Source organism: Neopsephotus bourkii, unplaced genomic scaffold (assembly GCF_033783945.1).
Source record: "Neopsephotus bourkii isolate Nb327-2 ecotype Australia unplaced genomic scaffold, CSIRO-AGI_Nbou_v1 NB_989, whole genome shotgun sequence".
Classification (NCBI taxonomy): domain Eukaryota; kingdom Metazoa; phylum Chordata; class Aves; order Psittaciformes; family Psittacidae; genus Neopsephotus; species Neopsephotus bourkii.
In genome coordinates this window covers 538,098-659,993 of record NW_026901481.1, presented here as the reverse complement: position 1 = coordinate 659,993, position 121,896 = coordinate 538,098, and the positions used below count along the sequence as shown (strand labels likewise).

The following is a 121,896-nucleotide window of genomic DNA, read 5'->3' as shown; positions in this document are numbered from 1 at the left end:
CCACAGATGTGGAGCGAACCCGGATCTGCTGCACCAAGAGGACCCATCCTGGGTCCCCGGGTGATGCCCTCCCTCCCACCACCTCCTTCCACAGCCACGCATGGGGAATCCATCACCCCTGGTGCTGAGCAGCGCAAGGGATGGGTAAAACCAGCATTAAAGAGAAAGCAAAGGGCAGGCCGGGCGCTCCGGGTTCAAGACCCCTCTTTTGCTGCAGTTTAATTCATTTCCCCCTCCCCAGCTTCCTTGTGACCTCCTCAATACTGAGCCCTTGCTCAGCTGAGCAGCCAGGACGAACAGGGCACACACGGAGGAGGGTTTTCCACCCTGGCCCTTCCGGCTCTGGGTTCTTGGTCCGTTTTCTGGGTCCCCTTTCCCCAAAGTGCACAAAGCAGCAAATAAATAATAATAACATTTATCAATAAATTAATTCAATAAATATCCTCGTGGCACAGAGGCGGGGCTGGGGAGCGGAGGGGAAGGGGGGGGCTGCCCCGCGCTGGCTTTGCTCGGCCGCTGCCTTGCGATGCAGGGATGGGGGGGCCGGCTCTGGGATGCGCTGCTTGATCCCTGCGGGATCCCCCCTGCACCGGTGAGTCCTTGGGAGACAGAGGTAGCGAATATTCCCCGCTTCCATGGGGAGAGGGGAACGAGGGGCGGAGCTGGCAGCACCCGGTGGGATGGAGCCAGGGGATCTTCCCCTGCCCGTGCGAAATGAACCCTTGAACCAAGGGAGCCCCCACCGAAGCAAGGCAAAGCATCCCCTCTGCAGCGAGCCCCCCCCGCCTCAGCCTGCCCCTGCTGGAGAAAAGGCTCCTGGGCTCCCTCCTCCCTTCCCGCTCCCAAAGTGCGGATCCACGACGGGGAGGGACCGGGGTGAATCCCGGCTGCTGGAAGCCGGGGCTGGGGCCGTGCCTGCTCCCTCCCCTCTCCATCCCCACGGCCCTGCCGGCCGCAGGTAAAGTGCATTTACCCCAGCCTGGGGGAGGTCACCCTGCACCGGGGCCACGCTGGTGTAAATGGGGGGGCCCTGGCACCCAGGGCTGAAGCCTCTTTGTGTCCCCTGTGCTGTGCTTGTGACACCCCCCCCCCCCCCCAAGCCTTATTCACCAGGGCACTGAATGGGAGACAGAGGAAGAGTGGGAGGGGATGAAGTGCTGGTGCCCTGGGGTGGTTGTGCCTATCGGTGCCATGGGGCCAGACCGGGGGGGGGGGTTCACACTCACTGTGCACTAGTGCAAAAGGGATGGGCAGCAAAGCTTGGGATGCTTGGATGTGGGGAGCCCTGGGGAGACCCCATGTGCAATGGAGGGGCTTGGGGAGCCCCCGGGTGCTGGCTCCGGCACCCCGCAGGCAGCTCAGTGAGCATCCCTCTGAGCTCCATCTCCATGGCTGGCATCCAGGTCCTGCCAGGGCTGAAGCACATCCTTATGGGGTGTGAAAAGCCGGGGAGCTGCTCTGCACCTGAGGGTGCTCCTGGGGCTGTCTGATGGTGCTGGCTCCTCCTGACGTGGTCCTTCCCGTGCCCAGCGCCATGCCCAGGGGCAGGACAGCAGCAAACAAAGTGCCCATGGAGGCTGTGCTGGGGGGTGGTTGGTGGGAGCAGGTGCAGACAGAGGGATGGGCAAGCCCCTGGGGCACACAGAGGGATGGAGAAGCCCCTGGGGCACACAGAGGGATGGGCAAGCCCCTGGGGCACACAGAGGGATGGGCAAGCCCCTGGGGCACACAGAGGGGTGGACGAGCCCCTGGGGCACACAGAGGGATGGGCAAGCCCCTGGGGCACACAGAGGGGTGGACGAGCCCCTGGGGCAGACAGAGGGATGGACGAGCCCCTGGGGCACACAGAGGGATGGGCAAGCCCCTGGGGCAGACAGAGGGATGGACAAGCCCCTGGGGCACACAGAGGGATGGGCAAGCCCCTGGGGCACACAGAGGGATGGACAAGCCCCTGGGGCACACAGAGGGATGGGCAAGCCCCTGGGGCACACAGAGGGGTGGACGAGCCCCTGGGGCACACAGAGGGATGGACAAGCCCCTGGGGCACACAGAGGGATGGACGAGCCCCTGGGGCACACAGAGGGATGGACAAGCCCCTGGAGCACACAGAGGGATGGGCAAGCCCCTGGGGCACACAGAGGGATGGACAAGCCCCTGGGGCACACAGAGGGATGGACAAGCCCCTGGGGCACACAGAGGGATGGACAAGCCCCTGGGGCACACAGAGGGATGGACAAGCCCCTGGGGCACACAGAGGGATGGACAAGCCCCTGGGGCACACAGAGGGATGGACGAGCCCCTGGGGCAGACAGAGGGATGGACAAGCCGGTGGGGCAGACAGAGGGATGGACAAGCCCCTGGGGCACACAGAGGGATGGACAAGCCCCTGGGGCACACAGAGGGATGGACAAGCCCCTGGGGCACACAGAGGGATGGACAAGCCCCTGGGGCACACAGAGGGGTGGACGAGCCCCTGGGGCAGACAGAGGGATGGACAAGCCGGTGGGGCAGACAGAGGGATGGACAAGCCCCTGGGGCACACAGAGGGATGGACAAGCCCCTGGGGCACACAGAGGGATGGACAAGCCCCTGGGGCACACAGAGGGATGGACAAGCCCCTGGGGCACACAGAGGGGTGGACGAGCCCCTGGGGCAGACAGAGGGATGGACAGAGCCCCTGGGGCACACAGAGGGATGGGCAAGCCCCTGGGGCAGACAGAGGGATGGACAAGCCCCTGGGGCACACAGAGGGATGGGCAAGCCCCTGGGGCACACAGAGGGATGGACAAGCCCCTGGGGCACACAGAGGGATGGACAAGCCCCTGGGGCACACAGAGGGGTGGACAAGCCCCTGGGGCACACAGAGGGATGGACAAGCCCCTGGGGCACACAGAGGGATGGGCAAGCCCCTGGGGCACACAGAGGGATGGACAAGCCCCTGGGGCAGACAGAGGGATGGACAAGCCCCTGGAGCACACAGAGGGATGGACAAGCCCCTGGGGCACACAGAGGGGTGGGAGCCTGGGGCAGACAGAGGGATGGACAAGCCCCTGGGGCAGACAGAGGGATGGACAAGCCCCTGGGGCACACAGAGGGATGGACAAGCCCCTGGGGCACACAGAGGGATGGACAAGCCCCTGGGGCTTGCGGTGCTGCAGCGTTTCACAGGTCCAGTTCTTCGTGGCTCGTAATAAAGGTGCCACAGAGAGGCTGGGGCCCAGTGGCTCCTGTGTGTGTGGGTCAGGGAGCAGACGGGGCGGGCAGACGGACGCAGTCAGGATGCAGCAGGCAGTACGGGTGGGATGCGCAGCAGAAGGATGGACAGAAGCTGGAAGCAGGCATGGCCAGCCCAGGCTGCAGGCAGCAGATCCAGCAGGCCAGACAGATGGTGATGGACCAAACACCCAGCCTGGCTCAAGCAGGATGGAAAGACAGACGGACTTGGGCTTGGTGGTGGGGAAACACAGGACATGGTTTGGAGAGGGGGTAGAGCAGGCAGCTGGGGACGTGGTCCATTGGAACAGATGGATGGACACAGGCACAGCGCTTTGGATGCCTGATGTGTGGTTCGGGTCGAAGTGGACAGAGGGACTGGAGCCCTTGGCTGGGATGGGCAGCACATGTTGAGGCAGGAGGCTCAGACATCCAGCACATGGTTCAGGTAGGAGATGTAGCAGATGGCCAGGCGCAGGATCTCGATCTTGGAGAGCTTCTTGTCCGGCGGCAGCGTGGGCAGCAGCTTCCGCAGCTCCGCAAAGGCCATGTTGAAGGCTTCGACACGGATGCGCTCCCGCGTGGCGTGCGCCGTGCGGTACTTGGCCGTGGCGCGGCGCCGCCGCCGGCGCTCCTCCCGGCTCAGGTGCTGCAGCTCCTTCTTCACCGCTTCCCCCGGCTCCATGCGGGATGCAGCGCACAAAGCGACGGCGCCGGCGTCCTCGGTGCTGCCCGGGTGGGCCCCACCGCAGTCGCTGAAGACGGACTCGGACTCGGAGTGCGTCGGGGCCAGGTCGAGCTCTGTCTGGTCCGAGTTGAGCATCATCGCTGTGAGGAAGGGGGGGCACACGGGTGGATGCTCCGGGGCGGCGGCAGGACGGGCTGACCCAAGCACGACGCTGGAGCAGAGCTGCTCTGCTTCGATGAGAGGTCTCCGGCTCACAGCAAGCTCCTGGTTATTCTCCTCCTCTTCATCCTCATCACAGTCTCCGCAAGGGAATTTTGAGTTTTTCCCTTTTTCCTGGAAAACTCGAGGGGTGGGCGACACCGTCCGCTATAAATAATGGGTGAACGATAGCAGGAGGCATATAAAATAAACAGATAGATAGGGAAATATCCCCTGTATGAGCTCAGAGATCGCGGGCTCTTCCCTCGCAGCTGGGGCAGGACCCAGTTCTGGAGCTGTCGGGGTCAGAGCCGGCCTCCTGCGTGCTCTAGGAAACAGAAGCACAAGGGCTCTCAGTGCGAGGGCGGCAAGGATTGAACCCGGCTCTTTGCTCCCCTTGCCCTGCAGCCTCGGTCCCTGATGGACCCCATCCTGGGATCGGCTCCGGGATCCCGGTCACGGAGGGTGGAAAGGAGCCGGTGGAGCGGCCCTGGGAGGAGGTGGGAGCCGTTCTCCTGCCTCTCCGGAGGGATGCCAGGTGGTGGATGAGCAATGGGGAAACCAGACCGCAGGGGCGAGAGGCAGGGGGGGCTCATTGTACGCTAAATGAGCCCGTATGTCACGGAGCCTGGCACCCCCGACATATGGAACCCAACACAGCTGCTTCGCTTGATGTGTCCAAACAGACGCTGGCTCCCGCTCCCTCCGGGTGCCAAATCTGCCTCTCCTCTCCCTTCTCCTCCCCCTCGCTGCCTTCCCCCCCAGCTCCAGCACTGGGAGCAGCTCTGGGAAAAGCAGGTCCTGCTGCAGGCGATCCCCCCCGGGCAGGGGAAGGGGAGCGGGAACCAACTTCCGATGGGGAAGCGCTGGCAGCGTGGCTGGGAAGGCAGCCAGGCAGAGATGTACGGCACATTCCCCCTCTTGGGCCTGGCAGGCTTGTCTTGAGCCATAGGACTGAGACACGGGAGCGAAACGGACGGGGAGGAATCGTCCATATCCCGCTTTAAAAGTGTGTGTGGGGTGTTTGCAGAAAGGAACCCCATAAAACTGCATAGAAATGACTGCGCATCCCCCCCTGAGCACCCCATAATGTACGGGGCTGCTTCTTTGCACGCTTCAACAAACGCACGGGTACACATCCACACATCCACACGTACACATGTACATATGTACACATGTACACATGTACACACGTACACATGTACGTTCCCCGGCACATACGTGCAAATGTTCCCATGGAAAAACTCCACTGGGAGCATCCCACATCCATTCAGGAGCAAGAATTTACACTCCCTTGTAAATCTGCCCCGAGTCGGGCATCCCTGCGCACACACACACACACACACACACACACCCATGCTCATCATTGGTGCTCACCATTGCACCACGATATCCAGTTTTCACCAAAGAAACTCCCCTGGGCTGGTTTCCTATAACAAAAACCACTGCCAGCATTAAAGGAAAAGGCCCAAATCCTAAACAAGAAGTTTAGGCAGCCTGGAGCTTTTGGGAACGCCGCACTCGGGATCCACAAGGCTTTGAGCTCGCCATAAACCGCACTGTCCTCAGGGCACAGCTGAGGTTTGTGTTCAGCTTCTGCCCCTGCCGTCGGGGGAGGACAAACCAGGGACCAAGCACCACGACCAAGGGGTTCCTGAATCAGCCCCCTCTGCTGCAGCCGTTCCTGCATCCGTGACTCCTGCACCTGGTTTAACCTCCTCTGTCCCCCTTCCGTCTTTTCCCCTTCTGCTCCCGTCCCCTTCCCACAGCCCCAGCACCTCCTCCCGGATGCAGCCCCCTCCTGCAGCCCTCAGGAGCAGCGTGCCCATGGGTGATGCCCAGCAGGGCAGGGATGCTGCCCCAGCCACAGGAATAGCTCCGGAGGGGCTGCAGTGTGGAGGCAGAGGGGAGCTTGGCTCTGGGTTGACCCCTGATGGGTCTGCACCTCCAGCATCAGTGCGTGGACATCCAGGATCACGCTTGCAGCTGTAGGATGCACTCTGCCCCCGCTGCTCATGGGGATGCGTTAGAGCCCTGGCACCGCCTGCACTCACTTCCACCTCCCTCCTACCCCAGCGCTGCCGCTCCCGAACCAACCGGCCTGTTCTGCTCTCGTGCTGCAGCACAGGAAGGGGACAAGCACCCATCTCCCACCCCTCCGAGGGCACCAGCCCCGGGCACACGTGGGGCACTTCACCCTCCTCCTCCTCTGCAGAGGCTGTGGGGCAGCGACGCTGTTGGTGCTGCCTCGGGATCCTGGGGGTGAACTGGAGGTGCCTCCAACACAGAGGGCAGCAGCCCCGCGGGGGGCTCGGTTGATGCTGGATGTTGGCAGGGACCAACCAGAGCGTCTGCATGGAGCCAAGTCTCAGGACCGGCCCCAGGTGAGCTCCGTATCCCAGCCCTCCTGCACTGGCTTGGGCCAGCCCTCAAAGCGCTTTTCCTTTGCATGGGTGATGTGTGCTCTGAGCGGTTCTTCATCACTTTCCTTCAGAGGTGTAAAGTGCCACCTTCCCGCATCCACCCATCACAAGAAGCTCTTTTAAACCTGCACTGAACAGCCCTGCCTCCAGCAAAACCCCAGTGACGGTGTCTGAAGCCTCCCTGGCCATGTAAAGTCTGTCTGGGACCCACTCCCAGGCCATCCCAATGGATCTTCCTTCTCTTTCTCCTCATCAGAAATCCCCCACCCCATCACCAAGCCCAAAGCAGAGGATGCACCCTGATGCAGGTTTGTGCATTAAACCTCACCCCAAAGTTGAGCCCCTTCCCCGTGGATCTTCCCGCATGGACCACGCTGCTCCTCCCCACGCACCCCATTCCCATTGCAGCAGCACCAAACCTGGCAGCCACCCCCAGAGCACTGCCACCCCGTGCCAGGACAGCCACCTTACCCCCAGGCCGACGACCATTCCCAGGCTCCAGCTTCCCCCTTCTAGGATGGAGCTCCAGGTAATCCAGGCAGGGAGGAACCGCTTGGCTCATCCGTCCATTGAGGAGGCAGGAAGTTTCCCTGCGTGCGCACCGGGTGCTGCTCCCTGGGATGGACTTGGGGGGTCAGGGAGAGCCCCCCAAGAAGCCTCGGGGCCCAGGCATGCTACCCCTTGGGCAGGAGCGGGCCGCGGTGCATGGAGATGGGCACCCCAAGGAGGCATGTGCCCCATCGCTATTTATACACCCCAGCCTCGCAGGCCGGGTCCGACCCCGGCTGCCTCATTGGCCGCTCCGCTGCTCCCCCCCTCATAAATATTAAAGCCAAGAGAGGGGATGCCATTGGCTGTGCAGGAGGTTGGAGCCCCCGGGAGAGGAGGGAGGTGGAGGTTGGATGTGGTCCTGGAGGGTGGATGGAGGTGGTGGGCTGGGAGGGAGGGAGGGTGCTCGGGGAGAAGGCGACATCTGTTCCCTGTGCATATTTCATAAGGAGGGATGGAGCTGGGAGTGGGTGTGGGAAGGGGAGAGGGGCAGAGAGGCAAGTCCCTGCGCTGGGGCGGGATGAGGAGCAGCCAAGGCAAGGATGGGGCTGAGCTCTCCCGGTGGCTCCCAGTGATGGGCAGCCCCGCAGCCGTGGTGTGGGTGCGTGTGGCCATGGGCAAGCAGCTTGCATGGGGTCCCTGGGCTCATGTGTGGGGTGGGCGAGTGCTGGTGGCTGCTCCCAGACAGGCTCTACAGCAGCAGCAGCTACCCCATGGGTCCTGCTTGGGAGCTGCTGTAGAATTCACCTGTAGCAAAGTTTGGGGAGGAAAGAGAAGAAAGTGGTACCCAGAATACAGAGGCATCGCTGTGAAACACCCATCCCCTGTTGAACCATGAAACAGGGATCCCTTTGGTGGGTTAGAACTGGTCTCTGCCTCTCTTCTCTGATTCTGAGTCCTCCTCTTAACCTCTGCTCTGGTTTGTCCTCACTGAACTCCCTGCCCTGAAATCCCTGCATCCCCATCCCACACAGACGCATCCCTCCCAGACCTCCCCGCTGTTCGCCTCCTGGAGAGCCTCCTGCTCCCATCTCCTTCCATGAGCGCTGGGGGTTTTGTCCCCCCCGGGTTCCCTGAGGCCGGCAGAGCCCAGGGATGGGCACTGGTGCCCGGCTGATGTGCAGCCCACGGCAGGGAGCCGCAGATGGGCCCAGTTTGCAGGCCGCGGCCGCGGGCTCAGGTGGTGCCGAGGAGCCGGGCTCCCATTGCCATGGCACCGATGAGAAACCAACACTGGCCCAAGGAGCTCATGGGCACCGCACGCCCGGGGAGCGCATCCCTCACGCGCACACGTGCGGGCACACGAGCGGCACGTGCAGGCCACAGGGCTCGCACAGCCCCTCCAGCACCCCGCATCCCTCTGCACCTCCCGCATCCCTCCGCACCCCCCATCCCTCCGCACCCTGATCCCTCTGCACCTCCCGCATCCCTCCGCACCCCCCATCCCTCCGTGCCCCCCGCATCCCTCCGTGCCCCCCATCCCTGCGCCTCCTGCATCCCTCTGCACCCCTCCGCACCTCCCGCATCCCTCTGCATCCCGCATCCCTCCGCACCCCGCATCCCTCCGTGTACCCCGCATCCCTCCGCACCCCCATCCCTCTGCACCCCGCATCCCTGCACCCCGCATCCCTCTGCACCCCGCATCCCTGCACACCCTGCATCCCTCTGCACCCCGATCCCTCCGCACCTCCCGCATCCCTCCTTGCCCCGCCTGCACCCGCGGCTCCCCCGGGGCCCCTCCCGCGCTCCTCTGCTCCCGTCCCGATCCCGCTGCCAGGAGCCAGCCCGGCCCCGCCTCTCTCCGCAGCTGAGCCCGGGATGCTGCGGGCTCCCTGCCGGGCCCCGCTCGGGGAGCGATGGAACGGGGCTGGGCTGGCTCCTGGGGCACCAGATCTGGTGCGGGCTGGCCCCGCAGGGCCTCCAGCAGCCTCCAGGCTCCAGCTCCCATCAGCAGCCTCCAGGTTCCAGCTCCCTCCAGCAGCCTCCAGGCTCCAGCTCCCTCCAGCAGCCTCCAGGCTCCAGCTCCCATCAGCAGCCTCCAGGTTCCAGCTCCCATCAGCAGCCTCCAGGCTCCAGCTCCCATCAGCAGCCTCCAGGCTCCAGCTCCCTCCAGCAGCCTCCAGGTTCCAGCTCCCTCCAGCAGCCTCCAGGTTCCATCTCCCATCAGCAGCCTCCAGGTTCCAGCTCCCATCAGCAGCCTCCAGGCTCCATCTCCCTCCAGCAGCCTCCAGGCTCCAGCTCCCATCAGCAGCCTCCAGGTTCCAGCTCCCTCCAGCAGCCTCCAGGTTCCAGTTCCCATCAGCAGCCTCCAGGTTCCAGCTCCCATCAGCAGCCTCCAGGCTCCAGCTCCCATCAGCAGCCTCCAGGTTCCAGCTCCCATCAGCAGCCTCCAGGTTCCAGCTCCCATCAGCAGCCTCCAGGCTCCAGCTCCCATCAGCAGCCTCCAGGCTCCAGCTCCCATCAGCAGCGTCCAGCTCCTCCAGCAGCCTCCAGGTTCCAGTTCCCATCAGCAGCCTCCAGGTTCCAGCTCCCATCAGCAGCCTCCAGGCTCCATCTCCCATCAGCAGCCTCCAGGTTCCAGCTCCCTCCAGCAGCCTCACGGCTCCAGCTCCCTCCAGCAGCCTCCAGGCTCCGCTCCCAGCAGCCTCAGTCCAGCTCCTCAGCAGCTGGTCAGCTCCATCAGCAGCCTCAGTCCAGTCCCATCAGCAGCCTAGGCTGTCCTCCGCGCTCGCCAGCTCCCTCCAGCAGCCTCCAGGTTCCACTCCCCAGGCTCCATCTCCCATCAGCAGCCTCCAGGTTCCAGCTCCCATCAGCAGCCTCCAGGCTCCATCTCCCACCAGCATCCTCCCATTCAGGTCCCAGTTCCCACCAGCATCCTCCCACTCAGGTTCTCGATGCCTCAAGTGGAAGCATTGTCAGATCCATCCTCCCAGCCTGGATCCCTTCGGGAGCACTCCATGGGACACAAACTGCCCGGCTTCAGGACACAGCAGGGGACACGGCCCGGTGCCAGCCCCTCTGCCTGGCTGCAGGGACACAAGCACCGAGCAGGGACACTTCCCATGGGGCAGACACCTGAGCTCTGCCCTGGCCGGAGGCAGCCTCGCAGCCTCCCTCCTCCCGCAGGTTACTGAATGCCCCCTTCACCTCCAGCATCCGGATCCTGTCCTGCCTGGGAACAGCCCCAGTGCCTGCCCTGGGCACTCACAGAGCCCTGCCGAGCTGGCCAGCACATGGGAGAAGATGAAGCCACGGCCTTGTGGGGAGGTGATGGCAGAGGGAGAAACTCAAGCCCCTTCTGCAATCCAAGCCAGTATCCCCCCCCCCCATCCCATCCCATCACTGCAGTCCCCCCTGCTCCCTGCTCAGAGCCTGCATCCCACAGGACCTGGGATTTTTGGCTGCTGCCTCGCCCTCAGCAAGGGATCCTGAGCTCCAGATACCCTGGGGCTGGTGGAACCCAAGCAAGGAACCCTCTGGCTTTGTTCTGAGCTCCGCAGATTCCTGGGGGAGGAACTGGCATCAAACCCAAGCAGGAGCCCAGAGGCTGGAGCCTGCAGAGCCCCTCGCTCCCTCTGAGCTCCTGGGCCTGCCCTTCAATACCGTGCTCAGGGAGAAAGAGGCTGCTGAGCACCAGTGGGCTCCCATCCAGCCTCTTAACCCCCCTTGGTACCTGTTAACCCCCCTTGGTACCTGTTAACCCCCTTGGTACCTGTTAACCCCCCTTGGTACCTGTGCCTTGGGGCACCCAGGTGGGGCCGCTGTGGCTTTTCCATCCAAGGGGGATGAAGCCCTCCAGGACCTGCCCACTCGACCCACAGGGACCCCGAGTGTGATGTGGGGCCGGGGGGACCCGAGCTGGGTTTGGTGCCCCGGGGCTCCCGTGTGGTGCAAGGAGGGCACTGGGAGGTAGAGAAGAGAGGAGAAGAGGCTGTGTTTGGCAGGAGATGAGGTGCCAGATTGCACACAGCCACTGGGGACCACGCTGGCCTGGGCCGGTCAGGAAAGAGGCAGCTTTAACCCTTGTGCTGCTGGAGCCCACACGCACTCTGGTGACTGCTCCACAGTGAGGAGCTGCGTGTCCAAACAGGAAGACCTGAAGGAGATCCCTGCCCCAGCTCCCAAGCACTGGAAGGACGCAGACCCTGGGGAGCATCAGCAGGATGGGTACCATCAGCTGGGACCCTCACCCGCACGGTGGGCCTGCACTCACCTCTCCAGCAAGGACCAACGATGCTGAGCCCCCTGTGGCCACCCAGCTCCTCCCCATGGCAAGGTCTCCTCCAGCAGAGCTGCTCTGGACCTCTCCCCACAGCCAAGCCATCAGAGACCCCACTCCCCTTGCTCCAGCCGGGCCCAAAGGTGCTTTGTGGAGGGGGCTGCAGAGGACACGTGCGTGTGGGCAGGAGGCTGAGCAAGGCCCAGCACCCCTCAGCACCCCCATGCTGCTGCGTGCCCCTAATGCATGGCAGAAGGGTCCTCACCTTCGTGGCTCTCCCCATACCCTGGGCACGTGCTCGTGGCTGTGACAGCAGCTCCTGGCTCTGATACCCCCCTCATCCTCTCCTCTCCTCTCCTCTCCTCTCCTCTCCTCTCCTCTCCTCTCCTCTCCTCTCCTCTCCTCTCCTCTCCTCTCCTCTCCTCTCATCCTCTCCTCTCATCCTCTCCTCTCCTCTCCTCTCCTCTCATCCTCTCCTCTCCTCTCATCCTCTCCTCTCCTCTCATCCTCTCCTCTCCTCTCCTATCCTCTCCTCTCCTCTCCTCTCCTCTCCTCTCCTCTCCTCTCCTCTCCTCTCCTCTCCTCTCCTCTCCTCTCCTCTCCTCTCCTCTCCTCTCCTCTCTTTGTCTCCCTGGCTCTTACTGAGTGCAGGTTTTGTGAGCGCCCGGTGACAGACGGCCCTGGTGCTCCATAACCAGACAATCTGTCACCACCACCACTGACAGCTTTCACAAGGAGCCCCCTTCCTTTCATCCTGCCCGGTTCCCTTTGCCTTTGCTTGTCCCCCTTCCCCACGTGCTCTCTGGCTTTGTTCCCCCCTAAAAGCCAAATAGCGACAGAAGCTCCTGATCATAATATTGCTCTAATCGAGTCTGTCATAATCGGATCCAATCTAATTATGTCCAGATCCCTCTCTTCTCCTGACTCTCTCTATTGCCTGTCCATCTGTCCCTCTCTTCCCTTCCAGTCTTTGTGTCCATCCATCTGTTATCTGCAGGCCTTTCTCCCTTCCCATCATCTCCCTGGGCCCCTGCCCCATTCACAGCGCGGCCGCCCCGGCCCTTTCCTCCAGCGGCTCCCTCTCCAATCCATCTCTCTTAAAGGCCTCTCCATCAATCCATTTAGCAGCAGCTCCCTGCCTCCTCTGGCCCATCTGCTTTCTCTCTTGCTGCTGGCTGCGGGATGCAGAGATGCTGTTTTGTTTGTCTGTCCATCTTGATTAGCCCCAGCACCTCACTGTTAAAGCTGTGCTGGCACTGGGGAAGGATCACCTGGGTAGCAGAGCGCTGTAGGTAGGTCCTAAGCAGCATCCTCCATCCCTGCCTCACTCTCTACCTCCTCCAAGCAACTGCACCATACACAAGCATTCAGGCTGGACATGAGCAAGGTGTCCCTGCCCATGGCAGGGGGTTGGAACTTGATGATCTTAAGGTCCTTTCCAACCCGAACTATTCTATGATTCTATGAAAGGATGGAGCCCCAGGAGCCCAGGGCTGCACAAGCCCACGTGGGGAAGACCAAGCTTGGATCAGTATCTCCCCAAACTGCTTTCCTCCTCCTCTGGCTGTGGTGCTTCCTCCAGGAATGCAACTGCCCGCACGATGGGCACACGGATGGGCAGACCCGCAGGCACGGTGGTGGTGAGATCTGCCTGATGCTCTCACTGCTATGGAGAGGGGACAAGGTAAAGCAGAGCCAGGCCAGGTAGCTCAGTGGTACCCAGCACGGGAACCGGGTGCCCAGGTACCCATGTGCAGGGGTCAGGGATGGACCCTGGGCACCATCAAGCCTGGCAGTTCCTGCACTCCCTGTTTGTAGCAGCCAGCCCCTGATTCCAAGCACACGTTGGGCTCCGACGCCTGCTGGGCACCAGCCAGGAGCCCTTGCTTGCTGTCCTGAGCTAAGCTGCCCCGCTCCTTCAGCTGGACCTCACTGCTGCTCACGGGTGGGATGCAGAAAGCAGTTGTCAACCATCACGGCAGTGGGATAACCACAGAGTGACCGTGGGCTATTGGATGGAGCACTGCACTAGGACACAGGACTGGAAGCATCCTTTAGACACCAGCATCACACAAAGGCTCCATTAGGTCTGCATCAAGTTTAGTGCTCCACAGACCAAAGACCTGCCAGTCTACATAAGGCAGAGAAGGGGTTCAGGCCCAGGGCCTCCAGGTACAGGGCACACAGAGCTCCGAAGTCTTTATTCAGCACGCAGAGCTCAGAGCCATTTCAAGGCACACAGAGGAGTGGCTCCTGTGGCAGATAACAGGTTCTCTCCGTGTATTTATTTGGGTGTTTAAGCTAAATAATCCATGCCCAAGCATTCTCACTTGTGAGAACAGGGTCTGGTTGCCTGTATGTGCCTTAGAGCAGAGCGTGGAGCAACCCCTCGGTCTCTCTAAAGCCTGAGCTAGATACCAGGTGGGCAACAGCCACCCTGCAACACTGACCCTTAGGGAGAAGCCAAGGGGTGAAGGATGCTCCATGTGGGACGACGTGACTCCAGGCAGCAGCAGCAGCACTGCACAGAGCTCCAGTGCTGGGAACAGGAGAGGCAGCAGAAGCTGGGGAGGAAGGATGCTACATGGGCAGCAAGGATGCTACATGGGCAGCAAGGATGCTACATGGGCAGCAAGGATGCTACATGGGCAGCAAGGATGCTACATGGGCAGCAAGGATGCTACGTGAGCATCAAGGATGCTACATGGGCAGCAAGGATGCTACATGGGCAGCAAGGATGCTACGTAGGCAGCAAGGATGCTACATGGGCAGCAAGGATGCTACATGGGCAGCAAGGATGCTACATGGGCAGCAAGGATGCTACATGGGCAGCAAGGATGCTACGTGAGCATCAAGGATGCTACATGGGCAGCAAGGATGCTACGTGAGCATCAAGGATGCTACATGGGCAGCAAGGATGCTACGTGAGCATCAAGGATGCTACATGGGCAGCAAGGATGCTACATGGGCAGCAAGGATGCTACGTAGGCAGCAAGGATGCTACATGGGCAGCAAGGATGCTACATGGGCAGCAAGGATGCTACATGGGCAGCAAGGATGCTATGTGGGCAGCAAGGATGCTACATGGGCAGCAAGGATGCTACATGGGCAGCAAGGATGCTACATGGGCAGCGAAAGCATCACCTCGAGGAAGGGAAACAGCGACTCTGAGCAGCACAGTGCTACAAACACTGCCCTGCACCGTCCCAGGCTCAGTCCCCAGGTTGAACCAGGCAATTGGAGCTGTTCCTATAGCTCAGCCAACAAACCCTCCTGGCCCTTTGTCTTTATTGGCCTCCAGAATTCAAGCCCTTCACCCCCACCGTGGCCTTCACCCCTATGATAAAACATAGAAACCAAGCATTTCAGACAGCACCGATTTTCCCTTCCTGTCTCCACTGCTTCCTTCTCCCAGGAGCCAGAGAGCCCTGCCTTTGTTCTGGGTATTAATTAACTTTCCTGCCTCTTAATATTCCAAAGCCATAAAGTTCCCAGGGGCTGGGGGGCCGGGCGCTAAGAAAACACCCATTTCCTCTCCTTTCTCCCCGTCCCATTGACTGGCACCCCCATATGTCTCCCCCCTTAGGGCACAAGGGCAGCTGCAAGCCCTCCTCTGCGGGCTCAGCCCCAGCCCTCTGCCTCCCCAGAGGCAGCTCAGTTCAGGGGTCAAGAGAGTCGGTGGCATCTTCCTTTTGTGCAGCGATCCCTGCTCGGGTCGCGTGGGGAGACAGGGGAGGAAACTGATGCCTGCAGATTATTGTGTGTGCACGGAGGGGGGGTCTCAGGGAGATGCCTGGGGGCTCCATGACAGAGACAGCATGTGCCAGCTGCCCAAACCCCCCTGTCTGCGCTCTGATGGAGCCGGAGGTCACAGTATCACACAGTATCACAGTATGTTAGAGATTGGAAGGGACCTCAAAAGCTCATCCAGTCCAATCCCCCTGCCGGAGCAGGAACACCCAGATAAGGTTACACAGGAACGTGTCCAGGCGGGTTTTGAATGTCTCCAGAGAAGGAGACCCCACAACCTCCCTGGGCAGCCTGGTCCAGTGTTCTGTCACCTCACTGAGAAGAAGTTTCTTCTAGTTTAAGTGGAACCTCTTGTGTTCCAGTTTGTACCCATTGCCCCTTGTCCTATCATTGTTTGCCACTGAGAAGAGCCTGGCTCCATCCTCGGGACACTCCCCCTTTATATATTTATATACACTAATAAGGTCACCCCTCAATCTCCTCTTCTCCAAACTGTAGAGACCCAGCTCCCTCAGCCTCTCCTCATAAGGGAGATGCTCCACTCCCTTCATCATCTTAGTTGCCCTGCGCTGGACTCTCGGACTCTCGGGGTAACCTGAGGTCGGGGTAACCCGAGCACTGTCTCAGTGCTGGAGGCATGGGTGGGAGGGAGCTCTGTGGGGTTATCGGTAAGGAGAAGACTTCTCAGGGGGTAAAGGGTGCTTCTGGAAGTGAACCATGGAGGAACGGGGGCAGCGATCCCTGCCTTGGCACGCTGCAGCCAAGAGAGCCAGCAGCAGGTAGGGAAGGACTTCCCTTCAAGCACAACAGCAAAGGTGGTTCCAGTGTCCAGCTGGACCCCTTCCAGGGCTGCCCTCCAGCACCAGGCCCACTGGAGCTGGGCACAGGCACGGAGCTGCTGCCTTTACCTTCAGGAGCAAAACAGCCCAGGGTGCAGGCAGCAAAGCCCTGGGAGCAGCGGCCCCAGCCCTCGCTGGCCTCCAGGGCCTGGTTATGCTCAGGAGCAGCTCAGCAAGACCTGCTGGAAGTTGCATCATTTCCTTCTCCCCTGGCAGCGGGCTGCAGAACTCGCTTCTTCCAGGCTCCATCGCTCGCAGGTGAATTGGCCCTGGGCTGCTCACCCACATTCTGCTTTCCCCCGTGGTTCTCTGGTAACGTGGTGAGGAGAGGAGAGTTTGCAGAGCCCCCATCCCACTAAACCAGCAGCAGAACTGACCTGCTCAACTCCGTGCCTGAAAGATGCCAAGCGCTTGGACAGAACTCATCCAGCATCTATAAGCAGCAGGAAGAACTGGTTAGACCAGGAATGATGTAAAACAACCTCAAAATGTAGTTGTTTTGGAAGAAATTCAACTAGTTGTGCCTTGGAGCAGCAAGCCAAAGTCTTTTAAGAGTCAGAAGAGAGCATTTTCCCAGTGCCTGAACCTGACTGGGATGAACTGGAGTGAGCTTTTGTCTCCTCTGCTGCCTGTGCTGGAGATGGTGACCTCTGCCAGTGGGAGAGGATCTCCAGTGCCTGCAGCAAGGTTTGCCAGGGGAAATCTGTTGAACCCAGACAAGTATCCCCCATGTATTGTTTCCCAGCTGGACCACGTCCTCTTGGACCAGTGATGCTCACTGCATCCCTTCTCTAGGCTAAGGTGCAGGCAGGCTGCAAGCCTCTGCTTCAGAGCCAAGCAGGCACGAAGCTGGAAAGTTCTTTGCTTTCCATATGGTTTGCATAATTTCCCATGCAAACTTTCCTGATTATCAAAGCAAATGGGCTTTGAACAGGGGGAAATTCTCGTGGTCGCGTCAGCCACCGGCTCTGCGCTGTCGCCCAGCGTGACTTAGACTCTGCCCTACCGAGGCAGCACGCATCAAACTACCCACGGCTGCTCCTCAGAACTCACTAATTCCGTTCCTATCACAAAGATAAAAATAGAGCTGCATCTGAGCAACACTCACACCACTTTCCATATTGCCTCACCACCCTCGCAGTAAAGAGCTTCCTTATAGCTAAGCTAAATCCCCCTTTCAGTTTGAACCCGTTACCCCTTGTCCTACTGCTACAGTCCCTAATGAAGAGTCCATCCCCAGCATCCCTATAGGCCCCCTTCAGACACTGGAAGCTGCTCTGAGGTCTCCACGCAGCTTCTCTTCTCCAGGCTGAACAGCCCCAACTTTCTCAGCCTGGCTCCATACAGGAGCTGCTCCAGCCCCTGAGCATCCTCATGGCCTCCTCTGGACCTGCTCCAACAGCTCCATGGCCTTCTTATGTTGAGGACATCAGGGCTGCACACAGTGCTGCAAGTGGGGTCTCAGAAGAGCACAGCAGAGGGGCAGGGTCACCTCCTTCGACCTGCTGTCACACTCCTTTGGATGCAGCCCAGGATATGGTTGGCTTTCTGGGCTGCAAGGTTGGAACTGGATGATCTTAAGGTCCTTTCCAATCCCATCTCTTCTCTGATTCTATGATTAATGTACTGAGAAGACATTTATTCCCCGTGGCTTATTAGCATTAGGGATGCTCTAATTAATGCACAGAATCTCAGGAGTGATGGGGAAAAGTGCATCAGGGGAGTTATCAAGTTTAAGGTTTGCACAGCTGAGGACAGCTGCTGTTACACTGCAGGGGCAGGACCAACTAGATTCCACTCAGCCCCAAACCCAAGGCTCTGTGTTACACAGGAAGGTGCACAAGGCATCAAACCGGTTTCATTTTAAACTGGGAACAGGTATCTTGTGCAGGTAACTGTGCTCAGACTGAAGGCATGGAAAGGATGGCTCAAGAGGGAGCTTTTGAGGGCTAAGACACTAACTCTGGGCTTAAGGCAGCAGCCAGCAGCTCCCTGCGGGGCAGTGATTCAGCAGCTGTACACAAAAGCAGCAAAGGCTTCGCTGGTCCCAGCGGAGGGGAAGGAGCACGCCCCAATCCACTGTCAGCTCTTTGTCTGAAGATCAGGAGCCAGAGTGCCCAAGTGAACAGGTCCCAGAGAGCCCAACTCCTCCCACCTTGCCCCGTTGAGGATGTGGCGAGGGATGCAGGTGAAGGAAAGGCCTTTTTGCACGGTCTTGTTTCCATGTAAAGAAATGGGATCACATTCCCCACGACTCAAACAGCAGCTCCTTTCCCCAGCGTTAGCTTTCCTGTAACAGAACACCCCTGTATGTCAAGCACTGTTCACCTCAAGGTCTCAGAGGCACCCCCTCACCCCTGTGAGGAAGGGCAGCAGCAGGGTCCCTGTCACTGGTAGAAGGGAGGGAGCTGCAGCCCTGGGGAGGACAGGGAAGAGAAACCCAGGGGCTAGGACTCACTCTCAGCTCATTTCCTTCCCAGATGAATCCCACAATCCTGCTTCTTCCCCACCCCCTCCCTCCAACCCTCAGGCCCAGTTCCCCAGGGGAGGAAGGCTCGGATCTGCTCTGCACGGCACAAGCCTCATCATCAAGAGCCAGCTGAGCAAAACGAATCCACTGACCATGGCAAAACGCAGCCAGGAGGGCTGGAAACACCTCTGCCTCCTGCCTCTCCTTCCACCCCCCTGCACAGCAACACTGCTGGCACCAGGAGAGTTCAAGGGACACAACCCCCAGCTCAGGGCACATTCTGGGCTGCCAATCAAAGACTTACAGCGATCTCCAGTGTTGGCAGCAGGAGGGGAAATGTGTCTCTGCTGCAGCGCCTGCCAGCCAGCCCCCTTCGCTTCTCCCCTCCTTGTCAGGCACTGATAGGAGCGTTGCTCATCCTGCTGGCCACAGGGGAGACCTGTTGGCCACCCAAGGCCCAGGCAACGGAGGCAGCTGTTTGCTCTCCTCGCCAGAGAGCGAACAAAAAGCTGGGAACGGAAAATGGGGCTGAGAGTGGTAAAAGGGTTGATTTCTGGTTGTATGGAGGGGAAGAAAGACGCAGAAGCCTCCAGGGGAAAGAAAAAACCAAGGACAGAACCCAGATTTGAGAGATGGGAGAGACAGCAGTATGGGAAAGACAGGGTTTTAATATGAAAGTGATATCAAGAACACTGAGTATACAGAATCATAGCACAGTTTGGGTTGGAAAGGACCATCTTGGGTTGGGCAGGGACATCTCACACTAGACCATGTCACCCAAGACTCTTGTCCAACCTGGCCTTGCACACTGCCAGGGATGGAGCATCTTCTCTGGGCACCCTGAGCCAGCACCTCACCACCCTCACAGTAGAGAACTTCTTGATACCCAACCTGAACTTCCCCTGTTTCAGTTCAACCCAGTATCAACCCCATTTGCTGGTCAGCCATCACCAGTGCCAACATCTCTCCCCACGGCACTGCTCCATGAATGAAGCATTTGCAGTTTGACATGTAAAAAGCCCAACATGAACTTACCTTAGGGAAGGCAAACCATGCTCTACCCAATCCTCTGCCAGCCCACACAGTTGTGAGGTCCTCGTCTCACCCCATGTAATTCCACACACAGAAAGAGCCTACTTGGATCATTTTGGGAAAGGGGTTTTGTTCTGCCAAAGTTGGAATGAGGCCAAAGATCAGGAGTTAGAGGCTATGAAAATCCTTATTGTAAAGACAAGACATCCCCATGTAAATTGAGAGCTCAATTTCTTCACCATCGCTAGGAGAAACTAAATCAGGCACAGAAACATTCCACCATGGATCAGAGGCAGTTTCTTGACAGTGGGATGCACCAGCAAGTGGAAAAAGCCTCCCTTAGGGAAGCACTGAAAGTAGAGGCTCTGAGTGACTTCAGAACTGCAGAGCGCAAGCCTAGCTGACAAAAGACTTGAGCACAATAAGCCCTCCCTATCCTCTAGGGAAGGGAAAGCGAGGTCTGCTTCAGCTCTAGCAGGCTCTGATTTCTGGTATTAATCCCCTCTCTGTTTTCTCCCTCCTGGCTTTGGACAGCAGCACCATCACACCCGGAAATCTGCTGAACAAGTGGATTTTCACACAGGAGAAACAACCAGGAACAGCCAAGTGCCCGGTCAGTCACAGGCACCAGCCCCCAGGGCTCGCTCTTGCTGGGCACTGAGCCCTGGCATCGAAGGAAACAAAGTGTGAGCATCACTAAAACCATGTTTAATATACCAGCAGCAAGGGCCTGACCGAGATCAAGGTACCGTGGTACAAAGTGCTGGCTGGAATGACCAGCAATCCCTGCCTTGGACCACTTACAGTCTAACCAACAGTGAGTTAACATCCTATCGTGTCTTTTGTCCAGCTAGAGAAGGAATTCCAAGTTTCCCCATAATTCCCAACCCAAATGAGACAAAGCTCTGAGACCATACTCCAACATCCAGTGGTTCTGGTGCTTTGGCAACCAAGGCAAACCAGGCAATGGGTTAACTTTGTAAGTGGAGATTTTTTTTTAATTAAATGGAACTATTTATATATGTACAAAGCCCAGAAAATATTGCACCATCTAAAAAAAAAGGACATTTTACATCTAATCGTCTGTTTAACACACCTTGCCCTCCCTGCATTGGAACATACACAGGTTCACAGCAACGCCTGGGACACGAACAGGCAACACGTGCCACCACGGAAACCCACTGCCCCACACACATCCCAGAGAAAACATCTTCTCCCTTTCCCCCTGGCCTTCGTTTAGGGAACACCTCCATCCCCTCTCATTGCACTGGCACAGCACCAATCCTCTCACGTTGCTCAGAAGCAAAGACCAATTCAAAAGAAAGGCTTTGGGAACTCCTCAGTCCCAGTTTCTTTAGGGCTTGGTCGACATGGTTTTCTGGGAAAGTCTCTCATGTTTTCAGGGCTCAGCCCCCAGAACCCGAGCATGGAAGCTCTGGAGAGAGCCATCTGCATCCCTATCCGGAGACAGGGGCATTCCAGTGTAGTTTTATCTTTGACAATTGTAATCCAAGGGCTAAGACTTCTCAAGCCCAGAGAGCATCTTCAGTAAGCCACAGCCCCAGGGTCCCGGGGGATGCTGAACAGTACATCCGCTTTGGCGTTGATGAAATAGGTGGCCAGGAGAGAGAAGACCAGAATGGCAATGCCCACAACCAAAGTGATTATCTAGGAAAGGAGGAGAAACACTCACTCAGCACTGTTGTTACAGACACAGCCCTGCAGCACCTCCCAGAATCTGCCTTGAATCGCAGAATGGTTCGGGTTGGAGAGGACATTAAAATCATCCAGTGCCAATCCCCTGCCATGGGAAGGGATGCCTCACACCAGACCACGTCACCCAAGGCTCTGCTCAACCTGGCCTTGCACATTGCCAGGGATGGAGCATTTACCACTTCTTCAGGCAAGCTGTTCCAGTGCCTCACCACCCTCGCAGTAAAGAACTTCTTCCTTATGTCTAACCTGAACTTCCCCTGTTTCAGTTTAAATCCATCCCCCCTTGTCCTATTGCCACAGTCCCTGATGAATGAGGGGCTCTATCAGAAAGCGACAGACACCAGCCCACCTCTGAGGCACTACGACATGGAGGTGAGAAGATGCTCCAGGACCTTACAGCCTTAGATGAGAGCAGCTGCCAGGCAGGATCAGGTCAGGTTTGCTGTGGTTACAACCACTGCACACAAACTGATGCTCAAGAGAAAAGGTTAGAAAGTTCTATTATGGAATACAGAACCATGGAATGGTTTGGGTTGGAAGGGACCTTAAAGCTCACTCACCCCCTCCCACAGGAAGGAACACCTTCCACTAGACCAAGCTGCTCCAAGCCCCATCCAGCCTGGCTTTGAACACTGCCAGGGATGGGGATGTCTCAGAACAGCCCCCCCAGAGCAGTCACCACAACTCTCTCAGTACATCTCCTATGAGGTCAACACTTTGGGAATGGTCAGGCTCAAACTGCACCTCCAGGGCACCAGTGTCTGCTGCATTCAAAAGGCCCAGTGCCACAGAACTAAATTGCTCAGATTTCAAATAATCACCTGAGAGGTGCAACAACTGCCTGGGCTTGCATGGCCTTTGGGTGGCTTACTGCTAGGCCACGATGATGCCATCCTGTGCACTCCTGAGTCTGTCCTCACAGCCTGACATCATTAACAGCCAACCAGAAGGCATCAAAACAGGCATAGTGTCCCAGGGTGACTGCACGCTTAACCCTTATTCTGCTGGCACTGAAGCCACATCACACCCAGCTAAGGGCTGCTCAGAACCCTTTGTTTGTGAAGGTTATTAAAGACTTACTTCCCTGCTGGTAAGACGGGATTCAAAGGGCAGGAAGGAAAATCTGGGTCATGGATCAGGCAAAACAACAGCCAGGTTCACTGGCTTGACTCCCTGTGCTTGGAGAAGGGGTTAAGACTCCTGTGCCGCTACCTTTGATTCACAGAGCTCAGCCTGCTCATGGGACTCTTGATTATTCTGCACAGTCTCAGTCCCAGCAACTGTTATTAACCCACAAATAGCCAGAGGTGGAAGGGTGATCACCAGTGATGCTCTTGGTCACCTCCTTTTCCAGGATCAAAGCCTGTTCTTAACAGAGGAGCTCCCACAAGATCTCAGAACAAACTGAGCTGTTTCCCCAGCAGTCAGGAGGTGCTATTCAAAGCCAGTCAGATCTTTCCCTCTACTTTCTTCTCCAGACATGTACGAACTCACCTCTAGCTCCCTGCTGGCAACCAGGAATATTCGGGCCCGGATTTCTTTCCACCGACTCTCTGTCCATGTGGAATACTCTGTAGATCCCCACTGCCTCAGCTCAAAGGCAGGAGAGAGCGCTTTGCTGAGGTGAACAGTTGACCGAACGCAGTAGGGGACTCGGGATGTCGAGTTGGGATCCAGGGAACCCTGCACCCAGGCATAGTCATACATCTGCAATAAAAACAGAGAGTAAGAGACAGGAAAGAGCCACCATGTAAGCCCTGTCCCCTCGTCCTGGAACCTCACCTGTGTCTCTGGGGAGAGACAAAGAGACTTTCCTGCCTGTTCTCACTGTAAGGGGATCCTTTGGCCTCCTCTTCCTCTGCCCCTGGGCATTAAGATGCCTCCCTGTTGGGAGTTTCCCACTTCTCCCACGTTATTACCAGTAACAGAAAACATCCCTAAGCAGCTTTCCTCAAAGGCAGAAACCCCCAAAGCCTGGCTGTCACCAGTGTCACTCTAATGGCTACTTACTTCTGTCTCGCTGTTGGGTGATTTTTCAGGGTTCAAGCACTCCTCCTTAGTGAAGTTAACAACAGTGCCCGTGAGGTTGGCCAGGACATACTGCACAAGGTAGGTAGTGTTCACAGGGCTGGAAACAGCCACATAGTGCTGGGGAACCTCATCACCTGCAGCAGCCAGAGAAGAGGGAATGGCAGGGAGAAGGCCAGAAGCAGACAATGTGGCACTTTAGAAAGCTGCCAGGTAACATATGGGGTCAAACCCAGCCCCTGTTCTTCTGTCCTGTGTTGCTCTTACCCAGAATTCCTTTTAAGTCTGGTTTAATGATGGACTGAAACCAGGAATTGTTCATTTTAATCAGAAAGCCATACAGCATTCGAGAGACCTGGGAAGAGATGGACATTACTTTATACAAAGAGGAAAGAAAACAGCATCCCAACAGTTCTATTTCTCAAGATTATTTGGCTCACGGATGTTTCCCACTACAGGGCCCAAGAGCACAGCAAAGGAGAAGCTGTATGTCACAACTGTACATAATTCCATATAAGCGATGAAAATTGGGTCTGATTCCAGCTCCACCAACTCCTGAGTTGACCCCTGTGGCACACACTGCCATTTCCCCTCAGCTTATTCTTCTGTTCTGTGCGACAAGGATAAAGGAGCTCTGTTTTGTAGAGGGCTCCTGAAGCTTAATGCCTGGCCTGAGATCAGGTGAGGAAGCAGAGAAGGGTGAAAGGGTTTTCACTCAGCTGTGGTGAGGAAAGAGCAAAAGGGGGAGGTAAAGCCCTCCCTGAGGCAGACAGGACAGCGTGCTGTGTAAACACATCTAAACAGAGACAGAAGGGAAGTACGTGAGGGCTCATCAGAGATGCCAGGGACTCAATCCCATCTGCTCGTACCGTTCTTGGATCTGCCTGAATAGCAGAGGTGTTGTTGGCTCCCCCTGCAAGGCGGTAGAGAGCACGGGCGACCACTGTGGCAACTTCTGCCAGGGACTGCAAAGGAAGAGTGCTCTCTGTTAATCAAGACAGGCAGATCCAGCAAAACAAGCAGGAGAGCAAGCCAAGATCTACACATCCATCAAAACCCTCACGTCGTGCTAGCATTTGAGTAGCTATTGCCTTTGTCACTGTACAAAGCACTCCCCACCTTCTTTCTGCCCTTTTTGGCAACAGCTTTCCCCCTCTGCTCATGAGCTTGCTTCTATCCACCCCTATGCAAAGCCCCCCCTGCCCCAGGTACAGCAGCTAAAGAAAAGGGGCAGCAGGAACCTTGGCTGTGTCCGTGACGTACTGCAAGGTCTCCTCGGGGCTAAGCCCCTCGGGGTACTGCATCCCGATGTTCTCTGGAGTGTCGAACATGCTCTGGTAGTATCTGCAAAGAAGAAGGCAAACAGAGGCTGGGGAGGGGCAGGAAGAAAGCACGGGGCATGGAATTCAATTGAGAGTGTGCCTAAACCAAACAGTGGGAGCAGTCTCCTGGGAGCGCAGAGACAGCCCTGCCAAAGCACTGCCCCGCCACACGCTCCTTAAAGCATTTAATGAGGCTTTATAATGAACTTGGCCCTTCCACAGCTTCTCCCATCTGAGGATCTCCAAGCAATTTCCAGGCTCTGATTAGCTTTCAGGTGGGCGACAGCCCAAGCTATTAAATGGGTAGAGAAACTGAGGCAAGGCCAGCCCGTGCACAAGGGCTCCTGGGAGAAGGGCTTTTGCTGCAAGTCGTGCCAGTGGATTTTAATTCCCTATCTTGAAGGCAGGGAGGAATTCCAAGTGAGCTCCGAGAGAGATTTCCACCAAGGCACACGCAGCTGAACTGGGAATTGGGCTAAAAACCCAGCACATGGTCTACGCGCCCGACATCCCCAGTCTACACACAGGTCCCACAGCAGCAAGCTGTGCTTTCCTCCAGCTTAGGTTTTCTTATCCCTTTAAAGCAGTGCAGATTTAGAGGTGAAAGGGAAGCTATTTCCCCCTTGATTGCTACAGAGAGTCTCAGAAACAGCAGGGAAGGAGAGAAAATGAAGGGAAAGGGGCAATTTGGAGAGTGTAGGGAAGAGGAATGAGGAATATTTCTGTCTTCTACCCCACATTTCCACTCCAAAGTCGAAGCGGAGCAGGGGGTCTCCAAGCAGCACACCATAGTAGGGTCATGTGGGGTGAATGCAAGTGCTCTTTCCAATGCCTGGGGCTTTTTGCCATTGCAAATAGAAAGCTGTATTAAAAACAACAAAAAAAAGGCAGCTAGCTGCTGGAAGAACAGATGAGGCTTAGGCACGCTCAGTTGCCATTTGCTCACCTTTGGCTTCCAGCCAGCTGTGGGGAACATTTTCTGTACAAAACTGGATTTCTTTCGCTTGTCAGAATAATTATGTCGTGCTTGTTCAATGACATGGCACATGTCTGCTCCTCTGCTCCCCCTGTGCTGCTCCACATGTATGTTGGGGAGCACACATGTATGTTACAGGAGCTCAGGTGCCCTCTGCTGGCACCACTGCCTTTGGCCAGAGGCCAGTCTGGACCTGCTGAGCCTGGAGAAGCCAGTACCTGTTCTGGAAGGCGGTTCTGTGGTCAGTCAGGACTACTCCAGGGATGTGCCGGGCTCGAAGGAAGCGCTGGAAGGAGGATGGGGGAAGAGGCTGCGAGAATCCGGCTTCCTGCAGAGTCACGTTGGCTCCCAGGCTGCTGCTCCCCAGGATATCCAGCAGGTTTCTAACCTGAAAGAAACCAGCGCTGTTCTGCTGCCCTTTTGGATGTTATTTCCCTGGAAAGGTTAATATCCCAGAATCATGGAATGGTTTGGGTTGCTCCAAGCCCTGTCCAACCTGGCCTTGAACACTGCCAGGGCTGGGACAGTCTCAGTTTCTCTGGGCAACCTATGCCAGCACCTCAGCATCCTCACAGGGAAGAACTTGTGCCTAAGAGCTCATCTCAGTATCCCCTCTGGCAGGCTAAAGCCATTCATTCCCCCTTGGCCTGTCCCTACAAGCCCTTGTCCCAAGCCCCTCTCCAGGTTTCCTGCAGCCCCTTTAGGCACTGGAGCTGCTCTAAGATCTCCCCTTCAGGAGCCTTCTCTTCTCCAGGCTGACCCAGCCCAGCTCTCTCAGCCTGGCTTCAGGGCAGAGCTGCTCCAGCCTCCGCAGCACCTCCATGGCCTCCCTGGACTCACTCCAGCAGGTCCACAAAGATCCACATCCTGATTATCTGCAGTGTGCTAAAGATCAACCACACAGATTGCTTTCTATTACCTGTACATCAACAGATTCGTTCATCCGAGAGACCGGGTCTGTGTGCATCCATAGAACCGAGTCATTCCTCAGAGCCACCTTCAAGAAAACAAAACCACCATAAGTATATGGCTGAACATCAGTGAGTCTTGCAGAGGAGGCAAGTTCAGTCCAGGGAAAAATGAAACCAGTAAAAAGCTGGCTGGGAAAAGCCCAGCTCAATTATCACAGAGAAACAGGGAATTAAAAGGTCCCCTGAGTTATCCCACACCTGATTCAACTCCACAAATGAATGAATGTTGTCCAAGCGGAGAGGAAACTTGTCTTTTTCCATATCATACACCATTCGTGAGCTGCCAATGTAATCAAAGGTCTCCTGCAACAGAAAAGAAAATCCAGCCACATAGGAATCACCTGGATATGTGCCTGGGGCAACTACCAGCAATATCTGAGAGGCTGAGGTGGACCAAACCCAAGAGCTGGAGGGGCAACTACTGCCCCAAGGGTTTCTGAAGGTTCACATAGCCTGCAACACGATGGAAAACCAAAGTAAATATTCCATTGTGCCTGGCTCCAAAGACAAAGGTGTTGTAGGAAGGGATGGAGCAAAGGACAAAAAGGCAGGCATTGAGCAAAAAAACCCAGGGGACAGCTACTGAATTCCACAAAGTTGGTCAGAGTTAAGTGAGCACCGACATCTAGTGAGATACTGTTACTGTGAGTAACAGCAGAGGCATTAACATAGCCTTTACTCTGGCATAAGCCATCCTCTTTGGTTTTTAGTAAGGAGTACAGCAAGTCAAGGAAAAAGGGAATTCTCCATTCCAGGAACTACACATTTTCCTGAAAGGGGGGTGTCTGTTTTCCCTAAAAGAATAAGGAAGTAAAGGCTGGACGAGTTTGTCAAGGGAGCTGTAAGGAGCTGGGGAAGAATAGGTGCCCTTAAGAAGAGAATCCCCGTGCCAAAAGCAGACAGTTAAGTCAGAGGCAGCCACGAGACTTTCCTCTTGACTCATTTACAGTCAAGTCTTCTCATCCCTCCTCCTTTCTGGGAGCAGGACAGAGAATGTCCATCCCTTCTGTCTGCTGGGTCTCCCCCAGAGCAATCCCGACCATGCATGTACTGAGGAGGGTGAATGAAGGGAATCACATGGCCACAGCATGGGGCTGGGGGAGCCAGTTTCACAAAGCGGCACAAAAGAAGCCATCAGTGTGTAGATGCCTTGAGGGGAACATCAGCTGTTGGCCATCAGTCCCTCCTCCACACGCTTGTTCTGCTTTTCCACAGCTGCCAACTCCAATGCTGGGCTCTCAGAAATGAGCTGCATTTTGCTGTTGTCAACACATATATTTTTAATCTAGCCCTTTTCTGGGCTTCATTTCAGAATTCAAAGCCTGGCCACTGCAGTTCATCCCTAATGGGGGTGAGGCAGAGAGCAAGCACACAGAGAGGCACACTGGCTGGAGGCATGAGGAAAGCAAAGTTTGAGTCATTCATCCAACATGAACCGTGGGGCAGAATATGGGTTGTCCCCAGTGGAAGCTCCATCTGCTGTTGTTATCCCAGTGCAATTAAGATCCCGTTCTCACTGGGGGAGCAGAGAGAAGCAACGGTGTGGGGATGCAGACAAATGACTCTGTACAAAGAGTAGGGAAAAAGTTCATTTGCAGGGAGCCAAGGGCTGATTTGATCTCTTGGAACAAGCCAAATGGTGGAGCGATGCCACAGCTCTTACCCCTTGGAAGAAGGTGAACATTATATTCCTTTGCAGCAAATGAACATCTGATGCCTTGTGAATGGCTTCAGCAGCAGCCAAGTGGGTCACAAAAGAAGAGACAGCACTCTCTGCCCCGGGTGCAATGTTCCAGAAGAAGGAATGGCTGTCAATCTGGAAGCACGGACAGGAGGTGTAAGAAATGTGCACAGAGAGAGAGGAATAGAGCATTGGAGAGCAAATCTATCACCTCACCCCTATCCACCTCATCCTACTGATAAAGGAAGAACCAAAGCACCCTGTAACTTAAAATACCAACAGCATTGCTGTGGCAGACCTGAGGCCTCGGAGCCCTGTCCAGAAACAGAGATTAGTGAGTGTGGTGTGATTTTAATGCCAAAATCCCTCTTCAGCATGAGGCTCTGAGACAAGGACAAAAGGGATCTGGAACTGGAGCTTGGAAAGTGACTGTAAACCAACTGCTAGATGGGGAAGTGAACTTCATTCTCAGCTCTGACACTGACTCACTGCCTGACACACAACAAAGTCTCCATGTGATTCAGTCTCCCCCCCCCACAAAATGCCAGTGAGCCAACTACGCTCTTTGTGACACTTTATAAGGGTGTGAAATATCTTAGGAAAGCCCAACAGACATGTTACTTCTACTTGTCCCATCACTGAAGGAAATGCTGAGAAAAGCCTCTCATGAAACAGAAGCAAAATGCAGATGTCCTTCTGCTGCAACACAAAATTAGGTAAACCCACCAACTAAAAGGCTTGTACTTGCAGAAACCCAATAGCCAGTGAGGTCTACAAGGTTTGGAACGTGGGAAGGAATGAAACTATGTCAGAGAAGTGTATTCCCATGAGACTCAAAGCCCCCATCTTCCCAGAATCCTATTCCATGTTCTACAGAGCAGGATCAGGAGGTACCTACTCGTGTGGCGACAATAATAACTTCCTTCTCAGGATCGACTTTCCCAGAGGAATTAATAGGCTGCAAGGTGCTCCACACGTTGTAATCAAGGAGGGGATCACAGACAATCTCTAGGAAACAGGAAAAATCATTGTCTGAGTTGAGATTCCAGCACTGACAAATGGGAACTGAGCTTTCTGGTCAGCTCAGTGGAACTGTGAGCTTCTGCTTCACAGGGGTGAAGTCCTGGCCCCAGGAAAGTCACTGCCAGGGGAAAGGATTGCAGTGCACGTACACACTCCCAAATTTCCTTTCTTTTACACAGCTGTATTCCCCTGGGACTCTTCCCACCACTCTTATGGGGCTGACAAGGGAAAAGGAATGTGCTCACCTGGATTAATGCTGAAGGTGCTTTGGAGGGAGCTGCGTCTCATGCAGGTGACAGTGCTGGTGACAGCATGCATGTGGGAGAACAGCTGCATGGCACACAGAGGGTACTCGGGGCCAGATCCATCACGAGGGACGTTATGGTCTTGATAACACTGGATGGAAACAAAAATCATTCCAAAGTTAACCTCTCTGTAATAGCACTGTGTCCTGAATATAAAATCAGATGTCTTTTTACTCTGCATTTCAACATCTAAGCTGAGAGAAAGCCAAACTTTGTGCCCCCTTTCCTAAGCTGTGCAGCAGTTTTCCCCTCCTGCTCGCTGAGGAAGTGCAGTACCTGCTTAATAACTTGTGTCTCATTGGCATCTTCGAGGAGAAAAATAGGGAAGTCAAAATCCTCATATGAAAGCCCACTCCCCACAGGATTCCACACGGTCTTATTGCAGTGTGCAAACTGAGGGCCATAATCTTTGGAATAGACACCTGGAAACAGAAAAGAAATGGGCAAACCTGAGGCTGCAAGAGCATAACAGACTGCAGGAGAAGTAGGGCCTGCTGAGAAAATAGCAGCACATCCAGAATGAGCAGCATTATGGGCTGAGGAACCAGCTGATAAAAGCTTGGAGAGATGGAGCTGGTCACTGCATGTGGCCGAGTGGCAGACAGAGAGGATGAGGAACGTGCATGCTCAGAGCCATCCCATGCCAGGAGGCTGGCAGGAGAACTCAGAGAGCATTTATCACCTGCTGAGAGAGTGGAGGAAGCACACAGAGAAACATTCTACTTCAAAAGGAGGAACATACAAACCCACAGTTTCTGGGCTCATTGTGTGCTGGAAGAAACCCTGAGGCAGCTGTAAATGTGCCTATCACATTAACACCTAGATATGGTACAGGACAAATGCCAGCACACCAAACTCCTCTCACAGGAGGGGACAGGGCATCCTGTGCAGCAGAAAGCTGTATGTAAACTACAGAAGGTGGAGAAATTTCTCCCCTCAAAGTGCAAAATAAAGAGCATATCAGCTGCATGAAGAAATAGTGAAATGAAAACCTAAGTGAGGGCACAGAAGGAATGAACACCTAAGCGAGGGCACAGGGGGAATGAAAACCCAAGTGAAAGCACAGGGGGAATTCAGAGGAGCACGATGTCATTTTAAAAAGCAGGGATTGGCCAGGACAGAGAGGTTCATGCACACTCTACACAGTCTATGCCAACACAAGATGCTTTAATGATCACATGTGGACAAAGGACAAGTTTCATGTGTTAAAAACAAAGTTACCACAACCCATGGTCAGGTTTAACATTTGTCTGTCTTCTCTTAAACTGCTGTCCCAGCCCTTGTTGGGAAATGATTAAATTACACCAGCTGCTTTGAAAGAACATAGTGAGCCTGTTCTCTTAAACACCATTTTGACATTGACATATAGCTGCAATTTCAGCTATCCTTTGCACCTCTTGGCAAAAACACCAGTTCTCTGCCTCCCAACAAGGATAAAGACTTAACATTTCCTTACCAAACCCATCATTGGGACACTTCAAACCAGGAGAGAATCCCTGGGGAGAGCTTGGCTTGGCAATGGCCACAGCAAGGCCAGACACTCGTGAGGTTCCCTTCAGCTGCTGCATTACCCTCCTGGAAGAGAGAAGATAACACTGAAATGATGAAGTCAGTGATGAATTCTGCACCAAGCACAGAAGTTGAGCCCCTTCTTTCCTGCTCTGCCCAGAAGAGATGGGACCAGTCTTACTGTTCAATGAACTTTTGTAACTGCTACAGTGATGAATGTGGCATAAGAACTGACACAGAGCAGAGCTCTAACAGCAAAGCAGTCTGGTTAAGGAGAAATCAATTCAGGCACTAAACCACAGTAAACCCACAAATGTGTCATTGTCACAACACTGCAATCCATGAGGGCTGATTCTGCCATCTATCCCTTGAAAAATGATGTTTCCATCACCACAACAGGGACCCACGTTGCTCCTGTGGGCTCCCATCACCCTGGGAGGATAAAAACTGACAATGACCAACCTGTTGAAGAGGCTCCCATCCAGCAGGACCATGTAGGGTGGGTGTGGGCCATCAGCCAGCACCCAGTTCAGGTCCTCCTCTTTCTCCACCAGATGGATCACCCCAGTGTCTCCACTGATGGAGGCTGTGGGAAGAGAGTGTGCCCTTTATGTCTCGCAGTGATCTGCCTCATTCCCACCCCAAGGCACAATGGAAGAGCAGGGCAGTGTGCCAGTAAGGGCTTTAGGGAAGGAGAGCTCATGGAGTTACAGGGCTGGAGCAAGCAGCTTGGTGAAGAGGCACTACGTGGCTAGAGCAGGCCAGAAAAAGGAACAGTGGCTTTTAGCAGGGAACTCAAAATAGCTGAACACATAGATTAAGAAATAAACACTCCTGGGGTGGAAGCATCTCTTGGTTAAGCACGTTCAAAGACCTCCATTTAGTTGCTAAATAAGCAACTAGAAGTCTCTTGTGACTGAAAAGAATAAGGAAGGAGAGGAGGAAACTGAGGCCCTGAGACAGAAAGGCACCTGCCTCAATGACCACAGGCACAGAAGTAGTTTAGTGCTGCCCCCAGCAAAGAGTAAAGACAGTAAATCATAGCTCAGCATGAGTTAAGACTGGGACAGCAAAGGGGACTAACACCAAAGGAGGTCTTGTGATTCCACCCTGCTTGTGATTCCACCCTGGGCCAAAGGAACTGGATGCCTGACAAAGTGCTTTATAAGAAGCTAGTAATAAACCCAAGCATTCTGCTCCCCAACACTCAGTAAGCAGGAAGGCAGGGCTGTGTATGGCTGTCTGCCCAAATACTGAGCTCACACATAGAGTGGAAGAGAACACAGAGAACCTTGTACCCTGGTTATCTACAGACCAAGTGCTGCCCTTTAGTGGCAGCTGAGAACCTCTGCTGCAGGGAGTGGCTCACTGTGGAAGCAAAACTGAATGGAGAAGGAGCAAAACACGGACTCACAGTAAAATCAGCCAATACTGCTTGAATGGGGTTCCCTTATCGATCTTTCCATTGTAAGTCATGCTCTCCTGCCTTCCCCATTCCAATATGGCAAAATCCCCCTTACAGTGTTAACAGCACTGCACCAGCAGCTCTGCCAAACCCCCTTCAGATGCTACCTTGTCACTCCTTCACTCTCTGCTCCTTCACTCTTGTCCCCTGCTAACCCTTCATGCACTTTGCAGCGCTCACAGCTTTGCCCTGTACGCCTGGAAGCATTGGTTTGGCTCAAACCTCTGCTCTCCACCTTAGCAGGGATTCTGGAGGCCTCTTTTAAGGTCTCCACTCCTCAGCTTAGCAGAAACAAGTCTGTAGCCAGCAACACAAGAGCAGGATTGGAAAAGAAGGCAAACAGTGAAGAAAACAAGGGCAACACTGACGCAGGCAAGGCCAAGAGCTGCCTCACACCCCAGGCGCAGCTCGGGGGCCCCGCTGCTGTACTCACACTGGCAGCCGATCTGGTGGGTGGCGTTCAGGAGGCGGACGCACGGTGCCGTTTTGTTCAGGGGGATGTAGATCTTCCTCTCCACAGAGTTCCCCTGGCAGGAACCTGCGGGGAAAGCCCAGCCCCGCCTCAGAGGGGGACAAAGCAGCGGCTCCCGCACCTCAAAGCGCTCTCCCTGACTCGGAAAATGGAACGCGAGCCCCTCCCCAGCTCGGAGGGGAACAGGCGAGGGCGCCGCCGCCTCACAGGGGGCCAGGCCCGGCCCTCGCTGCCTCCCCCTCAGCCGCAGCCCCGCTCGCATCAAACCTCACCCGCTGCCAGCATGGCCACGAGCAGCCCCCGGAGCAGCCTCCACCAGGTCGGGAGCGGGGCCCAGCAGCCCCCCGCCGCGGCCGCCATCGCCGATCCCCCCCACGCTCTCCCCGCCGCCTCCACCGCCATATTCCCGGCCTTTCCGCTTCCTCCACTGCCGCCGCCACCACCGGAAGCCGCTCTGTACCAGCGGGAGGACTCGGGCTCTATGGTCGCGGAGGTGACGGAAGCGGAAGTCAGCAGGGCCGCTTCCGGGACGCCGACGTGGAGGGGGCGGGGCGGCGGACGTGTCCGCGGCGATGCTGACCAAGTTCGAGACGAAGTCGGCCCGGGTGAAGGGTAACGGCAATGGCGGAGCCGGGCCCGGACTCTCTGGGACATGGGGAGCTGAGGGGAGGGTTGTGCCGGGGGCTTCTGTCCCGCTGGGGCGCTGGGCGGGGAGGGTCTGTGGCTCCGGGCCTGCTCCGGTTCTCCGGGCCTGCTCCGGTTCTCCGGGCCTGCTCCGGTTCTCCGGGCCTGCTCCGGTTCTCCGGGCCTGCTCCGGTTCTCCGGGCCTGCTCCGGGTCTCCGGGCCTGCTCCGGGTCTCCGGGCCTGCTCCGGGTCTCCGGGCCTGCTCCGGGTCTCCGGGCTCCCGTCACGCCTGTGTGTGCCTCGGCAGGGCTCAGCTTCCACCCCAAGCGGCCCTGGATCCTCACCAGCCTGCATAATGGCGTTATCCAGCTGTGGGACTACCGGATGTGCACCCTCATTGACAAGTTCGACGAACACGATGGTAGGCGGGCAGCGGGCAGCGGCTGGGACCTGCGTGTGGGGGAAAAGTGGGGTGAGAGGGGAGGCTCTGTTGGGGTGGCCTTGAGGCCTCTGCTTGTTCGGCTTCAGAACCTCTCGGTTTTAGCCTGTGCTGCTTTGTGGCCGGTTTGCTGATGCTGGATGTTGCTGGTGCACGTGTGAATTGGGGTCGTACTTTTGTTTCTGATATGAAAATGAACTTGTAGATGTAGCTCTGAAAGACTAGGGTGTTTTGTGATGAGATACTGCAGGCAAAGGTGGAAAGAAACTGGGTTTAAGCAAAGGTGGAAGGGAACTGGGTTTAAGCAAAGGTGGAAGGGAACTGGGTTTAGGCAAAGGTGGAAGGGAACTGGGTTTAGGCAAAGGTGGAAGGGAACTGGGTTTAGGCAAAGGTGGAAGGGAACTGGGTTTAGGCGAAGGTGGAAGGGAACTGGGTTTAGGCAAAGGTGGAAGGGAACTGGGTTTAGGCAAAGGTGGAAGGGAACTGGGTTTAGGCAAAGGTGGAAGGGAACTGGGTTTAGGCAAAGGTGGAAGGGAACTGGGTTTAAGCAAAGGTGGAAGGGAGCAAGGTTTAGGCAAAGGTGGAAGGGAGCAAGGTTTAGGCAAAGGTGGAAGGGAACTGGGTTTAGGCAAAGGTGGAAGGGAACTGGGTTTAGGCAAAGGTGGAAGGGAACTGGGGTTAGGCAAAGGTGGAAGGGAACTGGGTTTAGGCAAAGGTGGAAGGGAACTGGGTTTAGGCAAAGGTGGAAGGGAACTGGGTTTGGGAATGGGACCTCTGGCTTTTGTCAGCCCTCTTGCTGTGTCCAACATGCTCTTCCTCATTACAGGCCCTGTTCGAGGTATTGATTTCCACAAGCAGCAGCCTCTCTTTGTTTCTGGAGGTGATGATTACAAAATAAAGGTAAAATTTTACCTTTGTCGCTCTTGTTCTCTAAAAGGCATCATCCAAGGAAGGGAATGTGCAAAGAAACAGCTTAAAAGAGGAGAAGGAATGTTTGTGGGAGGGAAAGAGTGTGGATTGTGATTTTTCGGTTGCAAGGACATACATTAGTTGCAGGGCTGTAATTTTCCATATTAAAATGGGTTTCTAATGCAGAGAGAGGTTTGCAGTGAACTGAAACATGAGACTACACCTGAGATTTAGCAGGCAGTGGCATGTGTTGTCATTGTTCTGCTTCTGTGTTGTGCAGGTCTGGAACTACAAACTGCGCCGCTGTCTCTTCACTCTGCTGGGCCACTTGGATTATATTCGCACGACCTTCTTCCACCACGTAAGCTCTGCTCATGCCTACCCCAGCAGTGGGTGCCTGCTCCCTCTGTGGGCAAAGGGAATCTCTTTCTGCTTCCTGAGGGGGGAATCTTTGCTTTAGAATCATAGAATCCCAGCCTGGTTTGGGTGTGAAGGGTCCTTAAAGCTCCTCCAGTTCCACCCCGTGCCATAGGCAGGGATCCTTTCCACTGGAGCAGCTTGCTCCAAGCCCCTGTGTCCAACCTGGCCTTGAGCACTGCCAGGGATGGGGCAGCCACAGCTTCTTTGGGCACCCTGTGCCAGCGCCTCAGCACCCTCACAGGGAAGAGCTTCTGCCTAAGAGCTCAGCTCAGTCTCCCCTCGGGCAGGTTCAAGCCATTCCCCTTGGCCTGTCTCTCTGTCCCTTGTAAATTGTGCTGACTTTCTGGTATGAGGGTGCTCCAGATGTGGTGGCCTTCTGTAGAGTTGTAGGAGGCATAAATGCTGCCTCCAAAATCTTCAGTAAGATTTGGAAGGACTCATTTCTGGGGACAATTGGAAAATGCCACGTGGGGAGGGAATATTTGGGATGTGTACTGCTTCATACACAGAATGCTTTGTCTTTTTAGGAATATCCCTGGATCTTGAGTGCTTCTGATGACCAGACCATCCGGGTTTGGAACTGGCAGTCCAGAACTTGTGTTTGGTAGAGTGAATGGTTGCTTTAGAAAATAACTGCATGGCTTGGGGAATGAGCTGTCTTCACCCATTGTTTCCAAGCTTAGTTGAAGGAATAGAACTGACAATGAGAACTGAGCAGTTCTGAATATTTCCTTTAGCCTTTTGCTCTTATATTCTGATGCCACTAGAATTTTATTCATAAATTAATGTTATTTGATTGAAAACATTTTTGAAGTTAGAATAATGTGTGTCAGTGCTGAAGCCTGTGAAGTTGTTGGTACCAGAAAGTCAAAACTTGAATGCTTTATGTAAGAACAGACACACTCAATGTTCTGTCAATGCTTAGTCTTGAAGAGCAGCATTTAGCAATCCCATATTCCTCATTATCCATTCCAAGACTGGGCTTAGTGCTGTTGGTGCAAGATGGAATGCGTATTAATATGTTTTAAGTGGTATTTTCTCTCCTCTTCGTTGTAGTGTGCTGACAGGACACAACCACTATGTGATGTGTGCCCAGTTTCACCCCTCTGAGGACCTGGTGGTGTCGGCCAGCTTGGACCAGACCGTGCGTGTGTGGGATATTTCTGGTGAGCTGCTCAGGCCCAGGGGTTACCCAGTGGCACAGCCAGGGTGGAGTGGTTCAGATCTGGGAGCAGGAAGAGCATCCTCTTCACTGCAGGAGTCTGAGGCAGGACAGTACAGATTCGCTGTGACAGGAGCCTGTTCCCCTCTGCTTCCATGAAGTTGTAGGATGTTGGCTGGAAGGGACCTCTGGGTGACATCTGGTCCAGCCTTTAGCTTGAAGTGGATCTTCTGCCAGCATAGATGAGGTGAGCTGCAGCTTTGTGCAGCCAAGAAACCCTCTAAAGGTGGAGATTCTACAGCCTGTTCTCCCAGTCCTATTTTTATAGCCAACAGATAGTGCTGTCAGGAGGAATGGAGTCCCTGCCCGTGGCAGGGAGGTTGGAACTAGGTGATCTTAAGGTCCTTTCCAGCCTTAACTATTCTGATTGTCAGCTGGTCAGCTTTGCAGATCTGCCAGACTTAGGAGGATTTTAGACATGTCTGGATTGCTTTTATCCCCTTGTGAAAAGCTTGGAGGCAGCAATAACTCAGACAGATAAAAAGGCTTCTGGATTACAAAAGGTGGTGTGGTTTTTTGGTGGCTTAGCTGTGGATGGTAATACAAAGATAGTATTATTAGGAATTAAGTATGATTCCTAAATGAAAAGCTGGAAATAAAGAAAATACTAGATGCAGGTAAGGGGCTGGTGGTGCTATAGAATCATAAAATCACAGACGTGTTTGGGTTGGAGAGGACCTTTGAGGCCATCTAGTTCCAGCCCCTGCGATGGGCAGGGTCACCTTCCACTGGAGCAGGTTGCTCCAAGTCCCCAGTCTGGCCATGACATAAACCATTCCAGAGACAGACCTTTCTCTGTCTTAGTTTGGGTTGGCCACCCTGTGGGATTGGCAGGACAGGCTCAGGCAGGGGCAGCTGTGTCAACAGCAGAGGCTGGGGACAGGATATCCTGGTTATTTAAAACCTGTCCCCCTCTCTGTACTGCCAGCATGGGGAGCTTAACAGCTATTCCAGCAGTAAGCTTTGCTGCTGCATTCTCCCACAAACCCTCTCTCTCAGCAGAGTTCCAGCTGCCAAATTGGTTTGGAGTTAGTACAGACCTTTTTTTTTTCCCCTCAGCTGATATGTGATGGGGGTTTTAGAGACATTCTGAGTTATTGACTCAGCTGTGGCTCCAGTCAAACACAACACTGAGAATACCAGTGGGTGAAAAAGCCTACAGAGAGATGAGCAATGGATTCAAAAGACAATTCCACTCCCCAGTTTTTACCCCCACATGACTTAATGTCCTTTGCAGGATTCTGTTCTGGCTCTGGCAGTCTCCTGGGAAGGGTTATATCCCCATTTTGTCTACTGTCTGTTGTGCACATGATCCCAGTCAGAGAGAGCATTTAGTGTTAAGCTTTAACTATTTGGTGTTGAGCTTTAGCTCCATTTCAGAGTGTTGCTGTTAACTTGCAGCTTCTGCTGACATCAGTGGGAACTTTTTGGAGTAGATTTGGGTTAGGGTTTGGTTTTGAGTGTTGGCTGTTCAGCCTTTTACCTGTGTGCTGCTGGAGAAGCTTCTTTTGACTCTCCATTTCCCTACTGTGTTCTGCTGGGTTTTGGTGCAGATACAGGTCTGTTTGTAGAAGATACAGGCTGTTTTAACCTGAATGACTTTGTTTTCTTCAGAATCAGGAGCAGGCTTTGTTTCCTGTACTTTTAGCTCCTGAAAATGTCTTGTATCATAGAATACCAGACTGGGTTGGAAGGGATCTTAAAGGTCATCCAGTTCCAGCCCCCTGCCACAGGCAGGGACACTTTCTACTAGACCAGGTTACTCCAATCTTTGTCCAACCTGGCCTTGAACACTGCCAGGGATGGGGCAGCCACAGCTGCTCCTGGACGTTTCTCACCCTCTTTCAAGTTCCCAGTTTCCACCTCAAGATGTGTGTGAACAGCACAGGAGTGTGCTCACCTTGTTGTCAAATTAGAAACATTATCTTGATAATACAGGTTTTGCTTCCTTCACCTCTGCTTCTGCTTCCTCTTTGTTCCACAAGGCCTAAGGAAGAAGAACCTGTCCCCTGGAGCTGTGGAATCAGATGTCAGGGGAATAACAGGAGTGGACTTGTTTGGGACAACAGATGCAGTTGTGAAGCACGTTCTTGAGGTACGGTGTCAATGTGTGTGTGCAGTGCAGCCCCTTCAGATTCATTTAATGAAATCCCTCTGATACAAATAGCCCTCTAAAAGCCCAGAAAAACAACAGAAGAGAAAAAGGTTGACAAAAATGAGTCAGCTCTGGAGTTACATGGTCTTGTAGATTATGGTGTTACTTTCTCTTAGTTTCGAAGCTGAATCTGGATGTTTGCACTGTAACCAAACAGATTCAATGCTCCCTGTACAGCCAAAAGCTCAGTTCAATAGCAGCTGTTATTACCTTGTGTTATTGGAAGCAACAGAGGAGATGATAGTAAAGCCAGCCTTCCGTGGTGGCTTGTTTAAGCTGGGAAGTGATTGCTGCTCTCTGCTGAGCTGCAGCTTTGCTCTGCTGATGAAGAATGGTATCTGCAAAGCTTATTACTGCGGGCATCTATAATGTTCCTGTCTATAAGCACTCACTGTGAGCAGCATGAAAGCTGTGTCTTGGCAAGCCTGTCTGCAGTCTTTGTTGCTTTGTCTTTCCTATACTCATTCTGTTCAATCACCAAATTGCTACAAGTGAGTGTTTTTGCCTGTAGGGCCATGACCGTGGGGTGAACTGGGCTGCCTTTCACCCTACAATGCCACTCATTGTGTCAGGAGCTGATGATCGGCAAGTGAAGATCTGGCGGATGAATGGTAAGAGGATACTATGAAGACATAGAGAGAGTTGGGGTTGTTCAGCCTGGAAAAGAGAAGGCTCCAGGGAGATCTTAGAGCAGCTTCCAGTGCCTAAAGGGGCTACAAGACAGCTGCAGAGGGGCTTTGAACAAGGGCCTGTAGGGACAGGGCAAGGGGAATGGCTTGAACCTGCCAGAGGGGAGACTGAGCTGAGCTCTTAGGCAGAAGCTCTTCCCTGTGAGGGTGCTGAGGCGCTGGCACAGGGTGCCCAGAGAAGCTGTGGCTGCCTCATCCCTGGCAGTGCTTAAGGTCAGGTTGGACACAGGGGCAAGCTGCTCCAGTGGAAGGGGTCCCTGCCCATGGCAGGGGGTTGGAACTGGATGAGCTTTAGGACCCCTCCAACCCACACTATTATCTGATTCTCCAGGGGGAGTCCCCAGGGAGCAGGGGTTAAGAGCTGAAATTTATGTTTGAAGTGGGCTGAACCTGGAGGTAATTTGCACTTTGAAGACATATCTGTATGCAAGAGTGGTAAATAATCCTAAGCAGCATTGGCTTTTGCAGTTTGAGGAGAACTCTAGCAAATGCTTCAAGCTTCTTTTGATTTTTACCTAGTGCTGTGCAGAAGCTTGTAGCATTAAAAGGACTTGACTCTGAGGTGGCTTTTAGTATGGATGGATGAAGAAAGGGGAACAATTCAAGAGCTGGAAGGCCTCCACCAGCAGTGATCGAGCTTTTGTTAGCTCAGTCCAGCTAAACACAAGTTTTAGCACCTCTTTAGTGGCCTGGCTGATCTGTTTCTCTTGGGTGAGCTGTGCTAGTGGTTACGGAGAGCTTGAATGTAAATTGCAGAGAATGGAATAGTGGCCTGTGGGCCATGCAGTTCTCTCTATAATAAAGTGCTTTCTGTGCTTCATCAGAACTTTACCTGTTTAAGTGTTGTTTTCCTCATTCTTTTCCACTTCTGGGCAGAATCAAAGGCCTGGGAGGTTGACACTTGCCGGGGGCATTACAACAACGTCTCGTGCGCTGTCTTTCACCCGCGGCAGGAGCTAATCCTCAGCAATTCCGAGGACAAGAGCATCCGTGTGTGGGATATGTCTAAACGGTTTGTGCTTGTCGCTCTCTTATGGAAGTTGATACGTGTGTGAAAGACCTACTGTTACTCTTAGAGAAGCCGAACACCAGCAGCTCTTTAAACATCAGTGCCAGTGTTAAATCATGCGTGACAAGTCATGTTTTGCACATCTTCTGTCCCTTTGAGGCCTGTGTTATGAGCTAGGCTTGTAGTTGTCTGAAAGAAAGAAAGAAAGAGGCTGACTTGTGCAGTGATACTGCTTCTAAAATATGGTAAATGGGAACATCTTGCTTGAGAAAAGGCTTTAATAAGAGTGTTTTGAGCTCTCAGTGGTCTCCTCATGCTGAGCGCTCGAGGTGGCTCTCTATGGCAAGAGGTGTTGCCAGTATCGTGAATCCTGGATTAGTTGCTCACTATGTCACAGTTTAGGATCTTCATTTTGGGAACTGAAGTTACACAAAGGTTTCCATTTTGTTTCTGTTCCTTATCCCTTCTGTTCCACATTTAGCACGGGTGTCCAGACCTTCCGGCGTGATCACGATCGGTTTTGGGTGTTGGCTGCTCATCCCAACCTCAACCTCTTTGCTGCAGGTAAAAAAAGCTCCTACTCCATGTGTGATGGGTTGCTGTGAAGACAAAATGTATTCCATATAGGAAATCCATACAGGATTTGCTTTCCTTTAGCACACTTTGCAGAGCATGCTGACTTGTGAATGCTTTTATTAAATGTATCTTAGGGAAAAGACCCTTATTTAGTCAAACACAATCCTTGTATCAGCTGTAGATCCAAGCTGGAACAAGATTGCCTCTGCATCACTTAGCTGTATGTTCTAAGGCCAAGAAGGGATGGAACAGGCCCTAGGGGAACCCACACTGGACTACTAACACTTAAATAAATGTGTGACAGTGATGTAAAGTGTTTCTAGAAGAGTATCAGCTCTTAGATTTATTAGGAAACCTATAGGAAACCTATGGGCAGGGGGTGGGCCATTAGGAAAGAAGTGGAATTGCTTAATTTGGTCAGGCTGAAGAGGGGCAGAGGTGGCTGGTGGTCAGTGGTTATGGTATTGATTGGCTCTTCCGTGGTTTGAAGGGCTTGGTGGTGTCATCTTCACCATGAGAAAACCCATGGGGTACAGTTCACATGTTTGAATCCTCACATGCCTTTTCCAGGCCATGATGGTGGCATGATTGTGTTCAAACTGGAGCGTGAGAGACCTGCTTATGCTGTGCATGGGAACATGCTGTATTATGTGAAGGACCGTTTTCTCCGCCAGCTTGATTTCAACAGCTCAAAGGACGTTGCTGTCATGCAGCTGAGAAGGTAGGAGGTGGGGACTCATCATATTCCAAGAGGTGTTACCGGTATCTTGAGTCTCTGATTAATTTCTTGTTTGCACATAGGTGGTACAGTTCTAGTCACATACCTCAGTTTCAGCTGACTTTTCTGGCAGGTGAACTTACCAAGCCTACAAGAAGTTTTTTAAGTCAATTTTTACGTGTCTATAGGTACATATTTCTAATTTTAAGTGTCAAACTGAAACGCCAGCTCTTTCATTTATGAAACTCTGATGTTCTCACAGTGTTTCCAAATGGTTTTGACTCAATCAAAACTGAGCTTTGCTGGTACTCACTGTATTTCAGAAGATAAAGAGTTTTTATCAGAAGGTGGCTCTGAAATAGCCTTGGTCCTCCTTAACCTTCTCTTTTCTTCGTGACTCTCCTTCAGTGGTTCCAAGTTCCCTGTGTTCAACATGTCCTACAACCCCGCTGAGAACGCTGTCCTCCTCTGCACAGTAAGTCTGTTCTGCTGCTTGATATGCTGGAGACCTTGCCATGAGGCTCTGAGTGTTGGCCCTGTGAAATCCTGTCTCCAAATGGCTTTTTCCCCCTCTCTCTACAGAGAGCCAGCAACTTAGAGAACAGTACATATGACCTCTACACCATTCCCAAGGATGCTGACTCCCAGAATCCCGATGGTAGGCATTTCTTCTTTCCCATTAATCCTTGTGTGGGTTTATTATTGTGTGACTGTCCCCTCCTTTGCTCTCCAACTGTGTGTGTGTTATATGTAAAACCAGCTTTGTTTCTCTAAGCCTCTCCTTGTTGGACTCTTCCTCTCTGTTTCCTAATGCCCCTGCAGCACATGTCATTTGGCAGGCTTCCTGCTCACTATATCACACCACACTGACTTGAAAAATTCATGTTCATCCCAAACTTTTACTGCTCCAAATATATATTTTGTAATTTGGTTATTAGGAACTTTGCATTCCCCCTTTCCACGCAGCAGGCAGCCTTCCTGGCTTGTCAACAGAGATGGATTTTAACCAGATACGGTTTGTTCTAAGAGGTTTTATACTCTGAAAAGTGGCTGTAAAAGTGACAGTGCCAGGCTGCCAGTAGTCACTTCTTCCTCTCGGCAAATTCCACATCAGTTTTGTGCAATTTACAAGTCAAAACGTGATTTAGAGGGGAAAAACCAAGTAATTCTTTCTCGTAACTGTGAATTCCATTTGGGATCTGAAACTCCAGCTGGTTCCTCCTGCCTCTGTCGTCACGGCAGTAAAGATTTTGAGATGAGGGGGAGTGATGAATGAGTTAGATGGGAATCCAGCTCTCTTACTCATGGATTTATGGATTTCTGCAGGTCTGATGGAGGGAGGATTTCTTTGCTAAGCACAGTCAGGAGCTGTATTTGGAGAGAGAATTAGAAAGTGAGCTTTTTAGTGACTTACTGTAGATTAAGTGTTACTGAATAGGTTTCAAATACTTAGTTTGATTGAGACTTGTCTGGAGACACCCAGCTTGTGACCCTCTAAATGAAGAGAAGGGGATATTCTCCTTCCAGAGGAAGGCCTCATGAAAGCCATCTACTTTAGTACATTTTCAAGGATAACATAAAATTGTACTGGTTGATAAGTATTTTTTCCAGCAAGCTGCTATTATGCAACCTTCTGATGATCTCCTGGGATGATGATGCAGGTATATAACATGTGCTTGGAGCTATCATCCTCATGTCCTTCAGCTTTATCAGACTGGGAAGCCAAGCTTTGTTACCACACTCTAATAGTCTTTTGGGTAATATATTTCAATCATTTTCTGCCCGATCTATGGTCTGTGTTAAAGATTTAAAGCCAGTAAAAATGTTGAGTTGTGGTGGTTCAGTAAACCAAGTGAAGTTGCCGTCAGAAAGCCCCAAGTGGAACTGGGAATTGAATTCAGAGAAGTCTTTCCTGGGTTGGGTCGTAAATAAGGGCTGAAGGGTGAAGCAGTGAGGTTTAAGCCACCTTTTGTTAGGATGTAGATTGGCCACAAATGGCACTGTCTTGATGAAACAGCACTTGGTGTAGTGTGTGTGTCTCCAAAAACACTTGTGGGGAGCAGAGAGAAAAGGGCCTGAGAATTAAAGATCATTTTTTTTACCAAAACAGCAGCTTTTTCACTTCTCTGTTCCCTCTTGCTGCAGAAAGCCTTCTCCCCATCTGAAGCACATCCCTCAGCACTATTCACTGGGGCTGCCTGACATGCAGAGAGCTGTGTTTGTATTAGCATTTGAAAGCAGGGAGCACAGCTGCGTGCTGGGGAGAGCTCAGCCTTTCTCCTCCAGCTTGTTATAGATCAGTTTGCAGTGGGGGGAGAGAAGCTTCCACTGAAGCTGGGACCCTCGCTGCTCGCTTCGTTTGGCCATGAAGGCTCTGCTCGTTAGTGTGACAGACGGTGCTGTCACCCAGTGCAGCGCCAAGCAGCTCCTTGTGCCTTGGCTGGAGGGAAGGACTGGCACTGGCCACGTCTACATCCAAAAGGACATCGGGGAAGGGGAGGGGGGGAATGAGTCTTGTGAATAGCCTCAGGTTAAACAGGAATTAGTAGGAAGCAGCTTCAACAGCCAAGATGGGCTCAAACAAGACTGACTAATGTGTTGCTGTAAGAGCCTGCCAGAGGTTTTATTCACTGCCTGCGTTTTGCTCTTCCCCAGCCCCTGAAGGGAAGCGTTCCTCTGGGCTAACAGCTGTGTGGGTAGCTCGGAACCGCTTTGCAGTCTTGGATCGCATGCACTCGGTAAGGGGACACGCTTAATAGGGTCGTTTCTTTAACAGGGTGTCATTTGGAAGCTTGCAGATGGAAAGGAGGGAGGTTGGGTTCATGGAATTATTGGAGATCCAAGTAGACTGGCAGAGCATTGTCAGCAGAGTGTGGGCTGCAGCCATACACAAAGAAATATCGCACAGTGGAAATGGAATGGGTTGAAATAGGATTTAACTTCTTTGGTAGTAAATTATAGCTCTGTTGCTGGAAGCCTGCTACTGCAAGGCTCAAGAGTGAAGGCTGATCAGAACAGGACTGTGAAGCCACCCAAGTCACTTCCATAGCGTGAAAGTAATGGGAAATAGTGAAAACAGGTTAGATTTTAATAGAGCTCTTTGTTCTCATATGCGGAGTGCTGTTGGAGAAGGAAGGGGGAAAGACAGTTGTGGACAGTTTTCCGTGCTTGAATTCACTTGATGTGAAGGAGAAGGAAGGTCTTGCGCTTTGCCCCATGCAGGATATTGTATTCTTTCCTTTTCTTTTCCTTAATAGTGCTTTCGGTTTAGTAAACGTGGGCTTATTTCATGCCAGTTGTGTTACTCCTCTCTGCCTTCCCCACCTCCACTTACCAATTTCCCCTTTCAGCTTCTTTCCTTTTATTATCTACACTGTTTCTCGCACTTCCCCTACTATTTACTTTGTTCCTGTTGTAGAGAGGGTGTGTAAACTGTATCAGCCAGTTAGTAGTGATGGTGGTGGGGCAGGAAGGGAGGGATGCACTGTGTCTGAACCCTGAGTTGGGTTTCGCAAGAGGGTGAAGTTTGATCCTGCCTCGAGAAAGGCTTATTTTGGCCTCTTGTGCCTGAGGTTCAGCCATACAAAAAGTAAAATAATCCTAAATTTCTTTGTAGAATCTACCTAACTGCCCTGTGCTCTTGCATTTCCTCACCTGGCAGATCCTCATCAAAAACCTGAAGAACGAGATCACGAAGAAGGTGCAGGTGCCGAACTGTGATGAGATTTTCTATGCTGGCACAGGGAACCTGTTACTAAGAGATGCAGACTCCATCACCCTCTTTGACGTGCAGCAGAAGCGGTGAGCTCTGGTCTGCTGGGAGAAGGTTCAATATTGTCATCCTGCTGGCGTGTGCCCTCTAGGGACAAGTAATAGCTATTAATGCACTCCAGAACTTAGCATCAGCTGCAGGCTGTGTCAGACTGATCCAAACCACGGCTAACAACTGTTACAAAGAGCAGAGTGTAAACACAGCCAAGGTGCAATTTATGCTGCAGGCATGGTGCCATTGATCACAGAGAGATGTGTGCCATACCCTTGTAAAGCCTGTGACTGCAGAGTGGGGTGCTATAAAAGAGGAGAGAAATCAAAAAGCCCAAACTCAATCAAGCTAAGCCCGCCTGATGTCTTGTCCCCTAGGTTTTATATCTACTCATAATGCTCTTTGGCAGCATGTTTTGTGCTGGTATATGTGTTGCTAGCCACAAAGAAACAGGCAAGGAGTTGGTGCTTTTGGCCATCTTGTAGGCTTGAGAAGGTTCTGGATTATCTGCAGATAGATAGAGTGTGTGTTGATTATGTCCAGAATCATCATAGAATCCCGGACTGGTTTGGGTTGGAAGGGGCCTTAAAGCTCATCCAGTTCCAACCCCCTTCCACAGGCAGGGACACCTTCCCCTAGAGCAGCTTGCTTCAGCCTGTCTTTGGACACTGCCAGGGATGGGGCAGCCACAGCTTCTCTGGGCACCCTGTGCCAGCGCCTCAGCACCCTCACAGGGGAGAGTTTCTGCCTAAGAGCTCAGCTCAGTCTCCCCTTGAGCAGGTTAAAGCCATTCCCCTTGCCCTGTTCCTACAGGGCCTTGCCAAAAGCCTTTCTCCAGCTTTCTTGCAGCCCCTTTAGCAGCTGGAAGCTGCTCTAAGGTCCTCCTGGAGCCTCATTCCCTTATTTGTATGCCTTCATTTTTTCTAGTATCGTTGGGAAAGTTACAAGTAAATAAAACACTGTGAATGCTGCTTAGAAATACCTCATTTCCTTTGTTCTGTAAATCCATCCCTAAAGCCTTATTTGAAATCCAGGTTTTGAAGTCAGTTGTCACTGAAACATATTTGTTATTGCACAGGTTGGTTTTGCTGGACTGGACTGCAGGGACACTCAGTCCTGCCTTATGATTTTATAGCAGTAGGATGGCACAAAGGGGCTTCAGAGCATCTGCTGATTGGGTTCAGGCTGTTGGGCACTGGTGGTTCTTACAGAGAGAACTGGGCTGTGGAGGGTGTCCAGCTCTGATGTCAGTGCTATCCTTTCCCAGAACTTTGGCCTCTGTGAAGATCTCCAAGGTGAAGTATGTCATTTGGTCGGCTGACATGTCCCACGTGGCTCTGCTGGCTAAGCATGGTAAGTGGCAGGGTGTGCAGTGTTTCATGTGGACCCTGGTACACGCTAGCTCCTTCCTTGGCTGGGAGCAGAGTCCCTGCTAAGGGGACCGTTCAGTGCAGTGAAGATGCAGCTGAAGATGTTCACAGCGTGGGCTCTGCCGCCTTGTCTTCTGTAAGCTTGTAAAACAGAGGGCTTATTGTACTCCTCAGAATGATCCAGCTAATCTCTTTCATGATGACAGTTTATTTTTGGTTGCTGTCACCTCCTTGGTGTCTGACACGGAATGCAGTTCCTGTTGCTGGGATTATGGAAGAGAGAAGTTGTAATTCAGAGGCAGCTGTTTTACATTAGAGGCTTCCCTAGCTTATCTTCCTTTGGTTTTCCTCCCCAGCCATCATGATCTGCAACAGAAAGCTGGAGTCACTGTGTAACATCCATGAGAACATCCGTGTCAAGAGTGGTGCCTGGGATGAAAGCGGTGTTTTCATCTACACCACCAGCAATCACATCAAATACGCTGTCACCACAGGGTGAGTCTGGGAGTCCTTGGGCTGACAGGCCTTGTGCAGGCTCGGGGTGGGGTGGGGGGGTGGTTTGGCCAATGCCAAAGCTGAGGCTTGTGAAAGGGACTTTATTACAGCATGGATGTCCACCAAGGCAGATAATAGAGCCAAGTACTTGCGTTTGGTTGCTTACCCTGTGCACTGGGATTTTATTGTTGGGCTGGATGGCTGCACTGTTTCATCTGAGTGGGGTTTGCTTTTAGAACACAGGCTAAAATAACAGGCAGAGTGTTGATCCTCCTTTGGGAGATAGAGAATGTGGTTGTACAGCCGGGCTGGGCTGGTGTGCACGTCACACGTGTGCTGTGTGTTGGCAATAGGGATCATGGAATTATCCGCACCCTGGACCTGCCGATCTACGTTACCCGAGTGAAGGGGAACAATGTCTACTGCCTGGACAGAGAGTGTCGCCCCAGGGTGCTCACCATTGATCCCACAGAATTCAAATTCAAGCTGGCTTTGATCAACAGAAAGTACGATGAGGTGAGGAGACACGAGGAGCACTGCACTCTTCCTTGACCTATACCTGAGGGTAGAGAGAAGTTGTTAACAGTGTAAATCTCTGCAGGTGCTGCACATGGTGAGGAATGCTAAGCTCGTGGGCCAGTCCATCATTGCCTACCTGCAGAAAAAGGGTTACCCAGAGGTGGCCCTGCACTTTGTCAAGGATGAGAAGACCCGTTTCAGCCTGGCACTGGAGTGTGGTAACATTGAGGTGAGCTGTGGGAAAGGCATGTCATAGAGTCATCGTGGAATCATAGGGTGGTTTGGGTTGGAAGGGACCTTGAAGCTCAGGTTCCAAACCCTCTGCCATGGGCAGGGACACCTTCCACCAGGTTGTCCTTTAAGGCATCACTTGCAAACCTTACTTTTTGCTGCAGGGAGGAAGAGTATTGGGAGGTAGATGTCTTAGTTGAGAGTGATATTGTTGAGGACGGTAGGAGCCTTACTAACATGCTCCAGCTGGGGGCATGATTTACTGCAGTGAGCCTTGTAATCCCATGCTTTCCATCATGGGCATTATTAACAGAAGCCTGCAAAGAAAACTGCTTTCTGCCAAGCCTTTTTAATCCTGTCAGTTCTCTGTATGATATCATTATATCATATCCAGATTGCTCTGGAAGCAGCCAAAGCTCTGGATGACAAGAATTGCTGGGAGAAACTGGGAGAAGTGGCGTTGCTGCAGGGAAACCACCAGATAGTGGAGATGTGCTACCAGCGCACCAAGAACTTCGACAGGCTCTCCTTCCTCTATCTCATCACTGGCAATCTGGAGAAGCTTCGCAAGATGATGAAGATAGGTGAGTGGCAGGGTGGTGGCAAAGAAGAATGAAATAAAGAGGATCTGAGTGTCATTCCCAGAGGGAATGGGCAGCATCACAGTGGAAGCCAGGAACAGCAAAGCTATCGTGACTTCTTTTCCTTTTGGTTCAGCTGAGATCCGTAAAGATATGAGTGGCCACTACCAGAATGCCCTGTATCTGGGAGATGTGGCAGAGAGAGTGAGGATCCTGAAGAACTGTGGCCAGAGTGAGTAATATCAGACTGACGTACGTCCCTGTTGCCTGGGGAGAAGCTGTGGAGAGGTTGTTGGGATGAAGTCATTTTTGGGGGCAGATAATCCCTTACCTGAGAAACTAAATCAAGTGAGCAGAAAGTAACCCAAGAGCTCAAATACCATCGAGGAGACCTGAATCAACTGTAGAGCATATTCAGATCACAAATTGTTGCCTGCACATTTCAGTCCTGAATCCAGTGTGACACCCTAAAGGTGTGATTCTACACCTTGGTATGCTGCTAATCCTTCGTTTGTGAGAGTCTGGCCATGCATGATGATGTGGGGTGTTTGCTTTTGGCAGTGAAGAACATGTTGTATCTCATTGCAGAGTCCTTGGCCTATCTCACAGCTGCAACTCATGGCCTGGATGAAGAAGCTGAAAGCCTGAAGGAAACATTTGATCCTGAGAAGGAAACGGTTAGCAACCCCACTAATGCTTCCTGCTGCATTACAAGAGCTCTAGAGCTTGGAAAGGTGGCAGTGGATCTGGTGTTAGTGTGACTGGCCAGGCAGCTCCTTTCTGGGAGGGAGTAGCCATCTCCATTCCAGTCACTGCTTATCAGGCTTGAGACCATCTGTGCTGCTTGGAGGAGGGTAGGACAAAGAATGGGATTTCCCTTATGTGGCCTTTCACTGTTTTCTGCTCCTCTCTGCTCAGATTCCAGACATTGATCACAATGCAAAGCTACTGCAGCCTCCTGCTCCTGTCATGCCTCTGGATACCAACTGGCCATTGCTGACTGTCTCCAAGGGGTTCTTTGAAGGAACAATTGCTAGCAAAGGTATTGCTTTGGACTTGGGAAGTTGCATTAAGCTGTGATGTGCACAATGGAGTTATTTGTCTCTGTGGCTCCTCACCTGTTGCTGTTACCCTCAGATTTGTTGTGGGCTACTAGCAGAGGTGGGAATCCAGCATGGCATTTGCACCATCTGTGGCAAATCTCTCAAATCTTGGCCCTTTTAGCACCAGATGGGACTTAACAACTGGAGGGGAGGTTGCTCACCTAACCTAATTCTTTGCTTAGCACTTCAGCCATGAGTAAATAAAGGATCCTGCTCTTTTTGTAGGCAAAGGGGGTGCCTTGGCTGCTGATATTGATATCGACACTGTTGGCACTGAAGGCTGGGGAGAAGATGCAGAGCTGCAGCTGGATGAAGGTGGGTGAATCCAAGAGCCCCTCATGCAGAAGTGTAAGCGTGTGCCTGTGTAAGAGCTCTTGAGTATTTCTTCCCTGCTCCCTCCATGCAGATGGCTTTGTGGATGCTGGAGAGAACTTTGGAGAGGAAGGCCTAGGTAAAGGACAGGAAGAAGGAGGTGGATGGGAAGTTGAAGAAGATTTGGATCTTCCCCCTGAACTGGTAGGAGGCTTCTTAAGTAGCCCAGTGGTAGTTACTTTGGAAAGCAATGACAGCCTGTGGAATAGTATAGGGTATGGGGGAAGCGTGCTCTGGGCTTCTTCAGAGGCTTGGTCACCACAGCTGTGGCCAGCTCTGATTGCATCTGAGTGCTGGAAACTTCCACACTTATCCCTGGTTTATGTGCTCCCCCAGGATGTTCCTGCTGGCCCAGCAGGATCCACAGAGGATGGATTCTTTGTGCCACCCACCAAGGGCACCAGCCCAGCTCAGGTAATGGCACAAGTCTTTGATTGTCTTGCTCAGGACCTTTCTGCTTTGGTGCTTCTTTTTTGGGGGTTCAGTCCTTGTTAGCACTCACCTGTGAGCACAACACAGGAGCTGTGTTAAGGGGAGTTAGGGGTAGTGGGGATAGGTAAGACAAGTGCATGCAGATACAGTTCCTCTTGTAAATGTTTCCCTTCTGTTCATGTAGGTTTGGTGTAACAATTCTCAGCTTCCTGTTGACCACATTTTGGCAGGCTCCTTTGAGACAGCAATGAGAGTAAGTTTCCCCTGGAATGTGTAGGGAAAAGACTATCCCCATGTATTTTGTCTCTGATCTAGTCTGAAGCTTCATTTTGTGTCCTGTTGTGGACCATTTTGTGCATTGGTTTCTCTGGGTATAGAATAAAAGGTGCTGGGAGCCTGAGAGATGTCTGTGTCCCCTTTGGACAGCTCTCACTCCTCAGATCATTGTGTCTCTTCCAGCTCCTCCATGACCAGGTAGGAGTAACAAACTTTGGACCCTACAAGCAGTTGTTCCTGCAAACCTATGCCCGTGGCCGTACGACCTACCAAGCCCTGCCATGTCTCCCTGCCATGTATGGGTACCCACATCGCAACTGGTAAGCACTGGGTTAGCTCCTTTGCTGTGCTCTCTTCCTTGTGCCATAGACCTCTCAGACTCCTTGGTGTTGTAGACAGAAATATCTTCTCCCTCTGCTGTGAAGGGAGGAGCCTTCCTGTTTGTGGGATTTAAATAGGGAGCATTCTGTCTTCAGTGGGATTTCTCTGCTCCTGCTCTTAGATGTAAAGGTGTTGAACTGCTTCCATTTTTTGGTTAGAGACTAAAAGGCTTTTCAAAGCCAGGTTGGACGGGGCTTGGAGCAACCTGGGCTAGGGGAAGGTGTCCCTGCCTGTGGCAGGAGGTTGGATCTAGATGAGATTTTTAAGGTCCCTTCCAAACTAAACCCTTCTGTGATTCTAAAACCAGTGTGAGGCAGTTGGAATGCTGAGTTTTCTAGCACTAATGCTCTGCCTCCACAAAGCTGCTCTGGGGCATCTTGAGAACCACAGGCCTGTGTTTTACAGTAGAAGAAGGAGCCAGACTTCCCAGCCTGCACTAATGCAGAGGGAGCTGGGCGTTGTGGGCAGCAGAATCCTGGAGGCACAGATGTGTCCTGTGCTAAGCTACTGGTGAAGAAGGGCAGCATGGCCCTAGGTCAAACCATATCTGACAAGTTGCTATTGAGTTGACAATGTGCATGTTCCTGCTGGCCTCTGCAGTGGTCCCATTTATACCTCCACCCCCTCTTTGGTGCCCCCAGGAAAGATGCTGGCTTGAAGAATGCCCTCCCTGCTGTTGGACTGAAGCTCAATGACCTGATCCAGCGCCTGCAGCTCTGCTACCAGCTCACTACAGCCGGCAAGTTCGAGGAGGCCGTGGAGAAGTTCCGCTCCATCTTGCTCAGCGTGCCCTTGCTGGTGGTGGACAACAAGCAGGAGATTGCCGAGGTGAGGGGCAGACTCCTCTTGCGTGGTGTCTGCATGCCCTTGGGGCAGGAGGCTGGATGCCTGACTCTCTTTTCCTCTCTGGAAGGCCCAGCAGCTCATAGCCATTTGCCGGGAGTATATTGTAGGACTTTCAATGGAGATTGAGCGGAAGAAGCTGCCCAAAGAGACCCTGGAGCAGCAGAAGCGAATCTGTGAGGTACAGAAACTCGGTGACATCCTTCACGAAGAGGCAGATGATGTGGGGAGTAACCTTTGGGTTTAAAAAGGCAGTGAGAATCCTGCGTTCTGCTATGACCTCCTTTAAAGCAGATGTGGCAGGCGTTACGTGGCAGGGGTTTCTTGCAGCCAGGGTTGGTGGTGATTGTATCCCTGTTTTCCTTCTTTCACCCCACTGCAGATGGCAGCCTATTTCACCCACTCCAACCTGCAGCCTGTGCACATGATCCTGGTGCTGCGTACTGCTCTCAACCTCTTCTTCAAACTCAAGAACTTCAAGACCGCTGCTACTTTTGCTCGTCGGCTGCTGGAGCTGGGTCCGAAGCCGGAGGTGGCCCAGCAGGTATGGCTGTGAGGTGCATGGGCAGGAGCATCTGCAGTGGCAGACCTCTGCACTGGTTCCGAGCTGCTCCTCTGCTCAATGTGGTTGCTTTTGGCAGACTCGTAAGATCCTGTCGGCCTGTGAGAAGAATCCCACTGACACCTACCAGCTCAACTACGACATGCACAACCCCTTTGACATCTGTGCTGCCTCCTACCGACCCATCTATCGTGGCAAACCTGTGGAGAAGTGTCCTCTCAGTGGGGCCTGCTACTGCCCCGAGTTCCATGGGCAGATCTGCCGTGTCACGACGGTAAGGGAGCTTCGATGTCTGTCACCACCTTCTCCCAGCTTATGATGTTTCCCTTCAGAATCCCCTTCAGCAGCTGCCCCGTGCTCCCTCTAAACCGCCTTGGCGTGGGTTGTGGGTCGAGTTGAATGTCGGGGGCCTTGGAACAGTTTGGGAATTGTGAAATACTGTGTAATTCAAGTGCCTGAATGCCCTTCAGGGCCTGACGTTACAGTCAGTGTGTGCTTGAGAGCTGTCCTTGGAGCATTGATCATCTCCTTTTTATTCCTCAGGTGACAGAGATTGGCAAAGATGTCATTGGGCTGCGGATCAGCCCGCTCCAGTTCCGCTAGGAGCCCATCCCTGGGAGGTGTTGGACCAGAGGGAAATGGCCCCATTCCACAGCACAGCGTGGAAACCTTCACCTCCCACCATTCCAGCTTTTAGTCTAGTCTCTTCCCCATAGAGTGCATCTTACCTGCTCTTCCCCACCCAGGAATGCTGTAGTGAGACTCTGAGCTGCTCCCAGGTAGTCGCAACTTGTGCTTCTGTTTCCAGATCCAGCTGATGCGAAGTTTCTTAAGGCAAATCTTTTCCAGAGGGAAAAGCCAGCGGCTGCCTCTTACATCCTTAGTGCTGAGCTCCTGAAAGAAGAGCTCAGAGCCCTGCTGCAGTCTGGGCAGCAGGAAGAGCCAAGCCTGGCTCTCATGGGAATGCCTGAAACCAGGGCCAGGGCCAGTCCCTGCTCTGGGGGTAGCTCAGAAGAGGCAGGAGAGCAGCTCAGCAGTGTTCAGGTGCTAGTGGTAACTGCTTGTTTTGGTGTCCTAGCAGCATTTCTCTGAAATAATCAGCTTGCCTCATCAATAAAGTGAATTGACCACCTTGATCTTTCTGGTGCTCAGTTGGTCTTACTGAGAGAGAAGAGAGATTTGATTGAATTTTCTCTCTTCACCTCCCTTTCCTGTCCATTGCCAGGTTTGGAGGCTCCAGAAAATGGAGGCTGTAGGCCTGACATAACGTATCATGCCAGCAGGGGCTGCTTTGGCTAATTATTAGCGTGTAATTGCAGTTGTCAGTGCTCAAATTATCCTGATTGGTGAGGCTCCTGCCTTTGCATTTACCTCGTGTGGTTGTACCCTGTTGTGTTGCTGTACCTTTCCCTGTGGCATTTACCAGGCTGGAGGAGCTCCAGAGCCAGGCAGGTTGTATTTTCCGGCAGTGATGAGGATAAGAACGTGTGTTTGCACATCAGTGGAGCAGCAGAGGGCTGGACTGAGATCCTGCTCCCTCTGTGCCTGGATTTACTTTCTTAGTCCTTTCTCCTCCCTCATGATGCTGAAATAAAACCATGCCTTCCACTAGGGTTTGAAACCTTTTATTTTATACATAAAAAAGGAGACTGGGTACATCCCATTCTGCTTCCAGCTTTGCATTGCTTTTGTTCCAGGAATGTGCACAGCGGGGGGGGAGACACTAATGGGCAGGACTAGCGGGGATGGGCATTAACCACCAGGGATTCGTGGCAGGCCACCGCAATGCCCCCGATGAGGTTCAGGAACTCCTGGAAGTCGAGCTGCCCATCACTGTTCAAATCCAGTTTCTTCATCATCCTGTCCACAACACCCGGGTCCTTCTGGTTCTGCAGAAGACCAAAGAGAGTTTGAATTTATGTCTGCCCCTCTCCAAACCTGTTCAGTGCCAGAGGACAGGGATTGATGGAGGGAGGCAGGATCCAGCCAGGCCAACTCGCATTGCTCTGGCTCCTGGTGGGAGAGAGCTCGTCCCATTGCCCACCGTGGTGCTCAGAGGCTTTAACTGCCATCCTGGGGGCTGAAGCCTCAGGAGCCTCTCGTGGCCTTGCTCACCTTTGTGAAGGCGGCCAGCTCGGTGTTCATGAAGGCCAGGAACTCCTTCTTGGAGAGGGTGCAGTTGTCCCCTTCGCGCCCCGCGTACCGCTGGAAGACGGCGAGCAGGGACTCGATGCAGCGCTCGGTCTCTGTGGGCTGCTGGAGCAAGAAGCAAGGTCAGTGGGGTGGGGAAGGGAGCTCTGGAGCTGGGCTGGAGGGGCCTCCTGCACTTGGAGCACTCTCCTATGCCCAACCTGTCCAACTGCATTTCTTGTTGCTGTGGTGCAGGAAGGACCCAGGAGGCTGGGGAGTGGCTCATGGAAAATCCCTTGGGGACATGGCAGCTCCCATAGAGGAGTGTTCAGGACTGGGAAAAGCTGATGCTGCAACCGCAGTGACCTGCTGGGCTTTGTTGCATGCGCTGCAGCTCGGCTGGGGCTGGGTTTCTGGACAGATAACCCCGTCCTCCCCCCTTTCCTTCCCCCTGCCCTGTCTGCGCAGGGCAGAGACTGAGTCATAAGAGAAAAATGCAAGCGGAGTTGGCTCCTTCCGCAGCAGGGTTGGACAGGGCAAGGTGGGGGGGATGCAGGGCTCCAGTCTCTGGGGCAGGGCAGTGCAGGCAGGGCTGGGGGGAGCCTCAGCATCCTGGGGCCTCCCTGCCACATCCTGCCCGGCCTCAGCCTCAGCTTGGTGAATGTGACAGGGGCTCAGCTTACTCAGCCTCAGGTCCTTAGCTCTTGGCTCCCCTGGTGCTGGGGGGGCAGAGGGGTGGAGCTGCAGCCCTGAGTCTGGTGATGGGCAGCGGAAGTACCAGTGGGAAAAAGGAGAAGAGGGGAGTGAAGGGGATGGGGGAGAACAACTCAAATGCCCACCCCATAGTGCCCCACACCTGCAGGGACCCTCTGCCCTCCCTCTCAACCTCTGCACCCTCTTCCCCTACCCAGGCCCCCTCTCTGGCAAAGATTGGGCTCAGCCCTTGGTGCCGCCTGCTCTCTCCGGTGCCAAACCGCCTCGTGCCTTCAGCTCTGGGGCCACTTGTAGGAAAAGCGCCTTTTCCATCGCCCTCCTGCCCTTAAGGACCTGGCTCTCCCTCCCCAAACGGGGTCCCGGTGCACTCACCATGGCTGCGGTGCGAGGAGGGGGCTTGGTTCCTGCCGCGGTGCAAAGTGGCAGAGCAGGAGCTGGGGTGGTTTTGAGCTTCACCCCGCAGCCACCGCCCTTCCCAGCCCTGACTCAGCCCCTTGGGCTGCGTTGGGCAATCGTCATCCCTAACGGCAGATCTGGACGTGCCAGCGGTCCCCAGCTCGGGCTCGGGAATGTGCTGGGCCCCTCCTTCAGACTCTGCCCCTTTGCTTCATGAGCTTTATTCCTTACAGTTACCCACACCTTTCCTCCTCCTCATCCCTTTTCACCCCTGATCCCTTGCAATGTGCTCGTTTATAACTCCTTCACTCCATCCCCAGGCTCAGAGTTAGGCTCCTCGCTGGTACCCAGAGCTTCCACAATATTTCTTTTTGCTGTGGTGAGATTTGAGCTTCCCAAGCTCTTCCAAAGAGCCTGGTCAAGGCAGATGGGGTGTCGGGGAGCAGGCACCATTCCCCTGCCCACCCTGGGTGTCATCTGCTGCCTGTCCCCTTCACCTTTGACCGGTCCCCCCTGCGGCTCCCTGGGAAAAGGGGTGAAGGCAGCCCCATAGGGTTGGGATGCTGCACTGGGAGCTGGCTGCAGCAGGGGTTTGTCCCCAGTGGTGCTGGGCTGAGCTCCTCACCGGGGCTGGCCCCCCTTGTGCTGCTGCACAGTGAGAGACCCTGAAAACGGGGAGACACAGAGGGGGAACAGGAGGCACCAGAAAGGCACCCAGAAAAGCAAGTAAGGTGCCCAAGGAGCTGAGGGTGGCGGCTGCCAGGCACCAGCGCATGGAGCTGGGGTTCCCAGCCGCTCCCCATCCATTGGGAGCCAGGGGAGTTGCTGGGATACGCGGTGTTTGCACAACCACCCCCAGCTCCCCGCCTTCGCAACCGCCGCTGACGCTGAATCGCCCGCCCGAGGCCGGATTTCCCTGTGAGTCCCGGCCCCGGGCGGTGCCGTGCGGCCCCAGGCGCTTCAAGGGGAGAGGAAGGGATGCGGAGGCTGCAGGGATGTGCGCTGGGCTCTGGGGCGGCTTCCAGGGACGGGGCTCTTCGGGGACCCCGCTGGAGACCCTAACTGAGGACAGCGGCAAGCAGCACAGCAGGGAACACGTCTCCCCAGTGCGTTTTCCTTTCTTGCCCCAGTTTCCTGCCCCCAAGCTCTTTTTCCCCCATGTATTGGAGGAAGGAGTACCTCCTCCCCTTCTCCTTCCAACCCCTCCCAAACTGGAAACAGCTCAGTCCATGTAAATCAAAAGGATTTCCCAAAGCTGGAGGCTGAGGGCAGGAAAGCCGCCCCTTTTCTCCTTGGGCTTTGCATTTCCACCTGCATTTTACAAACTCCTCTTTGCCTTCCTTTAGTAATAAACCATGAACTGTTCCGAGAGGTGAGTGCCCTTTCCCTCTTTGCACGAGCCCATCCCAACCGCGTCCTGGCTGCGTGGGGGGGACCTCAGGAGGGTTTGCTTTCTTACTGCTGTGTGTGTTTGCAGTCAGGGCTTTGGCCCCGTTTGCAGACAGCCCATCTGTGCTGCCATATGCTTGCCACCAATGCGCATGACTGCTGTGTGTGCGAAGGGGGCATGGCTGAGAGCATCACCCCATGCATCTGCCTGCCCCTGGCTGGGACAGATCCTTTGAGTGCCCCTGGCACCGGGTTCAAGATGTCACTGGGCACTGGGTTTGGCTGTGTGAGCGCGAAGCCCTGAGTGCTGCCTGCTGGGGTGAACCAGGCTGCGGTGCCTTGGTTCCTCCTGGCCTGTTACCAGCCTGGTTGCTTTAAAGAGCAGGATGCAGCGATGCTGGGGTTGTCCTTGCTTCTCTCTTGGTCACCTCACAGATTCACAGCCCCACCTGCTGAGGGAAGCGGTTCTCTGTTGCTCAAGAGAAAGAAAAAGCCCCCAGCACAAGAGGGAAGTGGAGCTCTTCGAGCGAGTCCAGAGGAGGGCCACAAAGATGCCCTGAGGGCTGAAGAGCTGGGGTGCACCCGGACATCCCTGTGTGGATCATGGAGCACAGCATGTGCAGGAAGCCCCTGAAACCATGTAGATCAGTGGTAAGGGCCAGAGGTATGTGGGCTTCTGGGCGTATAGAAGGGGGGATTAGGTGGGATTTTCAGCACCCCTGCCTGGATTAAATGCCTGGGATTGGGAGGAATGTGTGAGCTGAAGTGAGCCACCCCCCGTCAGGCTGAGGCCCTTGTAGATGAGATGAAAGGATGAGAGATGTCAGCAGTAAGTGCAGTCATCAGCTCTTTATTCTGATTTTTCATGCAATACATCAGTGTGAAGAAGAAAGGGAGACCCTCCACCCGCCACCATTACCCTGCCGTAACCACAGCACAGCTCAGCTGCTTCGAAGCCTCTGCTCAGCTGTTAGGGGAGCAGAAGGGTGAAACCAAAAGCTCTCAGTCTACAGATTCCTTTTTTTTTTTTTTTTGTTTGTTTGTTTGTTTTTTCTTTCCCCAGCCCTGAGGATTTTCAGGCCCCAGTATGATTGAGGTATTGGGAATTTTAAGGGTTTTTGCCTTGCAGAAGAGTCACGCCACTGGTACATCACGTGCGGCAGGGACATAACTGACCCTCATGTCAGTGACAGACGCCTAATCGTCTGGGAGGCAGAGGTCTCCGTTATCAACGTCAAGGGTTTGGTAGAGATTCCTCTCACGTGTTTGTATTGAGGTCGTGGCACCTCGATCTTCCCTTTCACGTGCCTGGCGGTGGCGATGATCATAGACCTCAAGGTCCAGATCCTGTTGATGCTTGATCCTTCTCCTCCTCACGGGCTCCTCCCTCTCTCTTTCCCGGTAAACCCTTCTCTCTTCCTCTGCATCAAGACGCTCCAGGTCACGCTCCCTCCTTTCCAGCTCCCCACTGGGCTCCAATTCCCGGGACACGCGATGGATCTTCACATCAGCTTCTGCTGCCACTACATCCCTCTCTCGTGTCCTCTCAAGCCTCACAAGGTCGCGTTGCCTCCCTCCATCGATTTCAGCCTCACGTTCTTCAAAGTCACGTCTCTCGCGTCTTTCTCTCTGGTTGATGGTGGCTCCTCGCTCTTCCCTTTCACGTGCCTGGCGGCGTCGACGCTCAATGACCTCCAGATCCAGCTCCCGTTGTCGCTCGACCCTTCTCTCTCGCAGAGGCTCCTCTCTCTCTCTTTCCAGGTAAATTCTTCTCTCTTCCTCTGCTTCAAAACGCTCCAGGTCACGCTCCCTTCTTTCTACTCTGTCACGGGGCTCCAATTCCCGGGACACGCGATGGATCTTCACTTCAGCTTCTGCTGCCACTGCATCAGCCTCTCGTGTCCTCTCAAGCCTCACAAGGTCACGTTGCCTCCTTGCATCGATTTCAGCCTCACGTTCTTCAAAGTCACGTCTCTCGCGTCTCTCTCTCTGGTTGATGGTGGCTCCTCGGTCTTCCCTTTCACGTGCCTGGCGGCGTCGACGCTCAATGACCTCAGATCCAGCTCCCTTGCTGCTCGACCCTTCTCTGGTCCTCCCTCTCTCTTTCCAGGTAAATTCTTCTCTCTTCCTCTGCTTCAAAATGCTCAAAATCACGCTCCCTTCTTTCGACTCTGTCACGGGGCTCACGTTCCCGGGACACGCGATGGATCTTCACATCAGCTTCTGCTGCCACTACATCCCTCTCTCGTGTCCTCTCCATCCTCACAAGGTCCAGCTCCCTTTGGCGCTCGACCCCTCTCTCCCTTGTAGCCTCTTCAACCTCTCTTTCCAGGTACTCCCTCCTCTCTTCCTCTGCCTCAAGATGCTCAAAATCACGCTCTATTCTTTCTACTCTGTCACGGGGCTCCAGTTCCCGGGACACGCGATGGATCTTCACATCAGCTTCTGCTGCCACTACATCCCTCTCTCGTGTCCTCTCCTGCCTCACAAGGTCGCGTTGCCTCCTTCCATCGATTTCAGCCTCACGTTCTTCAAAGTCACGTCTCTCGCGTCTCTCTCTCTGTTTGATGTTGGCTCCTCGCTCTTCCCTTTCACGTGCCTGGCGGCGTCGACGCTCAATGACCTCCAGATCCAGCTCCCGTTGTCGCTCGACCCTTCTCTCTCGCAGAGGCTCCTCCCTCTCTCTTTCCAGGTAAACCCTTCTCTCTTCCTCTGCATCCAAATACTCCAGGTCACGCTCCCTTCTTTCGAGCTCCTCTTGGGGCTCACGTTCCCGGGACACGCGATCGATCTTCACATCAGCTTCTGCTGCCACTACATCGGCCTCTCGTGTCCTCTCCTGCCTCAGAAGGTCCAGCTCCCTTTGGCGCTTGACCCTTCTCTCCCGCAGAGGCTCCTCTCTCTCTCTTTCCAGGTAAATTCTTCTCTCTTCCTCTGCTTCAAAACGCTCCAGGTCACGCTCCCTTCTTTCGACTCTGTCATGGGGCTCACGTTCCCGGGACACGCGATGGATCTTCACTTCAGCTTCTGCTGCCACTGCATCAGCCTCTCGTGTCCTCTCCATCCTCACAAGGTCCAGCTCCCTTTGGCGCGCGACCCCTCTCTCCCTGGTAGCCTCTTCAACCTCTCTTTCCAGGTACTCCCTCCTCTCTTCCTCTGCCTCAAGATGCTCAAAATCACGCTCTATTCTTTCTACTCTGTCATGGGGCTCCAGTTCCCGGGACACGCGATGGATCTTCACATCAGCTTCTGCTGCCACTGCATCAGCCTCTCGTGTCCTCTTCACCCTCACAAGGTCCAGCTCCCTTTGGCGCTCGACCCTTCTCTCCCTCGTAGCCTCTTCAACCTCTCTTTCCAGGTACTCCCTCCTCTCTTCCTCTGCCTGAAGATGCTCAAAATCACGCTCTCTTCTTTCTACTCTGTCACGGGGCTCCAGTTCCCGGGACACGCGATGGATCTTCACATCAGCTTCTGCTGCCACTACATCCCTCTCTCGTGTCCTCTCAAGCCTCACAAGGTCGCGTTGCCTCCTTCCATCGATTTCAGCCTCACGTTCTTCAAAGTCACGTCTCTCGCGTCTCTCTCTCTGGTTGGCTGTAGCTCCTCGCTCTTCCCTTTCACGTGCCTGGCGGCGTCGACGCTCAATGACCTCCAGATCCAGCTCCCGTTGGCGCTCGACCCTTCTCTCCTGCAGAGGCTCCTCCCTCTCTCTTTCCAGGTAAATTCTTCTCTCTTCCTCTGCTTCAAAACGCTCCAGGTCACGCTCCCTTCTTTCGACTCTGTCACGGGGCTCACGTTCCCGGGACACGCGATGGATCTTCACATCAGCTTCTGCTGCCACTACATCCCTCTCTCGTGTCCTCTCCATCCTCACAAGGTCAGGCTCCCTTTGGCGCTCGACCCTTCTCTCCCTCGTAGCCTCTTCAACCTCTCTTTCCAGGTACTCCCTCCTCTCTTCCTCTGCCTCAAGATGCTCAAAATCACGCTCCCTTCTTTCGACTCTGTCACGGGGCTCCAGTTCCCGGGACACGCGATGGATCTTCACATCAGCTTCTGCTGCCACTACATCCCTCTCTCGTGTCCTCTCAAGCCTCACAAGGTCGCGTTGCCTCCTTCCATCGATTTCAGCCTCACGTTCTTCAAAGTCACGTCTCTCTCGTCTCTCTCTCTGGTTGGCTGTAGCTCCTCGCTCTTCCCTTTCACGTGCCTGGCGGCGTCGACGCTCAATGACCTCCAGATCCAGCTCCCGTTGGCGCTCGACCCTTCTCTCCTGCAGAGGCTCCTCCCTCTCTCTTTCCAGGTAAATTCTTCTCTCTTCCTCTGCTTCAAAATGCTCCAGGTCACGCTCCCTTCTTTCGACTCTGTCACGGGCCTCACGTTCCCGGGACACGCGATGGATCTTCACATCAGCTTCTGCTGCCACTACATCAGCCTCTCGTGTCCTCTCCATCCTCACAAGGTCAGGCTCCCTTTGGCGCTCGACCCTTCTCTCCCTCGTAGCCTCTTCAACCTCTCTTTCCAGGTACTCCCTCCTCTCTTCCTCTGCCTCAAGATGCTCAAAATCACGCTCCCTTCTTTCGACTCTGTCACGGGGCTCCAGTTCCCGGGACACGCGATGGATCTTCACATCAGCTTCTGCTGCCACTACATCCCTCTCTCGTGTCCTCTCAAGCCTCACAAGGTCGCGTTGCCTCCTTCCATCGATTTCAGCCTCACGTTCTTCAAAGTCACGTCTCTCTCGTCTCTCTCTCTGGTTGATGGTGGCTCCTCGCTCTTCCCTTTCACATGCCTGGCGGCGTCGACGCTCAATGACCTCCAGATCCAGCTCCCGTTGTCGCTCGACCCTTCTCTCCCGCAGAGGCTCCTCCCTCTCTCTTTCCAGGTAAATTCTTCTCTCTTCCTCTGCTTCAAAACGCTCCAGGTCACGCTCCCTTCTTTCGACTCTGTCACGGGGCTCACGTTCCCGGGACACGCGATGGATCTTCACATCAGCTTCTGCTGCCACTGCATCAGCCTCTCGTGTCCTCTCCATCCTCACAAGGTCCAGCTCCCTTTGGCGCTCGACCCCTCTCTCCCTTGTAGCCTCTTCAACCTCTCTTTCCAGGTACTCCCTCCTCTCTTCCTCTGCCTCAAGATGCTCAAAATCACGCTCCCTTCTTTCTACTCTGTCACGGGGCTCCAGTTCCCGGGACACGCGATGGATCTTCACATCAGCTTCTGCTGCCACTACATCCCTCTCTCGTGTCCTCTCAAGCCTCACAAGGTCGCGTTGCCTCCTTCCATCGATTTCAGCCTCACGTTCTTCAAAGTCACGTCTCTCTCGTCTCTCTCTCTGGTTGATGTTGGCTCCTCGCTCTTCCCTTTCACGTGCCTGGCGGCGTCGACGCTCAATGACCTCCAGATCCAGCTCCCGTTGTCGCTCGACCCTTCTCTCCCGCAGAGGCTCCTCCCTCTCTCTTTCCAGGTAAATTCTTCTCTCTTCCTCTGCTTCAAAACGCTCCAGGTCACGCTCCCTTCTTTCGACTCTGTCACGGGGCTCACGTTCCCGGGACACGCGATGGATCTTCACATCAGCTTCTGCTGCCACTGCATCAGCCTCTCGTGTCCTCTCCATCCTCACAAGGTCAGGCTCCCTTTGGCGCTCGACCCTTCTCTCCCTCATAGCCTCTTCAACCTCTCTTTCCAGGTACTCCCTCCTCTCTTCCTCTGCCTCAAGATGCTCAAAATCACGCTCTATTCTTTCTACTCTGTCACGGGGCTCCAGTTCCCGGGACACGCGATGGATCTTCACATCAGCTTCTGCTGCCACTACATCCCTCTCTCGTGTCCTCTCAAGCCTCACAAGGTCGCGTTGCCTCCTTCCATCGATTTCAGCCTCACGTTCTTCAAAGTCACGTCTCTCGCGTCTCTCTCTCTGGTTGATGTTGGCTCCTCGCTCTTCCCTTTCACGTGCCTGGCGGCGTCGACGCTCAATGACCTCCAGATCCAGCTCCCGTTGGCGCTCGACCCTTCTCTCCCGCAGAGGCTCCTCCCTCTCTCTTTCCAGGTAAATTCTTCTCTCTTCCTCTGCTTCAAAATGCTCCAGGTCACGCTCCCTTCTTTCGACTCTGTCACGGGCCTCACGTTCCCGGGACACGCGATGGATCTTCACATCAGCTTCTGCTGCCACTACATCAGCCTCTCGTGTCCTCTCCATCCTCACAAGGTCAGGCTCCCTTTGGCGCTCGACCCTTCTCTCCCTCGTAGCCTCTTCAACCTCTCTTTCCAGGTACTCCCTCCTCTCTTCCTCTGCCTCAAGATGCTCAAAATCACGCTCTCTTCTTTCTACTCTGTCACGGGGCTCCAGTTCCCGGGACACGCGATGGATCTTCACATCAGCTTCTGCTGCCACTACATCCCTCTCTCGTGTCCTCTCAAGCCTCACAAGGTCGCGTTGCCTCCTTCCATCGATTTCAGCCTCACGTTCTTCAAAGTCACGTCTCTCTCGTCTCTCTCTCTGGTTGATGGTGGCTCCTCGCTCTTCCCTTTCACGTGCCTGGCGGCGTCGACGCTCAATGACCTCCAGATCCAGCTCCCGTTGTCGCTCGACCCTTCTCTCCCGCAGAGGCTCCTCCCTCTCTCTTTCCAGGTAAATTCTTCTCTCTTCCTCTGCTTCAAAACGCTCCAGGTCACGCTCCCTTCTTTCGACTCTGTCACGGGGCTCCAGTTCCCGGGACACGCGATGGATCTTCACATCAGCTTCTGCTGCCACTACATCAGCCTCTCGTGTCCTCTCCATCCTCACAAGGTCCAGCTCCCTTTGGCGCTCGACCCTTCTCTCCCTTGTAGCCTCTTCAACTTCACTTTCCAGGTACTCCCTCCTCTCTTCCTCTGCCTCAAGATGCTCAAAATCACGCTCTCTTCTTTCTACTCTGTCACGGGGCTCCAGTTCCCGGGACACGCGATGGATCTTCACATCAGCTTCTGCTGCCACTACATCCCTCTCTCGTGTCCTCTCAAGCCTCACAAGGTCGCGTTGCCTCCTTCCATCGATTTCAGCCTCACGTTCTTCAAAGTCACGTCTCTCTCGTCTCTCTCTCTGGTTGATGGTGGCTCCTCGCTCTTCCCTTTCACGTGCCTGGCGGCGTCGACGCTCAATGACCTCCAGATCCAGCTCCCGTTGTCGCTTGACCCTTCTCTCTCGCAGAGGCTCCTCCCTCTCTCTTTCCAGGTAAATTCTCTCTTCCTCTGCTTCAAATTGGTCCAGGTCTCGCTCCCTTCTTTCGAGCTTCTCAGGGGGCTCCAGTTCCCGGGACACGCGATGGATCTTCACATCAGCTTCTGCTTCCACTGCATCTCTCTCTCGTGTCCTCTCAAGCCTTACTAGGTCATGTCGCCTCCTTCCATCGATTTCAGTATCATGTGCTACAAAGTCACGCCTTTCGCGTCTCTCTCTTTGTTTGGTTTTGGCACTTTGTTCTTCCCTTTCATGTGTCTGAGAGCTGTGGCCCTCATAGACCTCGTGGTCACGCTCCCGTTTTATATCAACCCTCCTTTCCTCTTCTCTAGCTTTCCTCCTTCTATCGTCTCTTTCTTCCCACTCCTTCATTTTACGGTTTTCACTCTCACTTTCCACGTATTCAAGGTTATGTTCCTCATTTGTACCTTGTTCATCGATACATCTTTCCAGCTCACAGGTATTACAGTACCTGAGGTCAATTTCTAGTGGTTCCTTTATGTATGACTGATGTGGGCCTCTTGAATCCAGGCATTCAGGCTCACGTAGCTTGTCGCTCCTCTCTTCAAGTGCTCTTTGTTCCAGCTCACGCAGGTGGTAGCGGCTTCTCTCTTCTGTGAGTAATTCAGGTTTACGTGGCTGATTGTCACTTCCTCTATCTGCTTCTTGTGGCCACTGGTTTCTCTCATCATTTGCTGGTCCTACTGGCTCATGTGGCTGACGGCTACCCCACCGGTTTTGCAGTGGTCTTGTTTCACAGGCCTGGCTGCGACTCCTTCTGTCTGCCAGTTGGTCTTGCTGTAGCCCCTCTTGATATTTCCTCTCATCTCTTCGCAGCCTGGGCTCCTGTGCTTCCAAGCTTCTGTGCTTGTGGATTTGTACATCTCCTCTTCTGTTTGGCTCTGGTGGCTGACGTCTTCTCTGTCTGTTCCGTTGGTCGCATGGCTCTCGGCTTCGTTCTTCATACACCTGAGGGATTGGCTCCCTTCGCTCACTGCTTCGTATTGCATCATTTACGCTTTGTGTGTCACGTTGTTGGTAGCTCCCTATTTCCTCTAGTGTTTCAAGCTCATTGACTCTGGTGTCTCGTTGCAGTTTGGGTTCACAGGGGGGATGGTGATGATTCTCACACGTTGGTTCTTCCTCCTCCTGGAGCTGTCGACTGCTCCCTCTGTTCTTAATTTCAGGCTCTTGGTGCAACTTGCCACTGGATGTCAGCTTTGTTCTTTGCCGAATGTATGGTCCCTTCGACTGGAACCAGTAGCAGGCTTTAGCCACTCTGAACACCAAAAGCAGGAATTCATTAAAATCAATATGCCCATCACCATCCCACTCCAGGAACTGCAGAATCTTGTCTATTGTCTGAGGGTCACGTGGCTTCTGCAGGGAAAAAACACACAGGGAAACAAAAAAGGTGGTTTAGGTTTCCTGCTTTTTGTCAGGAAATGCAAAGAAAGGGACAACTGCAATCTTTTCTCCTTCTGTCTCGCATGGCTTCACTTTTACAGCTCAACAACAACTCCATGTCTTTGTTATCCATTTTCCTAGTTGTCCCCTGGCCCCAGCTGCCCAGCTGTCTTTGGGCACATACTGAATCCCTCTACTGGATCCATTTCCTTCCTACCTTTGAAAGAAAAGCGTACTTCCCGATGGCCCATTCTCCAGCTTTTGCTTATTTTCTGATGGAAAAAATGAGTTGGATGATCTGTGAAAGCAGTCAGTGCAAAGGAGCATAACTGCTGCTCCCCTTTGCTGAAAGCCTTCCAGTCCCACCATCATAAGAATAACCTCCTCTCCAGGAGATTTTTGTAGTCCCTACACTCCAGTCTGGGCCTCAAGCCCCCCCCCCCTCCCCCCCTTGCAGCAGCACTCACAGCTATGACATCTGCAAACTCCCTCTGGATGAGCTCTTGCATCTTCCTGTGGCCGAGGTTGGAGCAGTCTCCATCTTCCTTTGCATATTTGTGAAAGATGCTGATGATGGTGGAAATGCCGTCTAAGAAGCGAGACATCTTCCTGCAGATTCAAGCAAGCCTGCAAGAAAAGGACCAGGCCCAAGGATTTGAGGTTTGTTTGCCTCTGAGCATGAAAAGAGGAAGGAGAATTGCTGCAGTTAGGCTGTGTGCGTTAATGGGATGCTAGGTGCCCTGATCCGTGTGTCTGCTCCTGTGCCATGGTGAGCTCTGTTTCACCAGGGCACTGGGAAGAAATCCAAATGCTATGGGGTTTTAGTGGGATGGGGAGTGTCTTCCAAGTGTGTACTAATGTATTTGAATGACGTTTGATAGGGGATGGCAGGATACTGGCATTTATGGGTCGCAGGGAGGGAACTGGGGATGGTGACTCAAGAGATGCCCCAAGAACCTGCCTTCATACAGGGGGTTCTACCAGGTACTTGTGTTTCCAGGACCCATGCTGCTGTCTCTGCCTGGCACTGAGTTACAACGGCTTCTTTGAAGCAGGTTAGAGGCTGGCATGGCCTGAGACAAGATCTAGCTGGGTCACAGATGGAGTGCTTACAGGGAGTTAAAACAAGCCCTGTGGCTGATGCTCCTGTGACCAGCAATAATACAAAACAACTGATAAAGCTTTCATTACAACTGAAGTTATTGGCAGATAGATTTTTGTCTGATCTCTTAGATCAGAGCTACTTATTTAGTTTTACTGAGATCTGCTTGGCAGAAAGCAGTGCTCCTGTTGGAGCTTTGTGTCTGGAAACCTCAAAAGCCACCCTATTCCTTCCTCCTTGCAGGATCCCCAAGCTTGTTATCAGTGCTGAGATCTCAGCTTGCAGCTGGGGAAGCTGTGACCTGTCTGCCTTGCCATCTCTCCAACGTGCGCATATGCATGCACACAGCACACCTCTGCTGAAATCCTGTAGAAATTCTCCAATCTGCTCGTTCCAGCTGGGACCTGACCCCAGACCAAAGTAAGGCACAAAGCCTGGCTCCCTCTTTCATTTTCCCTATGAGAAAAGCTGCCTCTAGACATGGCCGCATAACGACATCACGCAGGTGTCCCAATAACACAAAACAGCACCTCAATGAATATAAATGCAAAAGACTCAGAAAATACTGTGGCACAAATGACGCTGCCACCCAACACAAATCCTATAGAAACCATACATCCTTGCCCAGCAAAGGGTACGTTTCAGAAGGAGTGACTTACCCAGATCACCAATGGGATCAAGTGGGATTCCTGTGAAGCCGTGCGGAGTGATCAGAGGACCTGAGTGCTTTTATAGGGTCCTTGACGGAGCTACGGAAAGGAGACACCCTTTGTGGACGTTCTCCTGATTCATCTTTGGCCAAGCCCAGCTGCACCTTCACGTCCTCAAACGGGTTATTTAACTTATCATCCCCTTACCTATCATTTTAACCCAGAAATAGCAGTTGCCATGTGGCAATTCAGGCACTGGCTGGTTCCACCTCATCCAGGCTGTAAAGTTATTTTACAGCTGATTGTAATTCAGATTTTAAAGAATCTAGTGTAGCTATAAAACATATATATGCACGAAAGGGAGGGTGCATTTTAATGTAAGTGTGCGTCTGCTTAGGTATGAATTTATATAGGTACCATGCTCACACATGCAAAAATACCACCAGGGTGAAATTCTGAGGAAAGAACAGAAGTGCTGGTGGTAGCAGAGCTCACTATGAGCAGAATGGGGACAGTTGAGATCTCTGTGTGGTGGTGGGTTTGGGTGGGGGTTGCTGTGTGGTGGTAGCAGAGCTCACTATGAGCAGAATGGGGACAGTTGAGATCTCTGTGGGGTGGTAGCAGAGCTCACTATGAGCAGAATGGGGACAGTTGAGATCTCTATGGCCCATGAACTTGATGCCACAATACCAGAGATTATTTTTGTTTGCTTTTTTGTGCCCTTCCCTTAGCACCTTTGGCCTGAGATCAATGGGATTTGTGTCTGGCTTTTGCTCACAGAAGGACAGAAGAAGACCGAAGTGCTACAAAAACGGTGAAGTGCAGGTGAACAGCAGTGAGATCCTCAAATCCTCCAGATCTCGGCTTGTGTGGGGTCCTTTAGAGTGTTTCAATTTTGGTAACTTAGAAGCTTCTTATTCTTATATAACATTGCATATACTTATTCTTAAATTATGTTGTATTATCCAGGTTTCTGTTGGAAAAAACCCAAACCCAAACAATACTTTTAAATGCGAAACTTTGCAAAATGACTTTTCATATAAGGAGATGTCTGTTCAATAAGCAGCAGATTCACATGGACAAAAATCATGAGAAAACGTTTTTCATATTAGCTCTCCTCCACAAATTACTTTCATTTCATCTTTACTTGATCTTCCATTACAAATCAAAGCAGAAACCTTCCTGCTGGGAGGTTGATTCGTGTTGAATCTTCATCTGTTGCCCTAGGCAGCTTTCGCTGTAATTGCCTCTACTTGGAAAAAAAAAAAATAGAAGAGAAATCTTTTAACAGTAAATTAATTAGAGACCATCTGATTCCTTTATGCACCCCATCTCTCCCAGTACACTGAGCAAATAATGAAGATACCAGCCGTGCCACCTGGGCCTCTGCTGTTGGTTTTGGAGGTAGGATGCTGCCTTGACAAGCATGACGGAGACATTGCAGAGAGCCTTTAGAGCATGAACTTGTCACGCAGCCTCGGGTGAGTGGCTCATCTGTATGGTAAGATCATACTGGGTGTAGGAGCCTAATTAATTAGTGCTGGTAACACCTTGGGGATACTCATACAAGTGCGTATGAAGGATCGTTACTAACCATACTTCATTTTTGAGCTTTTTTTCAAGATTAAATTATACTTGTGCAAATTATACCCCACCTGTGGGATAATAATACCCTTGGGAAACTGTAATTTCATGGTAGATTGGAGTTATTATTAAAATTAGAGTATTACAGTGTGGCTTGGTGTCCTGTAACAGTCTGTAATCCCCCCACAAGGGCTGGGACAGTGCGGGATGGTTGGGTGCCACGTTAGCCACGTGGAAGATTCTGGGTATCGACGCAGGAAAAGGTACATTGTGTTTCACCCATGCACACGTCATGCTCGCCTGCGTTCCCGTGCCTTGCTGCCATTCTGAGGACAAAACAATGAGTTTCAAAGCATATTCTTGGCAGTGCTGGAATTCCCTTTGTTTCAAGGGCTTGGTTTTCCCAAAGATGCTTTAATTAGATGGGACCTGGGGAGGGTTTTGAAAGCTGATACCCAAGAGGGTGGGCTCCATCCTCCTGCTTCTCGTCCAGTTCTGTGCCCATCACCATTTATATAGGTGGCCAAACTTCTATTCCATTTAATCTTATAGGAACTAGGCTCCTCATGTGGTGTATAAATGACTTTTCTTCCAGCTCGTTCCTGGCTTGCAAGACTCTTAGACAGGTATTTGTGTCAGTGGGATAATTTTAATGCTCTTCTTAAATGAACCAAAAAACCCCTCTTAATTTCAAATACGATACTCCTGATGGCAAAAATCGTGTTATTCAGAACAGAGCATATGATTAACATGTACCTAACAGGGCTTGGTGTCTGCCTGAACTGGGAGGTCAGTCTTTATATTGATGCTGCTGATGGTGGCAGCTGGAGACAGACTGACTACAGGGGATGGTTTGGTCTGGTGATTTTAGACCCTAAGCCAGAGCTAATAGGAAGCAAAGAAGCAAAGAGCTATTGAACTGAGACCTATTTTACAAGAAAAATGGTGTTCTCTGGGAAATGATGCTTTGAGGAATGTCTCAGATGGAATTGGGGTTTGACAGATAGGTGATGGAATTTAAGTCTTGACTCTCCCATTGCATGTCCACAGCTGTCACGAGAACTTATTATTGCTGCTGTTTCCTCAGTAGGAGAGCAGACTGATGTACTTTGTGTCTAATACTTCTAATTTTACCATTGTCACTTTTAAACCGCCTCATTTTAGGGGTGCCCGTTCTGGGGGCAGTTTTGAAACACTGATTTTTCTGATTCAGCGCTCAGCAAATTGTGAAATTCTGGGGTGTCCCAGAGGAATGACGTTTTATTTCCCAGTGAGGTCTCTGCGTGCTGCTTGTCACCGGCCACAGAGCAGGAGGTGTGGGTGCATTTATCATGTGCTGATTTGGTGATAGGTCACAAGTGAAAGATAACATGGTGAAAAACAGGCTGAGCATCACCCTCCCTGCGGGATCCTGAGCCCTGGGCCTGTCTGGTGGTCCAGCACGTCTGAACCCCCTAATAAACCCCACTGACTTCACCAGACTGCTCATACCCTCAGAGTTATTCACATTCCGATGTGCATGTTTGGACAAGTGCCTGAGGAGCTGGTACCCTAAACTGAATCTGAGTTTAAGATTGGCTCTGTTTGTGCATAGTTTTGCTTGTCAGCTTTTTATCTCTGGCTTCCCAGTTGTTGTTGGGGCTGGATGTACCCAAATCATCATTTTTGCTGTGTTTAATATATTTCCACACTTTTCTTTGGAGAATTCAATAGCTGATAGGGATTTTTGATCTTCATAGCGTGCTCCACATTCCCCTTGCTTCTGAGATTATTAATAAGTGAGGATGAATAGGACAAATCCCTCCCATTCAGCTGTAAGCAGCTGTTTATTTCTCTCACAGCAGACAGATGGATGCTGTCAGGAGTCTGCTCAGGTCGGCCATGCTGTTGTGTCAACCAAAACTTCTCCCCTCTCTGAAGACATCTCTGGCAGGGATATCACATCCCTGCCTGTGGGGAGCAATCCATTCACCTCAGCTAAATTGCAAAGGCAGCTCAGCTGCAGCTCCTTGAGGCTATCCATCCCCAGGACACACCTGCCTTTCTGCAGCCATCCCTCCATCTGCACCCTGGAGCAATCTGGCTGTATGTCATGGGAGGGATGGATGCACCACATCATGGTTGCTCAGAGCCAGGCTGAGGGCACGCTTGAAGTGATACACTAGGACACCGTGCTGGTATGCCTTCAGTTTTATTGCTTTGCTTACACAGGCAGAGGTAGCCTAACACAGAGTAAGAGGGAAGGTCTCTAATCATGCATAGCTCGGTACAAACCAGGCATGGGAAGCTCAGGGATCATATGGAAGTGGACAAGATGTGACAAGCAGAAATAAGAAAACCAGGGTGGGATTGGGCAAAATTTACCTCCTTGCAGGGAGCAACAGCCTCAGAAGGAGGAGGCTTGTTTCAGCCTTTACTGCTGTGGTGGCCACTGATACAGGGATTCCAGGAGCTGTTGCTCTATAGCAGGTTGGTTTTGGTGATGAGGGTTCTGCTGCTGTTGTGTTGGATGAGATGGAGACTCTGCCCCACTGTGTTCTTGCTCCAGCACTTCGGCTTCAGGGTGCTGGTGGTAAGCTGGGTCCTGCTCTGCAGACTCTGTCTTTGGACTCTGAGGGAGGTTTGAACCGTGTTCTGGTGCCTCGGTTTCTTGGGCCTGGTGGATTTTAGGATCCTGCTTTGGTGTCTCAGTATCTTCAGCCTTATAGGTATTTCTGTCTTGTGCTGGGGTTGCAGTGTCCAGGATTTCACTTCTCTCTGGATCCCTTTCTGGTACTTCAGTCCCATCATCCTGATGGGTGTCCTTGTCCTGCTTTGGTGTCTCACCCTCCTCAGTTTGATGTGTTACCTGGTCCTGCTTTGACATCTCATCTTCCTGGGCTTGACGGGTGTTGTAGTTCTGCTCTGGTGGCTCAGCCTCCTGGCTCTGATGGGTGTCATGGTCCTGCCCTGGTGTCTCACCCTCCTGGGTTTGGTGGGTGCCCCCATCCTGCCCTGGTGTCTCACTCTCCTGGGTTTTATGCGTATCTTGGTCCTGCTTTGATGTCTCACTGGTCTGGGTTTGATAGCTGTCCAGGTCCTGTGTCTCAGTGTCCTCAGCCTGGTTGTCCACACCCTGCTCAGGGACCTGCTGGTTGTGGCGGGCTGTGCGTGGCTCCGATGGCTGCTCCCCACTTGCCTTCTCTTGTGGTGTCACCTCTCGACCATCTTCTGGTGCCTGGTGCTGCTGGAGTGGCTTGTAACAAGCCTTGGCCACACGGAAAACCAGGCTGAGCAACTCGCTGAAGTCAACCCTGCAGTTGCTGTCATCATCCAGGAAGCACAGAACCTGCTCGACGGTCTGGGGGTCCTGGGGGTTCTGTATAGACACAAATGGTGTTGGAAAGCCCGTGAGCTATTCGCACCGTCTCTCCAGGAGCATTCAAGCAGCCTCAAGGTAGAATCCTGCCCCATGCCCCCAACCCTGCTGGCTCTTGTTGCTCCCTGCACTGAGGTCTATGAGCTGCTGGCACTGGGAGAATGAACAGCTTCTCCTCTTCCCTGCAGATCCGGGGAACTGAAGGCATCTGTGCCTATCCAAGGAAGCCAGGGGTTCTGTACTCCCTCATGGGAGTACATGGCTTTACAAAACCTACCATACCCCTGATCCCAGCCCAGGGCCATACCAGTGGTGGGTCCCAGCTACAGGGCTGGATCCTCACCTCTATTGCATCCTCAAACTCCTGCTCAAAGAGCTGCCTCAGCTCCTCCCTGTTCAAGGGGCTGCAGTTGCCATCATTTTTGGTGCACGTGTAAAAAGCAGCAATGATGCCACTGGTGTTTTCCTGGAGCTGGGCCATCTCCCTGCAAAACTGAGGCAACCTGCAAGAAAACACAGACAAAAAGGGGTTTGTTTCTTTATTTTTCATATGAATTACTCCTAACCAACGCAGCTGAATAGCTAGAAAGAGGAAAAAGAGACAGAGAAGGGCACAGATGAAATGGGATCAGTGTAAAAGAAAGAGGGAGCAAGAAGGATCTCACAGGAAAACAAATCTGACAAATGAGACTCAGCTGCAGAGATGGTGGGGGTGTGGACCAGCAGGTGATGGTTGGAGAGGTAAAGGACAGTGAGGCTCAAAAGGCTGGAGCCACACAGTAAGAGAGGAGGGAAAAGAAAAAAACCAATCCCATTTCTCTTTCTCTGGAGCAGAGCAGAGCTATGAATGGAAGCTGTCTAACAATCCATGGAATAGTGTAATTCCAGATCTCAGTATTACTTTTGTCCTTTAAGAGATCTCTGCATTGACAGCTCCAGGGACATTGTTTCAGCTGGAAGCTTCTGCTTTCCTGCCGGTAGAAAAATCAGACAGACCAAAAAGCCTGTCCAAGCTTACCTGGATGAAAAGCAGGAGTGTTGAGCTTCAGGAGCACAATCTGGAGCAGAACAGCTCTTGGTCATCTTATATAGAGTTCAGGATCACAGCCCGCATCTTCCAGAGGAGACACCCTTTCAGCAGGGTGACCTGAAACGTCTTCCACCCAATTACATTGTCATGCCCATGCCTTCATTTGTCTCTTTCTTATTAGCTTTGGCTCTGATGCTTTTCTCTGTTGTTAATGTAAGATCTTTCCTAAGCCTGCCCCACCTGCAGACATATTTCAGAGGAGTTTAACAGAAAAGGCTATTTTTAGCACTGGGTGATTTAGTTGAAGGTGATGCCCAAGCAACGCCCGTGCCTCTTGTGTTTGCAAACGTGCTTTGTAAAAATCAGATCTCCAGTGACTGACACAGGGGAGGAGACGGTCTGGGAGTGCTTGCAGGGTGAATAGAGAGACAAGAAAACGAAGGAAAATGAGGATATTGTAATGCTAAGATTAAAGTGATTCCTTCCAGAAACTCCCTCTTCTGGATCCCCACGGGAGGTAGGCATCGAACAAAGAAATCTTTTCAAACAGTGCCATCAAGTGGGACTTGGAGTAGGACAAGGGAGGACATCGCTTGTCCCAGAGCCAGCAATCAGCTGGGAACTGCGGGCATGGTGGGCATCAAACACCCATTACCCAGAAGGGGAAACTGAGGCACATGGCAAGGAAGGGCTCAAACTCCTCGTGGTGTGTCCAGCATCAGTCCCTGCTGCAGCTCAGTGAGTGAGGCTACAGGGGCCTAGTGGGTTAACTGGGAGCCCCAAAGACCTAAATGAAAGTTGTTTCTCTTTTCTAAGGGATGTCAATTGTATTGTGCTCCTATTGTGCTCCAAATGCGGTGTGACCTGAAAGCTGTCCTCTAAGCCCTTTGGGTCAGGCTTTAAGGTGTCTTCACTTAAGCTTTCTTTTTTTTTTCTATATTTTTTTTTTCTATTTTTGAGTTCTTTCTCTTGGCCAAAATGTGGTTAATAAGAAAGACTGGGAAAAAAAAGATATCATAAATCCATGTAGCTTTTAAAGTACAAGGAATTTTAGGCACAGAAAAGGAAACGCATCCAGTTTTGTGCTGAAAAACCCAAACAACCCACTTTCTGGAAAATACCCTGCCTTGCTCCATGCCTGGCAGGGGAAAGGTTAATGGGTCCCACTTTGCTCATGTGAAATCCTTAAAGTGTGCGTAGAAGAGCCTGGAGAGGATAAATATGGGAGGCTCCAGGACCAGGAAGGCTTTGCAGGTTGTCCTGCTCTTTAGCGGTGTGTTGAGCCCTCTTGAGTTCAGGACTTACTTTTTCTCTGGCTGGGGCTGTCTGAAGCTATGCCCTTTCCTTAAACTGAGAGGCTCTGATCTATGACAGTTTCAACCCCAGGAGCATCAAGCAGCTCTTCCATCAGCCCAAGTGGGCAGTACCCAAGGAGGAGCCGTGATCTCCTGGGCAGTACCTTTTGCTTTAGTTCCTATTCATCTTTCGATCATACCTGCATACAAACACACAGTTTTCTTCTAATATGTGGTATATTGCTGCTAACCTTCTCATTAAGTTGTAGTGAGGGTGGGAGACAATTGCTTTGGAGAGGCAGAAGCTTTTAGGGTGTTCTTGCTGGGACAAGAACGGGTTCTTACTGAAGTTATTTGTAGTCAAACCACCCAGCCCCTGAGCAAGGTGGTTTTTCTTCTTGTAGACAACTGTAGTCAGGAACAGATTTGTGTTGTACTGGATTTCGTGAAGCAGGGAAGGTTAGAAGGTTCAAGTGAAGAAGCTAAAAGTCCTGCAGGACAGGAAAGAGTAAAATAACCCTTTTTTAGCAGAGCCTGCAATAAATTATGTTGAATCCAGGGAGTGGAAAGCAGGTGAGACTTGTGCTAACAAAATCACCTGGCAATCTGTGGATGGTTATGTAAGAGCTTTAAAATAATTGAGTACCTGATTTGGTGATTCAGCAATCATGGTGATGGCTGAAGACCCACAAATTAGGTCAGGCTTAAGCTCTCCTGCTGTATTTTAATGTGTAAAACTTCAGGGACACCAACCTCATCTGTAATTCTTTTTGTTGAAAGTAGAACTAGAAAACTCGTGCCTCTTTGGAGAGCCCAAGGTTATCTTCCTCTCTTCTGCCTTGTGGAAAAGAAGAATTGCTCAGCTCCTGGGTTAATGGGGGGGGAAAGAAAGAAGCAGATGAATCATGGAATCATAGAATAGTTCGGGTTGGAAAGGACCTTGAGATCATCCAGTTTCAACCCCCCTGCCATGGGCAGGGACACCTCACACTAAACCATGGCACCCAAGGAGGTGAAGGAGGGAAGGGTGCACAAAAAGAGCCTTTCCAGCAGTTGGGGTATGTGATTAATGTAAAGGCAGGGAATGGTGTTGAGCTGCTATGGGGTGTTAGGACTTCGGGGTGTTTAAGGTTTGGGGCTCAAGGAGCTGGGTCAGAGCGGTCAGGTTTCTCAACAGAAGGTAAAGCAGGAAATTACTGTTTATTCCTGCATGACTCCGTTCCTGCTCAGCAGGGAAAAGCAGAAGTGTAGGTTAGTGCTGATGAAGGAAGGAAAGTGCTGCACTGAAGGTTTAATGTGGGAAAGCGTTTAAATACAGGGTTTGGAGAGCTGGACATCTTCTGGGCTCAAACCTTTGGGTTTGCTTTGGGAGGAGAAAGCAAATGCGTGGTTAGTGCCTGCACTTCGAGCAGCCAGGGGACCCAGAGATTTTATCTGTGCTTGTTGCCTCCCTAACCTGCCTCCTTTGCCTTTTCCTCCTGTTATTTCCTTCTTTATTCTGCCTGCTGGGGGCAGTTTACACTAAGGTGAAGGCTTCACTCCGTTTTCTTTGTTCTCTACATGAAGCACGGTTCCTAAACTTCCCCGGGGCTAGAGCCCATTATACAGAGAGTTTTATCACCGCATCTATGTGGTTATCAGGAGTTATGCTAACTGGAATAAAATGCTTTATTTTCTTATGCTGTCTAGGCATTTCAGCAAGTTGTTTTGCCTGCAGCCTTCTTAATTGCTAATTCATTGTGAGGTTTAAGAAGTGTAATACCTCAGCTTTTCTTTAATACATGTTTTCACCTTTTTACATATTAATGAGCACATTTCTCGTATTCCTTCAGAGATAATTAGTTTGTAAATCTTCCTGTGGTAATGCGCTCAAAGCCAGCTAGCAGTGCTAGCTAAAAGACTTTCTGCATTTGAATAATCCCACAATTAAAATAAGGAATTAATCTTTTGGCTGAAAACAAGGCTTTTGAAGATATTTTTATTGCTTTCAGGCAGTTTTAATACATATGTTAACTGTACTTTTGGAGAAGTTAACCAAACCCTTCCTTTGTACCCCAGAACTCACAAAGGGGCATAGGTATCTCTGATTATCTTGTTCCTCTCACCCACGATCCTCTTGTGAACACAGGATTTTTTTCTGGGCTCGTAAATTATCTGTCTGTTTAAATTCAAAACGTGAAAGCTATCATGGGGTAAATTATTTTTCTGAAGGTGCAAAGGAGCTCCCAATTTTCCATAAACCACTGTAGGTCTGGAAGAAGGAAGGAAATGGATGCTGTGAATGCTCCATCCCTGGCGGTGTTCAAGACCAGGCTGGATAGAGCCTTGGGTGACACGGTTTTACTGTGAGGTGTCCCTGCCCATGGCAGGGGGTTGGAACTGGATGATCTCAAGGTCCTTTCCAACCCTGACTATTCTGTGATTGTGTATGTAGCCAGCCAGGGCATGGAAAACACGTATGAAATTCTCATTTTAAGCAAATCTTTTGCTATTGGAGACTAAGAATAAGCCTAACATGGAAATAGGGCAGGGAGGAAGATGAGATGACATTATCCCACATTTACTGCTCTGAAGAATTATTTCACCTCCCTCTGAAGGCACCTGCTTCTCACTGTGAGGAGGAGGAATGCTGGTGATGCTCCTCTTTGATTTTCTTGCCCTGTTGTCTCATTCTTAGGTTGGAGCCACCTCTCCTGCCATGTGCAGGGAGTCTGGCTGGGGACCGAGGCAGCAGCACTTCGCTTTTGCCACCTGTGGAGCTTGCTGCCTTCTCCTGGGGCTGACAGCGGAGGAGATGGGCTGGGACAGGCCAGAGCAGCTGGCTCGGTGTTGGTCTCTGCCAGCTTGCTCCACTTAAAAGCTGAGGGTTTGGTGGAGACCTGAGTCACTTCTTGTGGCCTTGGTGGAAGTGAGTCATGGGCTGTACTCATTTCGACTGCTCCCCTTGGTGGTGGGGACAAGTTTGGTGCCTTTGGCCGTTAGTTTCCTCGCTGCCCAGCACATCACCAGGAGAATTTCTGGTTTTCTAGAATTGTTAGGTTTTGGGTTTTTTTTTTTGTTGTTTTGTTGGCTTTGGGGGGGGAAAGCTTCCATTTTGTGCAACTTCAAGTAGTCCCAGGTTTAGTGTCTTCTCTGGTTGGGGCGGAAAGCTGCTGTCTGCTGTCCTGAAAAGCAACTCTGGCCACAAGGATGGCTGCAGGAGCATTGAGGCCATGGGGAGAGGAAACAACCAAGAAGTGCTCGGTGGTGGTTGTGCTGCAACAATGGGAGCGACGTCTAGAGCAGAGGGTGGAAAGGGGCAGAGAGGACGTGTTGGGAAACACAACCTGATAGAAACCCCACCAAAGCCAGGTTGGCAGTGTGGTGTATCTGGCTGGGCAAGGTGCCGCTGGGCAGGAACAAGGTGTTGTGTTGGGCTGGCAGCCAAGGGCTAGAGCGGGTGCTCTGGGGCAAGACAGAACTTGCTGGGCAGTGATGTGTGTCTGGCCATGTTATGGAAGCACCCAATGAGGTGAACAATGCAGGTCTGGGAGCTGCTTGCACAAGGCTTGTGGGATGGCAGCAGGGGGAGATCACCTGGTCCTGTACTGTGCTACTTGTGCTGCTTGCATGAATGCACCTCCTGCCTGCCCTGCCTGCTTCTCTCCTTTTGTTCCAGAGAGATGTACAGACAGGGGAGTCACATTCACATGGTTCTTTATTCTTTTTATAGGGCTTCCTCTTTCTTTAGCTTGTCTTTCCCAAGAAATAAAGCTTCTATTCTCCACTTTTAATATCCTAACCTGTTGTTTGCAAGCAAACTTGACATAGTGGTATGGTTCAAACAACTGCTGAATTTTGACTGGTTTCATGAAGAGGCTCAACTAATGCTGCTATAATAGAGAGGACTATTCAGTTCTCCCTTCATCAAGCTGTTGGATACAGGGCAGACAGTGGAAGCCAGGTTCTATCAGTTCTGCCTTTGCCCTGCTTTGTTTAACAACAACATTTCTGTTTATAGGGGAAAGGTGAGAGCAGAGGAATGTGTGCTGGGCTCTTGCAGTCTCCCAGCCATTCTCTTCTTGCCTAGGTGCAGGTTTGTGGTGAGGTTTAGAGCTTGAAACAAAGCCAGTCACAGCCCCTGAGCAGAAATCACTTGGACCTGAACCCAGCAAGAGGCTGGATGTGAGCCTGAAAGCCAGAGGGAAAAAGATGGGATGGAGAAATAGGGAATTCAGAGCCAAGGTGGCAATGGCTGAACCCATTATTTCTGCTAAATGCTTCATTTAGTGCAGCTCGTGTGTGTTTTGAAGAGTTGCTTGCATATGCAAGCATGCTTGTTTTAACTGGACTTCTCAGCCTCCTTACCTGACTGGGAGACCCTCTGGAGCTGGTCAATCTGGCCAGGAGAATATAGACTCCAGATGGCACTGCACACTAGTGCAGACATGAAGCAGTTGACCTGCTCTGAAATGCTAGCTTCCTAGAATGACTCACCTGGCTCCGTGAAATAAGCAGACTGGCCCTGGGGTACTGCATGTGGTCCTACATCTTGGTACCAGCTGAGATGTTCATCTGCAAGCTCTCAGCCTTGTTGGTCATGCCTGAGAAATGAGGTCTTCAGCTTCTGTTTGCAAACAAAGTTTGGTGGACGTCAGGTTGGATAGCATCTCGTCCTTTCCCTCTATAGGAAAGGTGTAAATTACTAGCTGGTATGTTAGAAATGCCACAATTACACCTGATGCCTCTTCTCCAGCTGTACCAATTACACTCCACCCTGATGATGATGAGGTGTCACAAGGCAGGAATAATGACAGATGAGTGAGGGGAGGAGATCATGGCAATGGGGAACATGAGAACCGAAGGACTGAAGAGATGGGAGAAGGCAATGAACAGGCTGCTCCTGAGTTTTGAGGTGTAAACACAGTAGATCCCCAGGTAACATGGACCAGTGAAAGGATCTAGCTGGATCTGGTCCTCTTCCTGCTTTGCTTCTTAACCACCAGCACTGCAGGCCTGGGACTGTGACTGGGGCACTGCAGCCTAGCCACAAAGACTGTCTATTTCTCCCAGACTGACTGAATGAAGAAGCATTTGCAGAAAGTACAGTCAGTGCACCCAACAAAAAGGACAAGTCTTACTAGGTTTAGTTTTCATACAAACCATGACACGCTTATGGCCCTGGATGGACTGTGGAGTCCTTTAAAGAGCTAACGAAATCTTTACCTTGGTCTTAATGAACACTTCCAGCTTAATGACACTTGAGGAAAGGAAGCTTGCTTCCGTGGTTGCTGTGCAGGAGGAAATGGCTCACTCTCCAGGTTTTGGTTTACTATTGTTGGTATGCACTTGGAAGCACCCAGCAAACTCTGAGCATCAGGAGATGAGCGCTTGCATGTCAGATGTGTTGGGATGGAGGACCTCATGGTGGCATTGCCGTAAATATTGGGGTTGCGAGGGGAAGTGCCAGCCAGGGTAATGCAGGTGTGTAATGAGCGGTTCTATTTGTAACTTAGATTATGTGGGAGAGCCCAACAATTTGTAAAGGGCAGCCTAGTAATAGTGTCAAAAGAGCTTCTTGTAACAATGAGCTGAGCTTATCTGACTTTGCAAGTATATTTGGTACTACACTAAACAGTATTCTTCTGCTTATCATCCTTGTTGGTTCATCTTTAGTTGTCGTATTTATGTTACTATAAGCTATCTTCACTAATGTTTGATTTATAGGTGTTTCCAAAATGTAATATGACAGATCAAATCTAACATGACAGATCAAATCTAACTCACAGATTACAATGTAATGGGTGATATATGTAGTTTCAGGCATGGTGATCTGGCACAGTGTCTTGAGAATGACATCTGTTGATTTATTTACTAGAAAAAAAGAGAAATAGCTGTCAAGCTTTTCAGATCCATCAAGATTTATTCCCTCAATCCAATACACTGCTATTATTGCTGCACTCTAAGGACTTCTTTTATTTCTTTGCAGATAGACAGAGAGTGCTAACAGGGATGTTGTACTCGATATCTTTGTGCTAAAGATATTGTATTTGGTGTGTGTTTGGAGACAGAAAAGTCTTTTCTAACAAGGGATATTAAAGACACAGCAAACAAAGTGCCATATCCATTTAAAATGGCTTTAATTGAAGAGAAGGAGGGTTCTCATCTTTCTTTCCAGGCTGCCCTGTGCTGAATTGGGCTTTTCTTGCAGTGACAGCAAACTGCTCTATCAGCAAACCGCAGCCCATGACCAAGTGCCACTGGGAGTACAGAAATCCTTGGATTTTAGCACTGAGTCTGATAGGGCTGATGGGCAAGAAATGTTAGATGATATATCAGTTACACAGCAGGCAGCTGCAGGAATAACTGGCGTAACCTTCTCCCCCTGGTCTTGCTATAACTTTTAAGAATGCTTATTCATCTACTGCAACAGGTTGCTGCTAATAGAGATACAACTTCACTCTGGGAAAAGCTGTTACGTGATGAAAACTTTTAATTATACAGAGTTTTACCCACTCTTCAACAGGGCACTGTGCAACAAAACTTCCATTTCTCAGCATTACTCTTCTGGTGTTTTCTGCAATCTCTTTCTATTCAGCATTTCTCTCCCTTCACCCTGAATGCTCTCTGTCAGTTTATATCTCTATAAAACACCTTTCTTTAGCTATTTTAAAATGATGTCTTTGAGATCTTTTTCTGGTTATTCTCATGATAATTTTCATTTAGAAGACCATTAAAAAGAAAAAAAGGCTAGAAAATGCAAAGGCAAAGTCACAACTGCAGTTAGGACAGACTAAGAAAAGTCATTTGTACGTGGGAAGTAAATAGGCTTGAAGATGACGAAATGTGTTTCTGAATGCAATTAATACCTGCATTACACTTTCGCTATTATTTCTGCAGTTAACATTAGGCAATAAAAGTAAGAATCATAATTAACAGATGATTGAAATTTTTTTTTCATTTTTTCTTTATTTAACATGAAGCAATTTTCTCCCTTGTTGTTACACATGAGAAACCAAAAGACTCACCGCAGGAGGTCTCATTGATGCAGGAAAACCTCTCCTTTGCTGCATGCCCACTGATGCCACTCTTATTTCTTGCCTCGCAGCCAGTTTTGACACCTGGAAAGGCAGCGCTCCACGACGGCAGTGGTGCGGGTGTTCAAGCGGAAAGGTGTTTGAGGGGCCGGGCAGGTTCCAGTACCCTTGACCATGCCCTTGGCAGAGCTGGTGTCTGCATGTGTGCATGGCTCCACAGTGCTCTGGGATGTGCACATCCCCGTGGATTCTGCAGCGCCCTGGGACATGCACGTCTCCATACAGATTGGACTTTGGGATGTGCAGGGATCCACACATGTAACTGGGCACTGATCGGGGCAGGGATCACCAACGATCACACCCTGCCCACAGCAAGGTTCTTCCGTATTAGTCTCGATCACCTCTAGGGTGCAGGGCTCCACAGTTGAGACCGGGTGCTGGAAGGAGATGTTTCCCACACAGGTCCCAGCTGTCTCAGGGATGCAAGACTCCACCGGTGAGGTTGCTTGGTGGAGGGGGATGGTGTCCATGCCTGCCCCAGCTGTGTCAGTGGGACAGAGCTCCACTGTCAGGATTCGGTGCTGGAGAGGGAAGGCTTTTGCACCAGTCCCAACTGTCTCCATGCAGGGATCCATTGATGACGTTGGGTACTGCTCGGGGAAGGTTTTCACACCCATCCCAGCTGTCTCGGGGGTGCAGAACTCCACTGGCAAGGCTGTGGGCTGGAATGGGAAGTTGATCCCTCCCTTGCTTTGAGCAGGTTCACAGGGGTCCGCTGCTGGGCACAGGCAGGCACTCACACAGGGAGAAGAGCTGGGGTCGCAGGCAGCAGTGTGCTCAGGGCAGCAGATGTCCTCAGGCATGGAGACAGCGGGAGGAGGGCAGATGAGCCCAACCTCAGGACAAGCAGTCATACAGGCGGCAGTACCCTGACATGGGCAGGGATCCACCTGGAAAGTCTGCTCAGGACAGGGGGGCACGTCCTGCACAGGGCAGACATCCAGGTCCACCACAGCACGATGTGATGTGCATGTGTCTGCGTGCGCAGCCTCCCCCATGGAGGCAGAGGGGGACAGGCAGGGATGCTTGCACTGGGAAGTCATCTTTCTGCACTGCAGGCAAGCCTGAAAGAAAAAAGGCAATCTGTTGTCTTCCCAACCCAAAGAATCAGTCATTTTCTTGGCTGGTGAGTCCTTCATCAAGATGCTTGCTGTTTGTTGCTGTTTGTGCCACATTTTGATCTTGAAATAATGAATAAAGAGAAAATCTTCTGTTTCCTTAAATTCTGCAACCACTTCTTATGAAAAGAAGTTTGGTCATTCTGTTTTTCTGTATAAACTTCCCAGCTCAGCTTATCTTATTCAAATCTGTTTCCAGCCCAAAAAATTCACCCTAACAGCATTTTCCTGCATAGATCGGAGTAGATATCGTTATAGTTTTCAGCAAGTTTATAAACTTCAAGTTGATCCCTTCTCTTTCCAGGTATTTTCTGCTTGTCCTGAAGCTCTCTTGCAGGACAGTACCCATCTTGCAGCAGCTGCAAGAGGTGCAGCTCTCACTGTCCTACCTTTACCATGGCTAAAAGCAGCAACAGGCTAAAGAGGTAAAAGAAAGATGTGAGTGTTTAGGATTGCCATGAGGCTGGGTGCTCTTACCTGAGACCTCTGTCGCTGCTGTATGTGATGCTGTAGTCACTTCGCCACTGAGACAATAACTACATGCACAGCAGTTTTGGCTTCTGCCTGCTGTGTACGTGCTCAGTGAGCAAGACAGTAATTTATCCCTCTAAATCCAGTGCTGAGACAACAGGAAGCAGTTTGCAGAGCGTCCATGGGAATTAGAGCAACCTAAGTGTGAAGGAAGATCAAATCACTTAAAATCCTTGTCACCGAGAAGGCGTGAGAGCCAACAAACTATTTCCCTTACAAAGCTGGTAGCAGTAATCTATTTCAACACATAGCAGACAATTAACACCAGCAATAGACTTAGATTTATACAATCCCAAAGATACTTACCCAGCTCAGGACTGGCAAATAAAGATGGCTAACAAGCAGAGCAACTTTGACCTGGGATCTACCTTGTATATTCAAGAGCCTAGCTTTGAGATGAAGTGCCCCAGGCACACAAGCAGGCTACCCTTTGTTAACGCAGACCTGCTCTGCCTCTGCCCTGTGATGAATTATTAGACTAATGATTTTTAATGGAAACTGGCTATTTCCATGCCTATAGTGTAACCTCAGGTGGGCAAAGATGGCTTGTAAATTCACATGCCCTTTCAGCAGGGTGGATGCCAGAGAAGTATTTAGGAAACGAATGGGTCGTTCGCTTGCTCTCAAATAGTAAGTCGTGTTTTCTGCAAAGCATCCTCCAGCCCAACACATCCTGCAGGTCATTAGAGACAGGACGGGAGGTGAAAATTGGAGGATCTTTTGTTTTTAGCCACATTTGACCTCTTTCTGTCACTGTCATGTTTAGAGATGGTGCTGCTGGTGGCAGGGTCCTGCGGGACTCCTGGAAACTCTGTGTCGTCATTAGTCTCGTGATGTTTTGCAGTTTTGCATTTTCTCCTGAAGCTCGGACTCAAACAGCACAACACTACTAAGCTGCCATGATGTTGCCTTTATCCTCATGCAGGTACACCCCTAAGGAACAGACGGGTGATAGGAGAAGTGACCACCACCCTTTTCCCATCAGCCCACTGGTTCACCCAAGTCAGCTGAATTATGCTGAGGGTTAATTCAAAACCCTGTGATCAGCAGTGAACTGGCAACACAAGAGGTCAAGCTTCCCAGATTGATTGATTTCAAATTAAATAGGCAAAAGCCACTACATTGGCCCCACCATGCTCAGTAGCAGGGGTACACAAATTTAAAGGGAGAACAGCATGCAGACACAAACCCATACTTTAGTCTCCAGATAATAAACACCCTCATCTCCGCATGCAAGTAATACTGGTTTGATGCTTGTGTTACTAAGTGACTAAAGGCTAGTTTAGAGTGAGCAGAGAAGGAAGTTTCTGAGCCTTTGATCTCTCACAGGCAATTCACTTGTTGACTCTCCCTTCTCTCTTATAATGAGAGGTTTTCACACAAGAGCATCTTCACTTGACTGCAACTGTGGCAGTCAGAAAACAGTGACACCATGCTGTTGAATTGTGCACAGTCCTCTATCTTCTGTGTACAGTGTATCTCAGACTCAGTTTAGCCAGCTATATGATAAAGATGTGCACAGCAAACCAGAAACAGCTACTATCACTGGCACTATGGTCAGAGCACCAAACACAGACAGTTCATCACTCTGGAGCATCTGCATAGAGATGGGCTGCTGCAGTAGATGTCCTGGAAAGAGCTTGAGTGACATTAAAGACCTTAACACAGTGCAAAGACTTCCCTGCCTGCCTAACTAACAAAATAATGACAAATTTAGGTTTTGCTGGCTTACTGCACTTGACTGAGGAGCAGAAGTGTTATGAAGCTGCCCAGAAAACTTGGGTGTTCCCATGTACTTGATTGCACTCTCCAGCATACAGTTAATAGGCACGTAACTACTCCCTTCCATCTAGAACATGTGAGACAATATCTGGAGGCTGTGTTCACTTAGGAGCCCACAGGCAAGGCCGTCTCTAACAAACTGGGATGAGCCTGGTAGAGATCACCAAGATGTTTCAGGAGCGTTGAGGAGATGATAGATGGGGAGAGGCTGAAGGACCTGCTCCTCTTGAGAGGAAGAGACTTAGGGGAGATCCTGGGGCCACTTTCACCTATCTAAAAAGTATTAATGGAGAGGCTTTTCTCAGAGGATCCCAGGGACAGGAGAGAGGCAATGACTGCAGGTTGCAACAAGGAAAATTATGCCCAGATTATTGGAAATAAAGTTCTCAGTAAGGAGGATATTGCACATTAGTGAGAGCAAGCAAACTTGCCCAGCTGAGCAGAGCAAAGCTGCCTGCAGAGTTCTATCCCAGGTGTAACCCCGGTCTCTATGGCTGTCTTAGGGCAGGGTGCAAGAATGTGCCAAATTCATGCTCATGCAAAAAAAAGTTTAATCCTGAGGCAGATTGTTTCCAGGCTGTATCATCAGCTCTTTGTTCAAAATAGGAAATATGTGGATCAGGAATACAAGCTGCAGGCAGCAGTCCTAGTATCGCGTGTACCAGTTTGGTGGCCACATTTGATAAAAGATTTTAACATAGAATGATTGATAGAATGGTTTGAACTGAAGAGGAGCATAAGTTCATCAAGTTCCATACCCCCTGCCGTGGGAAAGACACATCACCATAGACTATGTCTCTCCCAAGTCTCTGTCCAACATTAACAAGTAATTTAAGAACTGAGGGTTGAGCAGGTCTGGATTATTAAAAAATGCATTTCCATACGTGTGAGGTGTCTCACTTCTGGAGACACGGACACTGAAATCATATAAAACGATTGATTCTGCAGTGTCCTGCAAACCATTTGGGTTTCCTTTGCTACTTGCTGGTGCTGTGTTGGGTAAGTCTGTCTTGGCTTACTGGGAAGCAATGTAGTGGCTGGTGTTCTTTAGTTGTTAAATGCTACCTGCGGAAGCAAGGTAAGCTTCTGCTAATCAAGATTTGTGTTTGGTGCTTACCAAGCAGCTGAGCTAAGGGTATATGGATATTCATTCCGTCTTCTACCAGTCTTCATTTGCTGTGTGCTTTGCAATTGCTGTGCTTTCTCTATCAAGATGAATGTCAGGGTAGCTGAGAGTGGACTAAACTCTCTCTTTGCCTGGTGCAATGTTACTGTGTTTCAGCTGTGAAATTAAATGTATTTGAGAAAGATGGAAAGGCGAAGCTAGGATTTCAAAGGAAAAAAATGGTTGGGGAGATCTTGCAGGCTGCATGAGCATACGCAGTCCTGGCTGTGACCAGCGGTACTGCAGCAGATGTGGAAATGTCTGCTATAGCTAGTTCATGGCTCCATGATTGGCTGCATGTGGGGAACCCATGATGACAGCCTCAAGGTGACCCTACTCTGCAGTACCATTGCCCTTTGGAGTGTTCAAAGCCTAAGGAATGAAAATGGTTTGCTGATCCCTATACTTGCCTCCCATCTTTGCCTTCTTGTGCACTTCCTGCCCTAGGAAAAGTAAATAATCCAACACTTTTCCTCAGGCTCGTATAATTTTTGCTGTAGTTACACCAAGAACAATGCATTGACTTGTAAGACATAACTAAATTACTTTGTGCCCCCAAGGAATATTGCCTGGGAGAGTCGTTCTGTAATTACTGTTTGTACTGATGTGGCTGGAGGAATTTCCCCATCTGCTGTTTCTTGCCAATTTATTCCTTTTCGTGTGAGAAGCAATAATAAAAAAACTGCTTTTGGCATCAGCTGTCCTGAAGTGTTTCTTTCACTGTGGTATTTCCACAGACTCACCCTTTCTCTTTGAATTTCTTCCTAAACCCTGGTGTTTGTAGTCTGTTAGCTTCTGGTAGAATGCATGGGAAGGTGTAAGGTGATAGACTTGGGAGAGATCTGGGACTCATCTGGGACATCCCATACCATTACTGGGAGAGGGGATGCTCTATGGCACGAGGAAGCACTGCTCTGACATACTTTTGAAAAGACTTGGAAAGGCCAAGCATTTCCCAAAGTGCTCCTCAGACGCTGGAGGAGCTTAGGGCCAGCAGCATCTGCCTCACACAGGCTGACATTAAATGTTCCATTATGAGCAATGGGTAAATAAGCCACTGTCCAGGGAAAGGTGAGCAGATCTAGAAGCTAGCATAGTGGCTTTGTCACCATATGTGTCCTACAAGTCCTATCTCAGCCTGTTGCAATCAGCTTCTGTTTTCTTTTTGTCTCTGGTGTCAACTGGGTAAGCAGCATGACATAAGGGGATGGACACAGATTCACTCACCACTGAATTCTGCTGAAACGTCATTAGTGTTAGCCAGCTGCCACTGAAGTGTTATATACCAATCAATATAATTTATATTATTGATATCAAGCCTATAATTGATGTCCTTGGCTGTGTTGTCCTCAATTAAATCTCCTTGGGGCACACACTGGACTTTCCCGACTTTCCCATCTTTCTGCATTACCTACCAAGTACACCCAGGTCCTTGAGCAAAAGTAATCCCATGCATGGGTTTGCCTTTAACTGAGGCAGGAATAACCCAGACTATTTTCCCCAGCAGATTCTTTATGTGCAATACAGGAACTTATTCCTCCATTTAGCACCAGGTTCTCCAGCCAGCAGTGGTATCTTGCCACTGTGCAGCAACCCAGAAGTGTTTGCCTCTATGTTGACAGTTACTTTGCTTCCATTACATCAACCACCCCCAAGGGGCATTTGCCACTGTCGTGGTTTAAGCCCAGCTGGTAATAGAGAACCATGCAGCCGCTCGCTCACTTCCCCACTGCTTCCATCTCCCCCCTCCTCCCCACCTGGAGGTAGGGGGTGGAGAATCGAAAGCATGTGAATCCCATGGGCTGAGATAAGAACAGTCCAGTAACTAAGGTATAACACAAAACCACTGCTGCTACCAGCAGTAAGAATAATAAGGGAAATAACAAGTGGAGAGGCTACAAAACTAACAGGGGGGAGGAAGAAACCCCCAATAAACACAAGTGATGTACAATACAATTTCTCACTACCTGCTGAACAATACCCAGCCTGACTCAAGCAGTGATATGGGTCTTCAGGGTAACTCCACCCAGTTTATATATGGGGCACGATATGCTGTGGTATGGAATACCCCTTTGGCCAGTTTGGGTCAGGTGTCCTGTCCCTGCTTCCTCCAAGCTTCCCATGCCTCTCCTCACTGACAGAGCACAGGACATGGTGAGGCCATGATGACTTCTAGCATTTCTGGATAAATGGGATTTCATATTTGAGCTCATTGTGTGATTAGTGCAACCCACTTACTCCATGTAATAACAATTGCATGATGTGTAGAGGAGACCCTCCCTTTGAAAATCCAGACCAGCATGGGCAGCCCATGTGCCTGGAGCAGTTGTGCTTCAGTGCCAATCATAGAACCATAGAATCACAGAATGTTTAAGACTGCAGAGTACCTTAAGATCATCTAGTTACAACCCCCTGCCATGCACAGGGACACTTCACTCTAGACCATGTTGCACAAGGCTCTGTCCAACCTGGCATTGCACACTGTCATGAATAGAGCATTTACAATTTTGGCAAACAAGTTCCAGTACCTCACCACCCTCTCAATAAGGAACTTCTTTCTTATATGTAACCTGAACTTCCCCAGTTTGAGTTTAAGCCCATTACCCTTTCTCCTATTGCTACAGTCCTTGAAGAAGACTACCAATCCGGCATCCAAGATCACTTCTGAAGGAGCTGGAAGCCCTTCATAGGCTGCCACTGTCTCTTTCCCAGTTGGAGCATAGCAGGTCTTGGATCCCTAGTATCATCATCTAAAAAAAGCCGAGGGGTTGACCTTGAGTCTCTCCAGATGCTTTCTGCCGGAGGCTCCAGAAAGGACCATTCTTTACAGCTGCGGTGCAGAGCACTGGGCCAAGTGCTACTGCATTAACTAAGTCCCATTTAATTTGCTCAAAACCTTGTTGTTTCTCAGGGCCCCATTTGAAATCGTTCTTCTCCCAGTTCCTGTGATAGAGAGGGCTTTCAACCAGACTGTTATTTGGGATGTATATTCCTGGAAAACACAAAAACCTGAGAAACCTTGTGTTTCTTCTTGGTTGGTAAAGGCATTGCTGTTATCTTATTTATGACATCTGTGTGGGTCTAACAAAATTCATCTTGCCAATTTTAATTCCCCAAAACTGGATTTCCTGTGCAGGTCTCTTGCTCTTACTCTGGAATGTGCCAAATAACCTTTTATCCAAATCAGGTTTAATCCCGAGGGGGATGGTTTCCAGGCTTTATCATCAGTTCCTTATTTCTTATCCCCCAGCATACGTGGAACAGGAATAAAAATTTGCAATCAGTGCTGATATTGTTGCATTTAACACCTCAATGGCCACATTCCATTAAGAATTATAATGTAATTCTTAATGGAATGTAAGGCAGTAATTTCAGAATTGGAGGTTGAGCAGTTCTGGATTATTAAAAAAATGCATTTCCATACCCTTGAGGTGTCTCACTTCCGGAGACAGAGACACTGAAATCATATAAAAGGATTGATTTTGTAGTGTTCTGCAAACCATTTGGGTTTCATTTGCTACTTGCTGGTGCTGTGTTGGGTAAGTCTGTCTTGGCTTGCTGGGAAGCAGTGTAGTGGCTGATATTCTTTAATTGTTAAATACTATCTGCAGAAGCAAGTTAAAAGACTGATGAGTGCTTCTGTTTATCAAGATTTGTGTTTGGTGCTTACCAAGCAGCTGAGCCTAGTGTAGATCGATATTCATTCCCAGTTCTACAAGTTTTTATTTGCTGTGTGCTTTGCAATTGCTGTGCTTTCTCCATCAAGATGCATTTCAGGGTAGGTGAGAGTGGACTAAACTTTCTCCAGTGGCAATGCTACTTTGTTTCAGCCATGCAATTAGTGGGTTTGAGAAAGAGGGAAAGGCAAAGCTGGGACTTCAAAGGAAAAAAGTGGGTGGAGAGCAATGAGAAGAAGTGGATCTTGCAGGCTGCAAGGATGAGCAGTGCTTGGTTGGAAATGTGGATGAGAAGAGGCCGAAGGACTTCTGTGGGGGAGGTGGGAAAGCTGCTGCACTGTAAGCATCAGCTCCTTTCCTTGTAGAAGTTTTGCGTCACAACTTCGCCCTTCATGTCCTCTAGCTGAGGACCTGTGTGTGGACAAGGAGTTATCAGAAACCTAGTATTCTCCTGTTTGGGTGGAATTTGGGAAGTAATGTCAAGCAGTTAATCCCAAATCAAAGAGATGTTTGTTTTCATGGGAAGGTTGCTGTGATTTCAGACCCTGCCATAGAATGTACTTGAGTTCAGATGACACCACTTTTCTTTCTTCTTTGGGAAAGAAGTTGTTTGAAATGTACGAGCAACCAGTAGCTTAATGTCTAAGTGCTTTTTTTGTGGTGTTATTGCTTTGCTATGGATTTCAGGCTGTTTTCCCAGTGTATTGTTCAGTGTTTGCCTGGAAAAATCATAATTCATAGGAACATAAAATAGCGTGTGAAAGCTGAATGTCTCTGTTTTCAACAAAGTATTTTCCTTTGCTGCTTTCAGACATCACCTTTCCTTCAAAGATGAGTTCCCAAAAGGGTTGCCACCTGACAAAGATCTACCTTTCAACTCCTGCCACTGTGGTGAAGGGTATTCCCTTCAGAGCAGTAAAAAGCTTTGTGAATGGCATTAGCAATTTGGCTAACACCCCTCTTGTGGCTCCATATCTGTATTCATATAGAAGTGATGGGAATCCTCAGAGCAACTCCACCTATTTCAACCGGGGCAATATTGATGTGACACAGAATCCCAAGTGCATGGATCCGTGCTGTGGGGAAGTGACAAAGTGCACGACTTCATGTGCAGACCCAAGCTGCTGCAAAGGGATCAAGGGCATCACTAAATGTGAGGATTCATGCTCAGAAGAAGTGTCCAAGGACAACACTGTTTACTTGAACCTGGGCAATATTGATGTATCACAGACTCCCAGGTGTGCGGATCCCTGCAGTGAGGAAGCAACCATGTGCACCACCTCATGTGTGGACCCAAGCTGCTGTGAAGGGATCAAGGGCATCGCTACGTGCGAAGATTCGTGCTGTGAAGGAGTGACCAAGGGCACTATCATTTATCTGAACCCAGGTGATCTTGATGTGATGCAGAACCCCAGGTGTGAGGATCTGTGCTCTGAAGAAGTCACCAAGTGCACTACAATTTACTTGAACTTGGGTAATATTGATAGGACACAGTGCGCGTTTCCATACTGTGTGGAAGTGATCAGGTACTCCAATGCATGTGGGGACCAATGCTTCTGGAAAGTGACCGAGGGCAGCAGCAGATGTGAGGATTTGTTCTGTGAAGATGTGACCAAGGGCGATACCATTTACTTGAACCTGGGCAATATTGATGGGTCCCAGACTCCCAGGTGTGCTGATACATGCCACAAGGAAGTGACCAAGTGCAACACCATTTTCTTGAACGTGGGTAATATTTGTTTGACACCGACTTCTCAGTGCATGGACTGGTGCTGTGAAGAAGTGACCAAGGGCAACACCATTTATGTGAACTTAGGCAGTATTGACAATATGGACTTGACACAGAATCCAAGGTGCATGGGTATCTGCTGTGGAGGTGAGACCAAGGGCAACACCATTTACTTGAACCTGGGTAATATTTGTGTGACACCGACTCTCAAGAGCACAGATCAGTGCAGTGAAAAAGTGACCAAGGGCAACACCATTTTCTTGAACCTGGGTAATACTGATGTGTCTCAGAATCCCAGGAGGACTGATCAGTGCTGTGGAGGTGTGACCAATGGCAACACCATTTTCTTGAACCTGGGTAACATTGGTGTCTGATGAAGTAACTGTATGGCTCGGTGAGGGGCTGCATGTGGAGGCTCCCATGGTGACAGCCTCAAGGTGACCCTACTCTGTAACACCATTGTCCTGTGGAGCCTCCAAAGCCTAAGGAATGAAAATGGTTTACCGAACCCTGTACTTGTCAATGCCTTCCATCTTCGCTTTCCTAGTGCCCTTCCTGCCCTCGGAAGAGTAAATCCTCCAATGGTTTCTTCTCGTACTCTGCTGAATTTCTGCTGTACTTACTCCAAGAACAATGCCTTTCCTTGTAAGACGTAACTAAGTGATTTTATGCCCCCATGAATATTGCCTGGGAGAGATATTCTGTAATTCCTCTTTGTACTGATGTGGATGGAGGAATTTCCCCCTTTGTTCTTTCCTGACATCTTGTTCTTTTTCTTGCAAGAAACAATAAAAAAAACAACCCTACTTTTCGCATCAGCTCTCTGCAAGTGTTTCCTTCACTGTGGTATTCCTGCTGACTCACCCTTGCTCTTTGAATTTCTTCCTAAACCCCTGATGTTTGTACAGTGGCTGCTTCTGGTAGAATGATGAGAGTCTAAGGCAAAAGCCTTGGGAGAGACCTGAACTCATCTGGGATATCCCAGATGACTGCTGGGAGAGGGAATGAAAAGAAACTTTTGAAAAGGCTGGGAAAGCTCAATCATTTCCCAAAGTGCTCCTCAGAAGCTGAAGGGGCTTAGGGCCAGCAATGTCTGCATCACACAGGCTGACATGAAATGTTCCATTATGAGCAATGGGTAAATAAACCGCTATAAAGGGGAAGGTGAGCATGTCTAGGAAACTGTGCCATGTGAAGCGGTCACCCATGTGTGTCCTACAAGTCCTATCTCAGCCTTTTGCAATCAACTTTATTTCCTTGTCTTTGGTGTCAACTGGGCAAGCCACATCACATAAGGAGCTGGACACGGATTCACTCACCACTGAATTCTGCCGCAGTGTCAGTATTATTAGCAAGGTGTCTTGAAGAATCATGGTAAATCTCCATGAACATCTGCTAACAGGGTAGCAGTGCTAGTATAGAATCCCATTTGTATGTCAATTGTTCTCTGGAATTACGTGAAGTCCTCAGGGACTCAAAGTCACCCTGTCACACTTGTCAAGGCAGTGCTCTGGAGGCCCACAGCAGAGGTGGTGCAAAGTAAAATTAGACTGAGCAGCAGCTGCTGCAGGTAGGAGAGACTGGGAGGCAGACTGCGGGGGAAGCCAGCCCACTTTCCTATTTGAAGCAAAGAGGGCTTCATGTATCCTTTGTCTCTGACTTTAAAAATCAAAGGGTCAGACTTGAGTCTCCCCTGGTGCTTTTTGCCAGAAGACCCAGGAAAGATCCAGGCAGGACCATTCTCCACGGCTGCAGTGCAGAGCGGATTTGTCATATCTTGGGTGCTGTGGGCTGGCCCAAGGGCTACTGCATGAGCTAAGTCCCGTTTAGTTTGCGTAAAACCTTGTTGTGGCTCAGGGCACCATTTGATACCGTTCCACTCCTGGTTCCTGTGATAGAGAGGGCTTTCAATCCGACTGTCATTTGGGATGTGCGTTCTCCAAAACCACACAACACCTGACAAAGCCTGCATTTCTCTCTTCCCGGCAGGGGAAGACATTGAACACATTGTGGAAGGTCTTGTTCATGACATCTGTGTGGGTCTGACAACATTCATATTGCAATTTTTGATTCCCCAAAACTGGATCTGCTGTGCAGGTCCCTTGACCTTTCTCTGGATTGTGCCAAATTACCTTTTATCCAAACAAATTTAATCCCGAGGGAGATTGTTTCCAGGCTGTATCATCACTTCTTTATTCTCCTTTCACTAGCAGAAATGTGTGGATCAGGAATACAAGCTTGCAGGCAGCAGTCATAGTGTGGTGTTTAACACCTCGGTGGCCGCATTCCATGAAGAATTATAAGCAAGCCAGTAATTTCAGAACTGGAGGTTGAGCAGGTCTGGATTATTAAAAAATGCATTTCCATACCTCTGAGGTGTCTCACTTCCGGAGACATGGACACTGAAATCATATAAAAGGATTGATTCCATAGTGTTCCACAAACCATATGGGTTTCCTTTGCTACTTGCTGGTGCTGTGTTTTGGGTAAGTCTGTCTTGGCTTGCTGGGAAGCAGTGTAGTGGCTGGTGTTCTTTAATTGCTAAATGCTACCTGCAGAAGCAAGCTTAGAAGACGCATGGGTTCCACTTATAAAATTTGTGCATGTTACTTACAGAGCAGTAGAGCCTGGGGTAGATCGATATTCATTCCAAGTTCTACCAGGTTTTATTTGCTGTGTGCTTTGCAATTGCTGTGCTTTCTCCATGAAGATGTGTCTCAGTGTAGCTGTAAGGGAATTAAGCTCTCTGTTTTCCCAAGCACAACCTACTAAGTTTCAGCCATGAAATCAGTGGGGTTGAGAAAGATGGGAAGGCAAGGCTTAGGACTGCAAAGAAAAAAAGTGGGAGGGAAGAGAAGAAGTGGATGTTGCAGGCTGCAAGGGTAAGCAATGCCTGGCTGGAAATGTGGATGAGAAGAGGATGAAGGACTTCTGTGGGAGAGGTGGGAAAGCTGATGCACTGTAAGCGTCAGCTCCTTTCCTTGTGGCAGTATTTTGTCACGATGCCTCCCTTCCTGTCCTCTAGCTGAGGACCTGTGCGTGGATAATGCACTGTCACAAACCTAGTAGTCTCTTGTTTGGGTGGAATTTGGCTTCCCAAATTCCATGTCATAGAGCTAATCCCAAACCTAGGAAGTGTGTGGATGTGTGAGGAATGCCGTGATTTCATACCCTGCTGTATAATCTCCAGAGTCCAGAGAGCACCACATTTCTTTCTTCTTTGGAAAAGAAGTTGTTTGAAATGTACGTGCAGCCAATAGCTAAATGTCTAAGTGCTTTTTTGTAGGCTTGATGCTTTGCTATGGATTTCAGGCTGTTACTCAGGATATTATTCAGGATTCACCTGGAAAAAGCCTAGTTAAATGAGAGGTAGAAAACAACTTGCGAAAGCTGAATGTCTTTGTTTTCCTCAATATATATTCCTTTCCGTATTTCAGATAATACCCATTCCTCAGAGATGAGTTTCCAAAACGGTTGTGAACTGAGACAGCCCTGCTTTCTATCTCCCAACACCCAGCTGGGGAGTTCTTCCTTACGAAGATTTGAAGATGCTATAAGAAATCTGGCTAATACCGCTCTTGTGGCTCCATATCTGTATTCATATAGAAATGAAGGGAATCCTCAGGGCAACCCCATTTACTTCAACCAGGGCAATCTTGATACGGTCCAGAATACCAGGTGTGTGGACCCCTACTTCAAGGATGTGAGCAGAGGCAACACCATTTTCTTGAACCTGGGCACTATTGACGTGTCCCAGAATACCGGGAGGTGCGTGAATGCATGCAGTGGATCTGGGAGCAATGGCAACACCATTTTCTTGAACCTGGGCACTATTGATGTGTCCCAGAACGCCGGGAGGTGTGTGAATGCATGCAGTGGAGCTGGGAGCAATGGCAACACCATTTACTTGAACTTGGGCACTATTGATGTGTCCCAGAATGCCGGGAGGTGTGTGAATGCATGCAGTGGAGCTGGGAGCAATGGCAACGGCAACACCATTTTCTTGAACCTGGGCACTATTAATGTGTTCCAGAATCCCAGAAATATTGACCAGGGCCGTGGAGGTGTGATAAACGGCAGCACCATTTTCTTGAACTTGGGTCTCATCAATGTCTGATGAAGTAACTGCATTGCTCCATGAGGCTCTGCAGTTGGTGGCTCCCGAGCTGTCAGCCTCAAAGTTACCCTACTCTGCAGTACCAATGTCCTGTGGAGTCCCCAAAGCCTAAGGACTGAAAACAGTTTGCTGATCCCTATGCTTGCCAGCATCTTTCTCCAGACTTCGATTTCCTGATGCCCTTCCTCCAATGGTTTCTTCTCGTGCTCTGCATAATTTCTGCTGTACTTAGTCAAAGGACAATGACTTTCCTTGTAACTTGTGCCTAAGTGACTTTGTGCCCCAGGATATTGCCTGGGAGAGGTATTCTCTAATTGCTCTTTGTACTGATGCTGTTGGAGGAATTTGCCCATCTCTTCTTCCTTGCCATCTTGTTCCTTTTCTTCTGAGAAGCAATAATAAAAAAAGTGTGCTTGGCATCAGCTGTCTGCAAGTGTTTCCCTCACTGTGGTGTTCCCGCAAACACACCCGTTCTGTTTGAATATCTTCCTAAATCCCTGGTGTCTGTGAGCTGGTAGCTTGTGGTTGAAGTTATGGGAAGGTGTAAGGCAATAGCGTTGGGGAGACTTGAACTCCTGTGGGATATGCCATGTGAGTGCTGTGAGAGGGGATGCTGTATGGCACAAGGAAGCACTGCTCTGCCATGCTTTTGAAAGGAGTCGGAAAGAAAAGAGCATTTCCCAAAGTGCTTCTTAGAAGCTTCATTCTTCATGAAACACTCACCTTCAGGAGTAAAGAGGAAAGAGGTGCCTAGTGCCATATTTGGGTTCCTTTCAGCCCTGGAAGGAACCATCTCATTACTCCATCAACTAGTCCCTAGTGTTCGAAGTAACCAATCTCCTTCTTTTCATTGGATGCTTATAGCCTTCTACATTCAGCCTCCTGGCATCTCAGCTATGCAAAGGTTTCCAAAGGGGAGGGATGGACAATCAGCCTGGAGACCTGCCCCACGTGGAACCTCCCACATAGCTGGATCACACCCTCACACTTTCCCCGAGTTGTTCTGGAAGGGACTGATGAGCAGGAAAAGTCGAGTCCTTTGGGGATGCAGGCTTTAAGACTGAAATGCACCAACATGCAAGAGAGTGCACTGGGAAGGCCTCAGCGTGCTGAGAATCTGGGGAGAATCCTTGATTTCTCTGAAAATGCATTCTCACCAAAATGCGATTAGTGGACTCTCTGGGATGCTAGACATAAGCAAAATGAACTCCCTGATGCCAACCAGTGCTAGGTGACACTGTACTTAGGAAAAAGCAATAACTCACTTAGGGGACTCTAAGGTAGAGGAAAGAAATCAGGATGTATGATACTCCTAAAGAAAAGTCACCCATGGCTGATAACAGAGGGATTTTTCCTAGCAGAAATGCAGCAGAACAGCCAGAAGCGGCACATTTCCGGGAAGTTTCACAGGGATGCATGTCAGTTTGAGATGTTTCCATGAAAAATCATGACATCCGCACATTGTGAAAATTTCTATTTAAGCTAACACTCACACCTTGGTGGCCAGCAGTTTCTGCACCTTGTCACAGGGGACTCCCTAGAGTCTTCTTCCATCTCCAAAGCTTTCTCACCCCACAGCAGGACCCATCAGTAGAAAAGGCATATTGCTTCTCACGTTCTGACAGTTCATTATAGACAGGGTCTTCTTCAACACGTGTCACTTCCTCCCTTTCGGCATTCCGAAATGTTTGACCTCTGGCCAGTCCCTGATAATTTCCAGCATTTCTGGATGGCTGGGATTTCCTCTTCAGCCTCATTGCATAATCACTGCCTCACACATACTCCAGCTAGTACTGGTTCCATGATGTGTACAGGAGACGTTCCCTTTGAACATCCGGGCCAGCACGAGCAGCCTGTGTGTGCCAGGAGGAGCTGTGTTTCAGTGCCAATCATTTCCAAAGCAGCTGGAATCCCTTTGTAGAAAGCCAGGATCACTTTCCTATTTGAAGCAGAGCGGGCTTCACATATCCTTTGTCTCTGACTTTAAAAATCAAAGGGTCAGCCTTGAGTGTTCCCTGGTGCTTTTTGCCAGAAGACCCAGGAAAGATTCAGGCAGGACCCTTCTCCACGGCTGCGGTATTGAACGCATTAGTCACACCTTGGCCGTTGTGGGCTGGCATCAGGGCTACTGCGTGAACTAAGTGCCGTTTAATTTGCTCAAAGCCTTGTTGTTGCTCAGGGCACCATTTGAAATCGTTCTTCTCCTGGGTCCCGTGATAGAGAGGGCTTTCAACCTGACTGTCATTTGGGATGTGCGTTCTCCAAACCCACACAACACCTGACAAAGCCTGCATTTCTTTCTTCTCGGTTGGGGAAGGCATTGAAGACACTGGGGAAGATCTTGTTCATGACATTTCTGTGGGTCTGACAACATTCATCTTGCCATTTTTAATTCCCCAAAACTGGATCTGCTGTGCAGGTCCCTTGACCTTACTCTGGAATGCGCCAAATTACCTTCTATCCAAATGAAGTTTAATCCCGAGGGGGATGGTTTCCAGGCTTTATCATCAGTTCTTTATTCTCCTTGCACCAGCAGAAATGCGTGGATCAGGAGTACAATCTTGCAGGCAGCAGTCATAGTGTGGTGTTTAACACCTCAGTGGCCACATTCCATGAAGAATTATAAGGAAGCCAGTAATTTCAGAACTGGAGGTTGAGCAGGTCTGGATTATTAAAAAATGCATTTCCATACCTCTGAGGTGTCTCACTTCCGGAGACACGGACACTGAAATCATATAAAAGGATGGATTCGGTAGTGTTCTGCAAACCATTTGGGTTTCCTTTGCTACTTGCTGGTGCTGTGTTTTGGGTAAGTCTGTCTTGGCTTGCTGGGAAGCGGTGTAGGGGTTGGTGTTCTCTAATTGCTAAATGCTACCTGCAGAAGCAAGCTTAGAAGATACATGGGTTCTGCTCATCAAATTTGTGTATGCTACTTTCGAGCAGCAGAGCCTGGGGTAGATTGATATTCATTCCAAGTTCTACCAGTTTTTATTTGCTTTGTGCTTTGCAATTGCTTGCCTTCTCCATGAAGATGTGTCTCAGTGTAGCTGTAAGGGAATTAAGCTCTCTCTTTTCCCAGGACAATCTACTCAGTTTCAGCCATGAAATTATTGGGGTTGAGAAAGATGGAGAGTCAAGGCTTAGGACTGCAAAAAAAATAAAAATTGGGAGGGAAGAGAAGAAGTGGATCTTGCAGGCTGCAAGGGTAAGCAATGGCTGGTTGGAAATGTGGATGAGAAGAGGATGAAGGACTTCTGTGGGAGAGGTGGGAAAGCTGCTGCACTGTAAGCGTCAGCTCCTTTCGTTGTGGCCATTTTTTGTCACGATGCCTCCCTTCCTGTCCTCTAGCGGAGCATCTGCGTGTGGACAAGGTGCTGTCACAAACCTAGTAGTCTCTTGTTTGTGTGGAATTTGGCTTCCCAAATTCCATGTCATAGAGCTAATCCCTCTCCTAAGGACTCTGTGGATGTGTGAGTAATGCCGTGATTTCAGACCCTTCCATATAATCTACTTGAGCTCAGACATCACCACACTTCTTTGGAAAAGAAGTTGTTTGAAATGCACGTGCAGCCAGTAGCTCAATGTCTAAGTGCTTTTTTGTAGGCTTGATGCTTTGCTATGGATTTCAGGCTGTTTTCCAGGATATTGTTCAGGATTCACCTGGAAAAAGCCTGATTAAATGAGAGGTAGAAAACACCTTGTGAAAGCTGAATGTCTTTGTTTTCCTCAATATATATTCCTTTCCTTATTTCAGATAATACCCATTCCTCAGAGATGAGTTTCCGAAACGGTTGCGAACTGAGACAGCCCTGCTTTCTATCTCCCAACACCCAGCTGGGGAGTACTCTCTTAGGAAAATATGTGGATGCTATGAGAAATCTGGCTAACACCCCTCTTGTAGCTCCAGTTGTATTTCCCTATAGCAGTGGAGGGAACCCTCAGGGCAACCCCATTTACTTCAACCAGGGCAATCTTGACATGTTCCAGAATGCCAGGTGTGTAGATCCCTACTTCAAGGATGTGAGCAGGGGCAACACCCTTTACTTGAACCTGGGCACTATTGATGTGTCCCAGAACCGCGGGAGGTGCGTGAATGCATGCAGTGGATCTGGGAGCAATGGCAACACCAATTTCTTGAACCTGGGCACTACTGATGTGTCCCAGAACGCCGGGAGGTGTGTGAATGCATGCAGTGGAGCTGGGAGCAATGGCAACGGCAACACCATTTTCTTGAACCTGGGTCTCATTGATGTCTGATGAAGTAACTGCACTGCTCCATGAGGTTCTGCATGTGGCGGCTCCTGTGGTGTCAGCTTCAAGGTGACCCTACTCTGCAGTACCATTGTCCTGTTGAATCCCGAAGCCCAAGGAATGAAAGTGTCTGCTGATCCCTATGCTTGCCAATGTCTTTCTCCAGACTTCCATTTCCTAGTGTCCTTCCTGCCCTAAGAAGCGTAAATCCTCCAATGGTTTCTTCTCGTGCTCTGCATAATTTCTGCTGTATTCAATCGAAGAACAATGCCTTTCCTTGTAACTTGTGCCTAAGTGACTTTGTGCCCCAGGATATTGCCTGGGAGAGGTATTCTCTAATTGCTCTTTGTACTGATGTGGCTGGAGGAATTTGCCCATCTCTTCTTCCTTGCCATCTTGTTCCTTTTCTTCTGAGAAGCAATAATAAAAAAGTGTGCTTGGCATCAGCTGTCTGCAAGTGTTTCCCTCACTGTGGCGTTCCCGCAAACACACCCTTTCTGTTTGAATATCTTCCTAAATCCCTGGTGTCTGTGAGCTGGTAGCTTGTGGTTGAAGTTATGGGAAGGTGTAAGGCAATAGCGTTGGGGAGACTTGAACTCCTGTGGGATATGCCATGTGAGTGCTGTGAGAGGGGATGCTGTATGGCACAAGGAAGCACTGCTCTGCCATGCTTTTGAAAGGAGTCGGAAAGAAAAGAGCATTTCCCAAAGTGCTTTTTAGAAGCTTCATTCTTCATGAAGCACTCACCTTCAGGAGTAAAGAGGAAAGAGGTGCCTAGTGCCATATTTGGGTTCCTTTCAGCCCTGGAAGGAACCATCTCATCACTCGATCAACTAGTCCCTAGTGTTCGAAGTAACCAATCTCCTTCTTTTCATTGGATGCTTATAGCCTTCTACATTCAGCCTCCTGGCATCTCAGCTATGCAAAGGTTTCCAAAGGGGAGGGATGGACAATCAGCCTGGAGACCTGCCCCACGTGGAACCTCCCACATAGCTGGATCACACCCTCACACTTTCCCCGAGTTGTTCTGGAAGGGACCGATGAGCAGGAAAAGTCGAGTCCTTCGGGGATGCAGGCTTTAAGACTGAAATGCACCAACATGCAAGAGAGTGCACTGGGAAGGCCTCAGCGTGCTGAGAATCTGGGGAGAATCCTTGATTTCTCTGAAAATGCATTCTCACCAAAATGCGATTAGTGGACTCTCTGGGATGCTAGACATAAGCAAAATGAACTCCCTGATGCCCACCCGTGCTAGGTGACACTGCACTTAGGAAAAAGCAAATAACTCACTTAGGGGACTCGAAGGTAGAGGAAAGAAATCAGGATGTATGATACTTCTAAAGAAAAGTCACCCGTTGCTGATAACAGAGGGATTTTTCCTAGCAGAAATCCAACAGAACAGCCAGAAGCGGCACGTTTCCAGAAAGTTTCACAGGGATGCATGTCAGTTTGAGATGTTTCCATGAAAAATCATGACATCCGCACATTGTGAAAATTTCTATTTAAGCTAACACTCACACCTTGGTGGCCAGCAGTTTCTGCACCTTGTCACAGGGGACTCCCTAGAGCCGTCTTCCATCTCCAAAGCTTTCTCACCCCACAGCAGGACCCATCAGTAGAAAAGGCATATTGCTTCTCACATTCTGACAGTTCATTATAGACAGGGTCTTCTTCAACACGTGTCACTTCCTCCCTTTCGGCATTCCGAAATGTTTGACCTCTGGCCAGTCCCTGATAATTTCCAGCATTTCTGGATGGCTGGGATTTCCTCTTCAGCCTCATTGCATAATCACTGCCTCACACATACTCCAGCTAGTACTGGTTCCATGATGTGTACAGGAGAAGTTCCCTTTGAACACCCGGGCCAGCACGAGCAGCCTGTGTGTGCCAGGAGGAGCTGTGTTTCAGTGCCAATCATTTCCAAAGCAGCTGGAATCCCTTTGTAGAAAGCCAGGATCACTTTCCTATTTGAAGCAGAGCGGGCTTCACATATCCTTTGTCTCTGACTTTAAAAATCAAAGGGTCAGCCTTGAGTGTCCCCTGGTGCTTTTTGCCAGAAGACCCAGGAAAGATTCAGGCAGGACCCTTCTCCACGGCTGCGGTATTGAACGCATTAGTCACACCTTGGCCGTTGTGGGCTGGCATCAGGGCTACTGCGTGAACTAAGTGCCGTTTAATTTGCTCAAAGCCTTGTTGTTGCTCAGGGCACCATTTGAAATCGTTCTTCTCCTGGGTCCCGTGATAGAGAGGGCTTTCAATCCGACTGTCATTTGGGATGTGCGTTCTCCAAAACCACACAACACCTGACAAAGCCTGCATTTCTTTCTTCTCGGTTGGGGAAGGCATTGAAGACACTGGGGAAGATCTTGTTCATGACATTTCTGTGGGTCTGACAACATTCATCTTGCCATTTTTAATTCCCCAAAACTGGATCTGCTGTGCAGGTCCCTTGACCTTACTCTGGAATGCGCCAAATTACCTTCTATCCAAATGAAGTTTAATCCCGAGGGGGATGGTTTCCAGGCTTTATCATCAGTTCTTTGTTCTCCTTGCACCAGCAGAAATGCGTGGATCAGGAGTACAATCTTGCAGGCAGCAGTCATAGTGTGGTGTTTAACACCTCAGTGGCCACATTCCATGAAGAATTATAAGGAAGCCAGTAATTTCAGAATTGGAGGTTGAGCAGGTCTGGATTATTAAAAAATGCATTTCCATACCTCTGAGGTGTCTCACTTCCGGAGACACGGACACTGAAATCATATAAAAGGATGGATTCGGTAGTGTTCTGCAAACCATTTGGGTTTCCTTTGCTACTTGCTGGTGCTGTGTTTTGGGTAAGTCTGTCTTGGCTTGCTGGGAAGCGGTGTAGGGGTTGGTGTTCTCTAATTGCTAAATGCTACCTGCAGAAGCAAGCTTAGAAGATACATGGGTTCTGCTCATCAAATTTGTGTATGCTACTTTCGAGCAGCAGAGCCTGGGGTAGATCGATATTCATTCCAAGTTCTACCAGTTTTTATTTGCTGTGTGCTTTGCAATTGCTTGCCTTCTCCATGAAGATGTGTCTCAGTGTAGCTGTAAGGGAATTAAGCTCTCTCTTTTCCCGGGACAATCTACTCAGTTTCAGCCATGAAATTATTGGGGTTGAGAAAGATGGAGAGTCAAGGCTTAGGACTGCAAAGGAAAAAAGGTGGGAGGGAAGAGAAGAAGTGGATCTTGCAAGCTGCAAGGGTAAGCAATGGCTGGTTGGAAATGTGGATGAGAAGAGGATGAAGGACTTCTGTGGGAGAGGTGGGAAAGCTGCTGCACTGTAAGCATCAGCTCCTTTCGTTGTGGCCATTTTTTGTCACGATGCCTCCCTTCCTGTCCTCTAGCGGAGCATCTGCGTGTGGACAAGGTGCTGTCACAAACCTAGTAGTCTCTTGTTTGTGTGGAATTTGGCTTCCCAAATTCCATGTCATAGAGCTAATCCCTCTCCTAAGGACTCTGTGGATGTGTGAGTAATGCCGTGATTTCAGACCCTTCCATATAATCTACTTGAGCTCAGACATCACCACACTTCTTTGGAAAAGAAGTTGTTTGAAATGCACGTGCAGCCAGTAGCTCAATGTCTAAGTGCTTTTTTGTAGGCTTGATGCTTTGCTATGGATTTCAGGCTGTTTTCCAGGATATTGTTCAGGATTCACCTGGAAAAAGCCTGATTAAATGAGAGGTAGAAAACACCTTGTGAAAGCTGAATGTCTTTGTTTTCCTCAATATATATTCCTTTCCTTATTTCAGATAATACCCATTCCTCAGAGATGAGTTTCCGAAACGGTTGCGAACTGAGACAGCCCTGCTTTCTATCTCCCAACACCCAGCTGGGGAGTACTCTCTTAGGAAATTATGTGGATGCTATGAGAAATCTGGCTAACACCCCTCTTGTAGCTCCAGTTGTATTTCCCTATAGCAGTGGAGGGAACCCTCAGGGCAACCCCATTTACTTCAACCAGGGCAATCTTGACATGTTCCAGAATGCCAGGTGTGTAGATCCCTACTTCAAGGATGTGAGCAGGGGCAACACCCTTTACTTGAACCTGGGCACTATTGATGTGTCCCAGAACCGCGGGAGGTGCGTGAATGCATGCAGTGGATCTGGGAGCAATGGCAACACCAATTTCTTGAACCTGGGCACTACTGATGTGTCCCAGAACGCCGGGAGGTGTGTGAATGCATGCAGTGGAGCTGGGAGCAATGGCAACGGCAACACCATTTTCTTGAACCTGGGTCTCATTGATGTCTGATGAAGTAACTGCACTGCTCCATGAGGTTCTGCATGTGGCGGCTCCTGTGGTGTCAGCTTCAAGGTGACCCTACTCTGCAGTACCATTGTCCTGTTGAATCCCGAAGCCCAAGGAATGAAAGTGTCTGCTGATCCCTATGCTTGCCAATGTCTTTCTCCAGACTTCCATTTCCTAGTGTCCTTCCTGCCCTAAGAAGCGTAAATCCTCCAATGGTTTCTTCTCGTGCTCTGCATAATTTCTGCTGTATTCAATCGAAGAACAATGCCTTTCCTTGTAACTTGTGCCTAAGTGACTTTGTGCCCCAGGATATTGCCTGGGAGAGGTATTCTCTAATTGCTCTTTGTACTGATGTGGCTGGAGGAATTTGCCCATCTCTTCTTCCTTGCCATCTTGTTCCTTTTCTTCTGAGAAGCAATAATAAAAAAGTGTGCTTGGCATCAGCTGTCTGCAAGTGTTTCCCTCACTGTGGCGTTCCCGCAAACACACCCTTTCTGTTTGAATATCTTCCTAAATCCCTGGTGTCTGTGAGCTGGTAGCTTGTGGTTGAAGTTATGGGAAGGTGTAAGGCAATAGCGTTGGGGAGACTTGAACTCCTGTGGGATATGCCATGTGAGTGCTGTGAGAGGGGATGCTGTATGGCACAAGGAAGCACTGCTCTGCCATGCTTTTGAAAGGAGTCGGAAAGAAAAGAGCATTTCCCAAAGTGCTTCTTAGAAGCTTCATTCTTCATGAAGCACTCACCTTCAGGAGTAAAGAGGAAAGAGGTGCCTAGTGCCATATTTGGGTTCCTTTCAGCCCTGGAAGGAGCCATCTCATCACTCGATCAACTAGTCCCTAGTGTTCGAAGTAACCAATCTCCTTCTTTTCATTGGATCCTTATAGCCTTCTACATTCAGCCTCCTGGCATCTCAGCTATGCAAAGGTTTCCAAAGGGGAGGGATGGACAATCAGCCTGGAGACCTGCCCCACGTGGAACCTCCCACATAGCTGGATCACACTCTCACACTTTCCCCGAGTTGTTCTGGAAGGGACTGATGAGCAGGAAAAGTCGAGTCCTTCGGGGATGCAGGCTTTAAGACTGAAATGCACCAACATGCAAGAGAGTGAGCTGGGAAGGCCTCAGCGTGCTGAGAATCTGGGGAGAATCCTTGATTTCTCTGAAAATGCATTCTCACCAAAATGCGATTAGTGGACTCTCTGGGATGCTAGACATAAGCAAAATGAACTCCCTGATGCCAACCCGTGCTAGGTGACACTGCACTTAGGAAAAAGCAATAACTCACTTAGGGGACTCTAAGGTAGAGGAAAGAAATCAGGATGTATGATACTTCTAAAGAAAAGTCACCCGTGGCTGATAACAGAGGGATTTTTCCTAGCAGAAATGCAACAGAACAGCCAGAAGCGGCACGTTTCCGGGAAGTTTCACAGGGATGCATGTCAGTTTGAGATGTTTCCATGAAAAATCATGACATCCGCACATTGTGAAAATTTCTATTTAAGCTAACACTCATATCTTTGTGGCCAGCAGTTTCTGCACCTTGTCACAGGGGACTCCCTAGAGTCTTCTTCCATCTCCAAAGCTTTCTCACCCCACAGCAGGACCCATCAGTAGAAAAGGCATATTGCTTCTCACGTTCTGACAGTTCATTATAGACAGGGTCTTCTTCAACACGTGTCACTTCCTCCCTTTCGGCATTCCGAAATGTTTGACCTCTGGCCAGTCCCTGATAATTTCCAGCATTTCTGGATGGCTGGGATTTCCTCTTCAGCCTCATTGCATAATCACTGCCTCACACATACTCCAGCTAGTACTGGTTCCATGATGTGTACAGGAGACGTTCCCTTTGAACATCCGGGCCAGCACGAGCAGCCTGTGTGTGCCAGGAGGAGCTGTGTTTCAGTGCCAATCATTTCCAAAGCAGCTGGAATCCCTTTGTAGAAAGCCAGGATCACTTTCCTATTTGAAGCAGAGCGGGCTTCACATATCCTTTGTCTCTGACTTTAAAAATCAAAGGGTCAGCCTTGAGTGTTCCCTGGTGCTTTTTGCCAGAAGACCCAGGAAAGATTCAGGCAGGACCCTTCTCCACGGCTGCGGTATTGAACGCATTAGTCACACCTTGGCCGTTGTGGGCTGGCATCAGGGCTACTGCGTGAACTAAGTGCCGTTTAATTTGCTCAAAGCCTTGTTGTTGTTCAGGGCACCATTTGAAATCGTTCTTCTCCTGGGTCCCGTGATAGAGAGGGCTTTCAACCTGACTGTCATTTGGGATGTGCGTTCTCCAAACCCACACAACACCTGACAAAGCCTGCATTTCTTTCTTCTCGGTTGGGGAAGGCATTGAAGACACTGGGGAAGATCTTGTTCATGACATTTCTGTGGGTCTGACAACATTCATCTTGCCATTTTTAATTCCCCAAAACTGGATCTGCTGTGCAGGTCCCTTGACCTTACTCTGGAATGCGCCAAATTACCTTCTATCCAAATGAAGTTTAATCCCGAGGGGGATGGTTTCCAGGCTTTATCATCAGTTCTTTATTCTCCTTGCACCAGCAGAAATGCGTGGATCAGGAGTACAATCTTGCAGGCAGCAGTCATAGTGTGGTGTTTAACACCTCAGTGGCCACATTCCATGAAGAATTATAAGGAAGCCAGTTATTTCAGAATTGGAGGTTGAGCAGGTCTGGATTATTAAAAAATGCATTTCCATACCTCTGAGGTGTCTCACTTCCGGAGACATGGACACTGAAATCATATAAAAGGATGGATTCTGTAGTGTTCTGCAAACCATTTGGGTTTCCTTTGCTACTTGCTGGTGCTGTGTTGGGTAAGTCTGTCTTGGCTTGCTGGGAAGCAGTGTAGTGGCTGGTGTTCTTTAATTGCTAAATGCTACCTGCAGAAGCAAGCTTAGAAGATACATGGGTTCTGCTCATCAAATTTGTGTATGCTACTTTCGAGCAGCAGAGCCTGGGGTAGATTGATATTCATTCCAAGTTCTACCAGTTTTTATTTGCTTTGTGCTTTGCAATTGCTTGCCTTCTCCAGGAGGATGTGTCTCAGTGTAGCTGTAAGGGAATTAAGCTCCCTCTTTTCCCAGGACAATCTACTCAGTTTCAGCCATGAAATTATTGGGGTTGAGAAAGATGGAGAGTCAAGGCTTAGGACTGCAAAAAAAATAAAAATTGGGAGGGAAGAGAAGAAGTGGATCTTGCAGGCTGCAAGGGTAAGCAATGGCTGGTTGGAAATGTGGATGAGAAGAGGATGAAGGACTTCTGTGGGAGAGGTGGGAAAGCTGCTGCACTGTAAGCATCAGCTCCTTTCGTTGTGGCCATTTTTTGTCACGATGCCTCCCTTCCTGTCCTCTAGCGGAGCATCTGCGTGTGGACAAGGTGCTGTCACAAACCTAGTAGTCTCTTGTTTGTGTGGAATTTGGCTTCCCAAATTCCATGTCATAGAGCTAATCCCTCTCCTAAGGACTCTGTGGATGTGTGAGTAATGCCGTGATTTCAGACCCTTCCATATAATCTACTTGAGCTCAGACATCACCACACTTCTTTGGAAAAGAAGTTGTTTGAAATGCACGTGCAGCCAGTAGCTCAATGTCTAAGTGCTTTTTTGTAGGCTTGATGCTTTGCTATGGATTTCAGGCTGTTTTCCAGGATATTGTTCAGGATTCACCTGGAAAAAGCCTGATTAAATGAGAGGTAGAAAACACCTTGTGAAAGCTGAATGTCTTTGTTTTCCTCAATATATATTCCTTTCCTTATTTCAGATAATACCCATTCCTCAGAGATGAGTTTCCGAAACGGTTGCGAACTGAGACAGCCCTGCTTTCTATCTCCCAACACCCAGCTGGGGAGTACTCTCTTAGGAAAATATGTGGATGCTATGAGAAATCTGGCTAACACCCCTCTTGTAGCTCCAGTTGTATTTCCCTATAGCAGTGGAGGGAACCCTCAGGGCAACCCCATTTACTTCAACCAGGGCAATCTTGACATGTTCCAGAATGCCAGGTGTGTAGATCCCTACTTCAAGGATGTGAGCAGGGGCAACACCCTTTACTTGAACCTGGGCACTATTGATGTGTCCCAGAACCGCGGGAGGTGCGTGAATGCATGCAGTGGATCTGGGAGCAATGGCAACACCAATTTCTTGAACCTGGGCACTACTGATGTGTCCCAGAACGCCGGGAGGTGTGTGAATGCATGCAGTGGAGCTGGGAGCAATGGCAACGGCAACACCATTTTCTTGAACCTGGGTCTCATTGATGTCTGATGAAGTAACTGCACTGCTCCATGAGGTTCTGCATGTGGCGGCTCCTGTGGTGTCAGCTTCAAGGTGACCCTACTCTGCAGTACCATTGTCCTGTTGAATCCCGAAGCCCAAGGAATGAAAGTGTCTGCTGATCCCTATGCTTGCCAATGTCTTTCTCCAGACTTCCATTTCCTAGTGTCCTTCCTGCCCTAAGAAGCGTAAATCCTCCAATGGTTTCTTCTCGTGCTCTGCATAATTTCTGCTCTATTCAATCGAAGAACAATGCCTTTCCTTGTAACTTGTGCCTAAGTGACTTTGTGCCCCCAGGATATTGCCTGGGAGAGGTATTCTCTAATTGCTCTTTGTACTGATGTGGCTGGAGGAATTTGCCCATCTCTTCTTCCTTGCCATCTTGTTCCTTTTCTTCTGAGAAGCAATAATAAAAAAAGTGTGCTTGGCATCAGCTGTCTGCAAGTGTTTCCCTCACTGTGGCGTTCCTGCAAACACACCCGTTCTGTTTGAATATCTTCCTAAATCCCTGGTGTCTGTGAGCTGGTAGCTTGTGGTTGAAGTTATGGGAAGGTGTAAGGCAATAGCGTTGGGGAGACTTGAACTCCTGTGGGATATGCCATGTGAGTGCTGTGAGAGGGGATGCTGTATGGCACAAGGAAGCACTGCTCTGCCATGCTTTTGAAAGGAGTCGGAAAGAAAAGAGCATTTCCCAAAGTGCTTTTTAGAAGCTTCATTCTTCATGAAGCACTCACCTTCAGGAGTAAAGAGGAAAGAGGTGCCTAGTGCCATATTTGGGTTCCTTTCAGCCCTGGAAGGAACCATCTCATCACTCGATCAACTAGTCCCTAGTGTTCGAAGTAACCAATCTCCTTCTTTTCATTGGATCCTTATAGCCTTTTACATTCAGCCTCCTGGTATCTCAGCTATGCAAAGGTTTCCAAAGGGGAGGGATGGACAATCAGCCTGGAGACCTGCCCCACGTGGAACCTCCCACATAGCTGGATCACACTCTCACACCTTCCCCAAGTTCTTCTGGAAGGGACTGATGAGCAGGAAAAGTCGAATGTATCGGGGATGTAGGCTTTAAGACTGAAATGCACCAACATGCAAGAGAGTGCACTGGGAAGGCCTCAGCATGCTGAGAATCTGGGAAGAATCCTTGATTTCTCTGAAATTGCATTCTCACCAAAATGCGATTAGTGGACTCTCTGGGATGCTAGACATAAGCAAAATGAACTCCCTGATGCCAACCCGTGCTTGGTGACACTGCACTTAGGAAAAAGCAAATAACTCACTTAGGGAACTCTAAGGTAGAGGAAAGAAATCAGGATGTATGATACTCCTAAAGAAAAGTCACCCGTTGCTGATAACAGAGGGATTTTTCCTAGCAGAAATCCAACAGAACAGCCAGAAGCGGCACGTTTCCGGAAAGTTTCACAGGGATGCATGTCAGTTTGAGATGTTTCCATGAAAAATCATGACATCCGCACATTGTGAAAATTTCTATTTAAGCTAACGCTCACATCTTGGTGGCCAGCAGTTTGTGCACCTTGTCACAGGGGACTCCCTAGAGCCGTCTTCCATCTCCAAAGCTTTCTCACCCCACAGCAGGACCCATCAGTAGAAAAGGCATATTGCTTCTCACGTTCTGACAGTTCATTATAGACAGGGTCTTCTTCAACACGTGTCACTTCCTCCCTTTCGGCATTCCGAAATGTTTGACCTCTGGCCAGTCCCTGATAATTTCCAGCATTTCTGGATGGCTGGGATTTCCTCTTCAGCCTCATTGCATAATCACTGCCTCACACATACTCCAGCTAGTACTGGTTGCATGATGTGTACAGGAGACGTTCCCTTTGAACATCCGGGCCAGCACGAGCAGCCTGTGTGTGCCAGGAGGAGCTGTGTTTCCGTGCCAATCATTTCCAAAGCAGCTGGAATCCCTTTGTGGGAAAACAAGATCACTTTCTATTTGAAGCAAAGAGGGCTTCATGTATCCTGTGTCCCTGACTTTAAAAATCAAAGGGTCGGCCTTGAGTGTCCCCTGGTGCTTTTTGCCAGAAGACCCAGGAAAGATCCAGGCAGGACCATTCTCCACGGCTGCGGTATTGACCGCATTTTTCACATCTTGGCCGTTGTGGGCTGGCCCAAGGCCTACTGTATGTAGTAAGTCCCGTTTAGTTTGCTCAAAGCCTTGTTGTTGCTCAGGGCACCATTTGAAATTTGTCTTCTCCTGGGTCCCATGATGGCGCAGGCTTTCAACCTGACTGTCATTTGGGATGTGCGTTCTCCAAAACCACACAACACCTGACAAAGCCTGCATTTCTTTCTTTTTGGTTGGGGAAGATATTGAAGATGCTGGGTAAGTTCTTGTTCATGACATTTCTGTGGGTCTGACAACATTCATCTTGCCATTTTTAATTCCCCAAAACTGGATCTGCTGTGCAGGTCCCTTGACCTTACTCTGGAATGCGCCAAATTACCTTTTATCCAAATGAAGTTTAATCCAGAGAGGGATTGTTTCCAGGCTGTATCATCAGTTCTTTATTCTCCTTGCACCAGCAGAAATGTGTGGATCAGGAATACAAGCTTGCAGGCAGCAGTCATAGTGTGGTGTTTAACACCTCGGTGGCCGCATTCCATGAAGAATTATAAGCAAGCCAGTAATTTCAGAATTGGAGGTTGAGCAGGTCTGGATTATTAAAAAATGCATTTCCATACCTCTGAGGTGTCTCACTTCCGGAGACACGGACACTGAAATCATATAAAAGGATGGATTCTGTAGTGTTCTGCAAACCATTTGGGTTTCCTTTGCTACTTGCTGGTGCTGTGTTGGGTAAGTCTGTCTTGGCTTGCTGGGAAGCAGTGTAGTGGCTGGTGTTCTCCAATTGCTAAATGCTACCTGCAGAAGAAGGTTTAGAAGAGGGATGGTGTCTCCTTATCAAATTTGTGTATGTTACTTACCAAGAAGTAGAGCCTAGGATAGATCAATACTCATTCCAAGTGCTGCCAGTTTTTATTTGCTGTGTGCTTTGCAATTGCTTGCCTTCTCCAGGAAGATGTGTCTCAGTGTAGCTGTAAGGGAATTAAGCTCCCTCTTTTCCCAGGACAATCTACTCAGTTTCAGCCATGAAATTATTGGGGTTGAGAAAGATGGAAATGCAAGGCTTAGGACTGCAAAGAAAAAAAGTGGGAGGGAAGAGAAGAAGTGGATTTTGCAGGCTGCAAGGGTAAGCAATGCCTGGTTGGAAATGTGGATGAGAAGAGGATGAAGGACTTCTGTGGGAGAGGTGGGAAAGCTGATGCACTGTAAGCATCAGCTCCTTTCGTTGTGGCCATTTTTTGTCACGATGCCTCCCTTCCTGTCCTCTAGCTGAGGATCTGTGCATGGATAATGCACTGTCACAAACCTAGTAGTCTCTTGTTTGGGTGGAATTTGGCTTCCCAAATTCCATGTCATAGAGCTAATCCCAAACCTAGGAAATGTGTGGATGTGTGAGTAATGCCGTGATTTCAGACCCTTCCATATAATCTACCAGAGTCCAGAGAGTAACACGTTTCTTTCTTCTTCTGAAAAGAAGTTGTTTGAAATGTACGTGCAGCCAGTAGGTAAATGTCTAAGTGCTTTTTCTTAGCCTTGATGCTTTGCTATGGATTTCAGGCTGTTTTCCAGGATATTGTTCAGGATTCACCTGGAAAAAGCCTGATTAAATGAGAGGTAGAAAACAACTTGCGAAAGCTGAATCTGTTTTCCTCAATATATATTCCTTTCCTTATTTCAGATAATACCCATCCCTCAAAGATGAGTTTCCAAAACGGTTGCGAACTGAGACAGCCCTGCTTTCTATCTCCCAACACCCAGCTGGGGAGTTCTTCCTTACGAAGATTTGAAGATGCTATAAGAAATTTGGCTAATACCCCTCTTGTGGCTCCATATCTGTATTCATATAGAAATGCAGGGAATCCTCAGGGCAACCCCATTTACTTCAACCAGGGCAATCTTGATGTGCTCCAGAATGCCAGGTGTGTGGATCCCTACTTCAAGGATGTGAGCAGGGGCAACACCCTTTACTTGAACCTGGGCACTATTGATGTGTCCCAGAACCCCGGGAGGTGCGTGAATGCATGCAGTGGATCTGGGAGCAATGGCAACACCATTTTCCTGAACCTGGGCACTATTGATGTGTCCCAGAACGCCGGGAGGTGTGTGAATGCATGCAGTGGAGTTGAGAGCAATGGCAACGGCAACACCATTTTCTTGAACCTGGGTCTCATTGATGTCTGATGAAGTAACTGCACTGCTCCATGAGGTTCTGCATGTGGTGGCTCCTGTGGTGTCAGCTTCAAGGTGACCCTACTCTGCAGTACCATTGTCCTGTTGACTCCCCGAAGCCCAAGGAATGAAAGTGTCTGCTGATCCCTATGCTTGCCAACGTCTTTCTCCAGACTTCCATTTCCTAGTGTCCTTCCTGCCCTATAAAGCGGAAATCCTCCAATGGTTTCTTCTTGTGCTCTGCATAATTTCTGCTGTATTCAGTTGAAGAATGCCTTTCCTTGTAACTTGTGCTTAAGTGACATTCTGCCCCCAGGATATTGCCTGGGAGAGGTATTCTCTAATTGCTCTTTGTACTGATGCTGTTGGAGGAATTTGCCCATCTCTTCTTCCTTTCCATCTTGTTCCTTTTCTTCTGAGAAGCAATAATAAAAAAGTGCTCTTGCCATCAGCTGTCTGCAAGTGTTTCCTTCACTGTGGCATTTTCGCAGACTCACCCTTTCTGTTTGAATATCTTCCTAAATCTCTGGTGTCTGTGAGCTGGTAGCTTGTGGTTGAAGTTATGGGAAGGTGTAAGGCAATAGCGTTGGGGAGACTTGAACTCCTGTGGGATATGCCATGTGAGTGCTTGGAGAAAGGATGCTGTATGGCACAAGGAAGCACTGCTCTGCCATGCTTTTGAAAGGACTCAGACGAAACGATTTCCCAAAGTGCTTTTTAGAAGCTTCATTCTTCATGAAGCACTTACCTTCAGGAGTAAAGAGTAAAGAGGTTCCTAATGCCATAGTTGGGTTCCCTTCATCCCCAGAAGGAGCCATCTCATTACTTGATCAAGTATTCCCTAGGACACGAAGTAACCAGGCTCCTTTTCATTGGATCCTTATAGCCTTCTACATTCAGCCTCCTGGCATCTCAGCTATGCAAAGGTTTCCAAAGGGGAGGGATGGACAATCAGTCTGGAGACCTGCCCCACGTGGAACCTGCCCACACAGCTGGATCACACCCTCACACCTTCCCCGAGTTGTTCTGGAAGGGACTGATGAGCAGGAAAAGTCGAATGTATCGGGGATGTAGGCTTTAAGACTGAAATGCACCAACATGCAAGAGAGTGAGCTGGGAAGGCCTCAGCGTGCTGAGAATCTGGAGAGAATCCTTGATTTCTCGAAAATGCTTTCTCACCAAAATGCGATTAGTGGACTCTCTGGGATGCTAGACATAAGCAAAATGAACTCCCTGATGCCAACCCGTGCTAGGTGACACTGCACTTAGGAAAAAGCAATAACTCACTTAGGGAACTCTAAGGTAGAGGAAAGAAATCAGGCTGTATGATACTCCTAAAGAAAAGTCACCCGTGGCTGATAACAGAGGGATTTTTCCTAGCAGAAATTCAACGGAACAGCCAGAAGCGGCACGTTTCCGGAAAGTTTCACAGGGATGCATGTCAGTTTGAGATGTTTCCATGAAAGATCATGACATCCGCACATTGTGAAAATTTCTATTTAAGCTAACACTCATATCTTTGTGGCCAGCAGTTTCTGCACCTTGTCACAGGGGACTCCCTAGAGTCGTCTTCCATCTCCAAAGCTTTCTCACCCCACAGCAGGACCCATCAGTAGAAAAGGCATATTGCTTCTCACGTTCTGACAGTTCATTATAGACAGGGTCTTGTTCAGCACGTGTCCCTTCCTCCCTTGGTGACATTCCAAATTTTTTGCCCTTTGGCCAGTCCCTGATAATTTCCAGCATTTCTGGATGGCTGGGATTTCCTCTTCAGCCTCCCTGCGTAATCACTGTCTCACACGTACTCCAGCTAGTACTGGTTGCATGATGTGTAGAGGAGACGTTCCCTTTGAATATCCGGGCCAGCACGGGCAGCCTGTGTGTGCCAGGAGGAGCTGTGTTTCCGTGCCAATCATTTCCAAAGCAGCTGCAGTCTTTTTTTAGGAAGACAGAATCACTTTCCTATTTGAAGCAGAACGGACTTCCCATGTTCTATGTCCCTGACTTTAAAAATCAAAGGGTCGGCCTTGAGTCTCTCCTGGTGCTTTCTGCCAGAAGACCCAGGAAAGGTCCAGGCAGGGGCATTCTCCAGTGCTGCAATGTAGAGCGGATTTGTCACATTTTGGCAGTTGTGGGCTGGCATAAGGACTACTGTATGAACTAAGTCCCATTTAGTTTGCTCAAAGCCTTGTTGTTGCTCAGGGCAGCACTTGAAATCGTTCTTCTCCCGGTTCCTGTATTAGAGAGGGCTTTCAATCCGACTGTCATTTGGGATGTGCATTCTCCAAAACCACACAACACCTGACAAAGCTTGCATTTCTCTCTTCCTGGCTGGGGAAGACATTGAACACATTGTGGAAGATCTTGTTCATGACATCTGTGTGGGTCTGACAACATTCATCTTGCCATTTTTGATTCCCCAAAACTGGAGCTGCTGTGCAGGTCCCTTGACCTTACTCTGGAATGTAACAAATTACCTTTTATCCAAACAAATTGAATCCCGAGGGAGATTGTTTCCAGGCTGTATCATCAGTTCTTTGTTCTCCTTGCACCAGCAGAAATGTGTGGATCAGGAATACAAGCTTGCAGGCAGCAGTCATAGTGTGGTGTTTAACACCTCGGTGGCCTCATGCTATGAAGAATTATAAGCAAGCCAGTAATTTCAGAACTGGAGGTTGAGCAGGTCTGGATTATTAAAAAATGCATTTCCATACCTCTGAGGTGTCTCACTTCCGGAGACATGGACACTGAAATCATATAAAAGGATTTATTCCATAGTGTTCCACAAACCATTTGGGTTTCCTTTGCTACTTGCTGGTGCTGTGTTTTGGGTAAGTCTGTCTTGGCTTGCTGGGAAGCAGTGTAGTGGCTGGTGTTCTTTAATTGCTAAATGCTACCTGCAGAAGCAGGTTTAGACGAGGGATTGTGTCTGCTTATCAAATTTGTGTATGTTACTTAGCGAGCAGCAGAGCCTAGTGTAGATCGATATTCATTCCAAGTTCTACCAGTTTTTATTTGCTGTGTGGTTTGCAATTGTGTGCCTTCTCTGTCAAGACGTGTCTCAGGATAGCTGTAAGGGAATTAAGCTCTCCCTTTTCCCAAGGACTATCTATTCAATTTCCGACATGAAATTAGTAGGTTTGATAAAGATGGAGGGACAAGGCTTAGGACTGCAAAGGAAAAAAGTGGGAGTAAAGAGAAGAAATGGCAGGCTGCAAGGATAAGCAATGCCTGGTTGGAAATGTGGATGAGAAGATCCTGAAGAGCTTCTGTGGGAGAGGTGGGAAACCTGTGGCACTGTAAGCGCCAGCTCCTTTCGTTGTGGCATTTTTTTGTCACGATGCCTCGCTTCCTGTCCTCTAGCGGAGCATCTGTGTGTGCACAAGGCGCTGTCACAAACCTAGTATTCTCTTGTTTGGAGGAATTTGGGAAGCCATGTCATAGAGCTAATCCCTAACCTAAGGACTCTGTGGATGTGTGAGTAAGGCTGTGATTTAAGACTCTGCCATATAATCTACCTGAGTCCAGACAGCACCACGTTTCTTTCTTCTGAAAAGAAGTTGTTTGAACTGTACGTGCAGCCAGGAGCTCAATGTCTAAGTGCTTTTTTTGTGGGCTTAGTGCTTTGCTATGGATTTCAGGCTGTTTTCCAGGATATTGTTCTGTATTCGCCTGGAAAATCCTAGTTAAATGAGAGGCATAAAACACCTTGTGAAAGCTGAATGTTTGTTTTCCTCAGAATATATATTTCCTGATTTCAGATAACAAACATCCCCCAAAGATGAGTTTCCAAAATGGCTGCGAACTGAGACAGCCCTGCTTTCTACATCCCAACATCCAGGTGAGGAGCTCTCTCTTAGGAAAATATGTGGATGCTATGAGAAATCTGGCTAACACCCCTCTGTTAGCTCCAGTTGTATTTCCCTTTTAGCAGTGCAGGGAATCCTCAGGGCAACCCCATTTACTTCAACCAGGGCAATCTTGATGTGTTCCAGAATGCCAGGTGTGTGGATCCCTACTTCAAGGATGTGAGCAGGGGCAACACCCTTTACTTGAACCTGGGCACTATTGATGTGTCCCAGAACCGCGGGAGGTGCGTGAATGCATGCAGTGGATCTGGGAGCAATGGCAACACCATTTTCTTGAACCTTGGCACTATTGATGTGTCCCAGAACACTGGGAGGTGTGTGAATGCATGCAGTGGAGCTGGGATCAAAGGCAACGGCAACACTATTTTCTTGAACCTGGGTCTCATTGATGTCTGATGAAGTAACTGCACTGCTCCATGAGGTTCTGCATGTGGCGGCTCCTGTGGTGACAGCTTCAAGGTGGTCCTACTCTGCAGTACCATTGTCCTGTTGAATCCCGAAGCCCAAGGAATGAAAATGTCTGCTGATCCCTATGCTTGCCAACGTCTTTCTCCAGTCTTGTATTGCTCAGTGCCTTTCCTGCTCTAGAGAAGAGTAAATCCTCCAATGGTTTCTTCTCGTGCTCTGCATAATTTCTGCTGTATTTAATCGGAGAACAATGCCTTTCCTTGTAACTTGTGCCTAAGTGACTTTGTGCCCCAGGATATTGCCTGGGAGAGGTATTCTCTAATTGCTCTTTGTACTGATGTGGCTGGAGGAATTTGCCCATCTCTTCTTCCTTGCCATCTTGTCCCTTTTCTTCTGAGAAGCAATAATAAAAAAGTGTGCTTGGCATCAGCTGTCTGCAAGTGTTTCCCTCACTGTGGTGTTCCCGCAAACACACCCGTTCTGTTTGAATATCTTCCTAAATCCCTGGTGTCTGTGAGCTGGTAGCTTCTGGTTGAAGTTATGGGAAGGTGTAAGGCAATAGCGTTGGTGAGACTTGAACTCCTGTGGGATATGCCATATGAGTGCTGGGAGAGGGGATGCTGTATGGCACAAGGAAGCACTGCTCTGCCATGCTTTTGAAAGGACTCAGAAAGACAAAAGCATTTCCCAAAGTGCTTTTTAGAAGCTTCATTCTTCATGAAACACTCACCTTCAGGAGTAAAGAGGAAAAAGGTGCCTAATGCCATATTTGGGTTCCTTTCAGCCCCAGAAGGAGCCATCTCATTACTCCATCAACTAGACCCTAGGGTAAGAAGTAACCAGGCTCCTTCTTTTCATTGGATCCTTATAGCCTTCTTTATTTGGCCTCTTGGCATCTCAACTATGCAAATGTTTCCAAAGGGGAGGGATGGACAATCAGTCTGGAGACCTGCCCCACCTGGAACCTGCCCACAGAGCTGGATCACACCCTCACACCTTCCCTGAGTTGTTCTGGAAGGGACTGATGAGCAGGAAAAGTCGAATGTATCGGGGATGCATGCTTTAAGACTGAAATGCACCAACATACAGGAGAGGGCTGAGAAGGCCTCAGCGTGCTGAGAGTCTGGGGAGAATCCTTGATTTCTCTGAAAATGCATTCTCACCAAAATGCGATTAGTGGACTCTCTGGGATGCTAGAAATAAGCAAAATGAACTCCCTGATGCCAACCCGTGCTTGGTGACACTGCACTTAGGAAAAAGCAATAACTCACTTAGGGGACTCTAAGGTAGAGGAAAGAAATCAGGATGTATGATACTCCTAAAGAAAAGTCACATGCGGTTGATAACAGAGGGATTTTTCCTAGCAGAAATCCAACAGAACAGCCAGAAGCGGCACGTTTCCGGGAAGTTTCACAGGGATGCATGTCAGTTTGAGATGTTTCCATAAAAAATCATGACATCCGCAGATTGTGAAAATTTCTATTTATGCTAACTCACACATCTGCGTGGCCAGCAGTTTGTGCACCTTGTCACAGGGGACTCCCTAGAGTCGTCTTCCATCTCCAAAGCTTTCTCACCCCACAGCAGGACCCATCAGTAGAAAAGGCATATTGCTTCTCACATTCTGACAGTAGATTATTGACAGGGTCTTCTTCAACACGTGACACTTACTCCCCTGGTGGCATTCCAAAATTTTTGCCCTCTGGCCAGTCCCTGATAATTTCTAGCATTTCTGGATGACTGGGATTTCCTCTTCAGCCTCTTTGGGTAATCATTACGTTACACGTACTCCAGCTAGTACTGGTTGCATGATGTGTACAGGAGACGTTCCCTTTGAATACCCGGGGCATCACGTGCAGCCTGTGTGCCAGGAGGAGCTGTGTTTCAGTGCCAATCCTTTCAAAAGTGGCTGGAATCGCTTTGTAGGCAGCCAGGATCTCTTTCCCATTTGAAGCAGAGCCGGCCTCACATATCCAGTGTCTCCGAGTCTAAAAATCAAAGGGCTGGACTTGAGTTTCCGACTCTAAAAATCAGAGTATCGGCCTTGAGTGTCCCCTGGTGCTTTTAGCCAGAAGACCCAGGAAAGATTCAGGCAGGAACATTCTCCATGGCTGCAGTGCAGAGCGGATTTGTCATATCTTGGCCGTTTTGGGATGGCATTAGTGTTACGGCATGAACTAAGTGGCACTTAGTTTGCTCAAAGCCTTGTTGTTGCTCAGGGCACCATTTGATACCGTTCTTCTCCCGGTTCCTGTGTTATAGCGGGCTTTCAACCTGACTGTCATTTGGGATGTGCGTTCTCCAAAACCCCACAACACCTGACAAAGCTTGCAATTCTTTCTTCTCGGTTGGGGAAGACATTGAACACATTGTGGAAGATCTTGTTCATGAAATTTCTGTGGGTCTGACAACATTCATCTTGCCATTTTTAATTCCCCAAAACTGGATCTGCTGTGCAGGTCCCTTGACCTTACTATGGAATGTGACAAATTACCTTTTATCCAAACAAATTTAATCCCGAGAGGGATTCTTTCCCGGCCCTATCATCAGTTCTCTGTTATCCTTGCACCAACAGAAATGCGTGGATCAGTAATACAAGCTTGCAGGCAGCAGTCATAGTGTGGTGTTTAACACCTCGGTGGCCGCATTCCATAAAGAATTATAAGCAAGCCAGTAATTTCAGAACTGGAGGTTGAGCAGGTCTGGATTATTAAAAAATTAATTTCCATACCTCTGAGGTGTCTCACTTCCGGAGACACGGACACTGAAATCACATAAAAGGATGGATTCGGTAGTGTTCTGCAAACCATTTGGGTTTCCTTTGCTACTTGCTGGTGCTGTGTTGGGTAAGTCTGTCTTGGCTTGCTGGGAAGCGCTGTAGGGGTTGGTGTTCGCTAACTGCTAAATGCTGCCTGCAGAAGCAAGCTTAGAAAACACATGTGTTCTGCTCATCAAATTTGTGCATGTTACTTACTGAGCAGTAGAGCCTGGGGTAGATCGATATTCATTCCAAGTTCTACCAGGTTTTATTTGCTGTGTGCTTTGCAATTGCCGTGCTTTCTCCATGAAGATGTGTCTCAGTGTAGCTGTAAGGGAATTAAGCTCCCTCTTTTCCTCAGGACAATCTATTCAATTTCAGCCATGAAGTTATTGGGGTTGAGAAAGATGGAGAGTCAAGGCTTAGGACTGCAAAGAAAAAAAGTGGGAGGGAAGAGAAGAAGTGGATTTTGCAGGCTGCAAGGGTAAGCAATGCCTGGTTGGAAATGTGGATGAGAAGAGGATGAAGGACTTCTGTGGGAGAGGTGGGAAAGCTGATGCACTGTAAGCATCAGCTCCTTTCGTTGTGGCCATTTTTTGTCACGATGCCTCCCTTCCTGTCCTCTAGCTGAGGATCTGTGCATGGATAATGCACTGTCACAAACCTAGTAGTCTCTTGTTTGGGTGGAATTTGGCTTCCCAAATTCCATGTCATAGAGCTAATCCCAAACCTAGGAAATGTGTGGATGTGTGAGTAATGCCGTGATTTCAGACCCTTCCATATAATCTACCAGAGTCCAGAGAGTAACACGTTTCTTTCTTCTTCTGAAAAGAAGTTGTTTGAAATGTACGTGCAGCCAGTAGGTAAATGTCTAAGTGCTTTTTCTTAGCCTTGATGCTTTGCTATGGATTTCAGGCTGTTTTCCAGGATATTGTTCAGGATTCACCTGGAAAAAGCCTGATTAAATGAGAGGTAGAAAACAACTTGCGAAAGCTGAATCTGTTTTCCTCAATATATATTCCTTTCCTTATTTCAGATAATACCCATCCCTCAAAGATGAGTTTCCAAAACGGTTGCGAACTGAGACAGCCCTGCTTTCTATCTCCCAACACCCAGCTGGGGAGTTCTTCCTTACGAAGATTTGAAGATGCTATAAGAAATTTGGCTAATACCCCTCTTGTGGCTCCATATCTGTATTCATATAGAAATGCAGGGAATCCTCAGGGCAACCCCATTTACTTCAACCAGGGCAATCTTGATGTGCTCCAGAATGCCAGGTGTGTGGATCCCTACTTCAAGGATGTGAGCAGGGGCAACACCCTTTACTTGAACCTGGGCACTATTGATGTGTCCCAGAACCCCGGGAGGTGCGTGAATGCATGCAGTGGATCTGGGAGCAATGGCAACACCATTTTCCTGAACCTGGGCACTATTGATGTGTCCCAGAACGCCGGGAGGTGTGTGAATGCATGCAGTGGAGTTGGGAGCAATGGCAACGGCAACACCATTTTCTTGAACCTGGGTCTCATTGATGTCTGATGAAGTAACCGCAGTGCTTCATGAGGTTCTGCATGTGGCGGCTCCTGTGGTGTCAGCTTCAAGGTGACCCTACTCTGCAGTACCATTGTCCTGTTGACTCCCTGAAGCCCAAGGAATGAAAGTGTCTGCTGATCCCTATGCTTGCCAACGTCTTTCTCCAGACTTCCATTTCCTAGTGTCCTTCCTGCCCTAAGAAGCGTAAATCCTCCAATGGTTTCTTCTCGTGCTCTGCATAATTTCTGCTGTATT

General features: G+C 50.3%; 7 protein-coding genes across 9 annotated transcripts; 2 read left to right on the top strand and 5 right to left on the bottom strand.

Annotated features, from left to right (window-relative positions):
* Positions 1–3,637: 3,637 nt before the first annotated feature.
* On the bottom strand, positions 3,638–4,039 carry NHLH1 (nescient helix-loop-helix 1). Its single transcript, XM_061359485.1, has one exon. The coding sequence runs from the start codon at positions 4,037–4,039 to the stop codon at positions 3,638–3,640; it is 402 nt and encodes a 133-aa protein (XP_061215469.1).
* A 41-nt stretch (positions 4,040–4,080) lies between these two features.
* On the top strand, positions 4,081–53,675 carry COPA (COPI coat complex subunit alpha). Of its 2 annotated transcripts, XM_061359477.1 has the most exons (34): positions 4,081–4,087; positions 33,418–33,461; positions 33,782–33,895; positions 34,740–34,813; positions 35,103–35,183; positions 35,770–35,846; positions 36,299–36,408; positions 38,450–38,559; positions 39,131–39,230; positions 40,185–40,320; positions 40,799–40,881; positions 41,464–41,614; positions 42,020–42,086; positions 42,194–42,269; positions 44,267–44,349; positions 45,273–45,412; positions 46,642–46,727; positions 47,101–47,239; positions 47,593–47,755; positions 47,841–47,987; positions 48,384–48,573; positions 48,707–48,802; positions 49,159–49,247; positions 49,489–49,612; positions 49,899–49,988; positions 50,080–50,189; positions 50,382–50,459; positions 50,662–50,730; positions 50,937–51,073; positions 51,776–51,962; positions 52,048–52,158; positions 52,360–52,521; positions 52,619–52,813; positions 53,083–53,675. In XM_061359477.1, the coding sequence occupies exons 2-34, from the start codon at positions 33,422–33,424 to the stop codon at positions 53,140–53,142; spliced, it is 3,675 nt and encodes a 1,224-aa protein (XP_061215461.1). In that variant the 5' UTR covers positions 4,081–4,087; positions 33,418–33,421; the 3' UTR covers positions 53,143–53,675. The 2 variants fall into 2 exon arrangements, with proteins under 2 accessions (XP_061215461.1, XP_061215460.1); XM_061359476.1 differs by lacking the exon at positions 4,081–4,087 and having other exon boundaries at positions 33,330–33,461.
* On the bottom strand, positions 20,353–33,274 carry NCSTN (nicastrin). The gene is made up of 17 exons (XM_061359475.1): positions 33,122–33,274; positions 32,811–32,915; positions 31,375–31,498; positions 30,860–30,978; positions 29,680–29,825; positions 29,344–29,494; positions 28,974–29,083; positions 28,058–28,210; positions 26,593–26,697; positions 26,343–26,420; positions 25,642–25,811; positions 24,367–24,469; positions 23,995–24,090; positions 23,393–23,480; positions 23,108–23,262; positions 22,592–22,804; positions 20,353–21,049 (listed from the first exon to the last, which is right to left on the bottom strand). The coding sequence occupies exons 1-17, from the start codon at positions 33,249–33,251 to the stop codon at positions 20,927–20,929; spliced, it is 2,169 nt and encodes a 722-aa protein (XP_061215459.1). The 5' UTR covers positions 33,252–33,274; the 3' UTR covers positions 20,353–20,926.
* Positions 53,676–54,148: 473 nt separating the features above from the next.
* S100A11 (S100 calcium binding protein A11) lies at positions 54,149–55,940 on the bottom strand. Of its 2 annotated transcripts, none has more exons than XM_061359493.1 (3): positions 55,756–55,940; positions 54,655–54,795; positions 54,149–54,428 (listed from the first exon to the last, which is right to left on the bottom strand). In XM_061359493.1, exons 1-3 carry the CDS (start codon positions 55,756–55,758, stop codon positions 54,276–54,278), a joined length of 297 nt encoding a protein of 98 aa, XP_061215477.1. In that variant the 5' UTR covers positions 55,759–55,940; the 3' UTR covers positions 54,149–54,275. The 2 variants fall into 2 exon arrangements, with proteins under 2 accessions (XP_061215477.1, XP_061215478.1); XM_061359494.1 differs by having other exon boundaries at positions 54,655–54,792; positions 55,756–55,939.
* A 2,425-nt stretch (positions 55,941–58,365) lies between these two features.
* On the bottom strand, positions 58,366–66,396 carry LOC133215489 (trichohyalin-like). Its single transcript, XM_061359554.1, has 10 exons — positions 66,259–66,396; positions 63,857–65,764; positions 62,710–63,703; positions 62,128–62,622; positions 61,546–62,040; positions 60,964–61,458; positions 60,143–60,876; positions 59,339–60,007; positions 58,990–59,196; positions 58,366–58,836 (listed from the first exon to the last, which is right to left on the bottom strand). The coding sequence occupies exons 1-10, from the start codon at positions 66,394–66,396 to the stop codon at positions 58,366–58,368; spliced, it is 6,606 nt and encodes a 2,201-aa protein (XP_061215538.1).
* Positions 66,397–71,302: 4,906 nt separating this feature from the next.
* Positions 71,303–73,845, bottom strand: LOC133215580 (cornulin-like). The gene is made up of 3 exons (XM_061359656.1): positions 73,504–73,845; positions 72,829–72,988; positions 71,303–72,485 (listed from the first exon to the last, which is right to left on the bottom strand). The coding sequence occupies exons 1-3, from the start codon at positions 73,566–73,568 to the stop codon at positions 71,541–71,543; spliced, it is 1,170 nt and encodes a 389-aa protein (XP_061215640.1). The 5' UTR covers positions 73,569–73,845; the 3' UTR covers positions 71,303–71,540.
* Positions 73,846–83,093: 9,248 nt separating this feature from the next.
* LOC133215509 (keratin-associated protein 9-1-like) lies at positions 83,094–92,262 on the top strand. Its single transcript, XM_061359577.1, has 2 exons — positions 83,094–83,429; positions 90,971–92,262. Exon 2 carries the CDS (start codon positions 90,991–90,993, stop codon positions 92,260–92,262), a length of 1,272 nt encoding a protein of 423 aa, XP_061215561.1. The 5' UTR covers positions 83,094–83,429; positions 90,971–90,990.
* The last annotated feature ends 29,634 nt before the right edge of the window (positions 92,263–121,896 follow it).

What these genes read in the sequence shown, in the direction of transcription:
- S100A11 (XM_061359493.1), bottom strand. An exon ending in AGCTGGCCGCCTTCACAAAG is followed by an intron (nt 54,429 to 54,654) that starts GTGAGCAAGGCC and finishes GGTCTTCTGCAG; the next exon opens with AACCAGAAGGACCCGGGTGT.
- COPA (XM_061359477.1), top strand. Translation starts at nt 33,422, where the DNA reads ATGCTGACCAAGTTCGAGACGAAGTCGGCCCGGGTGAAGG. An exon ending in TTGTGAAGCACGTTCTTGAG is followed by an intron (nt 38,560 to 39,130) that starts GTACGGTGTCAA and finishes TTTTGCCTGTAG; the next exon opens with GGCCATGACCGTGGGGTGAA. An exon ending in GTGTGGGATATGTCTAAACG is followed by an intron (nt 40,321 to 40,798) that starts GTTTGTGCTTGT and finishes TTCCACATTTAG; the next exon opens with CACGGGTGTCCAGACCTTCC.
- LOC133215489 (XM_061359554.1), bottom strand. Translation starts at nt 66,396, where the DNA reads ATGTCTCGCTTCTTAGACGGCATTTCCACCATCATCAGCATCTTTCAC. An exon ending in CCATCGCGTGTCCCGGGAAC is followed by an intron (nt 60,877 to 60,963) that starts GTGAGCCCCGTG and finishes ACCTGGAAAGAG; the next exon opens with AGAGGGAGGAGCCTCTGCAG. An exon ending in AACGTGAGCCCCGTGACAGA is followed by an intron (nt 59,197 to 59,338) that starts GTCGAAAGAAGG and finishes CGACGCCGCCAG; the next exon opens with GCACGTGAAAGGGAAGACCG.
- NCSTN (XM_061359475.1), bottom strand. Translation starts at nt 33,251, where the DNA reads ATGGCGGTGGAGGCGGCGGGGAGAGCGTGGGGGGGATCGGCGATGGCG. An exon ending in AGAACCGCCTTCCAGAACAG is followed by an intron (nt 24,470 to 25,641) that starts GTACTGGCTTCT and finishes TCTTCTTTGCAG; the next exon opens with ATACTACCAGAGCATGTTCG. An exon ending in ACGTCACGGACACAGCCAAG is followed by an intron (nt 24,091 to 24,366) that starts GTTCCTGCTGCC and finishes CTTCCTTTGCAG; the next exon opens with TCCCTGGCAGAAGTTGCCAC.
- LOC133215580 (XM_061359656.1), bottom strand. Translation starts at nt 73,568, where the DNA reads ATGACCAAGAGCTGTTCTGCTCCAGATTGTGCTCCTGAAGCTCAACAC. An exon ending in CACTCCTGCTTTTCATCCAG is followed by an intron (nt 72,989 to 73,503) that starts GTAAGCTTGGAC and finishes GTTTTCTTGCAG; the next exon opens with GTTGCCTCAGTTTTGCAGGG. An exon ending in AGTTTGAGGATGCAATAGAG is followed by an intron (nt 72,486 to 72,828) that starts GTGAGGATCCAG and finishes GTGTCTATACAG; the next exon opens with AACCCCCAGGACCCCCAGAC.
- LOC133215509 (XM_061359577.1), top strand. Translation starts at nt 90,991, where the DNA reads ATGAGTTCCCAAAAGGGTTGCCACCTGACAAAGATCTACCTTTCAACT.
- NHLH1 (XM_061359485.1), bottom strand. Translation starts at nt 4,039, where the DNA reads ATGATGCTCAACTCGGACCAGACAGAGCTCGACCTGGCCCCGACGCAC.